Consider the following 142,704-nt stretch of genomic DNA (forward strand, 5'->3'; position numbering starts at 1 on the left):
TGCCCTTCGCTGGACTCTCTCCAATTTATCCACATCCTTCTTGCAGTGTGGGGCCCAAAACTGGACACAGTACTCCAGATGAGGCCTCACCGATGTCGAATAGAGGGGAACGATCACATCCCTCGATCTGCTCGCTATGCCCCTACTTATACAGCCCAAAATGCCATTGGCCTTCTTGGCAACAAGGGCACACTGCTGACTCATATCCAGCTTCTCGTCCACTGTCACCCCTAGGTCCTTTTCCGCAGAACTGCTGCCTAGCCATTCGGTCCCTAGTCTGTAGCAGGGCATGGGATTCTTCCGTCCTAAGTGCAGGACTCTGCACTTGTCCTTGTTGAACCTCATCAGATTTCTTTTGGCCCAATCCTCTAATTTGTCTAGGGCCCTCTGTATCCTATCCCTGCCCTCCAGCGTATCTACCACTCCTCCCAGTTTAGTGTCATCCGCAAATTTGCTGAGAGTGCAATCCACACCATCCTCCTTCAGCTTTGATTATCTTTGTCGCTCGCCTCTGGATCCTTTCCGGTTTCTCTACATCCTTTCTATACATTGGTGACCAAAAGTGGACACAGTTCTCCAGCCGAGGCCTACCCAGTGCCGAGCAGAGCGGAACTATCACCTCTGTGACTTGCATGCTGTGCCTTCGTTAATGCAACCTAAAATTGCATTTGCTTTTCTTGCAACAGCATCACATTGCTGACTCATGCTGATGTGATCCACCATAACTCCCAAATTCTTCTCTGCCAGGCCAGTTTCCCCCCAGTCTGTATCTGTACATGATAACATGTTTGTAAAACATAAAAGATTGTTACAAGATGAGGGAGAAAAAGTATTCTTGTTAACCTCTGAGGATAGGACAAGAAGCAATGGGCTTAAATAGCAGCAAAGGTGATTTAGGTTCGACATCAGAAAAAAAAACTTCCTCTCAAGATAGTTAAGCATTGGAGGTTAGGAAATCTCCATCTGTGGAGGTTTAAGAGCAAGTTAGACAAACACCTGTCAGGGCTGGTCTAGAGAATTCTTAGTCCTGCCTCAGTGCATGGCACTGGGCTATATGACCTAGTGAGCTCCCTTCCAGTCCTATGATTTCTATGATAAGGTCAGTTCCTGAAGTCTTTCCCCATAGATCATCACTAGATGTCAGGAGACAGCTCATTCAGACCCTGCTTACAGGACTAACTCATTCTGTCTTGTTTTTGCACCTTTTCCCCATCAACATCTATTGTTGTTGTAGTTCCACACTATAAACTTTTATCCACTTTCCCAGTTAGGGTATATTTTTAGGCTGAACTGTCACAAGAAGTGTCTCAGAGGGTAGACAGGTGTCTGTCCTGACAAAGCAAGCTCGCCAACCATAGATTAATAGAGTGCAAGGTCAGAAGGGATCATTAGATCATCTAGTCTGGCCTCCTGTAGAACAGGCCAATAATTTTCACCCAGTTACCCTGTATTGAACCTAATAACTTGTGTTTAGCTAAAGCATCTTCCAGAAAGGCATCAAAGTCTGGATTTGAAGATTTCAAGAGATGGAGAATCCACCACTTCCCTTGGTAGTTTATTCCCACAATTAATCCTTCTCACTGTTGAAATTTCTTGCCTTCTTATTAATTTCCATTTGTTTGGCTTCAGTTTCCAGCCACTGGTTCTTGTTCTGCCTTTCTCCACTAGATCAAATCCGCACAGACACACCCCTGGAACCCCGACCTGGGATATTCTATCTACTACCTAAGATCCATAAACCTGAAAATCCTGGGCGCCCCATCATCTCAGGCATTGGCACCCTGACAGCAGGATTGTCTGGCTATGTAGACTCCCTCCTCAGGCCCTATGCTACCAGCACTCCCAGCTACCTTCGAGACACCACTGACTTCCTGAGGAAACTACAATCCATCGGTGATCTTCCTGATAACACCATCCTGGCCGCTATGGATGTAGAAGCCCGCTACACCAACATTCCACACAAAGATGGACTACAAGCCGTCAAGAACACTATCCCCGATAATGTCACGGCTAACCTGGTGGCTGAACTTTGTGACTTTGTCCTTACCCATAACTATTTTACATTTGGGGACAATGTATACCTTCAGATCAGCGGCACTGCTAAGGGTACCCGCATGTCCCCACAGTATGCCAACATTTTTATGGCTGATTTAGAACAACGCTTCCTCAGCTCTCGTCCCCTAAAGCCCCTACTCTACTTGCGCTATATTGATGACATCTTCATCATCTGGACCCATGGAAAAGAAGCCCTTGAGGAATTCCACCATGATTTCAACAATTTCCATCCCACCATCAACCTCAGCCTGGTCCAGTCCACACAAGAGATCCACTTCCTGGACACTACAGTGCTAATAAACAATGGTCACACAAACACCACCCTATACCGGAAACCTACTGACCGCTATTCCTACCTACATGCCTCCAGCTTTCACCCTGACCACACCACACGATCCATTGTCTACAGCCAAGCTCTGCGATACAATCGCATTTGCTCCAACCCCTCAGACAGAGACAAACACCTACAAGATCTCTATCAAGCGTTCTTACAACTACAATACCCACCTGCGGAAGTGAAGAAACAGATTGATAGAGCCAGAAGAGTTCCCAGAAGTCACCTACTACAGGACAGGCCTAACAAAGAAAATAACAGAACGCCACTAGCCGTCACATTCAGCCCCCAACTAAAACCCCTCCAACGCATTATTACGGATCTACAACCTATCCTGAAGGATGACCCAACACTCTCACAAATCTTGGGAGACAGGCCAGTCCTTGCCTACAGACAGCCCCCCAACCTGAAGCAAATACTCACCAACAACCACATATCACACAACAGAACCACTAACCTGGGAACCTATCCTTGCAACAAATCCCGTTGCCAACTGTGCCCACATATCTATTCAGGGGACACCATCACAGGGCCTAATCACATCAGCCACACTATCAGAGGCTCGTTCACCTGCACATCCACCAATGTGATATATGCCATCATGTGCCAGCAATGCCCCTCTGCCATGTACATTGGTCAAACTGGACAGTCTCTACGTAAAAGAATAAATGGACACAAATCAGACGTCAAGAATTATAACATTCATAAACCAGTCGGAGAACACTTCAATCTCTCTGGTGACGCAATTACAGACATGAAGGTCGCTATCTTAAAACAAAAAAACTTCAAATCCAGACTCCAGCGAGAAACTGCTGAATTGGAATTCATTTGCAAATTGGATACTATTAATTTAGGCTTAAATAGAGACTGGGAGTGGCTAAGTCATTATGCAAGGTAGCCTATTTCCCCTTTTTTTTTCCTACCCCCCTCCCGACGTTCTAGTTAAACTTGGATTTATGCTGGAAATGGCCCACCTTGATTATCATACACATTGTAAGGAGAGTGGTCAGTTTGGATGAGCTATTACCAGCAGGAGAGTGAGTTTGTGTGTGGGGGGGGAGGGGGTGAGAAAACCTGGATTTGTGCTGGAAATGGCCCACCTTGATTATCATGCACATTGTAGGGAGAGTGGTCACTTTGGATAAGCTATTACCAGCAGGAGAGTGAGTTTGTGTGTGTGTGTTTGGGGTGTGGGGGGAGGGTGAGAAAACCTGGATTTGTGCTGGAAATGGTCCACTTTGATTTTCATACACACTGTAAGGAGAGTGGTCACTTTGGATAAGCTATTACCAGCAGGAGAGTGAGTTTGTGTGCGGGGGGGCGGAGGGTGAGAAAACCTGGATTTGTGCTGGAAATGGCCCAACTTGATTATCATACACATTGTAAGGAGAGTGATCACTTTAGATAAGCTATTACCAGCAGGAGAGTGGGGTGGGAGGAGATATTGTTTCATGGTCTCTGTGTATATAATGTCTTCTGCAGTTTCCACAGTATGCATCCCATGAAGCGAGCTGTAGCTCACGAAAGCTTATGCTCAAATAAATTGTCTCTAAGGTGCCACAAGTCCTCCTTTTCTTTTTATCAGATACACAGGAAGGCTTGCAGGTAAACAGAGCCATTTACAGCCAACTGTCCTAGTCAATGGGAGCCATCAAGATGCTAAACCACCAGTAATGGCCCACACTTTGCATAATTATAATAGGACCTCAGAGTTAACTTCATATTTCTAGTTTTAGATACAAGAATGATACATACATACAAATAGGATGACCACACTCAGTAGATTATAAGCTTTGTAATGATACCTTACAAGAGACCTTTTGCATGAAGCATATTCCAGTTACATTATATTCACACTCATTAGTATATTTCCGTAAAACATATGGAATGCAACATCACACTAACAAATAGAAAAGGGGACAGTAGATAGCAAATCAATATAAATTAGAAGTTATGAAGTGTAGAAAACTAATAAGGGAAGTTAAAGACACCAGGGAAAAATCCTTGTCTGGCGGGACTAATGTCACCAAGAAGGCATTTTAAAAGTATATTAGGAACAAAAGAAAAAGCAGCACAAGTGGAAGGATGGGCCCAAGTATCAGCCCATTTGTAGAGCCCTGTGCGGATGCAAAAATGTGGATCCGCATCTGATCCGCATTTGCCAGGATCAACCTGTGATCCGACCCACAATGCGCGAGCTGTCTTTTACCTGTATCTGCATTGCATCTTCACCCACAGCAACAAGCTGTCTCACAAGGGCTAGCGAGGGGGGGGGGGGGGAGAGGGGGTTGGAGGAGTGAGTGGGTGAATAGGAGGGTGGGGTCTTGCAGGGAAGGGGCAGTGTGGGGGCAGGGTCTTGCAGGGAAGGGGCAGTGTGGGGACAGGGTCTTGAGGAGAAGGGACAGTGTGGAAGGGGGATGGGGGAAGGGGCAGTGCGGAGGGGGGATTGGGGGGAAGGGGTGTTGCATCACGTGCTGCTCCTGGGGGCTCATGAGTGACGGCACACGGCAGCAGCAGTCCATATTTCAACACAGTGGGGTGGAGGAGTGGGGTGCCGGGGCTCCGCCCATTCCAATACCAACGGCTGGGGACAGGCCCTGCTGCCCAGGAGCCGGCTGGCCAGGACTGTGGTCCGTGCTGCTGGGCCAGGCCATGGTGGGAACGCTGGCCCTCTGACTTACCAACCTGGGCTCCCTTTCACACTATGCTGCTGTGACAAGCTACAGACCCACTTCCGGTCCTACACTTCCATCAGCATTCACACAGGTAGGGACACACCCAGCTGCAGTTACACGCAGGTTTACCAGCCACTGCATGAACCAACAATAGAGAGGTTACAGCCAAAATAACCTCCAGCCCCCCCCCCGAGCTGTACAGTCCTGCCTGGATTGAAACCCCGATCCCTATGAATTTATTTCCCAGTTCGCCTCCCCCTCAATGTGGAGTGGAAATGCAACAGCCTTTGCCCCTTGAGCGAAGATTTCCAAGCACTACATTCAAACTCACTAATTTAGATAAAGCAAAAACAATCAAAGCAGATTACCTAGCAAATAAACAAAAACGCAAACTAAGCTTAACATACTAGATGGACTGCTAATTCATATTCAGTCTCTCACCCTGTCTGATGATACAAGCAGGCTTGCAGAGTCTTAAGGCACAAGTTGCACTTGCTTTTCAGCTTGGGTTCCCCACCCTTGTTCAAAGTCCTTTTTCCTTAGGAGCTTCTCTTAGGTGTTTAGTTGTGGGGGAGAGAAGAACAGATGAGGTCCCTCCCTGCCTTACATAGCTTTAGCACAGGGGTCGGCAACCTGCGGCATGCCGAATTTTACTGGCATGCTGCTGCCAGCCAGGGTCCCGGCCACCGGCCCTGCTCAGCCCGCTGCTGGCCGCGGGTTCCGTTGGGGGGCCCCTGTAAATGTGACATTTATTACTGGCACATGAAACCTTAAATTAATGAAGACTTGGCATGCCACTTCTCAAAGGTTGCCGACCCCTGCTTTAGCATATGGCAGGAACCCTTTGTTTCAAACTTGGTTCCCAGACCAGTTTGTGAAAAAATACAGACATCCCAAAATGGAGTCCAGAGTCATGTGGCCTGGTCACGTGCCCTGGCATATCTTGCTGAGTCATAGCAGCCATTACTTACAGGCTGTCTGGAGCATCCCAGGTCATGGATAAGCTTCTCCTAAGGGCTATTGTTTTTCCTGAATGGCCCATTACCCTGAATAGGCCCTTTTACCTAGTGGGTGTCACCCAGGTGTGACTACATGTGAAATACAGATACATAGTCAATATTCATAACTTCAGATACAAAAATGATACATGCATACAAATAAGAATCAGATTCAGCAAATCATATCTTTTCCAATGACACCGCACATGACCCATCTTGTACAAAATGCATCATAATTACGTCATAATTATATCATAATCATACAACTATGAAGAATATGGAGTGCAGTGTCACAGGGACCTCGAGTCCCCTGAACTCAAGTCAGGACTAAGGTGTTTGTCTAACCTGCTTTTAAAAATATCCAATGATGCAGATTCCACAACATCTCGGCAATTTATTCCAGTGCTTAACCACCCTGACAGGAAGCTTTTCCTAATGTCCAACTCAAACCGCCCTTGCTGCAGTTTAAGCCCATTGTTTCTTGTCCTAGGTTAAGGAGAATAAGTTTTATCCCTTCGTCTTGTAACAACCTTTTATGTACTTGAAAATTGTTAGTCTTCTCTTCTCCAGACTAAACAAAGCCATTTTTTCAGTCTTCCCTCACAGGTCATGTTTTCTAGATCTTTAATCATTTTTGTTGCTCTCCTCTGGACTTTCTCTAATTTGTCCACATCTTTCCTGAAATGTGGCGCCCAGAACTGGACACAATACTCCAGCTGAGGCCCAATCAGCACTCAGTAGAGAGGAAGAATTACTTCTCGTGAATTGTTTACAACACTCCTGCTAATACAGCCCAGAATGATTTTTGCTTTTTTTGCAACAGTGTCACACTGTTGACTCATATTTACCTTGTGATCCACTATCACCCGCAGATCCCTTTCCACTGTACTCCTTCGTAGGCAGTTATTTCCTATTGTGTATGTGTGAAATTGTTCCTTCCTAAGTGGAATACTTTGCATTTGTCCTTATTTATTTCATCTTATTTATTTCAGACCATTTCGCCAGTTTGTCCAGATCATTTTGAATTTTAATCCTGTCCTCCAAAGCCTTTGCAACCCCTCCCAGCTTAATATTGTCCACAAACTTCATCAGTGTACTCTCTATGCCATATCTAAATCAGTGGTTCTTAACCTGGGGTGCACACACCCCCTAGGGGTGCGAGATGCCCTTTCTGGGGGTCCGAGACATACCTGAATTTTTTAGAAGGTAAATCATCGAAAACACAAATTAAGCACAGGCACGTAAGTACAACTACTTTGTTTCATCAAACCTGTGTATGTATTAACGTTATACATTTAACAATTACTATAATATACAAACAAAAATATATCTAGGTTTAAAGAACTGGCCTACTTCAATGATTTTTGACAAGGGGTGCAGGAACATATTTTGATTTTTGATAAGGGGTGAGAGAATATATTTTGAGAACCAAAGGTGCAGGTTTCAGTAAAGGTTAAGAACCACTGATCTAAATAATTGATAAAGATACTGAACAGAACCGGACTGATCCATGCAGGGCCCCATTCAATATGCTTGTCCAGCTTGACTATGAACCACTAACTACTCTCTGGGAATGACAGGTTTCAGAGTAACAGCCGTGTTAGTCTGTATTCGCAAAAAGAAAAGGCGTACTTGTGGCACCTTAGAGACTAACCAATTTATTTGAGCATGAGCTTTCGTGAGCTACAGCTCACTTCATCGGATGCATACCGTGGAAACTGCAGAAGACATTATATACACACAGAGACCATGAAACAATACCTCCTCCCACCCCACTGTCCTGCTGGTAATAGCTTATCTAAAGTGATCATCAAGTTGGGCCATTTCCAGCACAAATCCAGGTTTTCTCACCCTCCGCCCCCCCCCCTCCCCCCCCAAACTCACTCTCCTGCTGGTAATAGCCCATCCAAAGTGACCACTCTCTTCACAATGTGTATGATAATCAAGGTGGGCCATTTCCTGCACAAATCCAGGTTCTCTCATGCACGCACCATATAGTACGGGGGTTCTCAAACTGGGGGTCGGGACCCCTCAGGGGGTCACGAGGATATTACCTGGGGGGTCATGAGCTGTTAGCCTCCACCCCCAGGCCCCGCTTTGCCTCCAGCATTTATAATGGTGTTAAATATATAAAACAGTGTTTTTAATTTATTAGGGTGGACATACTCAGAGGCTTACTATGTGAACGGGGTCATCAGTACAAAAGTTTGAGAACCACTGTTATAGTAGCGCAATTTAGGCTATATTTCCCTAGTTTGTGTATGAGAAGGTCATGTGAGACCTTATCAAAAGCCTTACTAAAGTCAAAATATACCACATCTATTGCTTCTCCCTCTCTCTCCCCCGCCCCACCCCGCCCCTCCATCCACAAGCCTTGTTACCCTGTCAAAGAAAGGTATTAGGTTGGTTTGACATGATTTGTTCTTGACAAATCCAGGCTCTATCTTCTAAGTGTCTGCAAACTGATTGCTTAATTATTTGCTCCATTATCTTCCCAGGTACTGAAGTTAAGATGACTGGTCTGTAATTCCCCAGGTTGTCCTTATTTCCCTTTTTTAGATGGGCACTGCATTTGCTCTTTTCCAGTCCTCTGGAATCTCTCCTGTCTTCCATGAGTTTTCAAAGATAATCGCTCAGATATCTCCTCAGTCAGCTCCTGGAGTGTTCTAGGATGTATTTAATCAGGCCCTGGTGATGTGAAGACATCTAACTTTTCTAAGTAATTTTTAAACTTGTTCTTTCCTTATTTTAGCATCTGATCCTACCTCATTTTCACTGGCGTTCATTAAGTTAGAAGTCCAATCGCTCCTAACCTTTTTGGTGAAAGCCCAAACAAAAAAGGCATTTAGCCATTTCCACATTTTCTGTTATTGATTCCCCCCGTCATTGAGTAATGGGCCTACCCTGTCCTTGGTCTTCCTTTTGCTTCTATTGTAGTTGTAGAATGTTTTCTTGTTACCCTTTATCCAGACTCTTGGGGCAAAGCTAGCAGCATCCCATGTAGAGAGCCAGGCTTTCTGGGAATACTTGACAAACAATGAGCAATAAAAATGAGAAGCTTCACAGAATACCAGAAAAGTTAACTTCCCTACTCACCACCCTCCAAATAAGCCACTCCCCATGTCCAGCCATGCTGTGGAGACATTGCATTTCTCCCAGCTGTCTGGAGAGCCCCTGTGCTTCTGGCGTGCCAGGGAGCAACAGCAACAGCCTTCCCTATGTGTCCCCACCTAGGACCACGGGAAAATTTTTTCTGGGTCTTTCAGTCATCACCAATGCAGCACTGACATTTTGCACTTGTATAATACAGACTTCAGCAGACAGAAGCCCAGAACCACTGACTGCCCAGGAATATTTCAGAGACAGTCTGACTAGAACAAGAGCAGACCCTGGGAAGAACGGGTGCTTCATGAATCACCAGGTGTAGGCAGGAGAGGGCAGAGTCAGCTAATGGAACTGGGCATTGATGGGAACATTAAGCCTTGGGGTGGCTCTGGGGGATCGGACTGTTGCTTTGGTGGGTGTGCATAAAAACTCTGTGGGCACAGGGGAGGCAGTTACACCTTGTGTAAAATTAATATGGATAATATAATGTTATGGAGGTTAAACTATGGAAGGAATGTGCATTTTCCCAGGACGTGTACAGTGTATACTGGAGAAGGGGTAAAAGAAATGCAAACAAAACATGGTACTTAAATAAAATCCTATTAGGGAGGTGAAAAAAAAGTCAAGCCTGAAAGTAAGGGGAACAGCTTAAACCTAAGGGGTGGAGTGTTAGGATATAGATATTCAGGCCTGTCTGTAAAGGCCTATACTCTAAGAATTTAGGTGTATTCTTATCACTTGGCTAGTTGTAGAGGTATAAAAGAAAGAAAGAATCAAAATCACTGTCTGCCGGTGTAAGGGCCTTCTCTTACTGAGACAGTCTGAGGCCCTGTGCTTTGGCTAAGGCCTCTGGCTAAGCAGCAGAGGCAGCCCTAAGCTGGGAAGCGAATGGTCAGATCCTCACATTCCAAACGAGTCACACTGAAATAAGGTGCTATTGGGCTGTTAGCAATATAACGTACAATATACAATCCTGTCCTGATCATGCCTATCGCCTCCAGAGAAAGGGAAGTGCCTAGAAGATGTAAAAGGAAACTTAGTTTGATAGCATCCTGTCTAGCAAGAACTCACTTATCAATAGACACAGCTGGGAAACGCCTGTGTCTTTATAGATGTAGTTGTGAAATCCTCACTTCTGTATTGTTTTGTCATTATAGTTCCCACTTTGCTATTGTTTATTTGCATGGTCTCCGTCTGGTTCTGTGATTGTTTCGGTCTGCTGTATAATTAATTTTGCTGGGTGTAAATCAATTAAGGTGGTGGGATATAATTGGTTAAATAATCATGTAACAATATGTTAGGATTGGTTAGTTAAATTTCAGTAAAATGATTGGTTAAAGTATAGCTAAGCAGAACTCAAGTTTTACTATATAGTCTGCAGTCAATCAGTAACGGGGGGGATGGGAACAGGGAATGGGGGTGGGGAAATTGGAATCATGTTTTGCTAAGGGGGGGGAATGGGAACAGGGACACAGGCAAGGCTCTGTGGCGTCAGAGCTGGGAAGTGGGACACTAAGGAAGGAAACTGGAATCATGTTTGCTGGAAATTCACCCCAATAAACATCAAATTGTTTGCACCTTTGGACTTTGGGTATTGTTGTTCTCTGTTCATGCGAGAAGGACCAGGGAAGTAAGTGGTTGAAGGAATAAGCCCCCTAACAGGCATTAACACAAGAATAACCATACAGGGTCAGACCAATGGTCCATCTAGCCCAGTATCCTGTCTTCTGGCAGTGGCTGGTGCCAGACACTTCAGAGGGAATGAATAAAACAAGGCAATTTATTGAGTGATCCACCCAGTCATCCAGTCCCAGGTTCTGGCAGTCAGAGGTTTAGGGACACCCAGAGCATGGGGTTGGGTCCTGACCATCTTGACTAACAGCCATTGATGGACTGATCCTCCATGAACTTATTTAATTCTTTTTTTGAACCCACATGTACTTTTGACCTTCACAACATCCCCTGGCAACAAGTTCCACAAGTTGACTGCACTGTGGGAAGAAGTTTGTTTTAAACCTGCTGCCTATTAATTTCATTGGGTGACCCCTTGTGCTTGTGTTATATTAAGGATAAATAGCATTTTCTTATTTACTTTCTCCACACCATTGACAATTTTATAGACCTCTGTCATACCCCTCCTTAGTCATCTTTTGACCAAGCGGAAAAGTCCTAGTCTTTTTAATCTCTCCTCATGCCCACAACTATTTTTGTTGCCCTTCTCTGTACTTTTTTCCAATTCTAATACATCTTTTTTTGATATGGGGTGACCAGAACGGCACGCTGTATTCAAAGTATGGGTGTACCATGGATTTATATAGTGGCATTATGATATTTTCTGTCTTCTTATTGTAATTCTTCTGCCAGGTGGAGTTGGCAGCAACAAGGGCTGGGTTCAATATCTAAGGGTTTCTCTTAACAGTACAAAACAGAACCAGCTCAAGCTCCCATCCATTAATCTGGGAAAATTAACCACCACTTCTGGGTGCCTCCAAGAGGCACTACTGCTCCTCTCACAAGCACAGAGTGTGTGTAGCCAAGAAAGCATTCAGTAAAAAGGGAAAAGGAACCCAGCATTGATTTGGGAAAACACCACAACCACGATTCAAAAGCATATGACCACGAGCAAACACCCACCCCAGGACACGTTGGGCAGTGTCCTTTGCTTCAGTTTCTCACCTTGTGTGAAAGGCCAACAAACGTCCCTTTAACACACCACTCAGTTGCTGTCTTTGGTTAGCAAAGACCCAGAGTTGAGAGAGATATTCACAGGAGTTCATTTTTCCATTGCAGTGTAGAGCAATGCCCTAGCTGGTACAGCTAGTCCACAGTTACTGCTGATCACTCTGCCACTGTTGGTCCAAGGTTCAGCACCTGCTTACCAGTGATTTCAGCTCTAGTGATAGCTGAGCAAAACAATAACTTACAACGGAGTCTAATCAGCTGTCTTTAAACAGTGGAGAGCCAAATGGTGTATAGGGCTCCTTAAGCAGCCCCCCCTCCCCAGAACATCTGTCCTCACCTTGGCTCTTCTTGTGGCATTTGGCATCCTTACCCACTGCTTAGCTGTGACCCCCTCAATCAGGGCAGGCTAAGCACATTTCTTCTGCCCTTTACTTGTACAGTCAGGATAACATCACTTCATCACGCACTAACTACTACAGTGATTTGTAACAACACTGGCCAAATGTGATTTGGCAAAGCACCTCCATCATGCTGTGCATTTAGGCGGAGCAGGCAGTTCTGTGCCAACACGGTCTGTTCCTGACCAGCTCATCACTAGATGGCAGGGGAGAGCTCACCCAAGCCCCAGCTGAAGTGGTCTATCCCTTTTCTAGGGCTTCCTGTCATCATTAGCTTTTTGAAGGATGCTGCACATTAAGCAGATGTTTTCAGAGAACTATCCACAGTGATTCCAAGATCCCTTCCTTGAGTGGTAACCGCTAATTTACACCTCATCATCTTGGATGTATAGTTGGATTATGGTTTTCCAATTTGCCTTACTTTGCATTTATCAATATTGAATTTCATTTGCCATTTTGTTGCCCAGTCACCCAGTTTTGGGAGATCCCTTTGTAACTCTTCACAGTCTACTTTGGACTTAACTATCTCGAGTAATTTTTTATTGTCTGCAAATTTTTCCACCTCAGTGTTTGCCCCCTTTTCTAGATCACTTAGGAATATGTTGAACAGCACTGGTCTCAGTACAGATCCTTGGGGGATGCTGCTATTTACCTCTTTCCACTGTAAAAACTGACCATTTATTCCTATGCTTAGCTTCCTGCTTTTTAACCAGTTCTTGATCCATGAGAGGACCTTCCCTCTTATCCCATGAAAACTTACTTTGCTTAAGAGCCTTTGGAGTGGGACCTTGTCAAAGGCTTTCTGAAAGTCCACATACACTAAATTGAGTGGATCGCCCTTTTCCACACGTTTGTTGACCCCCCTCAAATAATTCCAAAAGATTGGTGAGGCATGACTTGACTTCCTTTTACAAAAGCCGTGTTGACTCCTCCCCAACAAATCATGTCAATCTGTTTGTCTGAGAATTCTGTTCTTACTATAATTTCAACCAGTTTGCGTGGTACTGAAGGTAGGTTTACTGGCCTGTAATTGCCAGGATCACCTCTGGCAAAGACCTATAAAAACGGGCTATTTGGTTTAGTCCAGTATCAGGAATACCTTCTCTCCTACTGTAGATATAATGGTATTCCCTCACCCCATCCCAACACAAAGAGCAGTCCACACACAGACTCTCCTTCATTTCATATGTCAATTGACAACAACAATCAGCTTGTCTCCTGTTGCTCCATATGAAGTCTAGAAACATCCATCTCAGAGCTGCCATTCCACGAAGAGTCAGGGACACCAGGATACGTCTCCCACCCTCTGTTGTGAGAGGCCTGGACTTGACATGACCCACAGCCCTCTTGTGTATGACTTAGCATAACCTGCAGCCATCTTGTATTCTCAGCTACCATAAATTAGAAATAAAAACTATAAAGTCAGGAAAATTCATCCTCAGCAGACAGAAAAATACCAGCTGCATCCTTACTAACAGGAATAGATACAGTACAATCACAGTTTCATGGGAATAGAAGGAAGTATGAACAAGGTAACCTTGAATTTCTGCAAGTTTCTTACTAGGTGCCTGAACTTTTAGTTCAAAGTTGCTTTTGCTGATAAGTAGCAATTATGAGGTTTTGCTGTTGCTAGAGAAGTTGTTTGAGCCCATTAGGGATTATGATTGGTTAAATTTTTTGCATAGTCATGTTTTAAGTAAAATACTTGGTTAAAGTATAGATAAGAAGGACTCTCATTTTAACTATATAATCAGGGTCAAAAAAGATGCCCGCTGGAACTAACTCCGGGACACAGCTCAAGAATAAAGCTGCCAGAACGCTTACATCGTGCACGACCATTCCGTGTAGAAGCTGGCGCCCAGGACGAGATCTGATGCTGACCGGCCATTGAGAGAAGTCTGGCTGCTTTATTGGGAGTGGCGAGCATTAGATACTTGGCGTGTGTATTCTGTTGATTAATTGTTAATAAATACATGTACATGTTTAAGGGTATTACTGTGTAAAGACTCCTTCACTTGCACAAGATCCTGTTAACCCATAGAGGGCCTCTGGACTCAGGGAAGGGGGAGGGCCTAAATTGTGTGGGTAACTCCTCCAGGATACATAGCAGCTGGAATAATTTACACATTAGTAACATCTTGATGTGACAGTCATATTGCATCATAGGAGAGAAGGGATCTGAGCAGGGATACAAGGCCAGACTTCTAGCTCTTTGTGGCACTAACTATAAACTTCTTGACTCAGGTTGTTTTTTTGTTTTGTTTGTTTTAAAGAAGTGTGTTTTAATTTACCTGGGCTACATATTGACACTCTAAAATGCTGCAAAATCTTTAACTTGTTTCTATTCTTTTCCTGTCTCGTTCAGTACTTTGTGTCTATTCTTTTCCCAGGAGCTTAGAACATGGAAAAGAAGGAAGGGCTGAGCAGAGGGGGAGAACTTTCTGCTTTACCAACTAGCATTTTCTCCCCCTTCCCAGTGTTTTCACATTATGGTGCAATTAACTAAATTTAGAAATAAAGTTTTTAAAGTCACAGTTGAGCGCAAACACTGCAGCAGCAAGTGTCTCAGACAAACTTTTAACAAGTCCCTTTGTGCCTTATTTAAAAGTTACAGAAAAACACCCTGGTTAATAAATCCCCAGGAAATTCTGTACTGTTGTCATTAATGCTCAAACCTTGGGGGGATTTCTCATGGAGACAAGTGAGGACTGTTGGGGGACAGGTCCTGAGCAGAGACAAGGAGCAGGAAAACTTCACTTTCAAACTTCAGCTTTTCCATTCAATTTAAAATGTGCTATTGAGGGGCACTAACTGACCCCTGTGCAGTTTCTGCCTCTCAGCAGAGAGAGGTACAAGCTGAGGGCTGAATAGGTAGAGGCTGTGATGCAGGGAACCTCCTGCAGGTCACTGGCAGAGGCTAGGAAGGGGAGAGGGTGGCTGGAGCAGCTGCGGTCTGTGCTGTACCTGTTCCGTGCAGTAACAGACCCACCAGGACTGTCAAGCCAGCACATTTCATCAACACTATACAAGACACTAGAGACAGAGTGTCGCTGCCATGGCTGCAGAAGAGATTTCACAGGGGGTTACCATGTCCCTGTGGGAACATCCAGGCCAGTAAGGATCCCCGAGATCCGAGCTGGAACCAGTCCCCTCCTGACCCCTTTGATGAGGTCCTGACACGCCACGCTCCCTGGCTTCGTTCAGGCCGACGGGCCCCCCCGTCCCTTCCCTTGTGTGAGGCTGCAGAGTCACCTCCCACTTTTCCTGAAGTTCCACCTAGTTTTCCCCTGTTTTCCTCTCACTGCTCACAGTTACATTCAAGTCAACTTCCTGCTGAACTGGGCCAGTGCGGCTCCGTAAGGCCCAGCCCAGGACCATATTCCCTAAGGAAGTCAAGCTGGTGAGAGGCAGAACAGCTGGAAGTCTTTGTGCAAAGATACAAGTAAAAAATAGGGGTGAGGTCATGACAGGGGTCTACAAGAGACCACTAGCCACCTCCTCTTCCTGAGCCAGGCATTTCTAGAACAACCAACAAACAGCGACACCGCAAGACCGGAGGGACGCTACGCAGACATCTATTGGGAAGGTAATATGGCAAAATGCAATATTCCCAGTCAAGTCTTGGAATGTATTGGAGACCATTTTTTGTTTCAGGAAGTGGAGGAAGTAACCAGGGGCACAGCCATGTTAGACTGGATTCCAACCAACAAGGAGGAATTGGAAGCGAATCTGAAGGCGGAAGGTAATTGGGGTGACAGTGACTGTGAAATGAATCATAGAATATCAGGGTTGGAAGGGACCCCAGAAGGTCATCTAGTCCAACCCCCTGCTTGAAGCAGGACCAATTCCCAGTTAAATCATCCCAGCCAGGGCTTTGTCAAGCCTGACCTTAAAAACCTCTAAGGAAGGAAATTCTACCACCTCCCTAGGTAACGCATTCCAGTGTTTCACCACCCCCTTAGTGAAAAAGTTTTTCCTCCCCCACTGCAACTTGAGACCATTACTCCTCGTTCTGTCATCTGCTACCATTGAGAACAGTCTAGAGCCATCCTCTTTGGAACCCCCTTTCAGGTAGTTGAAAGCAGCTATCAAATCCCCCCTCATTCTTCTCTTCTGCAGGCTAAACAATCCCAGCTCCCTCAGCCTCTCCTCATAAGTCATGTGTTCTAGACCCCTAATCATTTTTGTTGCCCTTCGCTGGACTCTCTCCAATTTATCCACATCCTTCTTGTAGTGTGGGGCCCAAAACTGGACACAGTACTCCAGATGAGGCCTCACCAATGTCGAATAGAGGGGAACGATCACGGCCCTCGATCTGCTCGCTATGCCCCTACTTATACATCCCAAAATGCCATTGGCCTTCTTGGCAACAAGGGCACACTGCTGACTCATATCCAGCTTCTCGTCCACTGTCACCCCTAGGTCCTTTTCCGCAGAACTGCTGCCTAGCCATTCGGTCCCTAGTCTGTAGCGGTGCATTGGATTCTTGCATCTTAAGTGCAGGACCCTGCACTTATCCTTATTGAACCTCATCAGATTTCTTTTGGCCCAATCCTCCAATTTGTCTAGGTCCCTCTGTATCCTATCCCTCCCCTCCAGCGTATCTACCACTCCTCCCAGTTTAGTATCATCCGCAAATTTGCGGAGAGTGCAATCCACACCCTCCTCCAGATCATTTATGAAGATATTGAACAAAACCGGCCCCAGGACCGACCCCTGGGGCACTCCACTTGACACCGGCTGCCAACTAGACATGGAGCCATTGATCACTACCCGTTGAGCCCGACAATCTAGCCAGCTTTCTACCCACCTTATAGTGCATTCATCCAGCCCATACTTCCTTAACTTGCTGACAAGAATACTGTGGGAGACCGTGTCAAAAGCTTTGCTAAAGTCAAGAAACAATACATCCACTGCTTTCCCTTCATCCACAGAACCAGTAATCTCATCATAAAAGGCGATTAGATTAGTCAGGCATGACCTTCCCTTGGTGAATCCATGCTGGCTGTTCCTGATCACTTTCCTCTCATGCAAGTGCTTCAGGATTGATTCTTTGAGGACCTGCTCCATGATTTTTCCAGGGACTGAGGTGAGGCTGACTGGCCTGGAGTTCCCAGGATCCTCCTTCTTCCCTTTTTTAAAGATTGGCACTACATTAGCCTTTTTCCAGTCATCCGGGACTTCCCCCGTTCGCCACGAGTTTTCAAAGATAATGGCCAATGGCTCTGCAATCACAGCCGCCAATTCCTTCAGCACTCTCGGATGCAACTCGTCCGGCCCCATGGACTTGTGCATGTCCAGCTTTTCTAAATAGTCCCTAACCACCTCTATCTCCACAGAGGGCTGGCCATCTCTTCCCCATTTTGTGATGCCCAGCGCAGCAGTCTGGGAGCTGACCTTGTTAGTGAAAACAGAGGCAAAAAAAGCATTGAGTACATTAGCTTTTTCCACATCCTCTGTCACTAGGTTGCCTCCCTCATTCAGTAAGGGGCCCACACTTTCCTTGGCTTTCTTCTTGTTGCGAACATACCTGAAGAAACCCTTCTTGTTACTCTTAACATCTCTCGCTAGCTGCAGCTCCAGGTGCGATTTGGCCCTCCTGATACCATTCCTACATGCCCGAACAATATTTTTATACTCTTCCCTGGTCATATGTCCAACCTTCCACTTCTTGTAAGCTTCTTTTTTATGTTTAAGATCCGCTAGGAGATTTCACGCTGAGAGATTTCACAATTGCACGGAAAGGGAAGAGTGAGAGCAGTAGACTAAGGACAGTGGACTTAAAAGAAATAGGGTTTCACAAAGTCAGAACTGGCAGGTAAGGTCTCATGGGAAGAAAATTGAAGGAATCACAGAATATCAGGGCTGGAAGGGACCCCAGGAGGTCATCTAGTCCAACCCCCTGCTCAGAGCAGGACCAACCCCCAATTTCTACCCCAGATCCCTAAATGGCCCCTCAGGGATTGAACTCACAACCCTGGGTTTAGCAGGCCAATGCTCAAACCACTGAGCTATCCCTCCCCCGCAAAATGATACATGCATATGTAACGCCAACAGACCCCAGTTGTCGGCAGGCAGGATCGAACCAGGGACCTCTGCAGCTTAGGGCATGAGCCTCTACCGCATGAGCTAAACGTCACCTGGCTGTTCAGTCACCTGAAAAAGAAGATCAGGAGAGCTGGCAGTTTCTCAAGGAGAAAGTATTAAAGGCACAAGTGAAAACTATTCCAATGTGAAGGAAAGAGGAAAAATAGTAAGAGTCCAATATGGCTCCATCAGGACGTCTGTAGTGACCTGAAAAGGAATCCTACACAAAGGGGAAACATGGCTAACTGCAAAGGAGGAGTGCAAAAGAACAGCACAAGCACGTAGGGGAAAATTCAGAAAGGCTAAAGCACAAAATGAGTTACATCTAGCAAGGGACATAAATACATTAAGAGCAAGAGAAATAACATCAAGAAGGCTAAAGTGTTTAATGCCTCTTTTGCTTCACTCTTCACTAAAAAGATTAATGGGGACACATACTCAACACAATTAACATTAACAACAAGAGGGAAGAAATGTGAGCCAAAATAGGGAAAGAACAGGTTAAAGAATATGAAGATAAGTTACATGTATTCAAGTCAGCAAGGGCCTGATGAAATTCATCCTAGGGTACTTCAGGAACTAGCTGAAGCAATCTCAGAACCATTAGCTAGCAATTATCTTCAAGAACTCAAGAAGGACGAGTGAGGTCCCAGATGACTAGAGAAGAGCAAAACATAATATGTATCTTTAAAAAGGGAAACAAAGAGGGTGCAGGAAATTACAGACTAGTCAGCCTAGCTTCGAAACCTGGAAAGATACGCGAACAAATTATTAATCAGTTTGCAAGCACCTAGAGGGCAATAGGATTATAAAAAAAGGTCAGAATGGATTTGTCAAGAACAAATCATACCAACCTAATTTCCTGTCCACGTTCAGACATGCAGGGGAGTGTTTTGTTTGGGAATTTTCTTTACAATCTCTGTCCACATGTTGCTCTGTGTTAATGCTGGAGAGGGTGAGCTCAGATACAAGAATACTTAGTAGGGCTGTCAATTAATTGCAGTTAACTTACGCAATTAACTAAAAAAATTAATTGTGATAAAAAGACTAATCACAATTAATTGCACTTATAACAATAGAATACCAATTGAAATTAAATATTTTGATTGTTTTGCTACATTTTAAATATTGACTTCAATTACAACACAGAATATGAAGTGCACAGGGCTTTTGCTTACAAATATATGCACTGTAAAAACGATAAAAGAAACAGTATTTTTCAGGTTTCAGAGTAACAGCCGTGTTAGTCTGTATTCGCAAAAAGAAAAGGAGTACTTGTGGCACCTTAGAGACTAACCAATTTATTTTAGCATGAGCTTTCGTGAGCTACAGCTCACTTCATCAGATACATACCGTGGAAACTGCAGCAGACTTTATATATACACAGAGAATATGAAACAATACCTCCTCCCACCCCACTGTCCTGCTGGTAATAGCTTATCTAAAGTATTTTTCAGTTCACCTCATACGAGTACTGAAGTGCGATCTCTTGATCATGAAAGTGGAACTTCCAAATGCAGATTTTTTTTTTGGTTACATAACTGCACTCAAACAAACCAGTGTAAAACTTTAGAGCCTACAAGTCCCCTCAGTCCTACTTCTTATTCTGCCAATCGCAAAGACAAACCAGTTTGTTTATATTGACGGGAGATACTTCTGCCTGTTTGTTTATTTACAACGTCACCTGAAAGTGAGAACAGGCGTTTGCATGGCACTGTTGTAGCCAGTGTTGCCAGGTATGCTACATGTCAGGTATGCTAAACACTCATACGCCCCTTCATGCTTTGCCCACCATTCCAGAGGACAAGCTTCCATGCTGATGATGCTCATTAAAAAAAATAATGCATCAATTAAATTTGTGACTGTACTTCTTGGTGGTGGTGGTGGTGGGAATTGTATGTCTCCTGCTCTGTTTTACCCATATTCTTCATATATTTCATGTTTTTGCAGTCTCGGACCATGACCCAGCACCTGTTTGTTTTAAGAACACCTTCACAGCAGATTTGACAAAACGCAAAGATGGTACCGATATGAAATTTCTAAAAATAGCTACAGCACTCAACCCAAAGTTTAAGAATCTGAAGTGCCTTCCAAAATCTGAGAGGGACACGGTGTGGAGCATGCTTTCAGAAGTCTTAAAAGAGCAACACTCTGACGCGGAAACTACAGAATCCAAACCACCAAAAAAGAAAATCAACCTTCTGCTGGAGGCATCTGATGCAGATAATGAAAATGAACATGCATCAGTCCCCACTGCTTTGGATGGTCATCAAGCAGAACCCATCATCACCATGGAGGCATGTCCTCTGGAATGGTGGTTGAAGTATGAAGGGATATATGAATCTTTAATGCATCTGGCACCTAAATATCTTGCAACGCCAGCTACAACAGTGCGATGCGAACATCTGTTCTCACTTTCAGGTGACATTGTAATCAAGAAGCAGGCAGCATTATCTCCTGCAAATTGTAACCAGTCTCGTTTCTCTGAGTGATTGGCTGACCAAGAAGTAGGACCGAATAGACTTGTAGGCTCTAAAGTTTTACATTGTTTTATTTTTGAATGCAGTTTTTTTTGCACATAATTCTACATTTGTACATTCAACTTTCATGATAAAGAGATTGCCCTACAGTACTGGTATGGGGTGAATTGAAAAATACATTTTTTTTGTTTTTCACAGTGCAAGTATGTGTTCTCAAAAATAAATATAAAGCGAGCACTGTAAACTTTGGATTCTGTGTTGTAATTGAAATTAATATATTTGAAAATGTAGTAAACATCCAAAAATATTTAAAATATATGGTATTCTATTGTTGTTTAATCACATGATTAATCGTGATTAATTTGCTTAATCGCTTGACAGCCCTAATACTTAGCTCTTACAGCAGAGTGAAAGGTGCTCAGCTGGAGACTCTGCTTACCCTCTCCTCACCTGTGAGATAAGGGACCTGCCATCCTTTGCTTATTACTGTCCCGTCCTAGTAGCAACACTTCTGTGCACCCTGCTGCCCCAGAACCTACCTGCTTGGGACCCAGGGGCACCACTTCCAACTCCTCTGCGCGAGGACTTCTCTTCTGGCTCAGTAGTGCCAGCTCTGACTCCTCCCCTCCCTCAGGCCTCTCTCTGCTCTAGGACCAGACATGAAGGCAGAGCAGGTCTGGGTCCTCCACCCCAAGGCTCTTGCACACAGCTCTGTCCACATGCCCAGCCCTGCAGATTGCAGGGTCAGAGGCAGTCATAGAATCATAGAATATCAGAGTTGGAAGGGACCTCTGGAGGTCATCTAGTCCAACCCCCTGCCCAGAGCCGGACCAATCCCCAACTAAATCATCCCAGCCAGGGCTTTGTCAAGCCTGACCTTAAAAACTTCTAAGGAAGGGGATTCCACCACCTCCCTAGGTAACGCATTCCAGTGCTTCACCACCCTCCTAGTGAAAAAGTTTTTCCTAATATCCAACCTAGACCTGCCCCACTGCAACTTGAGACCATTACTCCTTGTCCTGTCATCTGCCATCACTGAGAACAGTCTAGATCGATCCTCTTTGGATTCACCTTTCAGGTAGTTAAAAGCAGCTATCAAATCCCCCCTCATTCTTCTCTTCCGTAGATTAAACAATCCCAGTTCCCTCAGCCTCTCCTCATAAGTCATGTGTTCCAGACCCCTAATCATTTTTGTTGCCCTTCGCTGGACTCTCTCCAATTTTTCCACATCCTTCTTGTAGTGTGGGGCCCAAAACCGGACACAGTACTCCAGATGAGGCCTCACCAATGTCGAATAGAGGGGAACGATCACGTCCCTCGATCTGCTCGCTATGCCCCTACTTATACATCCCAAAATGCCATTGGCCTTCTGTTGACTCATATCCAGCTTCTCGTCCACTGTCACCCCTAGGTCCTTCTCTGCAGAACTGCTGCCTAGCCATTCGGTCCTTAGTCTGTAGCGGTGCATTGGATTCTTCCATCCTAAGTGCAGGACTCTGCACTTGTCCTTGTTGAACCTCATCAGATTTCTTTTGGCCCAATCCTCCAATTTGTCTAGGTCCCTCTGTATCCTATCCCTACCCTCCAGCGTATCTACCACTCCACCCAGTTTAGTTTTCAGAGTAACAGCCGTGTTAGTCTGTATTCGCAAAAAGAAAAAATTCACCCTCAGCAAGTTTGCGGATGACACTAAACTGGGTAAAAAGAAAAGGAGTACTTGTGGCACCTTAGAGACTAACCAATTTATTTGAGCATGAGCTTTCGTGAGCTACAGCTCACTTCATCGGATGCATACCGTGGAAATGCATCCGATGGTATGTATGGTATCCACGGTATCCGATGGTATGGTATCCACGGTATGCATCCGATGAAGTGAGCTGTAGCTCACGAAAGCTCATGCTCAAATAAATTGGTTAGTCTCTAAGGTGCCACAAGTACTCCTTTTCTTTTTACCCAGTTTAGTGTCATCCGCAAACTTGCTGAGGGTGCAATCCACACCATCCTCCAGATCATTAATGAAGATATTGAACAAAACCGACCCCAGGACCGACCCTTGGGGCACTCCGCTAGATACCGTCTGCCAACTAGACATGGAGACATTGATCACTACCCACTGACCCCGACAATCTAGCCAACTTTCTACTCACCTTGTAGTGCATTCATCCAGCCCATACTTCTTTAACTTGCTGGCAAGAGACCGTGGGAGACCGTGTCAAAATCTTTGCTAAAGTCAAGGAATAACATGTCCACTGCTTTCCCTTCATCCACAGAACCAGTTATCTCATCATAGAACCAGTTATCTCATCATATGTCATCACAACAGCTCCTCCTGCAAGGGCCAAAAATCCTGTGACTCACACTCAGTTCACAAGTTGGCAACACTGCAACGTTGCCTTCCCCTGGCTGCTCCAAGGGGAGTTGCCTTCCCCCACAGTCCAGCCCCATGCTGGGGAGCTGCCAGCCAGTCCCCAGGGTCAGACTGGAAATTCACTGCTAAAAGTTTACACTGAGTAATCAACCATTGGAACCATTCTCCAAGGCTCATGGTGGAGTCTCCATCACTTGACAATCCAGACTGGATGCTTTTCTAACCCAGGCTCTAGGAATTATTGTGGGGAAGTTCTAGTCTGATCTCCTGTGTATCACAGGCCAGAGATCAGACTAGATCACCACAATGGTCCCTTTTGGCCTTGGAATCTGTGAGTCTCCCACTCCCAGCACTGGCCTCTGCAACCCATCAGTGTCGCTTTTGCCTCTTTCTCCCCCCACATTCTCCCCTCCCCCTTTCACAGGGTCTCTGCTGTTCCTCACAGTCCCTGAGTCCTGTCCAGACTCCTGAACCATAGAGTGTCAGCCATTTGGCTTGTGGGCATGGCTTCAACCTCACTGAAAGCAGTGGGAGGTGGTAGCCATCTTTGCTAGTTAAACGGAAATTAAAATGTACAGTGACAAAAATGAAATCACTACAAGCTGCATGGAAACTTTTTAGAGATACGACAATAGAGGCTCAACTTAAACATATATCCCAAATTTAAAAACATAGTAAGATGACCGGAAAAAAAAATGCTACCATGACTAAACAACAAAGTAAAAGAAGCAGTGAGCGGCAAAAAGGCATCCTTTAAAAAGTTAAATCCTATTGAGGAAAGTAGAAAGGAGCATAAATTCTGGCAAGTGAAGTGTAAAAATATAATTACGCAGGCCAAAAAAGAATTTGTTGAACAGCTAGACAAAGACTCAAAAAGTAAGAGCAAAAATTTTTTTAAGTACGTCAGAAGCAGGAAGCCTGTGAAACAACCAGTGGAGCCACTGGACAATCGAGCTGCTAAAGGAGCACTCAAGGATGATAAGGCCCTTGTAGAGAAACTACATGAATTCTTTGCAACGGTGTTCACGGCTGAGGATGTGAGGGAGGTTCCCAAACCTGAGCCATTCTTTTAGATGACAAATCCGAGGAACTGTCCCAGATTCAGGTGTCAATGGGGGAGGTTTTGGAACAAATTGATAAATTAAACAGTAATATGTCACCAGGACCAGATAATGATATTCACCCCAAAGTTCTGAAGGAACTCAAATGTGAAATTGCAGAACTACTAACTGTGGTCTGTAACCTATCATTTAAATCAGCTTCTGCACCAGCTGACTAGAGGATAGCTAATGTGATGCCAATTTTTAAAAAGGGCTCCAGAGGTGATTGTGGCAATTACAGGCCAGTAAGCCTGGCTTCAGTACCGGGCAAATCGATTGACACTATAGTAAAGAACAAAATTAACAGACACGCAGATGAACATGATTTGTTGCGGATGAGTCAACATGGTTTTTGTAAAAGGAAATCATGCCTCACCCATCTACTAGAATTCTTTGAGGGACTTGACAAGCATGTGGACAAGGGAGATCCAGTGGATATAGTGTACTTGGATTTTCAGAAAGCCTTTGACAAGGACCCTCACCAAAGGCTCTTAAGCAAAGTAAGCTGTCATGGGATAAGAGGGAAGGTCCTCTCCTGGATCAGGAACTGGTTAAAAGATAGGAAATAAATGGTATGAATAAATGGTCAGTTTTCACTGTGGAAAGAGGTGTCTCCCAGGGGGTCTGTACTGGGACCAATACTATTCAACATATTCATAAATGATTTGGAAAAAGGGGTAAACAGTGAGGTGGCAAAATTTGCAGAAGTCCAAACCAGACTGTGAAGAGCTACAAAGGGATCTCACAAAACTTTGTCCTCACTGACAACTATTTCAGATTTGGGGACAATTTATACCTTCAAGTCAGCAGCACTGCTATGGGCACCCACATGGCCCCACAGTATGCCAACATTTTTATGGCTGACTTAGAACAACGTTTCCTCAGCTCTCGTCCCCTAGCGCCCCTACTCTACTTGCACTACATTGATGACCTCTTCATCATCTGGACCCATGGGAAGGAGGCCCTTGAGGAATTCCACCAGGATTTCAACAATTTCCGGCCCACCACATCAGCCACACCATCAGGGGCTCGTTCACCTGCACATCTACCAATGCCATGTACATTGGCCAAACCGGACAGTCTCTACGCAAAAGAATAAATGGACACAAATCAGCCATCAAGAATTGTAACATTCAAAAACCAGTCGGAGAGCACTTCAATCTTCCTGGACACTCAATAACAGACTTAGAAGTGGCAATTCTTCAACAAAAAAAACTTCAAAAACAGACTTCAAAGGGAAACTGCAGAACTGGAATTAATTTGCAAACTTGACACCATCAAATTAGGCCTGAATAAAGACTGGGAGTGGATGGATCACTACAAAAAGTAATTTTCCCTCTGCTGATCCTCACACCTTCTTGTTAACTGTTGGGAATGGACGATGGCCACCTTGATTTCATTGGCCTCGTTAGCAGTGATCTCCAACAAGGTACGGCAACTCCCATCTTTTCATGTGCTGTAATACATATACACTGCTTACTGAATTTTTCACTCCATGCATCTGATAAAGTGGGTTTTAGCCCACAAAAGCTTATGCCCAAATAAATTTGTTAGTCTCTAAGATGCCACAAGGACTCCTCATTGTTTTCATAAAATTGCGTGACTGGACAACAAAATGGCAGATTTCAGAGTGGTAGCTGTGTTAGTCTGTATCAGCAAAAAGAAATTGAGAAATGCAAAGTAATGCAAATTGGAAAGCATATCCCCAACTATACATATAAAACGATGGGGTCTAAATTAGCTGTTACCACTCAAGAAAGAGATCCTGGAGTCACTGTGGATAGTTCTCTGAAAACATCCACTCAATGTGCAGCAGCAGTCAAAAAAAGCTAACAATGTTGGGAATCCTTAAGAAAGGGATAGATAATAAGACAGAGAATATCATATTGCCTCTATATAAATCCATGGTATGCCCACATCTCAAATACTGCGTGCAGATGTGGTCGCCCCATCTTAAAAAAGATATATTGGAATTGGAAAAGGTACAGAAGAGGGCAACAAAAATATTAGAGGCGTGTAACAGCTTCCATGTGAGGAGAGATTAATATGTCTCTGACTTTTCAGCTTGGAAAAGAGATGTACAAAAGGAAGCATTTTTTCACACAATGCACAGTCAACCTGTGGAACTCCTTGCCAGAGGATGTTGTGAAGGCCAAGTCTTTAACAGGATTCAAAAAAGAACTAAATAAGTTCATGGAGGATAGGTCCATCAATGGCTCTTAGCCAGGATGGGCAGGGATGGTGTCCCTAGCCTCTGTTTGCCAGAAGCTGGGAATGGGCAACTGGGGATGGATCACTTGATGCTTCCCTGTTCTGTTCATTCCCTCTGATGCACTTGGCATTGGTCAGGTTTCAGAGTAACAGCCGTGTTAGTCTGTATTCGCAAAAAAAAAAAAAGGAGTACTTGTGGCACCTTAGAGACTAACCAATTTATTTGAGCATGAGCTTTCGTGAGCTACAGCTCACTTCATCAGATGCATACCGTGGAAACTGCAGCAGACTTTATATATACACAGAGAATATGAAACAATACCTCCTCCCACCCCACTGTCCTGCTGGCATTGGTCACTGTCAGAAGACAGGATACTGGGCTAGATGGATGTGACAGAGGATGTGGAAAAAGCTAATGTACTCAATGCTTTTTTTGCCTCTGTTTTCACTAACAAGGTCAGCTCCCAGACTGCTGCGCTGGGCATCACAAAATGGGGAAGAGATGGCCAGCCCTCTGTGGAGATAGAGGTGGTTAGGGACTATTTAGAAAAGCTGGACGTGCACAAGTCCATGGGGCTGGACGAGTTGCATCCGAGAGTGCTGAAGGAATTGGCGGCTGTGATTGCAGAGCCATTGGCCATTATCTTTGAAAACTCGTGGCGAACCGGGGAAGTCCCGGATGACTGGAAAAAGGCTAATGTAGTGCAAATCTTTAAAAAAGGGAAGAAGGAGGATCCTGGGAACTACAGGCCAGTCAGCCTCACCTCAGTCCCTGGAAAAATCATGGAGCAGGTCCTCAAAGAATCAATCCTGAAGCACTTGCATGAGAGGAAAGTGATCAGGAACAGCCAGCATGGATTCACCAAGGGAAGGTCATGCCTGACTAATCTAATCGCCTTCTATGATGAGATTACTGGTTCTGTGAATGAAGGGAAAGCAGTGGACATGTTGTTCCTTGACTTTAGCAAAGCTTTTGACACAGTCTCCCACAGTATTCTTGTCAGCAAGTTAAGGAAGTATGGGCTGGATGAATGCACTATAAGGTGGGTAGAAAGCTGGCTAGATTGTCGGGCTCAACGGGTAGTGATCAATGGCTCCATGTCTAGTTGGCAGCCGGTATCAAGTGGAGTGCCCCAAGAGTCGGTCCTGGAGCCGGTTTTGTTCAATATCTTCATAAATGATCTGGAGGATGGTGTGGATTGCACTCTCAGCAAATTTGCGGATGATACTGAACTGGGAGGAGTGGTAGATACGCTGGAGGGGAGGGATAGGATACAGAAGGACCTAGACAAATTGGAGGATTGGGCCAAAAGAAATCTGATGAGGTTCAATAAGGATAAGTGCAGGGTCCTGCACTTAGGATGGAAGAATCCGATGCACCGCTACAGACTAGGGACCGAATGGCTAGGCAGCAGTTCTGCGGAAAAGGACCTAGGGGTGACAGTGGACGAGAAGCTGGATATGAGTCACCAAGAAGGCCAATGGCATTTTGGGATGTATAAGTAGGGGCATAGCGAGCAGATCGAGGGCCGTGATCGTTCCCCTCTATTCGACATTGGTGAGGCCTCATCTGGAGTACTGTGTCCAGTTTTGGGCCCCACACTACAAGAAGGATGTGGATAAATTGGAGAGAGTCCAGCGAAGGGCAACAAAAATGATTAGGGGTCTAGAACACATGACTTATGAGGAGAGGCTGAGGGAGCTGGGATTGTTTAGCCTGCAGAAGAGAAGAATGAGGGGGGATTTGATAGCTGCTTTCAACTACCTGAAAGGGGGTTCCAAAGAGGATGGCTCTAGACTGTTCTCAATGGTAGCAGATGACAGAACGAGGAGTAATGGTCTCAAGTTGCAGTGGGGGAGGTTTAGATTGGATATTAGGAAAAACTTTTTCACTAAGGGGGTGGTGAAACACTGGAATGCGTTACCTAGGGAGGTGGTAGAATTTCCTTCCTTAGAGGTTTTTAAGGTCAGGCTTGACAAAGCCCTGGCTGGGATGATTTAACTGGGAATTGGTCCTGCTTCGAGCAGGGGGTTGGACTTGATGACCTTCTGGGGTCCCTTCCAACCCTGATATTCTATGATTCTATGATTCTATGGATCTTTGGTCTGACCCAGTATGGCTGTTCTTATTAAAAATGACAGTCCATTTGGCCAAGCCATAGCAATCCAACAACCAAGCTGTGTCAGATTCCATCTTAGGCTCCATCTCTCTCTGACCTCTTAGTCAATCCCAGGTGAGAACAGCCAGTTTCTTCCAGAAGTCCACTCTTTATCCCCTACAGGTCACCTGCTAGTCCTTTGTCTCCAGGCTGGGCCATGCTGAGCTCTCTACCCTACTTGCCGGAGCTTCCCGCTGTTGAGGCTCGATTGTCTAGTTGTTAGGGATTTCACAGTCCCTCTGGACTGTCTGTTGAATTGGATCAGTTTCAACTAGTTTCTTAATGACACTATTCATTGCAGCAAGGCGACACCTACCCCTCATGTCCTGTGGTGCTTCCAAGAGCAGACTTCACCCTGTTTTCCCCACTGGGTAGCAATGCAAAGGACAGAGGGAAACTGAGGCACGTGTAGGCTTCCTAAAACGATTACAGAAATTTTCCACTTCATCACACCCTTCCTGTTTGAGTGCACCTGTTTGAAGTGCCACTGTTCACTCCATCAGGCTCCCATAGGGAAGTCCACAACAGCCTCAGAATGGACATGATTCTCAAGATTTGGAGGGGAAGTCAGTTGGATAGCACCAGGATGGGTGCAGAGCAAAAACCTGAACAGAACAGATCATTGGCACTGATGCAGTCCCCAGTCCATACTCAGCGCTGAAACCAGTGCAGCAGGAATCCAAGCTTGTAGCTGGACTCTGGGGTTGGCACCAGGCTCAATAATCAGCTTCCCTAATGGTGGGAGGTTCAAATCAGGACCGTAACTGAGGAGGTCAGTAACATCCAGAGATGGTTTCATTTGTCAGCATCTAACCCACACTTCCGTAAGCAAGGCAGGCAGCTGGCCCTCCTGAATCCCCATCAGGAATGGGCCCATCGTCTCTGCTGGCTTTAGACAGCTATGAGGGACAGTGACTCCACTGCAAGTCTGAGAACATGGAAGTGGGGAAACCCAGCGGTATAGACGGTGCATTTCTTCTCTCACCTGATGCAGTTCCCAGGGAAGCCGTCAGCTCCAACTCAGCCTGCCCTCTGAGAAGTAGGTTCACAATTCCTCGCAGCTCTGACTGTACCGCATGTTCCCCAGCCTGGCCCCAGCTCCAGGCAGCACTGCTGTTCTGGACTGGGCAGCTGCACGAAAAACTCTCTGCTTTGGCCACCACTGTGGCTTAGGGATGCAGTGACTCGTCAACTCCGCTGCCTGGAGCGAGTGAGACTTGCTCCACCAGCATCCAGCTTCTGTATCTGTCCCACCCACAGCGACCCTGCTGGCTGGGGTGCACTCACTCTGCCCCAGGATATAGAATTGCCTATCAGCAGCACAGACAGATATGTGCAGGGTGCTCAGGTTTGTCTACTACTGACTAAGAGCAAGAGAGGGGGAAAGGATGGGGGCTTCAGTGTGACAGGACCTGCAACCTGGCAGGCTGTATATCCAAGGGATGCACTTTCAGCACTAAAAGGAACTCTGGGAAAACAGAAAAGTGATTCTGGACACTCCATAAAGCCCTTTTGCTGGTGTTCAACTGTGGGGACCTAGAGGTGGGGCCTGGGATTGGGAGATCGGGGGCTGGGGGAGGCCCAGTAAAGCTGACATTCTGGGCTTCATCCATCGGACTTAGATCCAGCACCAACACCCGAGAAGCCCCATGGGGGTGGAGTGGGAAGGGGAGTGTTTTTACAGGGCTCTGTTCCTGTCATTGTCAGTGAGCTGCATTTGAGAGTCTGTCCCTGTGGGCTCTCTCAGCCGGGGTTAAATACCACGCCCTCCAGGCAGCCCCAGCCTCAGACCCAGGGAGCAGACAGGTTCCTCCTCAGGCAGGTGAGACCCAGGCATTTCCATGATCTTTTCTCTTCACAGAGATTTGGTGTGGGCGTGAGCTGTCATGCTGCTCACTCCTGAGGGCAGAGGTTCAGCAAGGGCCCAGCTAGAGCTACTGACACCCCCTCCTCTCCGCCATGCCCGTGTGGCTCCAGCCTGAGCGATGGACCCAGCGACAGGACACCCTGCTGGGTAAGTCGCTCTGCAGCCTCTGCTCTGGGCTCAGGGATGAAGGAGCTGAAAGCCAGTCCCAGCCTCTTCCCCATGGGGCTGTCAGCCAGTGATCCTGCTGCTTCCGCTGCATGGAGAGAAAGGGTCAGAGAGTCACTGAATACTGGGATGCTGGGGAAAGTCTCCCTCAGCAATGAGGGTGGGGAAGAGGACAGCTCCAGCCAGGCGTCTCCCTGTGTGTTGGGAACGGGGGGGATTCTGGCCAGTCATCTCCCTTAGCAACACTCTGAGAAGGGCATGGGGGCTGGAGTCCGGAGGCCAGAAGGGTGTCTCCCCAAGTCCTGGGCACGCAACTGGCCTGCACCTAAGAAGAGCCACTTTGACAGGTTTTGTAGGGAAGTGTCTTGGCAGGTGGAACATTGCGGAGCAAAGCGATTCCCAGCTACGTAGGCGCAGACCATGGTGGCAGAGGCTTCATGTGGAAGGGCAGCTGCTCTCTCCCAGCACAGAGGGTGAATTCACCCCGAGCAGAGGGCCAGCCCAAGGCCTAGGCAGCATTTACCTTTCACAAAGGTGCTGGGTGCTCTGGGTAACTCTGACACTCAAGGAAAGTGACCTGCCAGCACAGACAGTTCTGAAAAGCCGGTGGCAGGGCAGCTGCAGCCAGAGGTGGGCTGGAGAGGAATTTGCTCAAGGGAAGTAAAGAGAGTTACCCTGTCATTCAAGGCATTCTGCTCCCGATTCAGCTGTCTGCCCTGTAACTGGTGCTGGGCTTCTCCTGGGGATGGGGGTGAGGAGGAGGGCAGGGAGAAGGGGAGAAAAAAAGAGACCGGGAAATTAAATGTGGAAAAACTCCAGCCAACATCCAGAATAAGAATTTTAAACAGAGGAGCGAGGAAATTCAAAACACTGAGTCCCATTAATTTAGCCCCATTGTACCTAATGTATACAGAACAGGAGTAACAAACTACGGTGATACATAGAGGATGCTTTTTAGTTTCATTGTGTGCCACCTTGTTATGAGGAAAGTTAAATAGGAGCATTCCCCTTCCAGTCATTCTGGATCCCTCTCATGTTCCCTCTCCTCTAAACCAAGTAATCCCAACCTTTCAGTCTGTCTTCATATGAAAGTCTTTCCAGACTCAGCCATTCCTATCAGTCTCTTAAGCCCTTTAGTTTTGCTTTACTCCTTTTGAGATGAGGATGACCAGAACAGAGCATCACCTCCTGGGGATGTGTGCCATCAGTTTGTATAATGTATGCCACCTATCTTTAGTACTATTCTCTAACCTGTATTTGCTTTCACTGCTGCCCAAAGCAGATATTTGCATTGACCTGGCCACAATATCTATTTCTTTTTGCTAATCTGATTATAGTTAAATTAGCACCTAGAAGTGCATCTGGGAAGTTCAGCTTGGAAGTAAACTGAATAGCATCTGTCATCAAGTTGCCCCATCACTTAGCTTTGTAACCTCTCCCCAGAAGGGACCATTAGATCATGTTATATGACTTCCTGTTTATCAGAGTCCCTTAAATTTAACCCACGTACCCCGGTATTGAGCCCAATCACTTGGGTTTGGCTAAAATGTATATTCCAGGAAGGCATTCAGTCTTGATTTGAAGACATCACAAGATGGAGAATCTATCACTTCCCTTGGGAGTTTGTTCCAATGGTTAATCACCTTCACCATTAAACATTTCTGCCTTATTTCTAATTGGAATTTGTCTGGTTTCAGCTTTCAGCCACTAGTTCTTGTTATGCCATGCTCTGCTAGATTAAACTGCCCTTTATTTTCTCCTTGTGAAAGGTATTTATACAATGTAAGCAAGTCACCTCTGAGTCTCTTCCTTGATAAACTAAGCATACTGAGCTCTAAGTAGCTCAACATTATGCAGTTTCCCCAGCCCGTAAATCACTTTTGTGGCTGTTTATCGCATGCTCTCCAATTTTTCAACATTCTTTTAAAAATGTGAATGCCAGAACAGGACACAGAATTCCAATAGCGCTCTCCCTAATGCCATACACAGGGGGTAAAATATTACCTCTCTACTTCTACTCACTACTCCCCTGTTTGTACATCTGAGGAACACATTACCTCTTTTTGCCACAGCATAGCACTAGGAGCTCCTATTGAGTTTTAGTCCTTTATGATCCCTAAATCCTTTTCAGGATACAATCCTCCATTATGTAGGTACAGCCTGCATTTCTTGTTCCTAGATCCATGGAAGAATGTGACCATGCGGACAAGGCAGTGGAAGAAACCAGCTAGTAGTGGTGAAATCGAGTTGAATAACAGGGTTTTCTGCATTGGGAAAAGAGGAAGCAGAAGATGGCATGGCAAGGAAGAAAAGAAAGGAAGCCAGTCCCTGCAGAGGAGGAGAAGAGATGATGGACATAGCCAGGGACCACAGCCTAAGGAAAAATGAGGAACATTTAAATGGGACCACAAGGGAGAACATAAGACTGATTCATACCAACACCAGGGAGAAACAGGTCTATGTGATTGGGGACCTCATACTCAGAAGAATTGACAGGCCGGTCATCAGACCAGATCCAGAGAATAGAAGAGCATGCTATCTGCCAGGAGCAATACCGCAAGATGGGGACGTGAGGTTGAAAACTATCCCAGTAGGACTGGAGAAAAAAAAATCCACTGATTCTGCAACATGTTGGGACAAATGACACTGCTAGATTCCCACTAGCATAGCTCAAGGATGACTATGGTTAAGATGTTTAAAGAAGTGGAAATTCAGGTGATCTTCAGCAGAATACTTCTGGTCCATAGCGAAGGAGGGAAAAGGCATGACAAGATAATGAAGATCAATAGATGGCTCAAGGATTGGAGCGACAAGGAAGGTTTTGGGATGATCAATCATTGGGAAGCATTAACAGAAAGAAGATTCTTCTCAGCTGATGGGCTCCACTTGAGTACCTGGGGTATTTGCCTTCTGGAATCAAGGCTGGCATGACAGATAAGAAGGAATTTAAACTAGGAGATGAGGGGAGAAGGATGGGAGAGACTCAGGAAATCTTCATGCCTGGCTTAAATATGCAAGACGAGTCAAAATCAGTTAAAGGAAGATTTAGTAAGGGAATAATGGAACTCCACAAGGTTAAGAGTACGGACAGCAAGAAAGAAAGTACAAATATTGATTGGAATAGTAATCTGATAGGTGGTACAGTTAGTGAAAGGACTATACCTAGTATGACTAGAAAACGGGATGAAGTCCCAGGGAAACAACTGAAATAGTAGTACATGAACGCAAGGAGTCCAGGCAATAAAATGGAGGAACTGAAACTACTGGTGCAGAAGATGGAACCAGATATTACAGGGATTACAGAAACGTGATGGAATAGCACTCATGACTGGAATACAGAGATTCAAGGGTATGTGCTGTTTAGGAGAGATAGGAATAAAAGGTGAAGGTGATGGGATAGTGTTGTACTTTAGCAAAGTGGTGAACTGTAAGAAGTGATGGAATGGACAAAAACACTTTGGGACAGGATTGTAAGAGAGGTTCTGTTAAGATAAAATAATGTTAGGGATCTGCTATTGCCCCACAGGGTCAGTCTTGGATATGGCTAGAGATCTCTATTATTAGAGAGAGAATTACTACCAGGAATTGGGTCATAATGGGAAACTAACTTGCCAGATATAGACTGGAGCATAAATGCTACTAATACTGGAAGGACCCACTTATTCCTGGGTGTGAGAGATGACAGTTTACTTCAAAACTGCCACTTATCAAAATCAAGTGTGAAATTGCATCCTCTCTTGTTGGTTAAGTAGTAAGGGTTCCCTAGAAGAAACGGTCATAGGAAATGAAGGATAATCAAAGCCAGGTCATCAGCTACGTTTTTGATTTCAGAAGGGCAGACGTTCAAGAATTAAGGGCACTTGTTAAAGAAGTCAACTGAGCTGAAGAGCTCAAGGACTTAAATGTGGAGGAAGCTTGGAATTTCTTCAAGATCAAGTATATAAAAATGATCTGATATTTGCATCCCAAGCAAGATGTGGGGGGGGGGGGGGGGGAGGGGAGGTGGGAGGAAGAGAGACAAAAATTATAGGGAAAGGCCTCAGACACAGCTGGATGAATAACCACCTCAAAAAAAGTTGTTAGGACTACACAGAGAGCCTATAGGGAATGGGAAAAAGGACTGGTCAGCAGAGATGCATCTTGGAGGTTAGAAAATGTAGGAATAAAGTGAAAATTGCTAGAAGTCAAGCTGAATTAGCTCTTGCCAAGAACATTAAAATTAGAGGTTTTTTTAATTACATAAACAAGAAAATAAGGAAGGATGAGTTTGTGCTGCCATGCAGTGCAGATGGGAAGGAGATTAAAGACAATCAAAGCAAAGTATTCATTTACTTTTTGGGCCATATGCAGGTTTTCAATAAGGATGATAATATGGAACATGGGCATGAAGATAAGGTAGCAGATGGAAATGAGTGTACAGAAATGGAAGTTACCACATCTGACATTGGCTCAATTTGTTCATGACACCCTATATTTGTATTTGTACCCCATTTCCTTCCTTAGCCCACCCCATGCCGGTGTTCGTTTAACATTCTCCTGGCTGTTCCAGGCAGGCGCCAGCCAAGATTAGCCCTGCTAGACGTGCAGGCGGTGTTGCTTGTGCAGCACCCTCTCCCCTTCCACTCATGCACCCCAGTCTCTCTCCTGCCCTATCCCATCCCCCAGTGACTCCCACCCCCATGCCCATGCACCCCTTCCATTGCTCCCATCCTCCTCCTCCTCCTCCCTCAGCATCCCACCATCCCCATTCTCCCTGCAAATCCCAGCCACCTTTCTGCCACCCATTCTCTGCACCCCGTTCACCCTCCCTTTTCTCCTGGACACCCTCCCAGCTTCCCTTCTACTCCCCCTGAACCTGTCTCAGGCTTCTGTCCCATTTCTCCCTCGCTCATTTCCCCTGCATCCCCCCAGCCTCCCTCCTTCCATTCCCCACATCCCTCACTCTCCCTGAGCCTCTCTTGCCCTATCTTCCCCAAATACTCCCATTTCCCTCCCCTGCATCCCCTCAGCCATCCCCCCAGAGAGAGTCCTGGACTTTCAGGGCCAGCACTAGGAGTTGGCTAAGTAGGCAGATATTTAGTTTTTCAGGGATGGCTCTTTCCCAGCTATCCCAGCAGAGCACCAGAAAAGAGCTTTGGGGGAAATCTGCCCCTTTAAGGACAACCCAGAGCACCAGTGGTGACTGGGAGCTGCCATACTAGATTCATAGATTCCAAAGCCAGATGAGATCTAGGCCCTAGCTTGACCTCCTGTATAACACAGGCCATAGAAAGCCCCCAAAATAGTTCCTTTTGAACTACAGCACATCTTTAACAAAAGATAACAAAAGGTTTAAAGATTGCCTGTGATGGAAAATCCACTGCGGTGCTTGGTAAGTTGTTCTAGTGGTTAGTTACCCTGACTGTTAAAATGTATATCTCATTTCCATAGCTTGTCTAGCTTCAGCTTCCAGCCATTAGAACATGTTATGCCTTTCTCTGATAGCTTGAAGAATCCATTGTTAAATATTTGTTCCTCATGTAGGTACTGATAGACTATGATCCTTACTCCTTAACTGTCTCTTTGTTAAGCCAAATAGAGTGAGCTCCTTGGGTTTATTTCTATAAAGCTTGTTTACTAATCTTTAATCATTCTTGTGGCTCCTCTCTGAACCATCTCCAATTTAATCAACATTCTTCTTAAATTGTGGGCACCAGAACTGGACACAGAATTCCAGCAGTGGTTGCACCAGTGCCAAAGACAGAGATAAAATATTCAGCTAATTATCCACCACCACCCCCAAGCTTTTTTTGCTAGCTCTGCTTCTCAGGATAGAGTCCACCAGCCTTTAAGTATGGCCTACATTCTTTGTTCCCAAATGTTTGTATACATTTAGCCATATTAAAAACACACATTTGCTTGTGCCCAGCATGGCTCTAACTGGACCCGACCATCCCTTCCCCATCAGCTGGGACATTCAGACAGACCATAGGGAATTACAGACCAGTCAAGTTAACTTCAGTATCCGGAAAGATAATGGAGCAAATAATCACGTAATCAAGTTGAAAAGACCTAGAAGATAATAAGGTGATAAATAGCAGTCAGCCAGGATTTGTCAAAAACAAATCATGTCAAACCAACTTAATAGCTTTCTTTGACAGGATAACAAGCCTTGTGGATGTGGGGAAGCAGTAGTTGTGGTATATCTTGACTTTAATATGGTTTTTGATACTGTCTTGCATGACCATCTCAAATGAACGAGGGAAATATAGCTTTAGATTATGGCATAGAGAGTACACTTATGAAGTTTGCGGAGGATACCCAGCTGGGAGGGGTTGGAAGTGCTTTGGAGGATAGGATTAAAATTCAAAGTGATCTGGAGAAATGGTCTGTAGTAAATAGGATGAAATTCAATAAGGACAAACACAAAGTACTCCATTTAGGAAGAAACAATCAGTTGCACACATACAAAATGTGAAAGGACTGTCTAGGAAGGAGTACTGCAGAAAGGGATCTGGGGGTCATAGTGGATTGCAAGATAAATGCGTGTTAGTGTAACACTGCTGAAAAAAAAAGTGAACATCATTCTGAGATGTATCAGCAGGAGTGTTGTAAGCAAGACATGAGAAGTAATTCTTCCACTCTACTCCGTGCTGATACAGCCTCAACAGGAGTATTGTGTCCAGTTCTGGGCACCACATTTCAGGAACGATTTGGACAAATTGGAGAAAGTTCAGAGGAGAGCAAGAAAAATTATTAAAGGTCTAGAAAACATGAGCTAGGAGGGAAGACTGAAAAAATTGGGTTTGTTTAGTCTGGAGAAGAGAAGACTGAGAGGCGACATGGTAACAGTTTTCAAGTACATAAAGGTTGTTACAAGGAGGAGGGAGAAGAATTGTTCTCATTAACCTTGGAGGACAGGACAAGAAGCAATGGGCTTAAACTGCAGCAAGGTAGGTTTAGGTTGGACATTTTGAAAAACTTCCTGTCAAGGTAGTAAAGCACTGGAAAAAATTGTTTAACCTGTTCTTAACCACCACCAATGATGGAGATTCCACAGCCTCCGCAGGCAAACCCCAGTCAGGAATGGTCTAGTTATTACGTAGTCCTGCCATGAGTGCAGAGGATTGAATTACGTGACCTACTGGAGGTCCCTTCCCGTCCTACACTTCTATGATTCTCTGACAAAGGATCTGCCCCATAAGGACTCCCCGCCACCAGGAAATCAGCCGTTGCCAAGGGCCAGAGTGGGGATGCTCTGTCTCCCTAAGGGTGGCCCCCAAGAAAGGCCTAGGTTAAGAGTCAAGAAAGGCATACACCTTTATGCTTCTGGCTCCCTAGGTGCACCCTCTTTTGGGCAAAGACACTAAGCTGGGAGGAGAGGTAGTTACGCTGGAGGGTAGGGATAGGGTCCAGAGTTACCTAGACAAATTGGAGGTTTGGGCCAAAAGAAATCTGATGAGGTTCAACAAGGACAAGTGCAGAGTCCTGCACTTAGGAAGGAAGAATCCCATGCACTGCTACAGGCCGGGGACCGACTGGCTAAGAGGAAGTTCTGCAGAAAAGGACCTGGGGGGTTACAGTGGGCAAGAAGCTGGATATGAGTCAGCAGTGTGTCCTTGTTGCCAAGAAGGCTAACGGCATATTGGACTGCATTAGTGAAAGCGTTGCCAGCAGATCATAGAATCATAGAATCATAGAATATCAGGGTTGGAAGGGACCTCAGGAGGTCATCTAGTCCAACCCCCTGCTCAAAAGCAGGACCCATCGCCAATTAAATCATCATCAGATCGAGGGAAGTGATTATTCCCTTCTATTCGGCACTGGTGAGGCCACAGCTGGAGTATTGCGTCCAGTTTTGGGGCCCCCCACTACAGAAAGGATGTGGACAAAGTGAAGAGAGTCCAGCAGAGGGCAACGAAAATGATGAGGGGGCTGGGGCACATGACTTACGAGGAGAGGCTGAGGGAACTGGGGTTATTTAGTCTGCAGAAGAGAAGAGTGAGGGGGGATTTGATAGCAGCCTTCAACTATCTGAAGAGGGGTTCCAAAGAGGATGGAGCTAGGCTGTTCTCAGTGGTTGCAGATGACAGAACAAGGAGTAATGGTCTCAAGATGCAGTGGGGGAGGTCTAGGTTGGATATTAGGAAAAGCTATTTCACTAGGAGGGTGGTGAAGCACTGGAATGGGTTACCTACCGCAGTGCTAGAATGTCCATCCTTAGAGGTTTTGAAGGCCTGGCTTGACAAAGCCCTGGCTGGGATGATTTAGTTGGGGTTGGTCCTGCTTTTGAGCAGGGGGTTGGACTAGATGACCTCCTGAGGTCCCTTCCAACCCTGATCTTCTAGGATTCTCTCTCCCTCCTCACCAGGGTTTTCCAAGGTTGCACAGTTCCCGGTCTGTACTGTGAATTCCCCAGCAAGTCTAGCTAAGTAGGCCAGCATTTATTTTGTTTTCTCTCCAAAAACTATGAACAGCGTAATTACCCAGTTATAAAAAAAAAGTTACCACACAGTCCTTTTTAAGCAAGCACATTTATTGTTAATGTGAAAGCATTAGAGAAAACACAAAAACAATAAAAGTTCCAATATGAATGCTAATAAGCTTACCAGAAGTCACCCATGAGTGTGACATGGCCTTTGTAGGCCAAAATTCTTCCAACCCATCCCAGAAAGGTTTTGGGCCCCCCTTGGTCAGAATGTCCTCTCCATTTGCTGATCAGGAAGATCGTACTGAGCCTGAGTTTTAACTGACTATTCATCCAAAAGTCCTTTCTTTGTTGGTCTCTGGAGAATCCAGATTGAACCAATATATGTGAGCCTCTCCAGGAGGCGATACAACCTGAGTGAATTGGCCTAATCGCCCCCACTGTTCTTTGTTCCTGGGGGGGGCTGCAGTCACCTTCTCTAATGGAGTTACAGACATCTGGCCTGCAAGGATACATATACTTAATACAGTAAGATCTCCCAAGGCTACTGCAGGAAAGTGCCATTCCTGTCACAGTGTGAACCTCTTGTAGTCAGACTTACATACACACAAGGGACAACAGGTAGCATTTTGAGCTCTAAGTTTCCATCTTTTCTGCATGTGAAATCACAGTCTCATTGCTGGAAGGAGGCGTTTTAGCTCTGAATTCCTGACTCTCACTCCCTGTCTCTTCTCTCTTCCTGTCCCTCTCCCCCACAGACAAACTTTACTGGCCCCATGAAACAGGAGAATCAGACACAGGTGACAGAGTTCATCTTCCTGGGCTTCTCCAGCCTTCCCCATGGCCAGGCCTTCCTCTTCCTGGTGTTCCTGGCGATCTACCTTGTCACCCTGGTGCAGAATTCCATGATATTCACCCTCATCCAGCTGGATTCCCATCTTCACAGCCCCATGTACTTTTTCCTCAGCCACTTATCCTGCTTGGATATTTGCTTCTCGTCAGTCACAGTCCCCAAGATCCTGGTGAACTTCCTGCGTGAGCAGGAGACCATCTCCTACTGCGAGTGCATGGCCCAGATGTTCTTCCTGATGTCATGCGCGGGAACCGAGTGCGCACTCCTAGCCGTCATGGCCTATGACCGGTACGCAGCCATCTGTAACCCCCTGCGCTACACTGATGTCATGAGCCGGAGGGTGTGCTTCCCACTCGCCATGGGGTCCTGGCTCTGGGGTCTCCTGGACTCAGCCATACACACCTTCATGGCCTCCAGCTTATCCTTCTGTGGCACCAACCAGCTTCCCCACCTCTTCTGTGATGTCCCTCCCCTGCTGAAGATCGCCTGCAGTGACACCTATGTCAATGAGGTCACACTCCATCTGGCTAGTATCTTCGTGGGCCTGAGCCCATTTCTGCTCATCGTCATCTCCTACCTCTACATCCTGGCAGCCATCCTCAGGATCCGCTCCAACACAGGAAGGCGCAAGGCCTTCTCCACCTGCGCCGCACACCTCATCGTGGTCACCATATACTTTGGGATGGCCAACCTCAACTATAATCGCCCCAGTGCAGGCTACTCCATGGGGGTGGACACCCTGGTCTCCACGCTGTACTGCATCGTCACCCCCATGCTGAACCCCCTCATCTACAGCCTCCGCAACCAGGAAATGAAGGGGGCCCTGAGGAAGGCTCTAGGGAGCCAGAGGAGAGAATATTCTTCCCCAGGCAGGCAGTGAGGACCCGGCTGAGGTGAGAGCTGGGAGGTGACTCCTGCTCTGCTCTGCCTGTAATGGCTCCTTCTCACTTCCAAGAGAAATGTTTTATTTTATATTCGTGTTAAACAAAAACCTCTTTTCTTTAGAATAAGTTAGCTGCGCCTTGATGATGCAGTCTGGGGGTGCAGGATCTATGTCTCTGTCATCTGCCTAGCACAGTTGGTCCCAGTCCCTGGTGGGGCCCATACACACTGCTGCAATAATAAATAATTATCTTCCCTGCTGTTTGACTCTTCTTTCTCCTGAGGCCTGGGTGTGTGGATTACACAGCACCAGCCACGGATCCAATCTCCACTGAAATTCAGCTCCACCCGCTGAGCGTAGTCTTCACTCTGCTCTCTAACCAAGAAGTGGGAGCTATGCAGAACTGTGCACAGCCGCGTTGGCAGAATTTACCAGTTTTGCTGAAGTTGTCTCCCTTTGGGATCCTTCTGTTCCTGGAGGCTCCCTGCTGCTCTCCAGGGCCCCAGCAGACACCAGAGATGTGTGGGGCTCACACAGCTGACCTACATTCATGATACCCACTTCCTAACTGCTCATAAAGCAACAAACATGCCCGCTACCATTGGAGCCCACCAACAATTCTGTCCCTTCCTAATGGCCAGAGCTGTAACCCAGGGCTCCATCCCTTTACCAGATAGGTTGGGCAGGATCCACTCTTCTGAGTGGTAAGATTTGTTCAGATGAAGTGCAGTGGAAGGACTCACCCATTATCCTGGGACCCAGGATTGGGAAAGTTTGGCCAAGTACCAAGTAACTGCAAAGGCTTGGTTGTGATCCCACCTCTCACCCCATGTTAAGTAAAATGACTAACTGGATAAAAAGAAACCGATAAGAATACAATGACAACAAAAGCATCAGAGAGTGTCCATGTTAAAAGCCAGAGCCAGTCCTATGCCAGTGTCACTGACCTAGCCTGCAAACTCTCATGTACAACTGGATGAGAGGAAAAGAAAGTGGAGGAGTCCCTGACAAGACAGACTAGAGGTTGGAGCCCTGGCCAGAAGGCCCTACAGGCCAATGCCTAGTTGCCTCCAGCAGACTACAGACTAGAAGGGACATCTAGACACGCATCCTGAGGAGCCTGATTAGCCCTGTGACCCTCAACAGGGCTGCCCTAGGGGCTGAGCTAGGAATGGCTGTGTTCATTCTTGATTGAAACTGACTAAAAGTATTCGCAGCCATGCCTCTCTTCCAGCCCCACTAAAGGATTTTTTAATTTCAGCCCCGTGTGCGAGCGCTTACTAGGACCCACCAGGTGCTCCAGGCTATAAGGCCTCCCAAGAGCCAGACTGGTCTTGTAGTGCAGGTACACATCCTTGGTCGGAGACTAAGAAGACATGAGTGCAATTCCCACCTCTGCCACTGACTCACTATGGCCAAGTCACTTTCTCTCTCAATGCCTCAGTCCCCCAAAAGTAACACAGGGATAATACTCACCTACTTTTCAGGGGCATGTGAGGCATACGTTAATGGATTTAGCAAGGTGGTCAGATACTAAAGCAATGGAAGGAATACCACCTAGACAGACAGCTCCAGGTACACCCGGTGCGGAGTATCTGAGAAGCTTGGGTGTACCCGAGCACTCAGCGACGCCATCAGGCAGCACAAAATTACATAGAATCATAGAAATGTAGAACTGGAAGGGACCTCAACAGGTCGACTAGTCCAGTCCCCTGCATTGATGCAGGACTAAGTATTATAGACCATCCCTGCCAGGTATTTTGTCTAACCTGTACTTAGAAACTGCCAGTGATGGAGATTCCACAACCTCCCTAGGTAATTTGCTCCAGTGCTCAGCTACCCTGACAGTTAGGAAGTTTTCCCCAATGTTTAATCTAAATCTTCTTTGCCACAATGTAAGCCCATTACTTCTTGTCCTGTCCTCAGTGATTAAGGAGAACAATTTATCACCCTCCTCTTTATAACAGCCTTTTATGTACTTGAAGATTTATGTCGCCCCTCAGTCTTCTCTTCTCCAGACTAAACAAATCCAATTTTTTAAATCTTTCATTGTAGGTCACATTTGTAGACCTTTAAAGATTTTTGTTGCTCTCCTCTGGACTTTCTCCAGTTTGCCCACATCTTTCCTGAAATGTGGCGCCCAGAGCTGGACACAATACTCCAGCTGAGGCTTGATCAGAACTGAGTAGAGCGGAATAATTACTTCTCCTTTCTTGCTTACAACACTCCTTTCAGTGCATTTCCTACCTAACATGGATGATTCTAATAAGATACATACACCAGAATTTCTCTCCCCATGTTAGTTTCCATGACAATCAAGCCTGATAACATCACTGCAAGATGCAGCAGGAGTAGAATCCGTGTTGAGGTTTTGCCTAAATAGCCCCTCCCTGAGGTGTGGCTTAAATCTCCTTCCTTCTCTCCCAGATGATTAGCATCACCAGTATTTGGAGTTGCTTCTCTCTCCTCACCTCAGTTGGGTCCTACGTTCTTTTTTCTTGGTGCTTCCACTCAAAGTAACTCCTCACTACACCAGATATACAGAGGTACTATTCCTTGAGAAGAAACAGCGATTAAAGGAGGATTAAAGGATAAAGGAGCTTGAGGCGCAAGTGGTGTTCTCATCCATCCTCCCTGTGGGAGGAAAAGGCCGGGGTAGAGACCTTTGAATCGTGGAAGTCAACGAATGGCTATGCAGGTGGTGTCGGAGAGAAGGCTTTGGATTCTTTGACCATGGGATGGTGTTCCAAGAAGGAGGAGTGCTAGGCAGAGACGGGCTCCACCTAACGAAGAGAGGAAAGAGCATCTTCGCAAGCAGGCTGGCTAACCTAGTGAGGAGGACTTTGAACTAGGTTCACCGGGGGAAGGAGACCAAAGCCCTGAGGTAAGTGGGGATGTGGGATACCGGGAGGAAGCACGAGCAGGAGCGCATGAGATGGGAGGGCTCCTGTCTGTCACTGAGAAAGCGGGACGATCAGCGTGTTATCTTAAGTACCTATACACAAATGCAAGAAACCTGGTAAACAAGCAGGGAGAACTGGAAGTCCTGGCACAGTCAAGGAATTATGATGTGATTGGAATAACAGAGACTTGGTGGGATAATTCACATAACTGGAATACTGGATGGAAATAAACTGTTCAGGAAGGACAGGCAAGGCAGAAAAGGTGGGGGAGTTGCACTGTATGTAAGGGAGCAGTATGACTGCTCAGAGCTCAAGTATGAAACTGCAGAAAAACCTGAGTGTCTCTGGATTAAGTTTAGAAGCGTGAGCAACAAGGGTGATGTCGTGGTGGGAGTCTGCTATAGACCACCGGACCAGGGGGATGAGGTGGACGAGGCTTTCTTCTGGCAACTCGCAGAAGTTACTAGATCGCAGGCCCTGGTTCTCATGGGAGACTTCAATCACCCTGATATCTGCTGGGAGAGCAATACAGCAGTGCACAGACAATCCAGGAAATTTTTGGAAAGTGTAGAGGACAATTTCCTGGTGCAAGTGCTGGAGGAACCAACTAGGGGCAGAGCTCTTCTTGACCTGCTGCTCACAAACTGGGAAGAATTAGCAGGGGAAGCAAAAGTGGAGGGGAACCTGGGAGGCAGTGACCATGAGACGGTCAAGTCCAGGATCCTGACACAAGGAAGAAAGGAGAGCAGCAGAATACGAACCCTGGACTTCAGAAAAGCATACTTTGACTCCCCCAGGGAACTGATGGGCAGGATCCCCTGGGAGAATAACATGAGGGGGAAAGGAGTCCAGGAGAGCTGGCTGTATTTTAAAGAATCCTTATTGAGGTTACAGGGACAAACCATCCAGATGTGTAGAAAGAATAGTAAATATGGCAGGCGACCAGCTTGGCTTAACAGTGAAATCCTTGCTGATCTTAAACACAAAAAAGAAGCTTACAAGAAGTGGAAGACTGGACAAATGACGAGGGAGGAGTATAAAAATATTGCTCAGGCATGCAGGAATGAAATCAGGAAGGACAAATCACACCTGGAGTTGCAGCTAGCAAGAGATGTTAAGAGTAACAAGAAGGGTTTCTTCAGGTATGTTAGCAACAAGAAGAAAGCCAAGGAAAGTGTGGGCCCCTTACTGAATGAGGGAGGCAACCTAGTAACAGAGGATGTAGAAAAAGCTAATGTACTCAGTGCTTTTTTTGCCTCTGTCTTCATGAACAAGGTCAGCTCCCAGACTACTGCACTGGGCAGCACAGCATGGGGAGGAGGTGACCAGACCTCTGTGGAGAAAGAGGTGGTTCAGGACTGTTTAGAAAAGCTGGACGAGCACAAGTCCATGGGGCCGGATGCGCTGCATCCAAGAGTGCTAAAGGAGTTGGCGGATGTGATTGCAGAGCCATTGGCCATTATCTTTGAAAACTCATGGCAATCGGGGGAAGTCCTGGACGACTGGAAAAAGGCTAATGTAGTGCCCATCTTTAAAAAAGGGAAGGAGGAGGATCCTGGGAACTCCAGGCCAGTCAGCCTCACCTCAGTCCCTGGAAAAATCATGGAACAGGTCCTCAAGGAATCAATTCTGAAGCACTTAGAGGAGAGGAAAGTGATCAGGAACAGTCAGCATGGATTCACCAAGGACGAGTCATGCCTAACTAATCTAATTGCCTTCTATGACGAGATAACTGGTTCTGTGGATGAGGAGAAAGCAGTGGACGTGTTGTTCCTTGACTTTAGCAAAGCTTTTGACACAGTCTCCCATAGTATTCTTGCCAGCAAGTTAAAGAAGTATGGGCTGGATGAATGCACTATAAGGTGGATAGAAAGCTGGCTAGATTGTCGGGCTCAACGGGTAGTGATCAATGGCTCCATGTCTAGTTGGCAGCCGGTATCAAGTGGAGTGCCCCAAGGGTCGGTTCTCAGGCCGGTTTTGTTCAATATCTTCATAAATGATCTGGAGGATGGTGTGGATTGCACCCTCAGCAAATTTGCAGACGACACTAAACTGGGAGGAGAGGTAGATACACTGGAGGGTAGGGATAGGATACAGAGGGCCCTAGACAAATTGGAGGATTGGGCCAAAAGAAATCTGATGAGGTTCAACAAGAACAAGTGCAGAGTCCTGCACTTAGGACGGAAGAATCCAATGCACCGCTACAGACCAGGGACTGAATGGCTCGGCAGTAGTTCTGCGGAAAAGGACCTAGGGGTTACAGTGGACGAGAAGCTGGATATGAGTCAACAGTGTGCCCTTGTTGCCAAGAAGGCTAACAGCATTTTGGGCTGTATAAGTAGGGGCTGCCAGAAATATAAAGAGAAGGGTAACGACCTTTCTGTATACAGTGCTATAAAATCCCTCCTGGGCAGAGGCCAAATCCTTTCACCTGTAAAGGGTTAAGAAGCTAAGGTAATCTTGCTGGCACCTGACCCAAAATGACCAATGAGGGGACAAGATTCTTTCAAATCTGGAGGCGAGGGGGAAAAGGCTTTTGTCTGTCTATCTGTGTGATATCTTTGCCGGGAACAGATCAAGGATGCAAGTCTTCCAACTCCGGTAAAGTTAGTAAGTAATCTAGCTAGAAATGCATTAGATTTCCTTTTGTTTTTTGGCTTATAAAATTTGCTGTGTATTCCTGTTTTTGTGTCTTTTTGTAACTTAAGGTTTTGCCCAGAGGGATTCTCTATGTTTTGAATCTCATTACCCTGTACAGTATTTACCATCCTGATTTTACAGAGGTGATTCTTTTACCTTTTCTTTAAATAAAATTATTCTTATAAGAACCTGATTGATTTTTCATTGTTCTTAAGATCCAAGGGTTTGGGTCTGTGTTCACCTGTACCAATTGGTGAGGATATTATTATCAAGCCTTCCCCAGGAAAGGGGGTGTAGGGCTTGGGGGGAAGACGTCTCGAAGTGGTCTCCTTCCCTGTTCTTTGTTTAAATCGCTTGGTGGTGGCAGCATACTGTTCAAGGACAAGGCAAAGTTTGTACTTTGGGGAAGTTTTTAAACCTAAGCTGGTAAGAATAAGCTTAGGGGGTCTTTCTTGCAGGTGCCCACATCTCTGCCCTAGAGTTCAGAGTAGGGAAGAAACCTTGCCAGGGGCATCGCCAGCAGATCGAGGGACATGATCGTTCCCCTGTATTCGACATTGATGAGGCCTCATCTGGAGTACTGTGTCCAATTTTGGGCCCCACACTACAAGAAGGATGTGGAAAAATTGGAAAGAGTCCAGCGGAAGGCAACAAAAATGATTAGGGGACTGGAACACATGACTTATGAGGAGAGGCTGAGGGAACTGGGATTGTTTAGTCTGCAGAAGAGAAGAATGAGGGGGGATTTTATAGCTGCTTTCAACTACCTGAAAGGGGGTTCCAAAAGGATGGATCTAGACTGTTCTCAGTGGTAGCAGATGACAGAACAAGGAGTAATGGTTTCAAATTGCAGTGGGGGAGGTTTAGGTTGGATATTAGGAAAAGCTTTTTCACTAGAAGGGTGGTGAAGCACTGGAATGCGTTATCTGGGGAGGTGATGGAATCTCCTTCCTTAGAGGTTTTTAAAGTCAGGCTTGATAAAGCCCTGGCTGGGATGATTTAGTTGGGGATTGGTCCTGCTGTGAGCAGGGGGTTGGACTAGATGACCTCCTGAGGTTCCTTCCAACCCTGATATTCTATGATTCTATGATTGACTGAGCTTGTGAAGGCCTTACACTCAATGACATTTCTATCTGTCTATAACGTAATAGCTTTTGAATGCTGCATCCAATCAATCCAAAAATTTCAGGAAATACGCTAGGCATCAATGGAAAGAATCCTATTGATTTGTGGGAAAATTGGAAAACTGAAAGGGGAAAATGGGGGAACTTGAATCCCCTGCCAGCTTTTTAGCACACCCATGTCTCCAAGCACTTCTGAAATTGTCTATAGATCAAACAACAGGTTGCTGGAACTCATTAATGACACGCATATCAAAAATATGTCTGTCTATCTCATCTCTGCCTATCCTCTCGACAGAGCTTAATGTATTGACACCCTCAATGACTTAACTCCCAGACAGAAAAATAATGGTAGGTGGAGCGGTAGGGGGTGGAAATGGGGTCACGTACACAGTCCCTGCCATGGCAGGGGTCGGGGGGAGGAAGAGGAGGAATGGGGCACACAGAACACCTGGTGGGGGTGGAGATTGGGGGAATATAGTATGTGGTTAGGGCAGAATGAGGAGCACACAGAGTGCCAGGGGGGCACCCCCATGTCAGTCAATCTATATTGGTGAGGTGTGTAGCACACCACACTAATGGGCATTACTAGCATACCATTAATATTGTACATTTTATATCTAGATGAATATTGGGTAGTTATGCCAAGTTGTATAACAAGGAATATGCTTTTCCCAGAACGCTGTTCATTCACACGAAGGTGTAGCCCGTGACACTTTTCACAGCATATCTCTGTCCTTGGCACAGGATACAAAACCTGTTGGAAACAAGATAAGAATAGTATGCCCTGGTATAGTTAAGAGGGGCTTCCATGGTTCATTGACACATGGAATATGGTATCCAAAACAAAGATAAGGAAGGTACAGAAAAACAAAATAAGGAATGAATATAAACAAATGGGTTGAGTCTTGGGTGACTTGACTGGCTTTTAAACAGGTCTATTAGAAATGAAGTATACTTACAGGTCTAGTATACATTTATAAAGATATCAATATTTCGGAAGCAGACCCTTTATGTAAGGCGAACACAGTGAGCCTTCTTCCCAGAAAGGGTGATACCTGGTGTCCAACTTGTCCTTGCCTAAAACTAACAGCTAGTCTACGCTGACAGTGTTAAATGGCTGCCGCGGCAGCGCTTTAACATGGCTTGTGTGGCTGCGGTAGAGCAGAGGGAGAGCGCTCTCCGAGCGCCCTCGAACCCCCTCCACGAGAGGCGTAGCTCCCAGCCTTGGGGCACCGTCTACCCTGGCACTCTACAGCGCTGAAACTTGCTGTGCTCAGGGGGCGGGTTGCTCACCCCCTGAGTGAGAAAGTTGCAGAGCTGTAGAGTGCCAGGGTAGACAAGCCCTAACTAAGGCCTTGCCTCTACACTGGCAAGTTTCTGCGCAGTGCAGCAGCGTTCTGCATTGTAACTCCCGAGGCGCACACACGGCCAAGCCACCTAGTGCACAGAAACCGCGCAGTTACAGCACGGTAAAAAACCACCCCGACGAGAGGCCTGCAGCTTTCTGCACCGGGGCTACAGCACTGCGGTGCCAGGAGGACTTCCTAGTTGATTACAGCCCTGTGATGGGCCTCCGGGAGGTGCCCTACGATGCCTGTTCTCGCTTCTCTGGTCATCGGTTTGAACTCTACTGCCCTGCCCACAGGTGACCAACCGTCATCCCCACCCCTTAAAGTCCTTGGGAATTTTGAAAGTCCCCTTCCTGTTTGCTCGTTGATGCATGCAATGGGCTCAGCGCATCTTTCCAGGTGGCCAGGCCTGCTCCACGCACCAGGCGATCCCCCACTTGGAGCAATGCCGAGCTGCTGGACCTCGTCAGCATTTGGGGAGAGGAGTCTGTCCAGTCCCAGCTGTGCTCCAGCCATAAGAATTGATACCTACGGACAGATTTCACAATGCATGACAGAAAGGGGCCATGACCAGGACACACTGCAGTGCAGGGTCAAACTGAAGGAGCTGCAGAACGCCTGCCACAAGGCGTGGGAGGCAAACCGCCGCTCCGGTGCTGCACCACGAGCTGCCGGTTCTACAAAGAGCTGGACGCGATACTTGGTGGCGACGCCACCTCCACTGCGAAGGCCCCTGTGGATACTTCGGTGGCTCACATGCCAGTCGAGAGTGGACCGAGCTAGGAGGAGGAAATCTTGGATGAGGAAGTGGAGGTGGATTCAGAGGCCAAGAACGACTTGGAGGTCAGAGATGCATGCAGCCAGGAGCTCTTCTCTACCCCGGAGGAGGCTAGCTAGTCACAGTTGCTGGATCTTGGTGAAGCGCAAACAGGAGAGGAGGCCCCTGGTAAGAGGCTTTGATTTTGCGAATCGCTGAAGCGAGTTGTTGGGGACAGGAGGGTTGCAGAAAGCAGGCTTGTGTCTGTATGATGTGCATACTTCCACATGCCTAGTCTGAGTGGCAGAACAGGGTGTTGATTGACTCCCTCACTTCACGGAAATCTGCCTCAGATCTCCGGAAACTCTTATGGAGATACTGGGCAATCCACTGCCGCAGGTTCTTTGGCAGAGCCTCTTTGTTTCTTGCCCCATTAAGGATAACTTTCCACGCCACTCTGCCATCACTGCGGGAGGGACGACCATTGCTGGACACAGGAGAGCCACATAAGGGCCAGGGCGGAAGCCGCAGTTTTGGAGAAGACCCTCCCTTGATTCCCTGCTCACTCTCAGCAGCAAGATATCTTCCATAATGAACATAGCCTGGGGAAAATGTGGGGACAGTAATGGTTATCAGGCCCCCCTACAGTGCTGGCTCTCTCCAAGAGCCACGTGCCCAGTGTATAGTATGGTCCTGGAACACTGATTTCCCTGCCCTTGTGGTTACTCACCATTCTGGGGATCTTGTGGCTCATGTGTGCTTGCCTGGGGTCAGCCAGTTAGTGACAGGTACGTGAATAGTAGCTGTGTTTTAAATCAGCGGTCTGTGTGTTGCAAACAATACTGCTTCTGTAAAATGTTGCATTTTGGCTTCACAGAGATGACCTTGGGAGCCCAGCCTCCCTCTTTGTTATCGCCAGCTGAACGGCTGTGAAGAATTAGAAAACGACTACGAAGAACTAAAGAAGACTTTCTGTGTGATGTCATGATGCACTCCACGGCTGAAAAACAAGAATTGAAGGAATGGCAGGACATCAAGAGGAGGGACTTAAAGGAAAATTTGGCACGCTAGAATGAAGCCATGGAGCGGCTCTTCAGCGTTATGGACTGCCAAGTGGAAACACTCCAGGTGCTACTAGCACTCAAACCGAGCAGCTCTGTGTCCGCCCTCCCCTGCAGCCGCCGTCATAAAACGCTTTCCGATGCACCCTGCAGACACCGCCAACACACTCGTATCAACCCTCCTGACTCCAGTCTGTACCCGTGACATTCCACTCCTGCCCCGTCATAGTCCAGCCCTGCGGACTCCCAGTACCCACTGCACTCAACACCTGCCCCTCTGCAGTTTAGCCCTGCTGAAATACAGTTTCCACTGCACTGTACTCCAAAGGAGAAGGTTGGATATGATACCTGGACATACACAAATCTTTAACTGTCCCGGGACCCCACCTCCTCCTGGGCCTCCCTTTCCCCATCCCCCTCAGTGTTGATGTGTTTTTTTGTTTGTCTCTCTCCTCCAGTTGTTTTTTAAGAAAAGAATTGTTTTGGTTTGAAAGCAATCTTTATTCCATTAATTGAAAGCAAACAGAGCCCTGCAAAGCACCAGGCAATTTTCTTACACCTTCATAGTGCATTGTCTTCACCAATCACAATCACCTCCTCGCATTACAAGCACTGCACGCCTGAGCATAGCAACAAATATTAGTGGCTTTCAGCTTCAAATTGCTGCCTCAAGGCATCCCTGATCCTTACGGCCCCGTGTTGTGCCCCTCTAATAGCCCTGGTCTCTGACTGTTCAAATTCAGCCTCCAGGCTCAGAGCCTCAGCAGTCCAGCCCTGAGTGAAGCTTTCAACTTTCCCTTCACAAATATTATGGAGCATGGAGCACGCGGCTATAAACATAGGAATATTGTCATTGGCCAGGTCCAGCCTCCCATATAGGAAGTGCCAGCGGGCCTTTAAATGGCCAAAACCACACTCAACAGTCATTCTGCATTTGCTCAGCCTGTTGTTGACCCACTCCTTGCTTCTGTCAAGGTGCCCCGTGAATGGCTTCATAAGCCCTGGCATTAAGGGGTAGGAAGGGTCTCCCAGAATCACAATGGCCATTTCGACTTCCCCTTCGGTGATCTTCTGCTCTGGGAAGAAAGTCCCTGCTTGCAGCTTCCTGAACAGGCCAGTGTTCTGAAAGATGCATATGTCATGCATCTTTCCTGCGTTAATGTACGTGAAATGTCCACAGCGATCCACAAGTGCCTGGAGAAGAAATACCCCTTCTGATTAATGTACTCAGTGGCTAGGTGGTCTGGTGCCAGAATTGGAACATGCGTGCCGTCTATCTCCTCTCTGTAGTTAGGGAAGCCCATTTGTGCAAAGCCATCCACAATGTGATGCACATTGCCCAGAGTCACAGTCTTTCAGAGCAGGATGCGATTAATGGCCCTGCACACTTCCGTAAACACAAGTCCAATGGTCGACTTTCCCACTCCAAAATGGTTAGCAACTGTTAGGGTTCCTTCCCCACTCTGAACTCTAGGGTACAGATGTGGGGACCCGAATGAAAGACCCCCTAAGCTTATTTCTATCCACTTAGGTTAAAAACTCCCGAAGGCACAAATTCTCCCTTGTACCTTGGATTACAGAACACTGCCACCACCTAGTGATTTAGACAAACTCAGGGAAAGGATCATAGAATCATAGAATATCAGGATTGGAAGGGACCTCAGGAGGTCATCTAGTCCAACCCCCTGCTCAAAGCAGGACCAATCCCCAATTAAATCATCCCAGCCAGGGCTTTGTCAAGCCTGACATTAAAAACTTCTAAGGAAGGAGATTCTACCACCTCCCTAGGTAACCCATTCCAGTGTTTCACCACCCTCCTAGTGAAAAAGTTTTTCCTAATATCCAATCTAAACCTCCCCCACTGCATCTTGAGACCATTACTCCTTGTCCTGTCATCTTCTACCACTGAGAATAGTCTAGAACCATCCTCTCTGGAACCACCTCTCAGGTAGTTGAAAGCAGCTATCAAATCCCCCCTCATTCTTCTCTTCTGCAGACTAAACAATCCCAGTTCCCTCAGCCTCTCCTCATAAGTCATGTTTCCAGACCTCTAATCATTTTTGTTGCTCTTTGCTGGACTCTCTCCAATTTTTCCACATCCTTCTTGTACTGTGGGGCCCAAAACTGGACACAGTACTCCAGATGAGGTCTCACCAATGTCGAATAGAGGGGAACGATCACGTCCCTCGATCTGCTGGCAATGCCCCTACTTATACATCCCAAAATGCCATTGGCCTTCTTGGCAACAAGGGCACACTGTTGACTCATATCCAGCTTCTCGTCCACTGTCACCCCTAGGTCCTTTTCCACAGAAAAGTCTTCAAGACATGATTTGTTCATGGACAGATCCATGCTGACTGTTTCTTATCACCTTTATTATCTTCTAGGTGATTGCAAATTGATTGCTTAGTTATTTGCTCCATTATCTTTCCAGGTACTGAAGTTAAGCGGACAGGCCTGTAATTCCCCGGGTTGTCTTTATTTCCCTTTTTATAGATGGGCACTATATTTGCCCTTTTCCAGTCCTCTAGAATCTCTCCTGTCTTCCACGACTTTTAGAAGATAATCACTAATGGCTCAGATATCTCCTCAGTCAGCTCCTTGAACATTCTAGGATGTACTTTATCAGGCCCTGGTGACTTGAAGGCATCTAACTTGTCTACATAATTTTTAACTTGTTCTTTCCCTACTTTAGCCTCTGATCCTACCTCATTTTCATTGGCATTCACTATATTGGATGTCCAATCGCTACTAAACTTTTTGGTGAAAACCAAAACAAGAAAGTCATTAAGCACCTCTGCTGTTTCCACATTTTCTGTTATTGTTTCCCTCCCGCCCATTGAGTAACGGGCCTACCCTGTCCTTGGTCTTTTTCTTGCTTCTAATGTATTTGTAGAATGTTTTCTTGTTACCCTTTATGTTTCTAGCTAGTTTAATCTTGTTTTGTGGCTTGGCCTTTCTAATTTTGTCCCTACATACTTGTGTTATTTGTTTATATTCCTCCTTTGTAATTTGACGTTTTTTAGGACTCTTTTTCGAATATCAGATCGTTCAAGATCTTCTGGTTAAGCCAGGGTGGTCTCCTGCCATACTTTCTAACTTACCTATGCAGTGGAATAGCTTGCTTTTGTGCCATTAATAATGTGTCTTTGAAAAAACTGCTAGCTCTCTTCAACTGTTTTTCCCTTTAGACTTGCTTCCCATGGGATCTTACCTATTAACTCCCTGAGTTTGCTAAAGTCTGCCTTCTTGAAATCCACTGTCTTTATTTGGCTGTTTTCCCTCCTATCATTCCTTAGAATCATGAATGCGACCATTTCATGATCGCTTCCACCCAGACTGCCTTTGCCACTTTCAAATTCGCAACTAGTTCCTCCCTATTTGTCAAAATCAACTCTAGAACAGCCTCTCCCCGAGTAGCTTTCTCCCCCTTCTGAACTAAAAATGGTCTCCAATCCATCCCAAGAACCTGTTGGGTAATCTGTGTCCTGCTGGGTTCTTTTCCCAGCAGGTGTCTGGGTGGTTGAAGTCCCCCATTGCCACCAAGTCCCGGGCTTCGGATCATTTTGTTAATTTGTAAAAAAGCCTCCTCCACCTCTTCTTCCTGGTGAGCTGGTCCGTAGTAGACCCTGACCATGACAGCACCACAGGTGCTAACTTTTGTTTTTCCCAGTGGGGTGGGGCTCCACCCCTGTTCCGCCCCAAGCGCTGCTCCCATTTGGCCTCTTCCCCCAAGGCCCCGCCCTCGTTCTGCCTCTTCCCAACCCCACTCCGCCCCCTCCCCCAAGGGCTCCCACCCACCCACCTGCCGCTCGCTCCTCTCCCCTCCCCCAAATGCCTCCTGCCAGCCGCTTGCTGATCTGCGGCGAGCCCCAGGGCCCCAAATAGCTGATCAGTGCCCAGCCCCGGGGCCCGGAACCACTGGCTAGTGGGTGCTGAGCACCCCCTGTTTTTTCCCCTGTCTGCTTGAGCCCCGGAGCACCAACGGAGTCAGCGCCTGAGACATCACCCTCCCCTTTTATCCTTAACCAGAGACGTTCAACAGGTCTGTCTCCTATTTCCATCTCAGCCTTGGTCCAACAGCTCCTCCCTTTTCCCCTGCCTGTCCTTCCTGAGCAAGCTGTACCCTCTACACCAATATTCCAGCCATGTGTATCGTCCCACCAAGTCTGTGGTGCCAGCTATGTCACAGTTGTGTTTATTAACTAGCATTTCTAGTTCTTCCTGCTTACTCCCCATACGTGTTGCATTAGTATACAGACCCCTAAGATACTGATTTGATTCCCCTCCCACCCCGTCCCCAGTGTTCTCTCTTGTCTCTCCCTTATCCTGGCTGTAATGGCCCACGCCCTGCCCCTGCTCGGGTCTGTGCCTTAACCCAGCTGTGTGAGCGTGACGTACGGTGGGTGTTACAGATCTGCAGGGCCCCAGTTTGTGCACTAACCCAGCTGTGCGTGTGACGTTCGGTGGGTGTTAGGGGTTTGTGGTGCCCCGGTCTGTGCACTAACCAGCTGTGTGTGTGTGCATGACGTACGGTGGGTGTTACGGATCTGCAGGGCCTTGGTCTGTGCACTAACCAGCTGTGTGTGTGTGCATGACGTACGGTGGGTGTTACGGATCTGCAGGGCCTTGGTCTGTGCACTAACCAGCTGTGTGTGTGTGTGTGTGACGTACGGTGGGTGTTACGGATCTGCAGGGCCCCGGTCTGTGCACTAACCCAGCTGTGTGTGTGCGTGTGACGTACGGCGGGTGTTACGGATCTGCAGGGCCTTGGTCTGTGCACTAACCCAGCTGTGTGTGTGCATGACGTTCGGTGGGTGTTAGGGGTTTGTGGTGCCCCGGTCTGTGCACTAACCAGCTGTGTGTGTGTGTGTGTGACGTACGGTGGGTGTTACGGATCTGCAGGGCCCCGGTCTGTGCACTAACCCAGCTGTGTGTGTGACGTTCGGTGGGTGTTAGGGGTTTGTGGTGCCCCGGTCTGTGCACTAAGCCAGCTCTGTGTGTGTGACGTACGGTGGGTGTTACGGATCTGCAGGGCCCCGGTTTGTGCACTAAGCCAGCTCTGTGTGTGTGACGTAGGGGCGTGTTAGGGGTTTGTGGTGCCCGGGTCTGTGCAGTAACCAGCTGTGTGTGTGTGTGTGTGTGTGTGTGTGTGAGATGTACGGTGGGTGTTATGAATCCACAGGCCTGGGTTTGTGCACTAACCCAACTGTGTGTGCGTGTCTAGGGTCCTGGCTCGGTGGAGGATTGTGATTGGCATCTCAGAGCTCTCCCACCTGTCAGACTTAGTGCAGATCCGCTCAGTGCACAGGGCCGTGCTGCACCAGGAGTACAATCCACGCAAGGAGACAAATGACATCGCCCTCATCCAGCTCGACCGTCCTGTGACCTTTGATGACCTCACACAGCCGGCCTGCCTGCCCAGCGCACTCATGGCCGTCACCAGCCTCTCCCCCTGCTACATCAGTGGCTGGGGCAGCACCACCCAGAACAGTGAGGGGCTGTGCGCGGGGGTGCCGCCTTCTTCCCCGGGGGGTCTAGGAGCGGGATGGACCGGGACGGACTGGGCTGCACTAGATCAGCCGCACACATGGGGACACGCACATGCAGCTACGCCCAGGGGGATGCACACACAAATACATCTATGGCCACACACACATGCATTGCAGTTATGAATGGGGTTGGAAAATGGGTTGTAAGCCCCTCCTGCCCCACACTGCCAGCAGCCCCGTGGGTGGGGCTCACTTACGCTCTCCGGTGGACAGAGAGGCAGGCTCTGCCTGGCACGGCACCTGAGCTGTGGCTTACAGCCGGCCAGCTGCTTCAGTGGTGTGAATGGCGAATGCTGGGCTGAGAATACTTGTCAGCTGCTCGGGACAGGTGTAGGCGACACAGAGTGCTGGGCAGTGGCATGCAGCTGTTATTGGTGGGGGGTGTTATCGTTCATGGTCAACTTATCCATCAGCATGAATTTCATCCTGCCCCTTCCTCCTGAGTCCCTACCCCCTGTTCACTCCTCTCCCCGTCACTTGCCTCTCTTCCCCTCCCCCTCCCTCCTACAATAGTATTTGCAACTGCTTCCAGTGCGGGTGAAATCCTGGCCCTAGTGGAGTCCGTGGGAGTTGAGTATCTTCTGCCCAGTTCATGAAGTTCATGTTTGCTTCCCTGCTGTAGGTCATTATTGAAATTGCCGTAAAGGACCTGGCCTAAGCTACTCCCCGCAGTCCCACCTCTCCCAGCTCACATCTACTGACCAGACACTACAAGTCTAGTTACTACGGGCAGGGCAGGTGAGGAGGCACCGCGTCATCATCTGCGCCAGCCCCTACTCAACTGGGGCTGCCTCCTACCTGCATCTGGCGGCTGCAGCTCCTAGCCCTGGCTCTTCAGTCACATCGTTGCCCTAACCTGCCCCTTGAGCATTACCCCCTTTCCCCAGTGTCTTTGCTTTTTCCTCTGTAGGTTCTACACAGCAACACCCACCTCTCCAGTCTCCTAATAGTCTTTCTGTGTGACACTAAAATAATGGGGGAACCAGCTGATTTATTTGGATGTTCCAAAGGCCTTTGAGGGTGTCCTCTTGAGAGGGTGTTAGGGAAACTCAGCCAGTCCTGGGGGGAGAGGCCAGGTGCTGTCTTGGGCGAGAAACTGGCTAAGAGAAGAGCACAACTAAATGGTCATCTTTCATCCCGGCAGAAGGTCAGCAGCAGGGCCCAGGAAGCTGTACCAGGACTGGGGCAGGTTCATGTCTTATTAATAATCTGGAAAGGGGGCTGTGCAGCAAGGGGCAAGTCTTGCAGCCGACACAGTCAGTTCCAGAGACGACAGTGAGGCCCGTCAGAGGGACCGGAGCCAGCCGGGGCATGGGCAACACGAGGGCGGATGGAATTCAGTGCTGGGCACTGCACGGGGGAAGGACTAGCTAGACCAGCCCACGCCTTGCTGGGTTCCAGCGTAACTGTGACCACAGAGCACGGGGGCCTGCAGCCCAGTGAAATGTCTGCTCAGTGTGCAGCAGCCACAGACGGGCTGTTAGGGTGCATCAGGTAGGGGACGGCATGTAACTGGACTGTTAGCACAGTAGCTGGCCAACCCTCCTCCGGGCACTCTGTGCTATACCAGTCACTGGGTTGGGAGGGCGGGAAATTCAGAAACAGGCCAAGAACCAGCAGATCTGTGAAGAGAGACTGGGACTGTTTGCCTTAGAGGGGAGACAAATAAGTGATGGAGGGATTCAGAAGAATGACTGGGACAGAGAAACCAGTCAGCCAGCAGAGTATAGGTTGTTGGGAGGCCGGCATGCCGGGAGTACTGCTTACTGTGAAACACAATTGTTACCTTCTCCATTTCCCCTTTTCCCTTCAACCCTCCCACCTTCCCAGTTGACAGCAGATCAAACCTCGCCTCTGCCAGGAGGCCTGCAAACCCTCAACAGTGGCTAGGCAGTGGGGGAGCTGGGCGCAGGGCTCGTCCTGCTCACCAACATTGTCTCACTGCTCTCCCCTGAAGCCACCTGTTGTCTTTTGGTCTTAGAGGGTGAACTCCTGGGGCAGGGACTGGCTCCTTGGTCTGCATTTGAATAGCACCTGGCAGTGGGGCTGGGACCTGGGTCTGGCCGCACCTAGGCACTCCCACCATACACATAAATAGCAATAACTGCATTAAACTCCCTGGGGCAGGGACCTTCTGTCTTTTCTGCTTAATGTCTGCACGGCCCGTGGCACAATGAGACAGCTGCAGTGGAGACAGCTCCGGGAGTACTGGTGGAGGGCCGCCTCCTGCTCAGACCTTCGGCTTCATCTGCCAGTGGGATTTAACGCCGGGACCATTGACCTGCTCTGGAGACCTAGCAGGGGGTGATGGAAAACCTGAGAACAGCTCTGTTGCTGCCTGTGAGCCTGCTCACAAACCGTGGTGGTGGATAACCGTCCCACTGCCCTGGAACCATCCCATAGAGCTCTGTACCCACGTTCACAACTACCCCCATCCAGAGAGCACCAGCGGGGAGGCTGAAGCCAAAGCTGGGCCAAGCAGGGCCAAGCTGGCAGGCAGAGGCCTTGTAGCCCTCTATGGGTGGGAGCTACTCTCACAGCATCACAGTAGCCAGCATCCTCTGCCCGCCTCATTCAACCTGGACACAAGGACAGCCATGGCCACAAACACGCTCCCGTTCAGCTACACCGAATCAGAAACCGCACCACCCTGTCTGCGGTAATCCAGGCTCTGTGAGCCAGGCTGGGCTATCAGCACTCATTGCACGGAGCTACACGTGCTTAGACTTGGTCCAGCATGCATCAGACACCATGCACGCACACCCCCCCCTCGACCTCATGCTACGCTCCCTGCATGGCTCCCGGGGAGGGCCCAGCCCACTTCATGGTCTCAGGGTTAATCTTCGAGGTCCTCCACAGAAGTGGTGCCAGACACCGCCGAGCGCACGTGTCCGTGACACCTGTGTGCCTGGGGAGCTGTGACGCTGTCAGCCACACGGAGGAAGCCTGGGAAGCAGAAGCCTGGCTTTCTGGGCAGCGGGGCTGAGGCGTTGTGGCTCATTAGTGAGGAGAGGCGAATGAGCACAGCTCTCACAGCATCCTCAAGTGTTAGAGTCACGTCTTCGCCTTCCCCAGCCGTGGTGGGGAGAAAGAGATGGGAATAATCACTAAAATCCCCAGCTGCCCTATGTGGGTCTGGGCGGACAGGCGGACCTGGGCTTGTTGGGTGCCATGGCTGGGGGGCGCGCCATCCCTGGGGTGACCGCACATTGATGACTTGACGGTTACTCATGGCAATGGGAGGGGGAATAGTACAGTGGCTGAGAGGGGCCTAGGCTGCTCCCCCCAGCCATTGCCTTTGGGCCCCAGCTGCTGGAGCAGGAGTCAGAATGACAGTTCCTGGCGCTCCATGGGGCACGGTGAGAACTCCAGGAGCCAGAACTGGCCTGTGCCGGGGCATTGAGACACAACGCCGTGGTAGGGGAGGGGGCACGAGGGCGCAGAAGGGAGGGGCAGAGCTGCGGGCGGGGTCTGGGCTGGATGAACAGGGAGAGAGCTGAAACCCTCTCCTTCCCTGCAGCGGTGGGCACTGCCGACATCCTGCAGGAGGCCAAGGTGCAGCTCATTGACACTGCGACCTGTAACAGCAGCCGCTGGTTCAACGGGGCCATCGCCAGCAACAACCTGTGTGCAGGGTACGAGCAAGGAGGCATCGACAGCTGCCAGGTACACAAGCCGGCGTCCTCTCACTGCACCTGCCCCAGCTCTAGCTCCTCTCCCCACTGCCCTCTTTGGGCATCACCAGCCTGTCCCCAGCCAGCAGCGGCTGCCAGGTACACAGGCCCTGCGCCCCTATTAACACCCTCTCTCCACGCCCCCAGAAACGAGCGCATGGCCGGGGGAGAGCTGAGCTCTGTAGGTATCAGGGCTGCTTGGCCTTAGGGGCTGCAGCTGGGGCTAAGGAGTTGGCGGTCACAAGTCCTCAGTAACACTCCTTCCCTCTTTCTGCAGGGGGACAGTGGGGGACCCTTAATGTGCAAAGATGAGGTCACATCCCGGTATTATGTGATTGGCATCACCAGCTGGGGCCACGACTGTGCCCAGGCCCACAAGCTGGGCCTCTACACCTCTACCCAGCCCTTTCTGGAGTGGATCCTGGAGAACACTGGGCTCCTGCAGCCCGAGGAGAAGACACCTGAGGAGGTATTGCCACCACAGATTGTGCCCCTCCAGCCTCCTGCTGCTGCCACCAAAGTCGGGCCTCTCCTGCTCCCTGTCCTGCAAGAGCCAGTCGCCCCGCTGGAGCCACCCTACGTACCTCCAGAGCCACCCTACATACCCCCCGAGCCAGTCACCCCCCTGGAGCCACCCTACGTACCTCCAGAGCCACCCTACATACCCCCCGAGCCAGTCGCCCCCCTGGAGCCACCCTACGTACCCCCAGAGCCACCCTACATACCTCCAGAGCCAGTCGCCCCCCTGGAGCCACCCTACGTACCCCCAGAGCCACCCTACATACCCCCCGAGCCAGTCGCCCCCCTGGAGCCACCCTACGTACCTCCAGAGCCACCCTACGAACCTCCAGAGACACTCTACATCTCCCCAAAGCCAGCCATTCTCCCAGAACCCGTAAGCCCACACAGAGCATTCCTCACCCACAAAGCCATTTATCCCCCACAAATTAATCCCCCCAAAGCCAGATATCTCCCCAGACCAGTAATTGTCCTGAAACTACTGATCCCCCACAAGATATACACCCATACCCATCACAAAGAGAGCGGCCCCCTCCCCACCAGCTGTCTCTGCCCTGTCTGCACCCCAGGGGCCTGGAACCTCCCAGGATTTTAAGAAGGACTGAGACAAACTGGGAAGAAGAGTCTTGACTCCATCTATGGGGGGAATGTAGCAGCTGGTGGGGACCAGCCGCGCCTGTTGCCCTGAGGGACAGTGATCTGAGTGACCCAGCCCCTGCATGGATTACATGTGTTGAATTTCCCTCTGGGTGCCCTTCTGGTCTGTTTAGCCTGGGGCCCTTGGAAGGCACCAGTGTCCCTGCTCCACCCCAGGAACTGAGGCAGGGCCTACATGGCTCAGCACTGCTATGGCAGCCAAGGCACGGGGACCAAGTCACACCCATGGAGGCTCTGCCCATAGGGACCCACCTGTATGTCCACCCATCCCCCGCTGCAAGCACCTTCCTAAAATAATCTGCAACCCCACAGATTTGGAGATTGAGAGGACAAGGATGGTGAGGAGATCATGCAGCGTGTCCTGCTCTCCTGAGGTCCCTTCCAGCCCATGGTCTCCTGCGACCACGGGTTCTGCAGCCAAGATAGATGTGGGGAGAGGAGTGACAGTAGATAGTCTAGGGGTACCATATTTGAACATTCAAAAAAGGGGACACTCCATGGGTGGGGGGGGCTATTTGCTCGCGCCCCCGCCCCCTTCCCTGCCCCCATTCAAACCCCTTCCCCAAAGACCTCGCCCCCACTCCGCCCCCGCCCTGCCCCATTGGTCCCCTTCCCCAAATCCCCGCCCCGGCCCTGCCTTCTCCCCTGAGCGTGCTGCGTTCCCCCTCTTCCCCGCTCCTTCCCAGCCATGTGAAACAGCTGATTCGCAATGCAAGCACTGGGAGCTAGGGGGAAAAACAGGCACTCTCTCTCGAGTGATCAGCATTCACTCTCTTTCTTGAATGATCAACTTTTCTTTGGGGAAAAATAATAATGGCAAAATCCCGGAGGTTTTTAGATATTTTAAAATTCCTCCCAGATGGGGATTTAAGAATCAAAAAGCTGGATATGTCCGGGAAAATACGGACGTATGATAATCCTAAAGTATTCTGGTTCCTGTGTTGCAGTGGGGAACTGAGGCACACAGGAAGTCTATGGCAGTGCCAGGCATTGAATCCAGAGCTCCTGAGCGGCAACCCTTTGCTTCAGCGACCTAGGCTCTTTCAGGTCATTAGCACCTCTGTGTTTTCTCAAGAGCCTCACTCCCAAGGAGGCTGGGCCTGCCCCACACAAGTTGTGTGACCCCAGCTCTTCAGTTACATTGTATGTGGGACCCAATGTAGCCACAAGGGCCTCACACCTTTGTGACGTGGAGGAGTGAGGCCAGTTCAGGCACTCACAGCTCCCAGGTGGTACAAATGAATCAGACTGTACCTCAGTTGTTCTCACCTGGCCGCTGTTCAGCCTCCTGGGGAGATCAGTGCACACTAAGCTAGGACTAAAGCCTCCACGTTGGCTCCCTCCCTAATGTATACAAAGCCACACTTTGCAGCTCTACACACCCCTTACGCAGCACGACTCCCTCAAGCTGATGCCCAAGTTACAGGCACTTTTGCAGCTAGTGTGCCTGGAGGCCCAGAGCTGCTTGTTAATTGCCCAGCGTGGGAATCTATGGGACAGTTCTCAAAGAAAGAAAAGTGATTCCTCACCAGTGTGATTATGACCCTGCTCACTTTCCCCTTCTTCAGAGTCTTGGGGAAAGCATTCACAGAGTAGGAGGAGGGAATATGGGATGTTTGGGGTCCTTTTATGCCTTGAAAGCCAGGATGAGGGGCCCCAATGGATGCTGGTTTTAGGGCTTCCGACCTTGCCTGTTGTGCAAGTCTTCACCCTAACTGTGTGGATCCACATGGATAATCACCTGGAAGAACCAGTCAGGAGGGGAAAGAATGAGTTTGGGGAGCTGGGAGAGAGGGGAGGTGAAAGCAAAATCATGACACAGTGCCTCTGAAAAGGACTCAGGGGTCATGATAGAAAACAACTGAAATGATCTCCCAGGGCAATGCTGTGGCTAGGAGGGTGCATGTGAGCCATGGCTGTGTTAGCAAGGGGATAGCAGGTAGGGAGATGGTATTACTTATATATACAGCTTTAGTGAGACCACTGCTGGATACTGTCTCCAGTTCTGGGTCTGCACTTCCGTAAGGATACTGATAAATTGGAAAGTATTAAGAAAAGAGCTATGAGAACGTTTCAAAGTCTGGGAAACATGCCTTAGAGTGAGAGGCTAAGAGCAGGTTGAGCGGTAACTTGACCATGGTCTACAAGTACTTACATGAGGAGGAGATTTCTGATAGCACAGGACTCTTTACCCTGGCAGACAAAGGCAGAGCAAGATCTCGTGGCTGGAAGCTGGAGCGAGACACATTCAGAGTAGGAGTAATGCACAATTTATTTAATGATTCTGTTCTCTTCTGATCTTAAAATCTTCCAGTGCACGTTGCTCTGCTAGGGTTACTGGGCACTCAGGCTCCCTGGTGTTCCCCATCACGGAAGAACCCTGATACCGGCTGCAGGGAGTTTACAAGCCTCAGAGAGGCACCCCCCAATTCCTCATTCAAATCCACCATGCCCGCAGGAAGTGACTATAGTAGAATTACACGGGAGGACAATTGTTTTCAAAGGCCTCACCCTTTGCAGCAGGTTGACTTCTCTGGCAAGGTGTCCCCATTGCTGTCACACTTAGAGGGAGGCTCTCGTCTGGAGGGCTCTGCTCGTGCCTTCAGAACTTAGAAAGCTTTTTCCTTGCTGATGGATGGACCAGGTCTGATGGGTTCCCTGCAGCTAGACTGGGGTATGCAGCTGGAAAAGCTAAGCTCTCAAACAACGCTGACTTTCTAAATGCATCTGTGCTGTATTCACTGCCCCTGGCAGCACAAGTGAAATGAGTAATGATACTGAGCTATTGGTTGGTGCTTTGCAGCTTCAAAGAACTGTTTAAATACTCACTAAATACCTCTCTGCTGTCATAAACAGAGCCAGTCTGTGCAGTACTGGGCTTCCCCCAGTGCAAACTGTGAGCAGGGCCTCTTGCTAGAGTCTGGCCAAACTTCACCACCCCCACCCCCGTGACACACCCCACCGCACTGGGCACAGCTTCTTACCTCAAAACCGTGCACCATGTGGGGACATCTGTCTGCCCACATTCAGTGTAGATAAATGCAAAGTAATGCACACTGGAGGGGAAAATCGGAACTACTCATACACTGTACAGGGCTCCATCAGCTCAGAAAGGGACCTGGGTGTCGGTGCAGCAGCTCAATGTGCAGCTGCAGTCAAAACAGCAAACAAGGTGCTGGGGTGCATAAGGCATGGACTGGAGTCTAACAGCAACCATTCCAATGGTTGAGGTTCAACAAGGACAAGTGCAGAGTCCTGCACTTAGGACAGAAGGATCCCATGCACTGCTACAGACTAGGGACCGAATGGCTCGGCAGCAGTTCTGCAGAAAAGGACCTAGGGGTGACAGTGGACGAGAAGCTGGATAGGAGTCAACAGTGTGCCCTTGTTGCCAAGAAGGTCAATGGCATTTTGGGCTGTATAAGTAGGAGCGTTGCTAGCAGATTGAGGGACGTGATCGTTCCCCTCTATTCGACATTGGTGAGGCCTCATCTGAAGTACTGTGTCCCGTTTGGGGCCCCACACTACGAGAAGGATGTGGAAAAATTGGAAAACGTCCAGCGGAGGACAACAAAAATGATTAGGGGGCTGGAGCACATGACTTATGAGGAGAGGCTGAGGGAAGTGGGATTGTTTAGTATGCGGAAGAGAAGAACGAGTGGGGATTTGATAGCTGCTTTCAACTACCTGAAAGGGGGTTCCAAAGAGGATGGAGCTAGACTGTTCTCAGTGATAGCAGGTGACAGAACAAGGAGTAATGGTCTCAAGTTGCAGTGGGGGAGGTTTAGGTTGGATACTAGGAAAAACTTTTTCACTAGGAGGGTGGTGAAACACTGGAATGGGTTACCTAGGGAGGTGGTGGAATCTCCTTCCTTTGAGGTTTTTAAGGTCAGGCTTGACAAAACCCGGGCTGGGATGATTTAGTTGGGGAGTGGTCCTGCTTTGAGCAGGGGGTTGGACTCGATGACTTCCTGAGGTCCCTTCCAACCCAGATAGTCTATGGTTCTATGATTCTAATGCCTTTATATATTCAATGGTGCGGCCTCACCTGGATATGGCAGAATTTGAAGGAGTGCAGAGAAAGGTGTTGGGAATGCTCAGAGGCCTGGGAAAACTATCATATGAAGAGAGTTTGAAAAGATTGGGATTATTACTTTTGAGAAGAGATGAATAAGAGGGGACATGATACAAATCTGTAAAGTAATAAATAATCTAGTGAAGTTAGTTCAGGAGCTTCTGTTCTCCCTGTCTCACAGCACAAGGACAAGAGGACATTTGATTAAATCAAAAGGTGGTAAATTCAAAACCAGTAAAAGAAAATACTGTCCATCACAATACATAGTCTGCGGAACTCATTGCCACTGGAAGTTGTTAAGGCCAAAAACTTGGCAAAAGTCCAAAAAGGACTGGACATTTATATGGATAATGAGAATATCCAGATTTATAAGAGTTAATGCAAAAAGCGGTGTGGGAAGGAATATTAAACATTGGATTAAATCCTGAAGCACAATCTCCAACAATTAAAGATTAGAATCAGCCCTTTCCGGGGGAGGAGCAGATTGCCTCGCATCTGCTGCTTTGAGGTTCTTACACTTTCCTCTGGACTACCTGGTTCTGGACAGTTGGGCACAGGACAGTACTGGCCAGTCCTATGCTCCTTGTTCTAGTATATGTATCAGTCCACTCTGGGACAATGTGGGCAGCTAGGCCATGATGCCGCAGCAGGGCACAGAGCGCCTGGAGAACATGCTCCCTCAACCTGCACTGTGTGGGGTAATGAACCCAGCGTGCCCTACTACAGAGAGAGCAGGGCGGGAGGAGAGCTGGCCAAGCTGGATACACCGTTCAGGGAGATTTCGGTCTGTGCTGTAAGCAGTAGCCTACCCATTCCTACCTGCCCCGGGGTATCTCCATCGCCCACGGAAGTCACCGTCCCTGTCACCCTCGCAGTGCTCACAGCTTTGGCCCTGATGCCTCCATCAGCACCTTCCCAGCTCCACTCGCTCGTCCCAAAGGAAGGCGGAAACCAGAGACCTGTGTGATGTCATACCGGCCAGTCACCGATTGGACGGAGGCCCTGGACTTGGTTTATGGTGTCACGAGTACTGAGGCAAGTGTCCTAGCTGCAGGTGCCTGGTGCTCCGGTGGAAGATGCGGCTGCTCTCCCTCCTCCTGTTCCACACCCTGGTCTGGCCCATGCACAGCACGAAGGGCAGCTGCGAGTAAGTGACACCTGGGCCACGAGAGGAACTACTGAGAGGGCCCCTGATGGGGCCCTTCCCAAGCACCGAAGGGCATTGGCCCCCCTCACATGAGGCCGTCCTGAACGACAGGGATTCCTGCCCCCTTCCCAGGGTCAGGTGACATCGGTGCCTCATGGCTTAGCAATGAGGCCCTGGCATATCAATCCCATGGGCCATCTCACATGGGGTGGGTAACGCACAGGGCTCCTAGGCCCTGCTGCTTCCCTCGGGCTGTGTCCAGGGAGAGGCAGGTGGCCTGACACAGAAGATGCCTGGCAAGACCTGGGCGTGAGATAGAACCAGCCGGAGGCAAAGGTCAGCCCCAGGGTAAGTGTCAAATCCCTGCTGCCTTGCCAGGCCACAGCCAGCAGGGCAGTGACGCTCCTCTGTCTCCAGTGCAGCCTGTGGGCGCCGGCCCCTGGCGTCTGGCTACGGCGGGATGCGGATCGTGGGTGGCGTAGATGCTCTGCCGGGGGCCTGGCCCTGGCTCGTCAGCATCCAGATCCCCACCCGAATGGGCCCCCGGCATTCCTGTGGCGGGTCCCTCGTCAGCCCCCGCTGGGTCCTCACAGCCGCTCACTGCTTCAAAGCCAAGAGAAGGTGAGACGTGCGACCTTGGGGGAGGGGTGCCCTCACAGCCCAGGCAGGGGGCCAGCAGCTCAGGCCACCCACCCACTCTTCCATGTATTCCCAGCACTTGCAAGCCAGAAGGGCATCTGGGCAATGCCATGGAACTGGCCATGCCATGGGGCTGATCCTTATGGGGCGAGACAGCTGGGCACCACGGCCTATTCCACAGGCTGGCACTGTTCCCTGGCCAGGCATCAACACACCCTAGGCTGAGCCTGGTGTGCCTGGGCACTGACTGACAGCTTGTCCCAAGGTGAGAGCATGCTGGAGAACACGCTGCCCTATTGTGTCTCTGTACCTGGCTCCCTGCTGCCGCGCTCTCTCCTTGCCTCAGACAGTAGGGCAGTGCAATGCACCCAGCTACAGTGCAGCTCTCTGCGGCCCTGCACCGGCCGGGAGAGGAACCGCTCTATCCCCTCCCACCTGCGCCCTGGGACTGACTCCCGTTCTGCTCTCCAGGCTGCTCCCGCAGTGGCGTATTGTGGTCGGTGCGTCCCAGCTATCCCAGCGTGGCCCCGAGGCCCAGGTGCGCTCCATCAAACAGGTGGTGCTGCACGAGCGCTACGAGCCGCGCATGGAGAGCAATGACATCGCTCTGCTGGAGCTCGAGCAGCCGATCGAGTGCAATGACTACGCACAGCCCGCCTGCCTGCCCAGTGCCATGGTGGAGGTGTCGAACCTGTCCCACTGCTACATCAGCGGCTGGGGAGTCACGCAGGAGACATGTGAGAGCCCCAGGCTCCCTGTTAACTCTAACTGGGCACCTGTCCCAGCACGGACACACTGACCTCAACTGGGACTACTGGGATCTGGCTGCACTGAAGGTCTAGGCCTCTGCTGCCGTGAAAAGGCAGCAGCTGCCCCTCCTGACGCTGCCAGTGCCCCACACACCTCACTGAGCCAAGGGCATGTGCCCACCAAGGGCTGGATCCAAACCTCACCTGCCCAGGCAAGGGAGGAGGAGGAGGGGATGCATGAGCAAAACCACCTCCCACAAAAGTGTGGGAGCAGAGTGAAGGTTAGGCACTGGGGGAAGGGCACACCCATGTGGCGCACTGGGGAACGGGAGATAGGGCTAAGAGCTGTGCAGTAAATATTCTTCATGTCCCTGCAGCCCTGGAAACAGCCGACATCCTGCAGGAGGCCAAGGTGCATCTCATTGACATCACGACCTGTAACAGCAGCCGCTGGTACAACGGGGCCATCACCAGCAACAACCTGTGTGCAGGGTACGAGCAAGGAGGCATCGACAGCTGCCAGGTATGCAGGCTGGAGCCCTCTCACTGCAGAGTCCTCCCCAGCTCTGCTCAAATGCTTGTGCTGTGGCCTCACACCCCCTCTTCTGGGACCCCCGCCTAGAACTCTCACTACCCCCTGCTCTGCTGGAATCCTCACCTGGGACCTTGCCTCCACTTCCTCCAATATCCCGACCCGGGGCTCTGCCTCCCCCTCCTCCGACCTGAACAGTTTCAGCACCCTTGTCTACGGTCTCCTTCAGTCCCAGACAACGCTGTTTCTGGCATACAAAAGAAAGTGAAACCACATCTTTTCTCCTCACCCATCCCCAGGCTCCTCCGCTGGTGCCCAGTCCCTTCCAAACTGCCCCACCCCATTTTAAAACCCATGCCCCATGCCTCTGTCCTTCTGCTTGTCAAGCACTGGCCTCTCTCTACCTGGTGGTATGGGAGCCTTCTCCTCTGTCTGCCTGCTGCCAGAACTCCTTCCATTTGCCCATCTCATAGGTAATCTCAGCTGGAAACCTCTTTGCTTTTCTCTCTCTGTCATTGTATTAGGGGTGTAAAACCCCAGGGATGCTATGCAAAAGGAGGGGGATTGCAGAGCCCACGATGAGCTGCACTGGGCTGTGGCAGTCTCCCAAAGGAAGTGGGAAGAGTCCCATTTAAGTGTCCTCAGCAATGGAACTGGCCAGGACACTAGGGCAGCGTTTCCCAAACTTTTCCGGCCACAGAACACTTTTTAGCCGATTACGGAACACTTATAATATTATTTTGTAGTCGTTTGGTTTTCAAATAAAAATGGCGTTATTTATGCTCCAATATATTTTATTTCATAAAACAAAGCAAAAATACAAATGTAAAATAACTGGAACTAACACTTTCTAACTGGAAAGCGTGTATAAAGTAGTACAAAAATCAAGTGCAAGAGTCAAAATTAAATTCTAGATTCTTTCACGGAACACCTATTCCCATCATGCGGAACACCAGTGTGCCGCGGAACACCGTTTGGGAAATGCTGCCCTAGGGAACAGGCCACAGGAAACCATCCACAGGAATGGACTGGAGGGGCCCAGTCGGCGGTTTTTATCTCTCATGTCAATGACTCAGAGATCCAATCTGGGTCAGGAGCTCTTAGGATTAAGAGCACAGCTACTCCTCAGGGCCAGTGAGGCAGATACCCTGAATTTGGTACGCAGAGCTGGGAGGAAGGCCCTGTGCCTTAGCACACGGGGCAGGGAGTGAGGCCTCCATGCCATAGCGCCGATGCGTAGTGGCTGCGTTCAGAGGTGTGGTACCCAAGAGGGCTCTGTATGGGAGGAGGAAGAGGAGGGAGCTGACTGCTAAGCACTCACCAAACTAGCTATGAGCTAACACAGAAATGCAGCGGACTCCTGATGGGGGAAGCGCTGGCTGCAGCTCCTAGACAGTCCATTCCCATGGGTGAGGGGCGCACTGCAAGATCATCCCCCTTTGGAACATGTGCTAGGGCTTTGCCAACGCTAGGCAGGCCTTGGGGGTGAGCCCCCTTCCTCTGAGCTCTAGCTGACAACTGTCTCCCAGTGGTAGATGCCAGAGGGACGAGTTGTGTGTCCTTAAGCCTCTTCCAAGGAGTCAGCCCTACTGCCAAGCCTGACCCACCAGTGATGAGCTGGCTGTGCCTCAGACCTCTCTCCTCTGCTGCAGGGCGACAGCGGTGGCCCCCTCATGTGCACAAAGGAAAGGTCAAAGCGCTTCTGGGTTATTGGAGTCACCAGCTGGGGGCTGGGCTGCGCCAAGGCACAGAGGCCAGGGGTCTACAGCTCCACTCAGCACTTTCATGACTGGATCTTGGGGAAAGTCAGGCCCAGGCCCAGAACAAGGACAGACCCCTGCCCGTCAGCCCAGAGCAGTCTGTCTGACTTCTTCAAGAAGCTCAACGAGTTCCTACAGGGCCTGAAGGGAAAGGGGACTTGAGAAGGGAGGGGAGCAGAGCACAGCGGAGGCTGAGATGGACAGTGGCCATTTCTGACACTTTGCCCACTGCTCTAGAGGACTCTGTACCAGCATCCGGCTCCCATCCTGCCCGTCGTCCTTGTGGATGGAGACTGAGAGCTTACCTCACAGCAGAAGTAAAACGGTGCCCACAACACAGCCAGCTCTGCCTCTGTTCTATTCAACCTCTTATGCCATGCCCAGAACCACCCAGGAGCAGAGGCTGCACACAACTAGCTGGGCTAGAACGGTGGAGCGAGGAAGGGGAGGGATGGCTCACAGTGGGTTGGGACAGTGTGGTTGGAGAAGGGTGGCACACAGAGCCAGAGAAGCATTGGGGTGGAGTGGTTGGGCTGCTACGGTGAGTGGGGTCAGGGAGGGGTGAGAGGTAGAGCTGGCTGGGTTGAAACAGCAGTGGGAAGGGCTGCTATTTGAACATGGTCCGGGTGCAGGAAGGACCCAGGCTCAATGCTTTGTAAAAAAATCCTTTAGTGTTGGTTTTCTCAGTCTGGGCTCCGCTAATAGACACCTGGGCAGGACCCTTCCCTGCAGGGCAGGCAGTGCCCAACACCCCAGCAAATGCCCCCCTTCCCTCCCAGAGCGGCAGGCAGCAGTCACATGTATTCTTGTCCCTTCTGCATCCCGGATGCTTAGGAGTTTGGGGCCCAGGCCAGGAAGATCGGGCCCAAACAGTCTCCCTCCTAGGGAGGGATGGTCCCAGCCAGAGGCTCCCAGCATGGCCAGTGCATGAGAAATCTGCTCTCCCCAGGCAGAGAGTGATGGTTCTAACTAACCATGAAGAAGCTGGGGCAATAGGGAGCAGTACAAGGTTGGTCTGAGGCCTGGGCTCAGGTGGATGGGGGCTTCTCCTCGGCACAGTTCTCCTCTTTATCTGAGTCCTCCCGCTTTTTCTGCAGCTCAAAGTTCTGGAAGGGAGCAGGATGGGGGAATGGTGAGAAGCAAATGGGAACCAGCCATTTCCCACCCCACCATGGCACTCCCAGCACAGCACCTCATCCCCTCACCCCTAATCTGGGACTGTCTGTACAGGACCCCACAATGCTCCCAACACAGGCCCCACTTCACCCCACTCTGAGCTGGGACTGGGGGCTTTTTCCTGGTGAGGGAAGGGGTGTGGTGCTGGCAACTCACTAAGGAGAGGGAGGGGAGCTTCAGGCAGGGCACTCTTACCTCCAGCTCCCGCATGACCTCATCCATAAAATCCCCTGAATTCTGTTTGTACGTGACAGCCAGTTTAATAGCATCACTGAAGAGCTGAGGAGAAAGGAGGGGCACTTGTCACTCTGGGAATGAGAGGGGCGTCTAGGATGCCCAACCCCAGATGAACCCACCCTACAGCACCCTAGAGAAACCAGCCATGAGACAACCCCCCAGCTACAGGACCCCCCCACACACACCTGGGAGGCAGCCAGCGAAACATCCTGTCTCCCAAAGAATGCCTGCTCCTTCTCACCTCCCCATGCTGCCTTGCACCAGTCCCATCTCACATAGCCAAGCTTTACCTTCACTACGTTGGTGCCATCTGCAGCTGAGACAAAATAGAAGGGCAGATTGAACTTCCGGGCAAAGTTGAAGCTTTTCTGAGTCACTTTCAAATCCGCTGAAGGAGGAAAGGAGAAGCAGTTATTGAGCCATCACTGCTGGTAGCAGGCCAAGCATGCCCTGGGACAGCATAGAGAAGAAGACCATGCAACCTTCGTGGGGGCATCTCTCGCTGGCAAGGCCCCCTTCATGCAGCGCATGGTTTGGATGGTGCCTCCTGACAACTAGAGGAACCTGCAAAGGGTGGCAGGCTAAACTAACAGTTAGCAAGGAAGTACATGATGGAAAAGGACCTTTTCGTTGCTGGTCAAGGCTTTCCACAGAGGGATGCTGACAGGGACTCTCACCTCATGGGGGGACATCTGGTGCAGTGTAAACAACAGAGCATTACTTTTCATCTGTCCCAGCTCCCAGGTCTGCATGGCTCTGTCTGTGCTAGGGATGTCTTTCAAACGTTTCTCACTATTGCTAACAGTGGTACACTTGCAGCGTACCAGTGTTGTCACAGAACCATCACCTTTGCCCTCCCTCTGCTGCTCTTCCACTGTTTGTCACGCTCACTTGTTGCTTCTCGTCTCAAAGCAGACTGAAATCTCTTTGGGGCAGGGACAGTCTCACCCTATGTTTGCGCAGCACCCTGCAGAAAGGGGCCTGATCTGGATGGGGCCTCTGGGTACTTCCACAATACAGACTATAAACTGTAACAATGTCAGGGAACCTGGTGAGCTAAGAGGGCTCTGCCAGCTGGCCAGTGTGGTGCAAGCTGCTGTTCAGGGGAGCGGGAGGAGATTGGAAGGAGACTGGGTGATATCAGGCCAGGGCTCAGCTAACCGTGCTATATATTTATGTCTGTGCTGAAAACAAATTTGTGTTTTCAGTTTCTTTTTCTGAGCAAAACAAAGTCAAGAGGCAAAAACATAGAATCATAGAATCATAGAATATCAGGGTTGGAAGGGACCCCTGAAGGTCATCTAGTCCAACCCCCTGCTCGAAGCAGGACCAATTCCCAGTTAAATCATCCCAGCCAGGGCTTTGTCAAGCCTGACCTTAAAAACTTCCAAGGAAGGAGATTCCACCACCTCCCTAGGCAACGCATTCCAGTGTTTCACCACCCTCTTAGTGAAAAAGTTTTTCCTAATATCCAATCTAAACCTCCCCCACTGCAACTTGAAGCCATTACTCCTCGTTCTGTCATCTGCTACCATTGAGAACAGTCTAGAGCCATCCTCTTTGGAACCCCCTTTCAGGTAGTTGAAAGCAGCTATCAAATCCCCCCTCATTCTTCTCTTCTGCAGGCTAAACAATCCCAGCTCCCTCAGCCTCTCCTCATAAGTCATGTGTTCTAGACCCCTAATCATTTTTGTTGCCCTTCGCTGGACTCTCTCCAATTTATCCACATCCTTCTTGTAGTGTGGGGCCCAAAACTGGACACAGTACTCCAGATGAGGCCTCACCAATGTCGAATAGAGGGGGACGATCACGTCCCTCGATCTGCTCGCTATGCCCCTACGTATACATCCCAAAATGCCATTGGCCTTCTTGGCAACAAGGGCACACTGCTGACTCATATCCAGCTTCTCGTCCACTGTCACCCCTAGGTCCTTTTCCGCAGAACTGCTGCCTAGCCATTCGGTCCCTAGTCTGTAGCGGTGCATTGGATTCTTCCGTCCTAAGTGCAGGACCCTGCACTTATCCTTATTGAACCTCATCAGATTTCTTTTGGCCCAATCCTCCAATTTGTCTAGGTCCTTCTGTATCCTATCCCTCCCCTCCAGCGTATCTACCACTCCTCCCAGTTTAGTATCGTCCGCAAATTTGCTGAGAGTGCAATCCACACCATCCTCCAGATCATTTATGAAGATATTGAACAAAACCGGCCCCAGGACCGACCCCTGGGGCACTCCACTTGACACCGGCTGCCAACTAGACATGGAGCCATTGATCACTACCCGTTGAGCCCGACAATCTAGCCAGCTTTCTACCCACCCTATAGTGCATTCATCCAGCCCATACTTCCTTAACTTGCTGACAAGAATACTGTGGGAGACCGTGTCAAAAGCTTTGCTAAAGTCAAGAAACAATACATCCACTGCTTTCCCTTCATCCACAGAACCAGTAATCTCATGATAAAAGGCGATTAGATTAGTCAGGCATGACCTTCCCTTGGTGAATCCATGCTGGCTGTTCCTGATCACTTTCCTTTCATGCAAGTACTTCAAGATTGATTCTTTGAGGACCTGCTCCATGATTTTTCCAGGGACTGAGGTGAGGCTGACTGGCCTGTAGTTCCCAGGATCCTCCTTCTTCCCTTTTTTAAAGATTGGCACTACATTAGCCTTTTTCCAGTCATGCTGTAAAAGGCCAGCACTTTATCTAGTAAAATATGATCTGTGGAGTCCATCTCCAAGAAGCCCTTGGGACCAGCCAGGTGGTCACTTCCTTCAGCCATGTCACAAAAGGACCATCCCACAGCACTGAAAGGCTAAGAGGCAGAAACACTCACCATCAATTTTGTTGGCCACCACGATGCAAGGGATCTCTGGGCGGAACTCTCTCAGCTCCTTGTACCAGTTATTCAGGTTCTTGTAGGTGACCTTCCTCTGCACATCAAACACCTGCCAAGGAAGAGCCACCTGTCACCAGGCCTGCAGCTGGACAGTCCCTGAGCAACCCGCTGCACTGAATATTTGCAAAACCCACCATGCAAAATCACTGCCTTTCTTTTTAAACACACAGAATTGCAGAGTTAGTGCCTGAAGGGAAGATTCTGAAGGGAGATTATTTAGATTGGATCAAAATGTTTGATACAGCATCCCGTGGAACATCACTGTCAGAATTAAATACAATTGACTTAGACCAGACACCAGCATAGGGGCTGACAACTGGCAGGAAGGCGGTAAAACAGAGGCTATGGTAAACTATCATCAAGCCATTAAAAAAACCCCAGCCCCTCTCCCTGCACTAAGCTATCATCAGCCTCTTGATCTCTCTGCACATCCTGCCTTGTATAGTGCTGAGGATACTCACCCTTAACAATAATGAGGGTGGGGAGGGCTCTAATGTGCCCTGTAAGGATAGGTGTCAGCTCCAGTCTGATTTACAACTTCATTAATGAGCTAAACAAGGGGGTCAGCAACATGTTAATGAAGTTTACAAATGATGCTAAGTTAGGAGGAGCTGAGACTAACAGTGTGGACAGAGGAGAGTAAAGAGATTAAAGCCTGGAAAGGGAACACATCTGGGCAGGAAACTCCAGCAATGGGAAGCAGCAATGGCTGAAAGACAAGGGCAATGAGAGGAGGCAGCAAATGGGACATGAATTTGCAATGCAATAATCCTGCATAATAGACCAATGCAGCTTTGTGCTGCATGCTCCAAGGTATCGAGTCACAAAGCAACAAAGGGTCAGACCTCCCTATATGGCTTTGATGTGACTGCACCAGGAAAAGTGCATTCTGTTCTAGGCATGATATTACTGGAAAGCTGTTGATGAATTGGACAGAGTTGAGAGAACAAAAGAAATACAAAGGGGTTGAGGAACGGAGTTATGAGGAAAGATGAAAGGTGCTAAAGGTAAACAATGACGGGAGAAGGGACAGGAGAACAGTATAGGAAGGACTGTTAACAGCAAGCAAGGAAAGGAAATATTTACAGCACTACATAAGAACATAAGAATGGCCGTACTGGGTCAGACTAAAGGTCCATCTAGCTCAGGGTCTCAAACACGTGGGCCGCGGGCTGCATGCGACCCGCCAAGTTATTTTCTGCCATAGGCGCCAACTCCACCAGCAGCCAAGCTTCCCTCACCACCCCCCCACCTCCCCCAACGCGCCGTGTCCCCACTTCTCTGCCTACCTCCCAGCGCTTCCTGCCACCAAAGAGCTGTTTGGTGGCGCTTAGGACTTTCCAGAAGGGAGGGGGGACGCGGCGTGCTCAGGGGTGGAGCTGGAGAAAAGGCAGGGCCAGGGCGGGGATTTGGGGAAGGGGTTGGAATAGGGGCAGGGAAGGGGCGGAGTTGGGGCGGAGACTTTGGGGAAGGGGTTGGAATGGGTGCGGGGAAGGAGTGGGAAGAGGCGGGGCAGGGGCGGGACCTCATGGACTAGACATTCAGCATGTATGATTCTTTGCTGTGAGTAGTCGGGAAGAATGTTTGTTAAAAGTGACAACGTATTTTGTATGAATAGTTACTTTAAAAAGTTCCTGCCATTACAGCTACATTGATAGACTGTTACCGTAGATCATCATCAGTGTTACTGACCACATAAGGAATAGTTACAGGTATTTATATTTTATTAAAACCCCTCTTTGCATTACAGTTTTAAAAAAGTTAATTGACTTTTAATAGCATACTATATTACTCTTCATTTTTTTCATTTTTGACTATACTTTTGAATTGTTGTATGAAAAGGTTTCAGTGATGCGGCCCTCGGGCCAATGTACTAGTCCCCATGTGGCCCTCGTGGTGATTTGAGTTTGAGATCCCTGATCTAGCTCAATATCTTGTCTTCTAACAGTGGCCAGTGCCAGATGTTTCAGAGGGAGTGAAAAGAACAAGGTAATTATCGAGTGAGCCATCCTGTTTTCCAGTTCCAGCATCTGGCGGTCAAGGGCTTAGGGATACCCAGAGCATGGGGTTGCATCTCTGACCATCTTGGCTAATAGCCACTGATGAACCTATCTTCCATGAACGTATCTAACTATTTTTTGAACCCAGTTATACTTTTGGCCTTCACAACATCCTCTGGCAATGGGTTCCTCAGGTTGACTGTGCAGTGTGTGAAGAAGTACGTCCTTTTGTGTGTTTTAAGCCTGCTGCCTATTAATTTCATCAGGTGACATCTGGTCCATGTGTTATGTGAAGGGGTACATAACACTTCCTTATTCACTTTCTCCACACCAGTCATGATTTTATCAACATCTACCATATCATAGAATCATAGAATACCAGGGTTGGAAGGGACCTCAAGAGGTCATCTAGTCCAACCCCCTGCTCAAAGCAGGACCAATCTCCAACTAAATCATCCCAGCCAGGGCTTTGTCAAGCCTGACCTTAAAAACCTCATATCCCCACTTAGTTGTCTCCTTTCCAAACTGAACAGTCCGAGTCTTTTTAATTTCTCCTCATCTGGAAGCTGTTTCATACCCCTAATCATTTTTGTTGCTTTTCTCTCTATCTTTTCCAATTCTAATATATCTTTTTTGAGATGGGGGTGACCTGAACTGCACGCAGTATTCTAGGTACGGGCGCAACATGGACTTACATAGTGGCATTTTTATATTTTCCATCTTATTATCTATCCCCTTCCTAATGATTCTGTTTGCTTTTTTCACTGACGCTGCACACTGAGCAGATATTTTCAGAGAACTATTCACAATGATTCCAAGATCTTCCTTGAGTGGTAACAGCTAATTTAGACTGCATCATTTTTTATGTACAGTTGGGATTATGTTTTCTAGTGTTCCCTACTTTGTGTTTATGAACACTGAATTTCATCTGCCACTTTGTTGCCCAGTCACCCAGTTTTGTGAGATTCCTTTGTAATTTGTGGCAATCCGCCTTGGACATAACTATCTTGAATAATTCTGTATCATCTGTAAACCCTGCCACCTCACCGTTTACCCCTTTTCCCAGATCATTTATGAATATGTTGAACAGCACTGGTCCCAGTACAGATCTCTGGAGAACCCCACTATTTACCTGTCTCCACTGTGAAAACTGGTCATTTATTCCTACCCTTTGTTTCCTGTCTTTTAATCAGTCCCTGATCCATGAGAGGACCTTCTTCTTATCCCCTAACAGCTTATTTTGCTTAAGAGCCTTTGGTGGGGGATCCTGCCAAAGGCTTTCTGAAAGTCGAAGTACACTGCATCAGCTGGATCACCCTTGTCCACAAATTTGTTGATGCCCACAAAGAATTCTAATAAATTGGTGAGGCATGATTTCCCTTTACAAAAGCCGTGTTGACTGTTCTGCAACAAAGCATCATCTATGTGTCTGATTATTCTGTTCTTTACTGTAGTTGCAACCAATTTGCTTAGTACTGAAGTTAGGATTACTGGCCTGTAATTGCTAGGATTGCCCCTGGAGCCTTTTTTAAAAATTGGCATCACATTAGCTATCGTCCAGTCATCTGATACAGAGGCTGATTTAAGCGGTAGGTTGCATTCCACAGTTAGTAGTTCTGCAATTTCTTATTTGAGTTCCTTCACTTTTTTTGCCTCTGTCTTCACTAACAAGGTCAGCTCCCAGACTGCTGCGCTGGGCATCACAAAATGGGGAAGAGATGGCCAGCCCTCTGTGGAGATAGAGGTGGTTAGGGACTATTTAGAAAAGCTGGACGTGCACAAGTCCATGGGGCCGGACGAGTTGCATCCGAGAGTGCTGAAGGAATTGGCGGCTGTGATTGCAGAGCCATTGGCCATTATCTTTGAAAACTCGTGGCGAACAGGGGAAGTCCGGGATGACTGGAAAAAGGCTAATGTAGTGCCAATCTTTAAAAAAGGGAAGAAGGAGGATCCTGGGAACTACAGGCCAGTCAGCCTCACCTCAGTCCCTGGAAAAGTCATGGAGCAGGTCCTCAAAGAATCAATCCTGAAGCACTTGCATGAGAGGAAAGTGATCAGGAACAGCCAGCATGGATTCACCAAGGGAAGGTCATGCCTGACTAATCTAATCGCCTTTTATGATGAGATTACTGGTTCTGTGGATGAAGGGAAAGCAGTGGATGTATTGTTTCTTGACTTTAGCAAAGCTTTTGACACGGTCTCCCACAGTATTCTTGTCAGCAAGTTAAGGAAGTATGGGCTGGATGAATGCACTATAAGGTGGGTAGAAAGCTGGCTAGATTGTCGGGCTCAACGGGTAGTGATCAATGGCTCCATGTCTAGTTGGCAGCCGGTGACAAGTGGAGTGCCCCAGGGGTCGGTCCTGGGGCCGGTTTTGTTCAATATCTTCATAAATGATCTGGAGGATGGTATGGATTGCACTCTCAGCAAATTTGCGGATGATACTAAACTGGGAGGAGTGGTAGATACACTGGAGGGGAGGGATAGGATACAGAAGGACCTAGACAAATTGGAGGATTGGGCCAAAAGAAATCTGATGAGGTTCAATAAGGATAAGTGCAGGGTCCTGCACTTAGGACGGAAGAATCCAATGCACCGCTACAGACTACGGGCCGAATGGCTAGGCAGCAGTTCTGCGGAAAAGGACCTAGGGGTGACAGTGGATGAGAAGCTGGATATGAGTCAGCAGTGTGCCCTTGTTGCCAAGAAGGCCAATGGCATTTTGGGATGTATAAGTAGGGGCATAGCGAGCAGATTGAGGGACGTGATCGTTCCCCTCTATTCGACATTGGTGAGGCCTCATCTGGAGTACTGTGTCCAGTTTTGGGCCCCACACTACAAGAAGGATGTGGATAAATTGGAGAGAGTCCAGCAAAGGGCAACAAAAATGATTAGGGGTCTAGAACACATGACTTATGAGGAGAGGCTGAGGGAGCTGGGATTGTTTAGTCTGCAGAAGAGAAGAATGAGGGGGGATTTGATAGCTGCTTTCAACTACCTGAAAGGGGGTTCCAAAGAGGATGGCTCTAGACTGTTCTCAATGGTAGCAGATGACAGAACGAGGAGTAATGGTCTCAAGTTGCAGTGGGGGAGGTTTAGATTGGATATTAGGAAAAACTTTTTCACTATGAGGGTGGTGAAACACTGGAATGCGTTACCTAGGGAGGTGGTAGAATCTCCTTCCTTAGAGGTTTTTAAGGTCAGGCTTGACAAAGCCCTGGCTGGGATGATTTAACTGGGAATTGGTCCTGCTTCAAGCAGGGGGTTGGACTAGATGACCTTCTGGGGTCCCTTCCAACCCTGATATTCTATGATTCTATGATTCTTTAGAAGTCTTGGGTGACTCCCATCTGTTCCTGGGGACTTACTACTACTGTTTATCACTTTGTGCCAAAACCTCCTCTCTCAACACCTCAGTCTGGGACAGTTCCTCAGACTTGTCACCTGAAAAGAATGGCTCAGATGTGGGAAACTCCTTTACATCATCTGCAGTGAAGACAGATGCAAAGAATTCATTTAGCTTTTCTGCAATGGCCTTGTCTTCCTTGAGTGCTCCTTTAGCACCTTGATTGTCTAGTGGCCCCACTAATTGTTTGGCAGGCTTCCTGCTTCGGAGATATTTAAAAGTATTTTTTGCTGTAGTTTAAAGTCTTTTGCTAGTTGGTGCTCAAATTCTTTTTTGGCCTGTGTAATTATACTTTTACGCCTGACTTGCCAGAGTTTATGCTCCTTTCTCTTTTCCTCAGTAGGATTTGACTTCTACTTTTCAAAGGATGCCTGTTTGCCTCCAACCACTTCTTTTACTCTGCTGTTTAGCCAGGGTGGCATTTTTTTGTTCCTCTTACTATTTTTTTATTGGGGGTGTACATTTAATTTGAGCCTCTATTATGGTGTTTTTTAAAAGTTTCCATGCAGCTTGCAGGCATTGCACTCTTGTGACTGTTCCTTTTCATTTTCTTTTAACTAGCTTCCTCATTTTTGTGTAGTTCCCCTTTCTGAAGTTAAATGCTACGGGGTGGGCTTCTTTGGTATTTCGCCCTGCACAAGGATGTTAAATTTAATTACATTATGGTCGCTATTACTGAGTGGTTTAGCTATATTCACCCATTGGACCAGATCCTGTGTGCCACAAAATCGAGAATTGGCTCTGCCTTTGTGGGTTCCAGGACTAGCTGCTTCAAGAAGCAGCCATTCATAGTGTCTAGAAATGTTATTTCTGCATCCCATCTTGAGGTGACATGTCAATATGGGGATAGTTAGAATCCCCTATTATTATTAACTTTTCAATTTTTATAGCCTCTCTAATGTCCCTTAGCATTTCATAATCACCATCACCACTGTGGTCAGGTGGTCGATAGTATATCCCTACTGCTATACTCTTACTATTCAAGCATGGAATTACTATCCATAGAACTTCTATGGCTGTTTGATTGATTTATGATTTTTATTACATTTGACTCTGTGGTTTCTTTCACATATAGTGCCATTCCCCAACCAGCCTGACCTACTCTGTCATTCCTTTACATTTTGCACTCTGGTATTACCCTGTCCCATTGATTATCATCATTCCATCAAGTTTCTGTGATATCAATATCCTCATTTAATACTAGGCACTCAAATTCACCCATTTTAGTATTTAGACTTCTTTCCTTTGTATATAGGCACTTATAAAATTTGACAATATTTAATTGTCCGCCTTCATGTGATGTAACCGAGTGGGACTCTCCTTCATTTGACTGTTTCTCTTAAGCTTCTACCTATACTTTATCAACTTCTTTAGTAGGACATAGAGAATCCCCATTAATAGATTCTCCCCTAAGGAATGTCTCTGTCTGCACCATGTTCTCCTCTGCACCTTTCAGCTTTCCCCAGCCCTTTGTTTAAAAATTCCTATATGACCTTTTTAATTTTAAGTGCCAGCCATCTGGTTCCATTTTGAGTTAGGGGGAGCCCATCCTTCCCATATAGGCTCCTCCTTTCCTAAAAGGTTCCGCAGTTCCTAATAAATCTAAACCCTTCATCTCTACATCATTGTCTGATCCATGCATTGAGACCCTGCAGTGCTGCCTGTCTACCTGGTTCTGTGCCTAGAACCGGAAGCATTTCAGACAATGCTACCATGGAAGTCCTAGACTTTTATCTCCTATCTGGTAGCCTAAATTTGACCTCCAGAATCTTTCTCCTACCTTTCCCTATGTCATTGGTACCCACATGTACCAGGACCACCAGCTCCTCCCTAGCACTGCACATAAGTCTGTCTAGATGTCTCGAAAGATCTGCAGCTTTTGCACCCAGCATGCAATTTACCATGCGGTTCTCCTGGTCATCACAAACCCAACTATCTATATTTCTAATAATTGAATCCCCCATTACTATTACCAGTCTCTTCCAATAACTGGGGTCCCCTCCCACATAGAGATATCCTCAGTGTGAGAAGATACCATGGCATCATCTGAAAGGAGGGTCCCCACTACAGGATCATTTCCATCTGCTCCAGTTTAATGTTCTCCTTCCCCAAGACTTCCATATTCCTCAGCAGCACAGAGGCTGGGGGTGGGACCACTCTGCTGTGTCCCGGAAAGTCTCCTCTTGTGTACCTCTCTGTCTCACTTAGCTCGTCCAGTTCAGACACTCTGGCCTCAAGAGCCTGTACTCGGGGTAACATTATTAAAGATAATGTGTAGGATGAATACCAAACAGGTTCTGTTACCAGCCAGGAATCCTCTACAAACACAGAGTGAAAGCCACAGGTAGAAGAATGCCCTTACCATGATACAAGCATGGGCCTTGTGGTAATAGGATGCATGCATACTCTGGAACCTCTCCTGTCCGGCTGTGTCCCAGAAGTCTGAAAGGCACAAACCAGCAAGTTCAGCATGCCATGACAGGAAAGAACTTCCAACTCCCTCAGAACCTAACCCCAGAGTTCAGCCCTCTCCTGTATATCTACTGATACGAGCCTTTGCCATGACAGACTGAGACATTCCCTGACCAGTTTACAAACACAGGCTCTCGCTATACATGGGGTTTAGATGTGCCTGTGCAACACCCCAGCAGAGACAGTTGGCATCAGTTTAAATACAGTAGTGCAAAAAGTTCTGTGTAAACTGGATTTAAAAAAAACACAGAAAAACAAGGCACGGCATGGGTGCAAAAGCTGAAGAAAAATTAGGTGAGAAGTACTCAGATAGTACAGGGATGATTGTGGGATCCAAACCTAAACAGATTGGGGTGATCTCAACAATGGCAGTGTGATCTTTTTTAGCAGGGTGGTCCACAGAGCATTCTCCATGCCAGGACCCTGGCTGTCATCTTCCCTGGGCAGCCTAAATGTGGCTCTGTCCAGCTGCAGTGTCCCTGTGGCTGCAGAGGCATGAAGGGTAAGGTGGTCTCTGACATAGCCAGGTCCCAAACTACTGAGTGCCTCACAGACTAAGACTCTGCTGTGAAGTGTAAGAGGAAGGGGAAGAAGTGTAGCCTCACCAAATTCCCCCACTGCACAGCTCCAACCCCCTCCTTTCCACTCCATTCTTTCCTGCATTGTACCAACACCCTCTCCCGTCTCTAACCTCTCCATATTGCCTCCAACTGCTCACACTCCCCTGCCCCTCCTCTTCCCATCCTCACACAGTTTGGACACTGCTCCAACTCCTCCAACATCACACCCATTGCTATGGCTACTCACATACCCCCGCACCTTTCCCTCCTTCTTGCCATCCATGCCTCAGTTAAGGCTAGAAGGACCATGGGCAGGTGGTAGGATTGTGCGGAGAGTGTGTACCAGCTGGAGGTAGGGACAGGCAGAGAGTCGACATGTGAAGTTCCTAACCCAGATCTGTCCCTAGTGCACAAAGAAGGGTTCTACGCACCCATTCACAGCATAGGAGGCTCAGCTGAATACAAACACTCCATGAAGAGGAATACAACCAGAAACAACCATTCATCTCAGTGGGAGTTCTCATTCTCCTTTCTCAAGCATTTAGCATACCAGCATGGAAAGGGGTTTAGAGGCCCTCAGGGGGGCAGGCCCTCAGATGCTTGCTCATGTGGAGGGGGAAGATAAGGGGCTCAGACCCCCCCCAATCAAGCCACACATGGGGGTCAGGGAGAGGGCTATACATGGGGGGCAGGGAGGGACAACCCTGAAAAGAGCTGGGGTGGGGGAAGGCAGGTAAAGGGCTTCAGACTCCTCTCTCAGCAGGGAAGGGCCTCCCAGATCCTAGCTCACATGCGGGACAGGAAGAGGGACCCACACCCCCACAAGGTTCCCAAGGATCTGTACAGGGACCTGTGCTGTTCAACATATTGATTAATGATTTGGAAAAAAGGGTGAACAGTGAGGTGGCAAAGTTCAAAATTATTCAAGATAGATACGTTCAAAGCAGACTGTGAGGAGTTACAAAGGGATCTCACAAAACTGGGTGACTGAGCAAGAAAATGGCAGATGAAATTCAAATTGATAAGGACAAAGTAATGTACAGTAAAAAAAAAATCCCAAATATACATATATAAGAATGGATTCTAAATTAGCTGTTACCACCAAAAAAAGAGATCTTGGAGTCACTGTGAAGAGTTCTCTGAAATCTTCCACTCAATGCACAGCAGTGGTCAAAAAGACTAACTGTATGTTAAAACTATTAGGAATAGGATAGAAAATAAGACAGAAAGAACATAAAAATGGCCACACTGAGTCAGACCAATGGTCCAGCTAGTTCAGTATTCCATCTTTCTGACAGTGGCCAGTGCCAGATGTTTTAGAGGGAATGAATAGAACAGGGCACTTACCAAGTGATCCATCCCCTGTCATCCAGTCTCAGGTTCTGGCAGTCAGAGATTTAGGGACACCCAGAGCATGGGGCTGCATCCCTGACCATCTTGGCTAACAGCCATTAATGGACGTATTCTCCATGAACTTATCTAACTCTTTTTTGAACCCAGTTATACTTTTGGCCTTCACATCATCACCTGGCAATGAGTTCCATAGGTTGACTGTGTGTGGTATGAAGAAGTACTTACTAATGTTTGTTTTAAACTTTTTGCCTATTAATTTCATTGGGGAACCTTTGTTCTTTTATTACGTGAAGGGGTAAATACCACTTCCTTATTCACTTTCTCCACACAATTCCTGATTTTATAGACCTCTATCATATCCCCCCTTAGGCCCAATGCCACTATATAAATCCACACCTGTGTCCAGTTCAGGTCACCCCATCTCAAAAAGAAGATAGTGGAACTGGACAAGGGTGAGACAAAGACAACAAAGATGATCAAGTACATGGAACAGCTTCCATAAGAGGGGAGACTACAAAGATTAGGGCTGTTCAGCTTAGAAAAGAGACAACCAAGGGAGGATATGACAGAGGTCTATAAAATCATGAATGGTGTGGACAAAATGAACAGAGAGAAGTGTTATTTACCCTCTCACACAATACAAAAAATAGGGGTCACCTAATGAAATTTATAGGCAGCAGGTTTAATACAAACAAGAGGAAGTACTTTTTCACACAACTTTTTCACTCATTGCCATGGGACATTGTGATGACCAAAGTATAATTGGTTCAAAACAGAACTGGGTAAGTTCATGACAGAAAGGTACATCAATGGCTATTAGCCAGGATGGTTGGGAATGCAACCATGTGCTTTGTGCAACCCTAAATCTCTGACTGCCCGAAGCCAGGCGTGGAAGACAGGGGTGGATCACTCCATAATTGCCCTGTTTTGTTCACTCCCCCTGAAGCTCTACTACTGACCACTGTCAGAGACAGGATGCTGGCCAGATGGACCAAGGTCTGATCCACTATGGCAGCTCTTGTGTTCTACAGTTTGAGCCCCATGTGTGTGCAAAAAATAATTAGAAGAACAAGATGTTTTTGTAAAATTATGGGTTTTTAAGAGGTTGATAGCTCAGAAACCCCCTGCTCAAATGACCCCACCTTTGGACTACTAACACCATCCAGCACCCCAATGAAGCCCTATACATTTCAAAACCACCCAACTCATCATATGGATTTTAGAGTACTTAAAATGGTCCACCTTTAAACAGGAAGCGATGCTCAACCTTAACTATAGCAGAGTTGGGGCTCTGCTATAAATACCAGTACAACTTTTCTAGTGTAGATGCTGTTATACTGGTACATAAGTACTTCACACCACGAAAGGAATAGTGGAATACAGTAGAACCTCAGATTATGAACACCTTGGAAATGGAGGTTGTTCATAACTCTGAAATGTTTGTAATTCTGAACATAATGTTATGATTGTTCTTTTAAAAATTTAGAACTGAACATTGATGTAATACAGCTTTGAAACTTTACTATGCAGAAGAAAAATGCTGCTTTTAACCATCTTAATTTAAATGAAACAAGCACAGAAACAGTTTCCTTACCTTGTCAAATCTTTTTTTAACTTTCCCTTTATAAATAGTTTATATTTAACACAGCACTGTACTGTTTTGGCCTTTTTTTGGGGGGGGAGGTGGGGGTCTCTGCTGCTGTCTGATTGGGTACTTCCAGTTCCAAATGAGGTGTGTGGTTGACCGGTCAGTTTGTAACTCTGGCGTTCGTAACTCTGAGGTTCTACTGAAATTAAAACGGGTAAGGTCAACTGTCTATTGGTATAATTGCATCCACACTGTGGCTTTTACTAATATAACTATTTTGGTTAAAAATAAAATCACAACTTTAACCAAAAGAATTTTAGTAATAAAACTTTCAAGTGCAGACAAGGCCTCAAGTATCAGGAAATGTTGCACCTGAGTCCTGAAACAAAGAAAATAGTGAGCAAAATGGTAATTGGGCCCAGACACCCACAGAGAAGGTGGGGGCTTTCTTAAACCCAGCTTCTCTTAGAGAACAGAGGGAAGAAAAAATACACACAGAAGGATCTGGGCTTTGCTAGGAGAATGTTAGTAGATTCTGTTCTGTTACTGTAACAGAAAAGAAGAGTCTGTCTAATTTAGCTTGTAGTGAAGCGTGAAATTAAATGGATTAAAAACTCGCTGATTGATAGATCTCAGAATGTAAACTATAAACAGGGGATTATTATTGCGCAGTGGACTCCCACAGGGATCGGTTCTTGGTCTTATACTATTTAACATCTTTATCAATAACCTGAAACAAATTCATCACTGATAAAATTTGCAAATGACACAAAAATTGGGGGAGCGGCAAATAATTAAATAATTAAAAGGACAGGTCACTGATGTGGAGCAATCTAGATTGCTTGGTAAACTGGGTGCAAGCCAACAATATGAGTTTTAATATGCCTAAATGTAAATGTATACAACTGGGAACAAAGACTGTAGGCCATATTCACAGGATGGGGGACTCTAGTGATGGAAGTGATTCTGAAACAGATTTGAGGTTCCTGGTGGATAATGAGCTGAACATGAGCTCCAGGTATAACTCTGTTTCCAAAAGGGCTAATGCGATCCTGGGAAGCATCAACAGGGGAATGTTGAGTAGGAGCAGAGAGGTTATTTTACCTCTGTATTTGGAACTGATATCAGAGAATCATAGAATACCAGGGTGGGAAGGGACCTCAGGAGGTCATCTCGGCCAACCCCCTGCTCAAGCAGGACCAATCCCCAATTTTTGGCCCAGATCCCTAAACGGCCCCCTCAAGGATTGAACTCACAACCCTGTGTTTAGCAGGCCAATGCTCAAACCACTGAGCTATCCCTCCCCCAGACCACTGCTAGAGCACTGTGTTTATTTCTGGCGTTTACAGTTCAAGAAGGATGTTGGTGAATTAGAGAATATTCAAAGAAGAGCCATGAGAATGCTTAAAAGATGAGAAAACATGCCTTAAAATGATAGACTCAACTAAAAGGAGGTGAAGAGGTGACTTGACTAGAGTCTATAAGTACCTGCGTAGGGAACAAATACTTAATAGGCTCTTCAACCTAGCAGAGAAAGGTATAACATGATCCAATGGCTGGAAGCTGAAACTAGACAAATTCAGACTGGAAATAAAGCATACATTTTTAATTATAAGAGTAATTAATCACTGGAACAATTTACCACGGGCTATGATGGATTCTTCATCACTGGCAATTTTAAAATCAAGATTGAATGTTTTTCTAAAATATCTGCTCTAGGAATTTTTAGGGTGGGCAGGGGGAGTTCTGTGGACTGTACTATATATAGGAGGCCAGACTAGATGAAAGCAACGGTCCCTTCTGGGGATGATTATTATTATTGATGAGACTTTATGTGTAATGTGTGTGTAGGCTATTTGTTGTTTTAAAATCCCCTTTTCTCTAACACAGTAGATGCTGGTTATTAACAATCCTGATACTGACAATTTTTGGTTATTAGCAACATTTTGCTGGAAGCTGATCCTATCCCATTAAGCATAAAGTTAACTGGACTCAGATATTTGCAACTGTCATGCTGCTTATTGGCAACTTTTCTTCTTTGCCATGGAGCCTCCCCCACGGGTGGGGACCCAGCAGCCACACAGGAGATAACGCAGGAATCCTGGCGCTGCAAAGTGGGAGGAGAGGCTGGGAGGGTAGGCTGCAGACAGGGCAGCAGCATGGAGATGGGCTGCAGCCTGAATGCCAGGGCTTTCCACAGGGGGAAGGGATGCTGGGGGCCCATGGGGCTGCACAGTACTTCTTCCTGCACTGTCTAGGCTGTGCCCTGTCTTGGCACTGGGGGCCTGGGCTCAGCACACTCCAGCGCCCTCATTCTCCATGGACAGACCCAGTCATAGGCAGGTTTTTGGGGCTGCAGCCAGGTATGGAAGCACTGGGATATGACAAGCCCAGGGAGAGGGAGAATGCAGGAAGAGGTACAGTGCAGCCCCATGAGCCCCCAGCATCCCTGCAGAAAGCCCCAGCATCTAGGCTGCTGCCACACTCTCCCCTGCCCACAGACTACCCCCACAGCCTCCTCTCCCATGGTGCTGCAGGCTGGAAGGGGGAGCTACAGGCAGGGCAGCAGCTGGGATGCAGGTTGTGGTCCAGATGCTTTCCAGGGGGAGCAGGAATGCTAGGGGCCTGCATGATGCCTCTCCTGGTGCTCTCAGGGTTGCATCCTGCCCTGGCGCTGGGGGCCTAGGCTCAGCATGTCCCAGCACTTCATTTCTGGCTGCAGCCCTGTAAACCTGCCTTTTGGTTATTGGCAACTTCTGGATAATAGCAACTTCTTGCTGGGAAATGAGAGGCTGCTGGTAAGTGGTATACGCTGTACTTCATTCCAACTGCTAAATCAAAACAATTGGTTTTAAGAAAGCTGTTGGTCAATATTGCTTTTCACAGGGTCCTGAAGGTAGGAAGCACACAGGTTCCTGAGTCTGGCCAGCAAGATGATAAGCGTTTGGTGTTCATGGGTCAGTGTACCAGGATACCATCTAAGAACAGAAGAATCATGAGATTCCACCCCATGACAGGTACAGGCAAGAGACCAAACACTTTGGAGTCAGAGAGATCAGAAAGAGGACTGAAGTGCCACTAGCTTCACTGCTATGACATGGACCAAAAGAGGACAGAACACTGAGTCGTTTGTAACCTTATTCTAAGGTTCTCACACATCTCCTGCCCCACTGGAGAAGCACATTGGTAACATTTCCCATTTCTGATGACACCACCACCATCCTGTTGCCCAGCCTTACTGACCTCTCCCTCTCCTCTCTCATCCAAATCTCACTGCTTTTTCCTGCACAATATATTGAAAATCCAGCTCTTCTTTTTGGTCCCAAAAGCTAAAACACCTGTCGAGGCTTCAATCACCTCCCATCGTGATTACAGCAGGCTTATCCTCGGTGGCTTCCATGATTCCTTCATCATGCCCCTCCAGTCCATCCAAAATACAGCCCATAACGTTAACTTCCTTGCCTGTCAAGCTGACCTCATCATCCCTTTTGGTCCCTCTGCTGGCTCCCTCTTTGCAACTGCATTAAATTTAAATTCCTCGGCCTTTCCTCCAATGTCCAGCGTCACTGCACATCTGCCTACATCACAGTACTTTTCCCTTAACATGTCCCTCGTACCCCTTCCACTCCACCAATGGTACCAGCCTCAATGATCTTTTCATTCCTTCTCCCACTTCTGTCTCTGGGCCTTCTTCATGCTGCCTCACGTGCAAAATGATTTCCCAATCTGTGTTTACGAAGTTCTCATTCAAATTCCTCTTAGACTCATTTCTTCTGCAGTACTTCAAAACTGGGAGTTCATAGCAATAACAAAGGTCATTCTCTCGTCTCAATTTCCCAGTGTGATCTGTCTTCCTAATGCTGCCTTTGAGATTGTAAGCTCCTCAAGGCAGGTACTGTCTTTGTGTCCTATATAGCCCCAAGGACACTGTCAGGATGAAAACTACAGCTAAAAACAGCACAAGTGTTTCTACAAAAATGGTCAACAGTGACACTGATACCATGGATACTGCCATTGCCCTTATTTGGGTCCAGTTTACACCCAGTTGAGGTGAACAGGAATTCCTGGACTCAACAGAGGTCCTTTAGTGATGCCATAGCAGGGATTTCCCATGGCTGTACCCAGCACTCACAGGTAGAATATGTGCTCATCTCCTAGGAGGTGCTTACCCACAAGGATATTCTTCCCATCCACATTGGTTGTGTATTTGTAGAGTGTCAAGGCAAACGTAGAGAGCTGCTGGGGTCGGCTGTGCATAGGTTAAGGAGCTGAAAAGTGAGTCTTATCCAGACACCAATCTCATGTTCAGTAGAGAATCTGTGAGGGGAACTTGCTTGAGGGGGTCTAGGGCAAGCAGTCAGCAGCTGGGTCACCAAGCTGCTCCTCTGCAGTGTGTAGCATAGCTAAGCCAGTCATTCAAATTTGCCTCAGAGTTTCAATCCCAAACTAAGGGTTAGTCTACACAGGAATCGATACAGTGGCGCAGCTGTACCGAGCACTGTGGTGCTGCTGGTGTAGACGCTCTGTGCGGACGGGAGAGAGCACTCCCATTGGCATGATTACTACATCTCCCCGCGTGGTGGTAGCTATGCTGGCGAGAGAGCGTCTCCCACCGACATAGCACTGTCCACACTAGCGCTTAGGTCAGTGTAACTTACATCGCTCGGGGCGGGGGAGGCTTTTCCACACCCCTGAGTGACTTAAGTTATCTTGAAGTAAGTGCTAGTGTGTACAAGCCCTAAGGTGGGGAGTAGGAGCTCTATAGTTGAAGTGCCCATGACAGTCCTATAGGCCGCACAGGACCAGCTGCTAGCATTGCAGTGCTCAGGAAAGGAATTCTAAAGAAGATACTGTAGTTGATAGTGGGGGAGGACCTTCTGAGGAGGAACAGAAGTTATAAGTTCCCAAGTGCTGTGTGGATTTAGCTAGCTTATCAGTGTACTATAAAGAGAGTCTAGGTCAGGCAGGGAAAGCTAGGAAACAGAACTCTGCTGAGGATGGGATGAGAGCCCCTGATGGGAAGAACATGGTTAAACAAGAAGGCCTCAAACAGACCATTTCCCCTTCATGTACCCTCCTGGGCCCTAGAACAAAAATAAACAGTGGTGAGGTCTGAAAGAATCCAAAGGATACAATCCATCCAGGAGGAACCTTTCCATTAACCTGCAAGTAGAGAAATGACACAGGCCCATTAGTCCTTACCTGATCACCTTATTATCTTCTTTCTCCTCATCCCTGATACAGATAGGCCCCCCACTCCTATACATTCAGCCTCTCCGTTGGTCTCAGACACAGCTAATAAACCACTGTGAGGTAACAATAACTGGAGCTGCTGCTTTGTTCAGCGGAGAGGCAGAGACCAGACACTGGTTGAGGAGTGCCAAGCTTGTATGCTGCTGGAGCCTTCCTGGCACGTGCAATAAGGGCCAGTTACTCACTTGGATTTCCCCACAGCGCTGTCCCCCAGGCAGATAATCTTCACGTTCTCATCTGCATCATACTTCCTCTGGTCCAGCTCCTTGCAGGAATCTCCCCCTGGTGCATCTCTAGCCATGCTGCCTCCACCCTAGCTGCACAGAAGCCACCTCTCCTGGGATCAAGGGGAAGATTTTACTTTTCTGAGCCCCTCAGAAAGAGCTAGGGTAAGCACATAGTGTTACAGTCTCCTTCCTAGCCACCAAAAAGCAGTTACGATCAACAGAACTGCTGTGCTGGATCAGACCCCAGCCCTGTGGTGGATACACCTACCCCGAATGCAATGGAAAGGCACCACTCCATCCAGAGCCTCCTGACACCGCCCACAGCTCCTGGCTCTCCCACCTATCATCCCCCGCATCGATCACCCCGGCCCCCACTGGGGACAGCTCCAGGCTATCCCACCTATCATCCCCCGCATTGACCACCCCACCACGCACCGGGGACAACTCCTGGCTCTCCCACCTATCATCCCCGGCATCGATCACCCCACCACGCACCGGGGACAACTCCTGGCTACCCCACCTGTCATCCCCCGCATCGATCAGCCCGGCCTGCACTGGGGACAACTCCAGGCTACCCCACCTATCATCCCCCGCATCGATCATCCCACCACGCACCGGGGACAACTCCTGGCTACCCCACCTGTCATCCCCCGCATCGATCAGCCCGGCCCGTACCGGGGACAGCTCCAGGCTATCCCACCTATCATCCCCCGCATCGATCACCCCGGCCCCCACCGGGGACAACTCCTGGCTACCCCACCTATCATCCCCCGCATCGATCACCCCGGCCCCCACCGGGGACAACTCCTGGCTACCCCACCTGTCATCCCCCGCATCGATCACCCCGGCCCGCACCGGGGACAACTCCTGGCTACCCCACCTATCATCCCCCGCATCGATCAGCCCAGCCCCCACCGGGGACAGCTCCAGGCTACCCCACCTATCATCCCCCGCATCGATCAGCCCGGCCCCCACTGGGGACAGCTCCTGGCTACCCCACCTATCATCCCCCGCATCGATCACCCCACCACGCACCGGGGACAACTCCTGGTTCTCCCACCTATCATCCCCCACATCGATCACCCCACCACGCACCGGGGACAACTCCTGGCTACCCCACCTGTCATCCCCCGCATCGATCAGCCCGGCCCGCACCGGGGACAACTCCTGGCTACCCCACCTATCATCCCCCGCATCGATCAGCCCAGCCCCCACCGGGGACAGCTCCAGGCTACCCCACCTATCATCCCCCGCATCGATCAGCCCGGCCCCCACTGGGGACAGCTCCTGGCTACCCCACCTATCATCCCCCGCATCGATCACCCCACCACGCACCGGGGACAACTCCTGGTTCTCCCACCTATCATCCCCCACATCGATCACCCCACCACGCACCGGGGACAACTCCTGGCTACCCCACCTGTCATCCCCCGCATCGATCAGCCCGGCCCGCACCGGGGACAACTCCTGGCTACCCCACCTGTCATCCCCCGCATCGATCAGCCCGGCCCGCACCGGGGACAACTCCTGGCTACCCCACCTATCATCCCCCGCATCGATCAGCCCGGCCCGCACCGGGGACAACTCCTGGCTCTCCCACCTATCATCCCCCGCATCGATCAGCCCGGCCCGCACCGGGGACAGCTCCAGGCTACCCCACCTGTCATCCCCCGCAGTGACCACCCCACCACGCACCGGGGACAGCTCCTGGCTACCCCACCTATCATCCCCCGCCGACCCCCCCCGCCGGGGACAGCTCCCCACCGACCGCCCCTCCCCCCCGCGCCGACCGCCCCCTCTCGGCAGGGCCCCGGCCCGACACTCACCAGCCGGCCCCGCCGCGTCCCCGCTGCTACGCGACGCGGCGCGCGAGGCCCTGGGCTGCGCACGCGCCGCAGGGACCCCGGGCCGAGGCCGCCCAGCAGCGCCTGAGGCGCCGAGCGCGGCGCGGGACGCTAGAGGCCGCGCCCCCGCCCCCGCCCCCGCGCCGGCCCCGAGCCCGCCTCCGAGCGGCCCCTCCCCTCCCCGGCCCGCCTGGGGCCGCGCCCCCGCCCCCGCGCCGGCCCCGAGCCCGCCTCCGAGCGGCGCCTCCCCTCCCTGGCCCGCCAGGGCGACGCGCCCGCCCCGCACCCGCACCCCCGCCGCCCCGCGCCCGCGCGCCTCCGCCGGGAGTGCCATGGGGGCCGTGCCGCGCTCCGCGCGCCCGCTGCAGCTCACGCTGGCGCTGCTGAAGCCCGACGCCGTGGCCCACCCGCCGGTGCTGGAGGTGAGGGGCGGAGCGGCCGCCGGGCCCGCCCCGCAGCGGCCCGGTCCACGCCCCGGGAGGCCTCCGTGGGTGATTCCCCCCCCCCGGCCTGTCCCATCCCTCCCCGCGGGGCCTCCGTGGGTGATTCCCCCCCCCCGGCCTGTCCCATCCCCCCCCGCGGGGCCTCCGTCGGTGATTCCCCCCCCCGCCTGTCCCATCCCCCGCGCGGGGTCTCCGTGGGTGATTCCCCCCCCCCGGCCTGTCCCATCCCCCCCCGCGGGGCCTCCGTGGGTGATTCCCCCCCCCGGCTTGTCCCATCCCCCCCCCGCGGGGCCTCCGTGGGTGATTCCCCCCCCCGGCTTGTCCCATCCTCCCCCGCGGGGCCTCCGTGGGTGATTCCCCCCCCCGGCTTGTCCCATCCTCCCCCGCGGGGCCTCCGTGGGTGATTCCCCTCCCCGGCTTGTCCCATCCTCCCCCGCGGGGCCTCCGTGGGTGATTCCCCTCCCCGGCTTGTCCCATCCTCCCCCGCGGGGCCTCCGTGGGTGATTCCCCTCCCCGGCTTGTCCCATCCTCCCCCGCGGGGCCTCCGTGGGTGATTCCCCTCCCCGGCTTGTCCCATCCTCCCCCGCGGGGCCTCCGTGGGTGATTCCCCCCCCCGGCTTGTCCCATCCTCCCCCGCGGGGCCTCCGTGGGTGATTCCCCCCCCCGGCTTGTCCCATCCTCCCCCGCGGGGCCTCCGTGGGTGATTCCCCCCCCCCGGCTTGTCCCATCCTCCCCCGCGGGGCCTCCGTGGGTGATTCCCCCCCCCGGCTTGTCCCATCCTCCCCCGCGGGGCCTCCGTGGGTGATTCCCCCCCCCCGGCTTGTCCCATCCTCCCCCGCGGGGCCTCCGTGGGTGATTCCCCCCCCCCGGCTTGTCCCATCCTCCCCCGCGGGGCCTCCGTGGGTGATTCCCCCCCCCCCGGCTTGTCCCATCCTCCCCCGCGGGGCCTCCGTGGGTGATTCCCCCCCCCCCCGGCTTGTCCCATCCTCCCCCGCGGGGCCTCCGTGGGTGATTCCCCCCCCCCCGGCTTGTCCCATCCTCCCCCGCGGGGCCTCCGTGGGTGATTCCCCCCCCCCCGGCTTGTCCCATCCTCCCCCGCGGGGCCTCCGTGGGTGATTCCCCCCCCCCCGGCTTGTCCCATCCTCCCCCGCGGGGCCTCCGTGGGTGATTCCCCCCCCCCCGGCTTGTCCCATCCTCCCCCGCGGGGCCTCCGTGGGTGATTCCCCCCCCCCCGGCTTGTCCCATCCTCCCCCGCGGGGCCTCCGTGGGTGATTCCCCCCCCCCCCGGCTTGTCCCATCCTCCCCCGCGGGGCCTCCGTGGGTGATTCCCCCCCCCCCGGCTTGTCCCATCCTCCCCCGCGGGGCCTCCGTGGGTGATTCCCCCCCCCCCGGCTTGTCCCATCCTCCCCCGCGGGGCCTCCGTGGGTGATTCCCCCCCCCCCGGCTTGTCCCATCCTCCCCCGCGGGGCCTCCGTGGGTGATTCCCCCCCCCCCGGCTTGTCCCATCCTCCCCCGCGGGGCCTCCGTGGGTGATTCCCCCCCCCCCGGCTTGTCCCATCCTCCCCCGCGGGGCCTCCGTGGGTGATTCCCCCCCCCCCGGCTTGTCCCATCCTCCCCCGCGGGGCCTCCGTGGGTGATTCCCCCCCCCCCGGCTTGTCCCATCCTCCCCCGCGGGGCCTCCGTGGGTGATTCCCCCCCCCCCGGCTTGTCCCATCCTCCCCCGCGGGGCCTCCGTGGGTGATTCCCCCCCCCCCGGCTTGTCCCATCCTCCCCCGCGGGGCCTCCGTGGGTGATTCCCCCCCCCCCGGCTTGTCCCATCCTCCCCCGCGGGGCCTCCGTGGGTGATTCCCCCCCCCCCCCGGCTTGTCCCATCCTCCCCCGCGGGGCCTCCGTGGGTGATTCCCCCCCCCCCGGCTTGTCCCATCCTCCCCCGCGGGGCCTCCGTGGGTGATTCCCCCCCCCCCCCCGGCTTGTCCCATCCTCCCCCGCGGGGCCTCCGTGGGTGATTCCCCCCCCCCCCCGGCTTGTCCCATCCTCCCCCGCGGGGCCTCCGTGGGTGATTCCCCCCCCCCCCCGGCTTGTCCCATCCTCCCCCGCGGGGCCTCCGTGGGTGATTCCCCCCCCCGCCTGTCCCATCCCCCGCCCGCGGGGCCTCCGTGGGTGATTCCCCCCCCCCCGGCTTGTCCCATCCTCCCCCGCGGGGCCTCCGTGGGTGATTCCCCCCCCCCCCCCGGCTTGTCCCATCCTCCCCCGCGGGGCCTCCGTGGGTGATTCCCCCCCCCCCCGGCTTGTCCCATCCTCCCCCGCGGGGCCTCCGTGGGTGATTCCCCCCCCCCCCCGGCTTGTCCCATCCTCCCCCGCGGGGCCTCCGTGGGTGATTCCCCCCCCCCCCGGCTTGTCCCATCCTCCCCCGCGGGGCCTCCGTGGGTGATTCCCCCCCCCCCCCGGCTTGTCCCATCCTCCCCCGCGGGGCCTCCGTGGGTGATTCCCCCCCCCGCCTGTCCCATCCCCCGCCCGCGGGGCCTCCGTGGGTGATTCCCCACCCCGCCTGTCCCATCCCCCGCCCGCGGGGCCTCCGTGGGTGATTCCCCTCCCCGGCTTGTCCCATCCTCCCCCGCGGGGCCTCCGTGGGTGATTCCCCTCCCCGGCTTGTCCCATCCCCCCCCGCGGGGCCTCCGTGGGTGATACCCCGCCCTACCCCAGAATTCAGGTCGGTGGAGTGTGAGGCCTTGTGAATTATTCTAGTTGCACTGTACCCATTTCCAGGAGCTAGCCTGTACCTGCCCCCTGTGCTCAGCCCTGCAGTCTCTCTTTCTCTGACCACACCTTTCTCCCAGTAGTCAAGATCCCCCTGGTTCCTTGGCTGAAGTCTTTGCTCTGCAACATCTGATGTGTTTGTGCCTCACCCTTGCCCTGCCTTTCCAGGCCGTGCACGAGACCATCCTGAACAACAAATTCCTCATTGTGCGGACCAAGGAGCTGATGTGGAGAAGGGAAGATAGCCAGCGATTTTACCAGGAGCACTCAGGTAGTGATCACAGGGAGCTTGCTGCTGGCTCTAACTGGGCCCTTCAGGGCATGAACCCTGGGACGGGAGGTTGTCTTTGCTCATGCAGGAAGTGTGGAAATGGGCAGTGGGGAGCACAGGGAAGGGTACAGCTTAGCATCTCTCAGGAGGGACATCGCAGAAGGATGGGGTTGAGAGATAGGCAAAGACCAGGAGAGAGTTGGAAAGACTCTTGTGTGGAGAGAGATTCGAAGACAGGGATTGTGTAGTTCAGTGAAGAGAAGAATGAAAGGGGGCATGACAGAGGGATACAGAACTGATTTCTCTTGGAAAGTGGTCTGATACTATGGGGATAGATGCCAGTATAAACCCTAGGATAGATAGGAGGTAAATCAGGAAGTCCTGTTCACTCTCTCTGAATGCAACAGGTCATTCAAAGAAAGTGGAAGGCACTATATGCAAGACTTATCATAGGAAATATTTATTATGCAACACACAATCTGTGGAGGTCACTGCCATGAGGCATTACTGAGGCCAAGAGTTCAGTAGGAGTCAAAACACAATTAGACACTTACATGCATAGTGCTCTGCTACAGACTTCCTGCATGACCTTGGACTAGTCACTTAGTATATCAGTTCCCGTTTCCAGACACGGAGGTAATAGCACTTCCCTACATACCTCATGTTGTGAAGATAAATACAGTACGTTAAAAATTGCCAAGTGCTCTGCTCCTGGAGTAATAGGGACCAGATATGTACCCTATTGGGATGGATGGGATGCAAACAAACGGCTTCTACTATATCTGCTAGGATAAGATAAACCCTCCTGCTGCAGGGAGGATCTAGCCATTGACAGATAGGGCTGCGGAGACTCTGCCAAGAGCAGGTTATCCCAGAATTGTCGACTGGGGGGTTCTGCCCCTGCTGTCGAAGCAGCTGGTATCAGTCCCAGTCAGAGACAGGATGCTTTCCTAGATGTGGTCTGGACTGGCAATGCCTCTGTTCCTGTTGTAAGAGCAGCACAGGAAAGGGCAGGGGGGTGAGGGGAGGGTGGTAGAGCAAGGCCAAGCAAGGGTATCAGTATGATGGGGGAACTGGACATCTATGCCCCCTTAGAGTGAAATGCTGTCTCTCATATTGCAGGGCGATTTTTTTATCGGAGGCTGGTGGAGTTCATGACCAGGTACCTCCCCTCCCCTATCAGTCCTAGCTTAACAGTAAATCCCAGCCATGGGGGTTGGGAGCTGTTCTGGCTGTCAGGAGTAAGTGGGGGTGACACCTACTCTCACACACATGCCATTGCCCCCTCATGCTGGTGCTTCTTCTAGCAACACTGCTGCCCTTTGGGTAACCCCCCCCCCACGCCTTGATAAGGGGAGAAAGGGGTTGGGACAAGGCACTGGGCAAGGTCATTCTGGGATTCATGACACTTGTGTCCCAGAGAGGCAGCTTTCATGGGACAAGGAAGGATGCTCAGGCCTCAAGGCTAGAACGTTGTGATTCCAGTCTGGCAACAGGTGATCCTCAGTGCTGTCCTGCCAGTGTAGCCCTTGAGGGAGTGCGTTCTATATTATTAGAAATGCCATTCTTTCTAGGCTACCTGATGCCACATCACTGCCCTGGAATCAGGGTGTTTTAACAGCCTGGGATAACCCTGAGGTCCTGGCTACTATGAGCCTGCTCTGTGTCCTAGAGGAGTGCTGCATGGCAGCCACCTTCGCCTGCCACTCTGACGCTGCTGTGTCTGTGAGGATAGAAAGCACATGAGATGCCCACATTCTGGAGTAATCTTGTCTTCTCTTGTCCCCACCTGGCTGTGTTTCCCCAGTGGCCCAATGCGGGCTTATATCCTAGCGCATGAAGATGCTGTTGCACGCTGGAGGTCTCTCATGGGACCCACAAAAGTGTACCGAGCCCGAAATACAGCTCCAGACTCCATCCGGGGAGCCTATGGCCTCACGGACACGAGGAACACCATACATGGCTCAGGTAAGAACACCAGGGCAATCATTGGGGTGGAGGAAGGGCCAGAGGGGGGCACTGTCTCGGTGCACTCATTGCCTCTGCTGGTGCCCAAACCACATGTCCTTGCATCCCTGCAGGTTCCTCCAATCCAAGTAGACAGGCTCCTTTCACCCCAGTTCCATGACTCAGGGATGCAGTGGTAAAATGTAGGCCCATGAGCGTAGGCTGTCCCCTCCACCCCTCTGAGTAGAGCTCAGGGTACGATCAAGACAATGTGCCACCACCACCTCAGGGCGCTCTTTCTCTCTCTCCCCCTCTCCTCTAACAGACTCGGCGGCATCAGCCCGTAGAGAAATTGCCTTCTTCTTCCCGGAGTTCAGCGAGAGTCTCTGGTACCAGCAGGATGAGCCACGTCTGCGCTGCGGCCTAGCACACTATGACACGGGGGAGCGTGTTCACAGCCTACCCAAGGCGAGCAGGACAGAGTCATCCTAGAGCAGAGGAGACTTACCCTTGACTAACCTTGGAGATGCGGCGGGCCTTGTCTTTCACGCAGGAAGTGCTGGTAGCAGCACCAGCTAGACCAGTGGTCCCCAACCTTTCCTGTGGGAATAGCATATTGGTATTCCCAGAAGACTGTGGCAGGTGCCGGACATCCCACCACCGAGAAGCGGCAGCGGCAAGAAGCGTCGCCGCCGAAATGCTGCCGAGAAATGGCAACGGTTCTCGGTGGCATTTTGTCAGGCGGTTCTCTGGCAGCCGCACACGGCGGCGGCATTTTGGCAGCATGGTGGCCGGCGGGCGCAATGGTGCCCACGGGTACCGCGTTGGGGACCCCTGAGCTAGACTATCCCTGTAACGAGGACAGGGAGCTATGTAATGTCTGTTACAGTGGGCAAATATCAGATGCAATACACATTACGCCACGCTCTGGGGGAATGTCTCACCTACCTCTGGCTGCACATGTAGCACCTAGATAGCGTGGATGCTACAGACAAACCTTAGATACCAGCAGGAATCCACTGAACTCCAGCATGGCAGAGGAACTCCAGCCTGCAATTCACCAGCACTGAGTGTGCTCACATATAAACTAGGAGCAGTGGGTACAAGGGGCTGCCCCCACAGGGCACAGATCTTGGTGATGGGTGTGGAATATCTCTGTGAGGTGCAAAACCATCCCACTGCCTTGCCCACATGCACTCTGGCTGTTCATTACCAGTGACTATCTTCATTGCTTATCTAGTGCTTTCCTCTGTAAAGCATTTCTCCAACACAGCCATGGTGTGCTGCAGTAATAAAGTTTTCTTTGGTGCAGGCATTTTCACTGACAGAGCGGATCAGCTGGCATGTCCGAGCCAGATCTCAGCGATACCTCTGTGTCACATGGGGGAGACAACTTCACCTCTCGGGTGCTGGTTTCAGCCTGGGCCCAGGTTGTGGGGATGCAAGGAATCGGGGTAGGAGCCTGTGGTTAGGCTCACTAACCTTCGGAGCACCCCCTAGCGTCAGTGTCACTATCTTTGGCTCCAGCAGCTCTTACTGCCCACCTGCCTATGGCACCAGCTCCTCTGTGTTTCAGCCCTCCACCCAAGTCACCTAAGTTCAGACCTCTTCTGGGGTATCATGAACAAGTCCAAACAAAATTGAATAGTTCTGCACTCTTGGGCTACTGAAATCTTCTCTTCTCTACTTACAAACCCTATCTCAGGGCTTCCCTTGTAGGAGCCTAATCTTTCCCTGTAGCCCACTACCCCCATTCTGTCTGTGTACCCTTCTGCTGGGCTTCTCTCAGAAAGGTCTGTCTCCTCTGCTGTTTCTCCTGCAATTGAGCTCCCTCAGTCTACTTTATTATGGCTTAGCTCTGCGCCCTCTGACCAGGAGCCAGTTCGCTATCCACCTCCCTGGGTGCAAAGCATGACTAATTGGGTGTATTCACTAGCCTTGCATATGATGGGGGTTAAGCCCCATCACAGAGCCTTTATCCTCTAGTGGATGCCGGTTCTGATCCAGCCCCATGTCAGGAGACTGGCTGGCTTGGAAAACCTACCTTATAAGAAGAGACTCAAGGCTCTTGGCTTGTTTAGCCTAACCAAAGGCTGAGGGGAGATAGGATTGCTCTCTATAAATACATCAGAGGGATAAATACCAGGGTGGGAGAGGAGTTATTTAAGTTAAGCACCAATGTAGACCCAAGAACAAATGGATATAAACTGGCCATCAACAAGTTTAGGCTTGAAATTAGGTGAAGGTTTCTAACCATCAGAGGAGTGAAGTTCTGGAACAGCCTTCCAAGGGGAGCAGTGGGGGCAAAAAACCTAACTGGTTTCAAGACTGAGCTTGATAAGTTTATGGAGGGGATGGTATGATGAGACTGTCTACAATGGCATGTAGCAGGGTACATGGTTGGTAGATTCTCTCCTTCCAAGGGTTATTGGTCCAAGCAAGCGGTCAGAATTGGGACTTGGGCAGCGTTTCCGAGTGGTCAGAGCAGGGGTGGTCAGGCCTAGTGGACAGAGCCAGAATAAGGAAGCAGGAACCAAGCCCAATCTAATCGCCTTTTATCATGAGATTACTGGTTCTGTGGATGAAGGGAAAGCAGTGGATGTATTGTTTCTTGACTTTAGCAAAGCTTTTGACACGGTCTCCCACAGTATTCTTGTCAGCAAGTTAAGGAAGTATGGGCTGGATGAATGCACTATAGGGTGGGTAGAAAGCTGGCTAGATTGTCGGGCTCAACGGGTAGTGATCAATGGCTCCATGTCTAGTTGGCAGCCGGTGTCAAGTGGAGTGCCCCAGGGGTCGGTCCTGGGGCCGGTTTTGTTCAATATCTTCATAAATGATCTGGAGGAGGGTGTGGATTGCACTCTCAGCAAATTTGCGGACGATACTAAACTGGGAGGAGTGGTAGATACGCTGGAGGGGAGGGATAGGATACAGAAGGACCTAGACAAATTGGAGGATTGGGCCAAAAGAAATCTGATGAGGTTCAATAAGGATAAGTGCAGGGTCCTGCACTTAGGACGGAAGAATCCAATGCACCGCTACAGACTAGGGACCGAATGGCTAGGCAGCAGTTCTGCGGAAAAGGACCTAGGGGTGACAGTGGACGAGAAGCTGGATATGAGTCAGCAGTGTGCCCTTGTTGCCAAGAAGGCCAATGGCATTTTGGGATGTATACGTAGGGGCATAGCGAGCAGATCGAGGGACGTGATCGTCCCCCTCTATTCGACATTGGTGAGGCCTCATCTGGAGTACTGTGTCCAGTTTTGGGCCCCACACTACAAGAAGGATGTGGATAAATTGGAGAGAGTCCAGCGAAGGGCAACAAAAATGATTAGGGGTCTAGAACACATGACTTATGAGGAGAGGCTGAGGGAGCTGGGATTGTTTAGCCTGCAGAAGAGAAGAATGAGGGGGGATTTGATAGCTGCTTTCAACTACCTGAAAGGGGGTTCCAAAGAGGATGGCTCTAGACTGTTCTCAATGGTAGCAGATGACAGAACGAGGAGTAATGGCTTCAAGTTGCAGTGGGGGAGGTTTAGATTGGATATTAGGAAAAACTTTTTCACTAAGAGGGTGGTGAAACACTGGAATGCGTTGCCTAGGGAGGTGGTGGAATCTCCTTCCTTGGAAGTTTTTAAGGTCAGGCTTGACAAAGCCCTGGCTGGGATGATTTAACTGGGAATTGGTCCTGCTTCGAGCAGGGGGTTGGACTAGATGACCTTCAGGGGTCCCTTCCAACCCTGATATTCTATGATTCTATGATTCTTGTAGTGTGGGGCCCAAAACTGGACACAGTACTCCAGATGAGGCCTCACCAATGTCGAATAGAGGGGGACGATCACGTCCCTCGATCTGCTCGCTATACCCCTACTTATACATCCCAAAATGCCATTGGCCTTCTTGGCAACAAGGGCACACTGCTGACTCATATCCAGCTTCTCGTCCACTGTCACCCCTAGGTCCTTTTCCGCAGAACTGCTGCCTAGCCATTCGGTCCCTAGTCTGTAGCGGTGCATTGGATTCTTCCGTCCTAAGTGCAGGACCCTGCACTTATCCTTATTGAACCTCATCAGATTTCTTTTGGCCCAATCCTCCAATTTGTCTAGGTCCTTCTGTATCCTATCCCTGCCCTCCAGCGTATCTACTACTCCTCCCAGTTTAGTATCGTCCGCAAATTTGCTGAGAGTGCAATCCACACCCTCCTCCAGATCATTTATGAAGATATTGAACAAAACCGGCCCCAGGACCGACCCCTGGGGCACTCCACTTGACACCGGCTGCCAACTAGACATGGAGCCATTGATCACTACCCGTTGAGCCCGACAATCTAGCCAGCTTTCTACCCACCTTATAGTGCATTCATCCAGCCCATACTTCCTTAACTTGCTGACAAGAATACTGTGGGAGACCGTGTCAAAAGCTTTGCTAAAGTCAAGAAACAATACATCCACTGCTTTCCCTTCATCCACAGAACCAGTAATCTCATGATAAAAGGCGATTAGATTAGTCAGGCATGACCTTCCCTTGGTGAATCCATGCTGGCTGTTTCTGATCACTTTCCTCTCATGCAAGTACTTCAAGATTGATTCTTTGAGGACCTGCTCCATGATTTTTCCAGGGACTGAGGTGAGGCTGACTGGCCTGTAGTTCCCAGGATCCTCCTTCTTCCCTTTTTTAAAGATTGGCACTACATTAGCCTTTTTCCAGTCATCCGGGACTTCCCCGGTTCGCCACGAGTTTTCAAAGATAATGGCCAATGGCTCTGCAATCACAGCCGCCAATTCCTTCAGCACTCTTGGATGCAACTCTTCCGGCCCCATGGACTTGTGCACGTCCAGCTTTTCTAAATAGTCCCTAACCACCTCTATCTCCACAGTGGGCTGGCCATCTCTTCCCCATTTTGTGATGCCCAGCGCAGCAGTCTGGGAGCTGACCTTGTTAGTGAAAACAGAGGCAAAAAAAGCATTGAGTACATTAGCTTTTTCCACATCCTCTGTCACTAGGTTGCCTCCCTCATTCAGTAAGGGGCCCACACTTTCCTTGGCTTTCTTCTTGTTGCCAACATACCTGAAGAAACCCTTCTTGTTACTCTTGACATCTCTCGCTAGCTGCAGCTCCAGGTGCGATTTGGCCCTCCTGATTTCATTCCTACATGCCCGAGCAATATTTTTATACTCTTCCCTGGTCATATGTCCAACCTTCCACTTCTTGTAAGCTTCTTTTTTATGTTTAAGATCCGCTAGGATTTCACCGTTAAGCCAAGCTGGTCGCCTGCCATATTTACTATTCTTTCGACTCATTGGGATGGTTTGGGATATTCTATGATTCTAAGCCAGGGGTCAGAGCCAGAAGCAAAGTTTAGGGATGATGAAAGAGTCAGGTCCAGTGCAGCAGCCAGTCGGGAAGTGCTTCAGTGATTCAAACAACTTCATGTCTCCCCTTCTGGCTTAAATAGTATGTTCCAGACGGTCACTGGGGCTGGTCATCACCCCAGTCAGGGTACTCGTCGGCGATGCCTCTGGGAGCCCCGCACTTCCAGTAGTTCAGGATGAGATACCCAGCGATAGCCCAGGTGTGAGGGCTGCGTGGGAACCTGTGTGCCAAGATTTGAGACCCACAGCCATTTACAACAGGATTCTTTAAGTGCAGACCACCAGGGTGGGTAAACACCAGCACTTCAGGTTCAAGGAAGAATAGAGCTGGCCACAAAGAAATTGGTGAGAGAGGAGGCCTGATGAGAGGCAAGAGGTCACAGCTGCTTTCTGCTCAGTAGGAGATAGATGAGAATGGGCAGACTGGAAACTACGGACGAAACCTCTTGAGATCCAGCAGGTCCAAGGGAACAGATATATGGGATACACATAGATAGCAGCTCAGTCCAACCTCTAAGAAAATCAAGCTTACTTACTATCCATCCAAGGAAGACAGAGGATCCTTGTTGGAGATTCAGTAGTCAGAAGACTTGAAAGAACATTTTGCAAGGAACAGGCAGATAACAGGATAGCATGCAGCCATCCTGGAGCTAAGACATGAGATGTCGCTCTAAGATTGGACAGGCTTCTGAAGTTGATGGGCAAGGATCCATTGGTGATAGTTCATATCAGTGCACAAATGCTACTGCATCACAGGATGTCTTGTGCATAGTAGATGACTTCAGGGAACTTGGAAACATGCTGAAGAAGAAGAATGTCCCTAGCCTCTGTTTGCCAGAAGCTGGGAATGGGTGACAGGGGATGGATCACTTGATGATTACCTGTTCTGGGGTGTCTGGCGTTGGCCAGTGTTGGAAGACAGGATACAGGGCTAGATGGACCTTTGGTCTGACTCACGATGGCTGTTCTTATGTTCTTATTTAATATTTTTATCAATGACCTGGAAGAAAACATAAAATTGTCACCGATAAAGTTTGCAGATAATACAATAATTTGGGGGAGTGATAAATAATAAAGAGGTCAGGTCACTGGTTCAGAGCAATCTGGATTGCTTGGTAAACTGGGCACAAACAAACAAAATTGCATTTTAATAGGGCTGAATGTAAACATATACATCTAGGAACAAAAAATGCAGGCCATACTTACAGGACAGGGGATTCTATCCTGGAAAGGAGTGGCTAAAAAAGATTTGGAGGTTGTGGATGAGCTCCCAGTGTTACGCTGTGGCCAAAAGAGGTAATACAATCCTGGGATTGATAAACATGGAATCTTGAGTAGGAATAGAGAGGCGTTTTTGCCTTTTTATTTGGCATTAGTGCGACCACTGCTGGAATACTGTGTCCAGCTCTGGAGTCCACAGTTCAAGGATGTTGATGAATTGGAGAGGATTCAGGGAAGAACCACAAGAATGACTAAAGGATTAGTAAACAAGTCTTGCAGTAATAAACCCAAGGAACTCAATCTATTTAGCTTAACAAAGAGAAGGTTAAGGGGTAACTTGATTACAGTCTGTAAGTACCTTCATAGAGAACAAATATTTAATAATGGGCTCTTTGATCTAGCAGACAAAGGTATATCAAGATCCAAAGGCTGGAAGTTGACTCTAGACAGATTCAGACTGGAAATAAGGCATACATTTTTAACAGTGAGAGTAATTAACTGTGGGAACAATTTACCAAGGGTTGTGGTGAATTCTCGGTCACTGACAGTTTTTAAACCAAGACTGGATGTTTTTCTAAGAGATCTGCTCTAGGAATTATTTTGGGGAAGTCTGGCCTGTGTGATACAGGAGGTCAGAGTAGGTGATCATAATAGCCCCTTCAGGCCTTATAATTGATTATATCTAAAACAGGAAGCCTGTGAAAGAATTTGTGGGTCCCCTAGATCACCAAGGAGTAAAAGAGAGCAATTAAGAAAGATAAGGACATTGGTGAGGAGCTAAATGATCTGTACCAGTCAGCCCTCACTAGAGAGGATGTTGGGGAGGTACTACCCCAGACCTGCTCTTTCCTGATAATATTAGTTTCTAGCAGTGACCAGAAGAAATGATGCTGGAGCAAATTGTTAGTTTATGAAGCAACAAGTGTCATAAATACAAAGGGAAGGGTAACCACCTTTCTGTCCACAGTGCTATAAAATCCCTCCTGGCCAGAGGCAAAACCCTTTCACCTGTAAAGGGTTAAGAAGCTAAGGTAACCTCGCTGGCACCTGACCCAAAATGACCAATGAGGGGACAAGATACTTTCAAATCTGGAGAGGAGGGAACAAAGGGTTTGTCTGCCTGTGTGATGCTTTTGTGGGAACAGATCAGGAATGCAGCCTTACAACTCCTGTTACGTTAGTAAGTAATCTAGCTAGATTTCCTTTTGTTTAGTGGCTGGTAAAATAAGCTGTACTGGATGGAATGTATATTCCTGTTTTTGTGTCATTTTGTAACTTAAGGTTTTGCCTAGAGGGATTCTCTATGTTTTGAATCTGATTACCCTGTAAGGTATTTACCATCCTGATTTTACAGAAGTGATTCTTTTACCTTTTCTTTAAATAAAATTATTATTTTAAGAACCTGATTGATTTTTCATTGTTCTTAAGATCCAAGGGTTTGGGTCTGTGTTCACCTGTACAAATTGGTGAGGATTCTTATCAAGCCTTCCCCAGGAAAGGGGGTGTAGGGCTTGGGGGAAGACATCTCCAAGTGGTCTCTTTCCCTGTTCTTTGTTTAAAATGCTTGGTGGTGGCAGCATAGGGTTCAAGAACAAGGAAAAGTTTGTACCTTGGGGAAGTTTTTAACCTAAGACCTTTCCCATGTGGTCTCCCCATCTCAAAAAGGATATGGCAGAAGTAAAGGGGGTTCAGAGAAGAGCACAGCATGGGGAGGAGGTGACCAGCCTTCTGGAGAAAGAAGTGGTTCGGGACTATTTAGAAAAGCTGGACGAGCACAAGTCCATGGGGCCGGATGCGCTGCATCCGAGTATGCTAAAGGAGTTGGCGGATGTGACTGCAGAGCCATTAGCCATTAGCTTTGAAAACTCCTGGCGAACGGGGGAGGTCCTGGACGACTGGAAAAAGGCTAATGTGGTGCCCATCTTTAAAAAAGGGAAGGAGGAGGATCCGGGGAACTCCAGGCCAGTCAGCCTCACCTCGGTCCCTGGAAATATCATGGAGCAGGTCCTCAAGGAATCAATTCTGAAGCACTTAGAGGAGAGGAAAGTGATCAGGAACAGTCAGCATGGATTCACCAAGGTCATGTCATGCCTGACTAATCTAATTGTCTTCTATGACGAGATAACTGGCTCTGTGGATGAGGGGAAAGCAGTGGACGTGTTATTCCTTGACTTTAGCAAAGCTTTTGATATGGTCTCCCACAGTATTCTTGCCAGCAAGTTTAAAGGAGTATGGGCTGGATGAATGGACTATAAAGGTGGATAGAAAGCTGGCTAGATTGTCGGGCTCAACAGGTAGTGATCCATGGCTCTATGTCTAGTTGGCAGCCGGTATCAAGTGGAGTGCCTCAAGGGTCGGTCCTGGGGCTGGTTTTGTTCAATATCTTCATTAATGATTTGGAGAATGGTGTGGATTGCACCCTCAGGAAGTTTGGAGATAACACTAAACTTGGAGGAGTGGTAGATACACTGGAGGGTAGGGAAAGGATACAGAGGGACCTAGACAAATTAGAGGATTGGGCCAAAAGAAATCTGATGGGGTTCAACAAGGACAAGTGCAGAGTCCTGCACTTAGGACGGAAGAATCCCATGCCCTGCTAAACAGACTAGGGACCGAATGGCTAGGCAGCAGATCTGCAGAAGAGGACCTAGAGGTTACAGTGGATGAGAAGCTGGATATGAGTCAACAGTGAGCCCTTGTTGCCAAGAAGGCTAACGGCATTTTGGGCTGTATAAGTAGGGGCATTGCCAGAAGATAGAGGGACGTGATCGTTCCCCTCTATTCGACATTGGTGAGGCCTCATCTGGAGTACTGTGTCCAGTTTTGGGCCCCACACTACAAGAAGGATGTGGAAAAATTGGAAAGCATCCAGCAGAGGGCAACAAAAATGTTTAGAGGACAGGAACACATGACTTATGAGGAGAGGCTGAGGGAACTGGGATTGTTTAGTCTGCAGGAGAGAAGAATGAGGGGGGATTTGATAGCTGCGTTCAACTACCTGAAAGGGGGTTCCAAAGAGGATGGATCTAGACTGTTCTCAGTGGTAGCAGACGACAGAACAAGGAGTGATGGTTTCAAGTTGCAGGGGGCAGGTTTAGGTTGGATATTAGGAAAAACTTTTTCACTAGGAGGGTGGTGAAGCACTGGAATGTATTACCTAGGGAGGTGGTGGAATCTCCTTCCTTTGAGGTTTTTAAGGTCAGGCTTGACAAAGCCCTGGCTGGGCTGATTTAGTTGGGGATCGGTCCTGCTTTGAGCAGGGGCTTGGATTAGATGACCTCCTGAGGTCCCCTTCCAACCCTGATATTCTATGATTCTGAGAGCAACAAGAATGATCAGGGGGCCTGGAAAAACCTATGAATAGAGATTGGAAAACGGGATTGTTACCTGGGAGAGCAATGAAATGAGAGGGGACACAAGCTGGAGCTTTCCAGAGCCCAGAAGCAATTCTCTCAGTTTCTGACATTCGGTCCGTGCACAGCTGGATTAATTTGGGTTCCTGTGCAGGTCACACCACGTCTGCATGGCCTTTCCCTGTTCTCCACTAGTGCAGGCAGCTGCTCACGCAGGAACACAAACCTCTTGCACTCAGAGAGCTTACGTCAGCGCAACTGTACCAATGCGGTTGCGTGGCGAAGTTCTCTCACATAGCCGCTGTAAGCCGAGGGGAGAGCGCTCTCCCGTTGATGTGGTTAATGAAGCCCTCGTAAGCAGTGGTAGCCAAGTTGGCGGGAGAAGCTCTCCTAGCAACATAGGGCTGTCCACACCGGCGCTTCTGTCGGTGACACTTGTGTTGCTTGGTGGTTTATTCACACCCCTGAGTGACGTACGTTAGAGTGACACAAGTGGTAGTATAGACATGGCCTGAGAATCCCCTCTGCAACTCCAGCTCCCTTCAGAGCCCCATGCCCAGGCCTGCATGGAAGTTGAGTGATGTGGGATCTCACACATGCCCTGGCTTGTGGTTCACTGTCTGGCCCTCGCTGGGGTCTTACACACGCGCCCTGGGCCAGCGCTAACTGCACACCCTGAGGTCACTCTCACATACCCATACACTGTGGGTCAGCGCTCCCTGCCCTGGGGTCTTGAGCTCGCTGATCCACAGGGTCAGCACTCACTGCACAACCTGCTGGGGTGTCTCACCTGCGTCCTTGCCCCTTTGCAACCCTGCTGTAGGTAGCGTGATGGCCCTGGAGACCAGCACCGGGGAGGGAGCATTCAGCCTGCTGGGGCTCTAATTGCAGCTGGTGATGCAGCAGCTCCTGTTCATAGTGCTATGTACATCGGAAGCTGTCTGGAAATGGGATGATCATGGGGGGATCCTCGGAAACTGGCACCTACATTTGCCCACATACTTCTTCCTTATCACCATCCCATGATGCCCAACTTGTGGCCAACCTACTGTGGGCAGGAGCCCCCAGTTCCTCCTGCCAGCACGCAGCCCAGCTGTACCTCTCCCTGTCCTTGGGCTTGGCTCATTGCTGCTGGTGACAGTCAAGAGCCTGTGTTGCCATCTGCCACCCCGTGCTAGGTCTTCATCTTGAGCCGCCTGTCTGCCTGCAGCCGGCACCTGGTTGTGCAACTTCCTCTTTGTGATTTTGCGCATAGTACTCACCCTGCTGCTGCCTGCCAGCAGCCTTTCCGAGATCCCCCACTTCCTGTGTGAGATGCCAGCTGTGATAAGGATACCATACGGCAGTCTGTTCCATTGCCTTACTCTTCTCACAGTTAGGAAGTTTTTCCTGAGAATTAATCTCAATCTGCTATGCTGTCGTGTGAACCTATTGCCTCTTGTCCTGCCCTCTGTGGCAAGAGAGAGCCATTTTTCTCCATCTTTTTATGGCAACATTTCAAGTACTTGAAGACCCGCTACCATGTCCCCCTCAACCTCCTCTTTTCCAAACTGAACATACGCAGTTCCTTCATAGAATCATAGAATATCAGGGTTGGAAGGGACCTCAGGAGGTCATCTAGTCCAACCCCCTGCAGGACCAATCCCCAATTAAATCATCCCAGCCAGGGCTTTGTCAAGCCTGACCTTAAAAACTTCTAAGGAAGGAGATTCTACCACCTCCCTAGGTAATGCATTCCAGTGTTTCACCATCCTCCTAGTGAAAAAGTTTTTCCTAATTTCCAACCGAAATCTCCCCCACTGCAACTTGAGACCATTACTCCTTGTCCTGTCCTCTTCTACCACTGAGAATAGTCTAGAACCATCCTCTCTGGAACCACCTCTCAGGTAGTTGAAAGCAGCTATCAAATCCCCCCTCATTCTTCTCTTCTGCAGACTAAACAATCCCAGTTCCCTCAGCCTCTCCTCATAAGTCATGTGTTCCAGACCCCTAATCATTTTTGTTGCCCTTCACTGGACTCTCTCCAATTTATCCACATCCTTCTTGCAGTGTGGGGCCCAAAACTGGACACAGTACTCCAGATGAGGCCTCACCAATGTCGAATAGAGGGGAACGACCACGTCCCTCGATCTGCTCACTATGCCCCTACATATACATCCCAAAATGCCATTGGCCTTCTTGGCAACAAGGGCACACTGCTGACTCATATCCAGCTTCTCGTCCACTGTCACCCCTAGGTCCTTTTCCGCAGAACTGCTGCCGAGCCATTCAGTCCCTAGTCTGTAGCTGTGCATTGGGTTCTTCCGTCCTAAGTGCAGGACCCTGCACTTATCCTTATTGAACCTCATCAGATTTCTTTTGGCCCAATCCTCCAATTTGTCTAGGTCCCTCTGTATCCTATCCCTGCCCTCCAGCGTATCTACCACTCCTCCCAGTTTAGTATCATCCGCAAATTTGCTGAGAGTGCAATCCACACCATCCTCCAGATCATTTATGAAGATATTGAACAAAACCGGTTCCAGGACCGACCCCTGGGGCACTCCACTTGACACCGGCTGCCAACTAGACATGGAGCTATTGATCACTACCCGTTGAGCCCGACAATCTAGCCAACTTTCTACCCACCTTATAGTGCATTCATCCAGCCCATACCTCTTTAACTTGCTGACAAGAATACTGTGGGAGACCGTGTCAAAAGCTTTGCTAAAGTCAAGATACAATACATCCACTGCTTTCCCTTCATCCACAGAACCAGTAATCTCATCATAGAAGGCGATTAGATTAGCCATGTGAATAACTAGCACTGATCATGCACATTGCCTGCCCACTGGTCCTCTTGCCCACTACTTCCCCTTCCCTAGTGGGTCTGCTGCTAAAAACCCTGAGGAGCGTCACATGCTGCTATTTTGCCCTTAAAAGAAAGCAAGTCAATGACGTGTTTCCTTCTTATCCTAAATATGGAGGCAGTATGGGGAGAATTCCAAAATTACACTGGGCCAAGGGGAAAGATAGTATTGAGCCCTGGACCAGTGGCGGAGCTTAAAGTCTGCGTCTTGAAGCCCAGCATGGTTAAGACAGGTGCTACACACTGAAAAAGGGAGATTCCCACCTTCCCAGGAGGACATAAGTCTGTCGGCCTGGAAGAGGCAGAGATACTGGCTCTTCATATCGATTCCATTTTGATAATTTTTGGAGGTTTTGAAAACTTGGTAGTTCTCATTTCTTTCTCTTTCTGGGCCCTGCCAATGGGATCGTGGTGCTAAGACTGATGCTGAGTCCACAGGAGGAAGGAATAGGAATGAGAGCCAACACAAAGGGCATTGTGAGCTATTTAGCTAGTATTGGCATTCAGAAGTAATGCAGCCATCCCAGACATGTTAAGGTGAGAAATGCACAATTAAGGCACCTAAACAAACCTAACTGTACCCTGCAGTGACATCAGGCAATAACCATAAGATTTTGATTAAGGCAGGTCAGTGTTTTCGGTTGCAGATTAGACTAAATTGATTTTTAAAGACGATTTCCCCCCCCTATTTATGTCTCTCCAGGGCATGGCTAAGGGCCTTTAGGTGCCTTAACTGTGCATTCCTTTAAGTGTATCCTTAGCTCTGAAATCCCTTGGGCTTCTAGTATCTAATTTTGAGGTAACTACAACCTCCATGTAAAGTTCTGTATCTTAATATTACTGTGGCCAATGATCACAACTTGATTACTTTCAATATGGGCAAACAGAGGACAGCCCCAGCTGTTAATACACACACTACTTCCAAATGGCTCATTTCCCAAAACTGAGGAAGTTATGAGTGGAAAGACACTGAGTAGAAGACCAAAATTAGACAGAAAAATGTGCATGAAACTTAAAAGTTGTTTAAGAAGGGTTTGTTAGATGAAGAAACAGGCATGATTCCACAATCAAGACTGAAGACAACTTTAGCTGAAGTCCATCCTGTTTCAGTGGGGAAGTGAAGACAGCAATTAGAAATAAAAAGCCACATAACTGTGACAGATTTGGTCACAGAGACCCCCTTGGGACTGTCACCTGACGTGCTGGAATTACCTCTGAGCCTGTTTTCCATTCCAGCTTGGGACTCCAGACCCCTGCCTTGTTGAGCCAGACACGCCAGTCTGCTGAAAACACAGACCCAGGGTCTGGTCCACACCCGCAACGCTGCAGACTTTAACCAAAAACTGCTCAGGAAGTTACCTATCTCCAGCACCCAGACACCCAGCTCCCAATGGGATCCAAACCCCAAATAAATCCATTTTACTCTGTATAAAGCTTATACAGGGTAAACTCATAAATCGTCCGCCCTCTAAAACAGATAGAGAGAGATGCACAGCTGTTTGCTCCCCCAGGTATTAATCACTTACTCTGGGTTAATTAATAAACAAAAGTGATTTTATTAAGTATAAAAAGTAGAATTTAAGTGGTTCCAAGTAATAACAGACAGAACAAAATAAGTTACCAAGCAAAATAAAACAAAACACGCAAGTCTAAGCCTAATACATTTAAGAAATTGAATAAAGGTAAATCTCACCCTCAGAGATGTTCTAATAAGCTTCTTTCACAGACTAGACTCTTTCTTAGTCTGGGCCCAATCCCGTTCCCCTGGTTCAGTCCTCATTAGTTCCAGCTCAGGTAGTAACTAGGGGTTTTCTCATGACTGTGACCCACTTTAGTCTGTTCCACCCCCTTTTATAGCTTTGGCGCAAGGCGGGAATCCTGTCTCTCTCTCTGGGTCCCCACTCCTCCTTCTAAATGGAAAAGCACCAGGTTTAAGATGGATTCCAGTACCAGGTGACATGGTCACATGCCCTGTGAGACCCCCAAGCCTTCATTCTCCACATCAGGTACACAGGTTTCAGAGTAACAGCCGTGTTAGTCTGTATTCGCAAAAAGAAAAGGAGTACTTGTGGCACCTTAGAGACTAACCAATTTATTTGAGCATAAGCTTTCATGAGCTACAGCTCACTTCATTGGATGCATACTGTGGAAACTGCAGAAGACATTATATACACAGAGACCATGAAACAATACCTCCTCCCACCCTACTCTCCTGCTGGTAATAGCTTATCTAAAGTGATCACTCTCCTTACAATGTGTATGATAATCAAGGTGGGCCATTTCCAGCATAAATCCAAGTTTAACCAGAACGTCTGGGGGAGGGAGGCGTAGGAAAAAACAAGGGGAAATAGGCTACCTTGCATAATGACTTAGCCACTCCCAGTCTCTATTTAAGCCTAAATTAGTAGTATCCAATTTGCAAATGAATTCCAATTCAGCAGTTTCTCGCTGGAGTCTGGATTTGAAGTTTTTTTGTTTTAAGATAGCGACCTTCATGTCTGTAATTGCGTGACCAGAGAGATTGAAGTGTTCTCCGACTGGTTTATGAATGTTACAATTCTTGACATCTGATTTGTGTCCATTTATTCTTTTACGTAGAGACTGTCCAGTTTGACCAATGTACATGGCAGAGGGGCATTGCTGGCACATGATGGCATATATCACATTGGTGGATGTGCAGGTGAACGAGCCTCTGATAGTGTGGCTGATGTTATCAGGCCCTGTGATGATGTCCCCTGAATAGATATGTGGGCACAGTTGGCAACGGGCTTTGTTGCAAGGATAGGTTCCCGGGTTAGTGGTTCTGTTGTGTGGTATGTGGTTGCTGGTGAGTATTTGCTTCAGGTTGGGGGGCTGTCTGTAGGCAAGGACTGGCCTGTCTCCCAAGATTTGTGAGAGTGTTGGGTCATCCTTCAGGATAGGTTGTAGATCCTTAATAATGCATTGGAGGGGTTTTAGTTGGGGGCTGAAGGTGACAGCTAGTGGCGTTCTGTTATTTTCTTTGTTAGGCCTGTCCTGTAGTAGGTGACTTCTGGGAACTCTTCTGGCTCTATCAATCTGTTTCTTCACTTCCACAGGTGGGTATTGTAGTTGTAAGAATGCTTGATAGAGATCTTGTAGGTGTTTGTCTCTGTCTGAGGGGTTGGAGCAAATGCGGTTGTATCGCAGAGCTTGGCTGTAGACAATGGATCGTGTGGTGTGGTCAGGGTGAAAGCTGGAGGCATGTAGGTAGGAATAGCGGTCAGTAGGTTTCCGGTATAGGGTGGTGTTTATGTGACCATTGTTTATTAGCACTGTAGTGTCCAGGAAGTGGATTTCTTGAGTGGACTGGACCAGGCTGAGGTTGATGGTGGGATGGAAATTGTTGAAATCATGGTGGAATTCCTCAAGGGCTTCTTTTCCATGGGTCCAGATGATGAAGATGTCATCAATATAGCGCAAGTAGAGTAGGGGCGTTAGGGGACGAGAGCTGAGGAAGCGTTGTTCTAAGTCAGCCATAAACATGTTGGCATACTGTGGGGACATGCGGGTACCCATAGCAGTGCCGCTGATCTGAAGGTATACATTGTCCCCAAATGTAAAATAGTTATGGGTAAGGACAAAGTCACAAAGTTCAGCCACCAGGTTAGCCGTGACATTATCGGGGACAGTGTTCTTGACGGCTTGTAGTCCATCTTTGTGTGGAATGTTGGTGTAGCGGGCTTCTACATCCATAGTGGCCAGGATGGTGTTATAAGGAAGATCACCGATGGATTGTAGTTTCCTCAGGAAGTCAGTGGTGTCTCGAAGGTAGCTGGGAGTGCTGGTAGCGTAGGGCCTGAGGAGGGAGTCTGGGGGTGGGGGGTGAGAAAACCTGGATTTGTGCTGGAAATGGCCCACCTTGATTTTCATACACATTGTAAGGAGAGTGATCACTTTAGATAAGCTATTACCAGCAGGACAGTGGGGTGGGAGGAGGTATTGTTTCATGGTCTCTGTGTATATAATGTCTTCTGCAGTTTCCACAGGATGCATCCCATGAAGCGAGCTGTAGCTCACGAAAGCTTATGCTCAAATAAATTGATTAGTCTCTAAGGTGCCACAAGTCCTCCTTTTCTTTTTATCAGGTACACAGAAAGGCTTGCAGGTAAACAGAGCCATTTACAGCCAACTGTCCTAGTCAATGGGAGCCATCAAGATGCTAAACCACCAGTAATGGCCCACACTTTGCATAATTATAATAGGACCTCAGAGTTAACTTCATATTTCTAGTTTTAGATACAAGAATGATACATACATACAAATAGGATGACCATACTCAGTAGATTATAAGCTTTGTAATGATACCTTACAAGAGACCTTTTGCATGAAGCATATTCCAGTTACATTATATTCACACTCATTAGCATATTTCCATAAAACATATGGAATGCAACATCACACTAACAAATAGAAAAGGGGACAGTAGATAGCAAATCAATATAAATTAGAAGTTATGAAGTGTAGAAAACTAATAAGGGAAGTTAAAAACACCAGGGAAAAATCCTTGTCTGGCGGGACTATTGTCACCAAGAAGGCATTTTAAAAGTATATTAGGAACAAAAGAAAAAGCAGCACAAGTGGAAGGATGGGCCCAAGTATCAGCCCATTTGTAGAGCCCTGTGCGGATGCAAAAATGTGGATCTGCATCTGATCCGCATTCGCCAGGATCAACCTGTGATCCGACCCACAATCCGCTAGCTGTCTTTTACCTGTATCTGCATTGCATCTTCACCCACAGCAACAAGCTGTCTCACAAGGGCTAGCGACGGGAGGGAGAGGGGGTTGGAGGAGTGAGTGGGTGAATAGGAGGTTGGGGTCTTGCAGGGAAGGGGCAGTGTGGGGGCAGTGCGGCGGGGGGATTGGGGGGAAGGGGGAAGGGGCAGTGTGGGGGCAGTGCGGAGGGGGGATTGGGGGGAAGGGGTGTTGCATCACGTGCTGCTCCTGGGGGCTCATGAGTGACGGCACACGGCAGCAGCAGTCCATATTTCAACACAGTGGGGTGGAGGAGTGGGGTGCCGGGGCTCCGCCCATTCCAATACCAACGGCTGGGGACAGGCCCTGCTGCCCAGGAGCCGGCTGGCCAGGACTGTGGCCCGTGCTGCTGGGCCAGGCCATGGTGGGAACGCTGGCCCTCTGACTTACCAACCTGGGCTCCCTTTCACACTATGCTGCTGTGACAAGCTACAGACCTACTTCTGGTCCTACACTTCCATCAGCATTCACACAGGTAGGGACACACCCAGCTGCAGTTACACGCAGGTTTACCAGCCACTGCATGAACCAACAATAGAGAGGTTACAGCCAAAATAACCTCCAGCCCCCCCCCCGAGCTGTACAGTCCTGCCTGGATTGAAACCCCGATCCCTATGAATTTATTTCCCAGTTCGCCTCCCCCTCAATGTGGAGTGGAAATGCAACAGCCTTTGCCCCTTGAGCGAAGATTTCCAAGCACTACATTCAAACTCACTAATTTAGATAAAGCAAAAACAATCAAAGCAGATTACCTAGCAAATAAACAAAAACGCAAACTAAGCTTAACATACTAGATGGACTGCTAATTCATATTCAGTCTCTCACCCTGTCTGATGATACAAGCAGGCTTGCAGAGTCTTAAGGCACAAGCTGCACTTGCTTTTCAGCTTGGGTTCCCCACCCTTGTTCAAAGTCCTTTTTCCTTAGGAGCTTCTCTTAGGTGTTTAGTTGTGGGGGAGAGAAGAACAGATGAGGTCCCTCCCTGCCTTACATAGCTTTAGCACAGGGGTCGGCAACCTGCGGCATGCCGAATTTTACTGGCATGCTGCTGCCAGCCAGGGTCCCGGCCACCGGCCCTGCTCAGCCCGCTGCTGGCCGCGGGTTCCGTTGGGGGGCCCCTGTAAATGTGACATTTATTACTGGCACATGAAACCTTAAATTAATGAAGACTTGGCATGCCACTTCTCAAAGGTTGCCGACCCCTGCTTTAGCATATGGCAGGAACCCTTTGTTTCAAACTTGGTTCCCAGACCAGTTTGTGAAAAAATACAGACATCCCAAAATGGAGTCCAGAGTCATGTGGCCTGGTCACGTGCCCTGGCATATCTTGCTGAGTCATAGCAGCCATTACTTACAGGCTGTCTGGAGCATCCCAGGTCATGGATAAGCTTCTCCTAAGGGCTATTGTTTTTCCTGAATGGCCCATTACCCTGAATAGGCCCTTTTACCTAGTGGGTGTCACCCAGGTGTGACTACATGTGAAATACAGATACATAGTCAATATTCATAACTTCAGATACAAAAATGATACATGCATACAAATAAGAATCAGATTCAGCAAATCATATCTTTTCCAATGACACCGCACATGACCCATCTTGTACAAAATGCATCATAATTATGTCATAATTATATCATAATCATACAACTATGAAGAATATGGAGTGCAGTGTCACAGGGACCTCGAGTCCCCTGAACTCAAGTCAGGACCAAGGTGTTTGTCTAACCTGCTTTTAAAAATATCCAATGATGCAGATTCCACAATATCTCGGCAATTTATTCCAGTGCTTAACCACCCTGACAGGAAGTTTTTCCTAATGTCCAACTCAAACCGCCCTTGCTGCAGTTTAAGCCCATTGTTTCTTGTCCTAGGTTAAGGAGAATAAGTTTTATCCCTTCGTCTTGTAACAACCTTTTATGTACTTGAAAATTGTTAGTCTTCTCTTCTCCAGACTAAAGAAAGCCATTTTTTCAGTCTTCCCTCACAGGTCATGTTTTCTAGATCTTTAATCATTTTTGTTGCTCTCCTCTGGACTTTCTCTAATATGTCCACATCTTTCCTGAAATGTGGCGCCCAGAACTGGACACAATACTCCAGCTGAGGCCCAATCAGCACTCAGTAGAGAGGAAGAATTACTTCTCGTGTCTTGTTTACAACACTCCTGCTAATACAGCCCAGAATGATTTTTGCTTTTTTAGCAACAGTGTCACACTGTTGACTCATATTTACCTTGTGATCCACTATCACCCGCAGATCCCTTTCCACTGTACTCCTTCGTAGGCAGTTATTTCCTATTGTGTATGTGTGAAATTGTTCCTTCCTAAGTGGAATACTTTGCATTTGTCGTTATTTATTTCATCTTATTTATTTCAGACCATTTCGCCAGTTTGTCCAGATCATTTTGAATTTTAATCCTGTCCTCCAAAGCATTTGCAACCCCTCCCAGCTTAATATTGTCCACAAACTTCATCAGTGTATTCTCTATGCCATATCTAGAAAAGCTGGACGTGCACAAGTCCATGGGGCCGGACGAGTTGCATCCGAGAGTGCTGAAGGAATTGGCGGCTGTGATTGCAGAGCCATTGGCCATTATCTTTGAAAACTCGTGGCGAACCGGGGAAGTCCCGGATGACTGGAAGAAGGCTAATGTAGTGCCAATCTTTAAAAAAGGGAAGAAGGAGGATCCTGGGAACTACAGGCCAGTCAGCCTCACCTCAGTCCCTGGAAAAATCATGGAGCAGGTCCTCAAAGAATCAATCCTGAAGCACTTGCATGAGAGGAAAGTGATCAGGAACAGTCAGCATGGATTCACCAAGGGAAGGTCATGCCTGACTAATCTAACCGCCTTTTATGATGAGATTACTGGTTCTGTGGATGAAGGGAAAGCAGTGGATGTAATGTTTCTTGACTTTAGCAAAGCTTTTGACACGGTCTCCCACAGTATTCTTGTCAGCAAGTTAAGGAAGTATGGGCTGGATGAATGCACTATAAGGTGGGTAGAAAGCTGGCTAGATTGTCGGGCTCAACGGGTAGTAATCAATGGCTCCATGTCTAGTTGGCAGCCGGTGTCAAGTGGAGTGCCCCAGGGGTCGGTCCTGGGGCCGGTTTTGTTCAATATCTTCATAAATGATCTGGAGGATGGTGTAGATTGCACTCTCAGCAAATAATTGGAGGATTGGGCCAAAAGAAATCTGATGAGGTTCAATAAGGATAAGTGCAGGGTCCTGCACTTAGGACAGAAGAATCCAATGCACCGCTACAGACTAGGGGCCGAATGGCTAGGCAGCAGTTCTGCGGAAAAGGACCTAGGGGTGACAGTGGACGAGAAGTTGGATATGAGCCAGCAGTGTGCCCTTGTTGCTAAGAAGGCCAATGGCATTTTGGGATGTATAAGTAGGGGCATAGCGAGCAGATCGAGGGACGTGATCGTCCCCCTCTATTCGACATTGGTGAGGCCTCATCTGGAGTACTGTGTCCAGTTTTGGGCCCCACACTACAAGAAGGATGTGGATAAATTGGAGAGAGTCCAGCGAAGGGCAACAAAAATGATTTGGGGTCTGGAACACATGACTTATGAGGAGAGGCTGAGGGAGCTGGGATTGTTTAGTCTGCAGAAGAGAAGAATGAGGGGGGATTTGATAGCTGCTTTCAACTACCTGAAAGGGGGTTCCAAAGAGGATGGCTCTAGACTGTTCTCAATGGTAGCAGATGACAGAACGAGGAGTAATGGTCTCAAGTTGCAGTGGGGGAGGTTTAGCCTGGATATTAGGAAAAACTTTTTCACTAGGAGGGTGGTGAAACACTGGAATGCGTTACCTAGGGAGGTGGTAGAATCTCCTTCCTTAGAGGTTTTTAAGGTCAGGCTTGACAAAGCCCTGGCTGGGATGATTTAACTGGAAATTGGTCCTGCTTCGAGCAGGGGGTTGGACTAGATGACCTTCTGGGGTCCCTTCGAACCCTGATATTCTATGATTCTGTGATTCTATCTAAATCAGTGGTTCTTAACCTGGGGTGCACACACCCCCTAGGGGTGCGAAATGCCCTTTCTGGGGGTCCGAGACATACCTGAATTTTTCAGAAGGTAAATCATCAAAAACACAAATTAAGCACAGGCACGTAAGTACAACTACTTTGTTTCATCAAACCTGTGTATGTATGAACGTTATACATTTAACAATTACTGTAATATACAAACAAAAATATATCTAGGTTTAAAGAACTGGCCTACTTCAATGATTTTTGACAAGGGGTGCAGGAACATATTTTGATTTTTGATAAGGGGTAAGAGAATATATTTTGAGAACCAAAGGTGCAGGCTTCAGTAAAGGTTAAGAACTACTGATCTAAATAATTGATAAAGATACTGAACAGAACCGGACTGATCCATGCAGGGCCCCACTCAGTATGCTTGTCCAGCTTGGCTATGAACCACTAACTACTCTCTGGGAATGGTTTTCCAACCACTTATGCATGCACCGTATAGTACGGAGGTTCTCAAACTGGGGGTCGGGACCCCTCAGGGGGTCACGAGGATATTACCTGGGGGGTCATGAGCTGTTAGCCTCCACCCCCAGGCCCCGCTTTGCCTCCAGCATTTATAATGGTGTTAAATATATAAAACAGTGTTTTTAATATATTAGGGTGGACATACTCAGAGGCTTACTATGTGAACGGGGTCATCAGTACAAAAGTTTGAGAACCACTGTTATAGTAGCGCAATTTAGGCTATATTTCCCTAGTTTGTGTATGAGAAGGTCATGTGAGACCTTATCAAAAGCCTTACTAAAGTCAAAATATACCACATCTATTGCTTCTCCCTCTCTCTCCCCCGCCCCACCCCGCCCCTCCATCCACAAGCCTTGTTACCCTGTCAAAGAAAGGTATTAGGTTGGTTTGACATGATTTGTTCTTGACAAATCCAGGCTCTATCTTCTAAGTGTCTGCAAACTGATTGCTTAATTATTTGCTCCATTATCTTCCCAGGTACTGAAGTTAAGATGACTGGTCTGTAATTCCCCAGGTTGTCCTTATTTCCCTTTTTTAGATGGGCACTGCATTTGCTCTTTTCCAGTCCTCTGGAATCTCTCCTGTCTTCCATGAGTTTTCAAAGATAATCGCTCAGATATCTCCTCAGTCAGCTCCTGGAGTGTTCTAGGATGTATTTAATCAGGCCCTGGTGATGTGGAGACATCTAACTTTTCTAAGTAATTTTTAAACTTGTTCTTTCCTTATTTTAGCATCTGATCCTACCTCATTTTCACTGGCGTTCATTAAGTTAGAAGTCCAATCGCTCCTAACCTTTTTGGTGAAAGCCCAAACAAAAAAGGCATTTAGCCATTTCCACATTTTCTGTTATTGATTCCCCCCGTCATTGAGTAATGGGCCTACCCTGTCCTTGGTCTTCCTTTTGCTTCTATTGTAGTTGTAGAATGTTTTCTTGTTACCCTTTATCCAGACTCTTGGGGCAAAGCTAGCAGCATCCCATGTAGAGAGCCAGGCTTTCTGGGAATACTTGACAAACAATGAGCAATAAAAATGAGAAGCTTCACAGAATACCAGAAAAGTTAACTTCCCTACTCACCACCCTCCAAATAAGCCACTCCCCATGTCCAGCCATGCTGTGGAGACATTGCATTTCTCCCAGCTGTCTGGAGAGCCCCTGTGCTTCTGGCGTGCCAGGGAGCAACAGCAACAGCCTTCCCTATGTGTCCCCACCTAGGACCACGGGAAAATTTTTTCTGGGTCTTTCAGTCATCACCAATGCAGCACTGACATTTTGCACTTGTATAATACAGACTTCAGCAGACAGAAGCCCAGAACCACTGACTGCCCAGGAATATTTCAGAGACAGTCTGACTAGAACAAGAGCAGACCCTGGGAAGAACGGGTGCTTCATGAATCACCAGGTGTAGGCAGGAGAGGGCAGAGTCAGCTAATGGAACTGGGCATTGATGGGAACATTAAGCCTTGGGGTGGCTCTGGGGGATCGGACTGTTGCTTTGGTGGGTGTGCATAAAAACTCTGTGGGCACGGGGGAGGCAGTTACACCTTGTGTAAAATTAATATGGATAATATAATGTTATGGAGGTTAAACTATGGAAGGAATGTGCATTTTCCCAGGACGTGTACAGTGTATACTGGAGAAGGGGTAAAAGAAATGCAAACAAAACATGGTACTTAAATAAAATCCTATTAGGGCTCCAAAAGGAGCCACAATAGGTTGTGCTTTCTTTTTCAGATCTTTGTGTAATTTGGAGCAGAAGATGAAAGTGGAAAGTAATCAGAACTCTTGTGGAAGTGAAGTGTTTCCCTTTTAAGACAGTCTTGGAGCTGCTAATAGCTTTGGATCCAAAAGCAAGCTAGAAAGCCTCTGTGTAAATGCAGATTACCTAGCTGATGGGCACAAAATAGCTGCAAATAATGAAAACAACTGGTCAGCAAACAAGCTACTAGAAGACTCAGATTATGGCCCTCCAGGAAAGGGAGGTGAAAAAACAAGTCAAGCCTGAAAGTAAGGGGAACAGCTTAAACCTAAGGGGTGGAGTGTTAGGATATAGATATTCAGGCCTGTCTGTAAAGGCCTATACTCTAAGAATTTAGGTGTATTCTTATCACTTGGCTAGTTGTAGAGGTATAAAAGAAAGAAAGAATCAAAATCACTGTCTGCCGGTGTAAGGGCCTTCTCTTACTGAGACAGTCTGAGGCCCTGTGCTTTGGCTAAGGCCTCTGGCTAAGCAGCAGAGGCAGCCCTAAGCTGGGAAGCGAATGGTCAGATCCTCACATTCCAAACAAGTCACACTGAAATAAGGTGCTATTGGGCTGTTAGCAATACAATCCTGTCCTGATCATGCCTATCACCTCCAGAGAAAGGGAAGTGCCTAGAAGATGTAAAAGGAAACTTAGTTTGATAGCATCCTGTCTGGCAAGAACTCACTTATCAATAGACACAGCTGGGAAACGCCTGTGTCTTTATAGATCTAGTTGTGAAATCCTCACTTCTGTATTGTTTTGTCATTATAGTTCCCACTTTGCTATTGTTTATTTGCATGGTCTCCGTCTGGTTCTGTGATTGTTTCGGTCTGCTGTATAATTAATTTTGCTGGGTGTAAATCAATTAAGGTGGTGGGATATAATTGGTTAAATAATCATGTTACAATATGTTAGGATTGGTTAGTTAAATTTCAGTAAAATGATTGGTTAAAGTATAGCTAAGCAGAACTCAAGTTTTACTATATAGTCTGCAGTCAATTAGTAACGGGGAGGATGGGAACAGGGAATGGGGGTGGGGAAATTGGAATCATGTTTTGCTAAGGGGGGGAATGGGAACAGGGACACAGGCAAGGCTCTGTGGTGTCAGAGCTGGGAAGTGGGACACTAAGGAAGGAAATTGGAATCATGCTTGCTGGAAATTCACCCCAATAAACATCGAATTGTTTGCACCTTTGGACTTTGGGTATTGTTGTTCTCTGTTCATGCGAGAAGGACCAGGGAAGTAAGTGGTTGAAGGAATAAGCCCCCTAACAGGCATTCACACAAGAATAACCATACAGGGTCAGATCAATGGTCCATCCAGCCCAGTATCCTGTCTTCTGGCAGTGGCTGGTGCCAGACACTTCAGAGGGAATGAATAAAACAAGGCAATTTATTGAGTGATCCACCCAGTCATCCAGTCCCAGGTTCTGGCAGTCAGAGGTTTAGGGACACCCAGAGCATGGGGTTGTGTCCTGACCATCTTGACTAACAGCCATTGATGGACTGATCCTCCATGAACTTATTTAATTCTTTTTTTGAACCCACATGTACTTTTGGCCTTCACAACATCCCCTGGCAACAAGTTCCACAAGTTGACTGCACTGTGGGAAGAAGTTTGTTTTAAACCTGCTGCCTATTAATTTCATTGGGTGACCCCTTGTGCTTATGTTATATTAAGGATAAATAGCATTTTCTTATTTACTTTCTCCACACCATTGACAATTTTATAGACCTCTGTCATACCCCTCCTTAGTCATCTTTTGTCCAAGCGGAAAAGTCCTAGTCTTTTTAATCTCTCCTCGTGCCCACAACTATTTTTGTTGCCCTTCTCTGTACTTTTTTCCAATTCTAATACATCTTTTTTTGATATGGGGTGACCAGAACGGCACGCTGTATTCAAAGTATGGGTGTACCATGGATTTATATAGTGGCATTATGATATTTTCTGTCTTCTTATTGTAATTCTTCTGCCAGGTGGAGTTGGCAGCAACAAGGGCTGGATTCGATATCTAAGGGTTTCTCTTAACAATACAAAACAGAACCAGCTCAAGCTCCCATCCATTAATCTGGGAAAATTAACCACCACTTCTGGGTGCCTCCAAGAGGCACTACTGCTCCTCTCACAAGCACAGAGTGTGTGTAGCCAAGAAAGCATTCAGTAAAAAGGGAAAAGGAACCCAGCATTGATTTGGGAAAACACCACAACCACGATTCAAAAGCATATGACCACGAGCAAACACCCACCCCAGGACACGTTGGGCAGTGTCCTTTGCTTCAGTTTCTCACCTTGTGTGAAAGGCCAACAAACGTCCCTTTAACACACCACTCAGTTGCTGTCTTTGGTTAGCAAAGACCCAGAGTTGAGAGAGATATTCACAGGAGTTCATTTTTCCATTGCAGTGTAGAGCAATGCCCTAGCCGGTACAGCTAGTCCACAGTTACTGCTGATCACTCTGCCACTGTTGGTCCAAGGTTCAGCACCTGCTTACCAGTGATTTCAGCTCTAGTGATAGCTGAGCAAAACAATAACTTACAATGGAGTCTAATCAGCTGTCTTTAAACAGTGGAGAGTCAAATGGTGTATAGGGCTCCTTAAGCAGCCCCCCCTCCCCAGAACATCTGTCCTCACCTTGGCTCTTCTTGTGGCATTTGGCATCCTTACCCACTGCTTAGCGAGTGCAATTCAGTTGAGGGTGACCCCCTCAATCAGGGCAGGCTAAGCACATCTCTTCTGCCCTTTACTCGTACAGTCAGGATAACATCACTTCATCACGCACTAACTACTACAGTGATTTGTAACAACACTGGCCAAATGTGATTTGGCAAAGCACCTCCATCATGCTGTGCATTTAGGCGGAGCAGGCAGTTCTGTGCCAACACGGTCTGTTCCTGACCAGCTCATCACTAGATGGCAGGGGAGAGCTCACCCAAGCCCCAGCTGAAGTGGTCTATCCCTTTTCTAGGGCTTCCTGTCATCATTAGCTTTTTGAAGGATGCTGCACATTAAGCAGATGTTTTCAGAGAACTATCCACAGTGATTCCAAGATCCCTTCCTTGAGTGGTAACCGCTAATTTACACCTCATCATCTTGGATGTATAGTTGGGATTATGGTTTTCCAATTTGCGTTACTTTGCATTTATCAATATTGAATTTCATTTGCCATTTTGTTGCCCAGTCACCCAGTTTTCGGAGATCCCTTTGTAACTCTTCACAGTCTACTTTGGACTTAACTATCTCGAGTAATTTTTTATTGTCTGCAAATTTTTCCACCTCAGTGTTTGCCCCCTTTTCTAGATCACTTAGGAATATGTTGAACAGCACTGGTCCCAGTACAGATCCTTGGGGGATGATGCTATTTACCTCTTTCCACTGTAAAAACTGACCATTTATTCTTATGCTTAGTTTCCTGCTTTTTAACCAGTTCTTGATCCATGAGAGGACCTTCCCTCTTATCCCATGAAAACTTACTTTGCTTAAGAGCCTTTGGAGTGGGACCTTGTCAAAGGCTTTCTGAAAGTCCACATACACTAAATTGAGTGGATTGCCCTTTTCCACATGTTTGTTGACCCCCCTCAAATAATTCCAAAAGATTGGTGAGGCATGAATTGACTTCCTTTTACAAAAGCCGTGTTGACTCCTCCCCAACAAATCATGTCAATCATGTCAATCTGTTTGTCTGAGAATTCTGTTCTTACTATAATTTCAACCAGTTTGCGTGGTACTGAAGGTAGGTTTACTGGCCTGTAATTGCCAGGATCACCTCTGGCAAAGACCTGTAAAAACGGGCTATTTGGTTTACTCCAGTATCAGGAATACCTTCTCTCCTACTGTAGATACAATGGTATTCCCTCACCCCATCCCAACACACAGAGCAGTCCACACACAGACTCTCCTTCATTTCATATGTCAATTGACAACAACAATCAGCTTGTCTCCTGTTGCTCCATATGAAGTCTAGAAACATCCATCTCAGAGCTGCCATTCCACGAAGAGTCAGGGACACCAGGATACGTCTCCCACCCTCTGTTGTGAGAGGCCTGGACTTGACATGACCCACAGCCCTCTTGTGTATGACTTAGCATAACCTGCAGCCATCTTGTATTCTCAGCTACCATAAATTAGAAATAAAAACTATAAAGTCAGGAAAATTCATCCTCAGCAGACAGAAAAATACCAGCTGCATCCTTACTAACAGGAATAGATACAGTAAAATTGCAGTTTCATGGGAATAGAAGGAAGTATGAACAAGCTAACCTTGAATTTCTGCAAGTTTCTTACTAGGTGCCTGAACTTTTAGTTCAAAGTTGCTTTTGCTGATTAGTAGCAATTATGAGGTTTTGCTGTTGCTAGAGAAGTTGTTTGAGCCCATTAGGGATTATCATAGAATCATAGAATCATAGAATATCAGGGTTGGAAGGGACCTCAGGAGGTCATCTAGTCCACCCCCTGCTCAAAAGCAGGACCCATACCCAATTAAATCATCCCAGCCAGGGCTTTGTCAAGCCTGACCTTAAAAACTTCTAAGGAAGGAGATTCCACCACCTCCCTAGGCAACGCATTCCAGTGTTTCACCACCCTCCTAGTGAAAAAGTTTTTCCTAATATCCAACCTAAACCTCCCCCACTGCAACTTGAGACCATTACTCCTTGTCCTGTCCTCTTCCACCACTGAGAATAGTCTAGAACCATCCTCTCTGGAACTACCTCTCAGGTAGTTGAAAGCAGCTATCAAATCCCCCCTCGTTCTTCTCTTCTGCAGACTAAACAATCCCAGTTCCCTCAGCCTCTCCTCATAAGTCATGTGTTCCAGACCCCTAATCATTTTTGTTGCCCTTCGCTGGACTCTCTCCAATTTATCCACATCCTTCTTGTAGTGTGGGGCCCAAAACTGGACACAGTACTCCAGATGAGGCCTCACCAATGTCGAATAGAGGGGGACGATCACGTCCCTCGATCTGCTTGCTATGCCCCTACTTATACATCCCAAAATGCCATTGGCCTTCTTGGCAACAAGGGCACACTGCTGGCTCATATCCAGCTTCTCGTCCACTGTCACCCCTAGGTCCTTTTCCGCAGAACTGCTGCCTAGCCATTCGGTCCTTAGTCTGTAGCTGTGCATTGGGTTCTTCCGTCCTAAGTGCAGGACCCTGCATTTATCCTTATTGAACCTCATCAGATTTCTTTTGGCCCAATCCTCCAATTTGTCTAGGGCCCTCTGTATCCTATCCCTGCCCTCCAGCGTATCTACCACTCCTCCCAGTTTAGTATCATCCGCAAATTTGCTGAGAGGTGCAATCCACACCATCCTCCAGATCATTTATGAAGATATTGAACAAAACCGGCCCCAGGACCGACCCCTGGGGCACTCCACTTGACACCGGCTGCCAACTAGACATGGAGCCATTGATCACTACCCATTGAGCCCGACAATCTAGCCAACTTTCTACCCACCTTATAGTGCATTCATCCAGCCCATACTTCCTTAACTTGCTGACAAGAATACTGAGGGAGACCGTGTCAAAAGCTTTGCTGAAGTCAAGATACAATACATCCACTGCTTTCCCTTCATCCACAGAACCAGTAATCTCATAATAGAAGGCGATTAGATTAGTCAGGCATGACCTTCCCTTGGTGAATCCATGCTGACTGTTCCTGATCACTTTCCTCTCATGTAAGTGCTTCAGGATTGATTCTTTGAGGACCTGCTCCATGATTTTTCCAGGGACTGAAGTGAGGCTGGCCTGTAGTTCCCAGGATCCTCCTTCTTCCCTTTTTTAAAGATTGGCACTACATTAGCCTTTTTCCAGTCATCCGGGACTTCCCCGGTTCGCCACGAGTTTTCAAAGATAATGGCCAATGGCTCTGCAATCACAGCCGCCAGTTCCTTTAGCACTCTCGGATGCAACTCATCCGGCCCCATGGACTTGTGCATTATGATTGGTTAAATTTGTTGCATAGTCATGTTTTAAGTAAAATACTTGGTTAAAGTATAGATAAGAAGGACTCTCATTTTAACTATATAATGAGGGTCAAAAAAGATGCCCGCTGGAACTAACTCCAGGACACAGCTCAAGAATAAAGCTGCCAGAACGCTTACATCGTGCACGACCATTCCGTGTAGAAGCCGGCGCCCAGGACGAGATCTGATGCTGACCAGCCATTGGGAGAAGTCTGGCTACTTTATTGGGAGTGGCGAGCATTAGATACTTGGCGTGTGTATTCTGTTGATTAATTGTTAATAAATACATGTACATGTTTAAGGGTATTACTGTGTAAAGACTCCTTCACTTGCACAAGATCCTGTTAACCCATAGAGGGCCTCTGGACCCAGGGAAGGGGGAGGGCCTAAATTGTGTGGGTAACTCCTCCAGGATACATAGCAGCTGGAATAATTTACACATTAGTAACATCTTGATGTGACAGTCATATTGCATCATAGGAGAGAAGGGATCTGGGCAGGGATACAAGGCCAGACTTCTAGCTCTTTGTGGCACTAACTATAAACTTCTTGACTCAGGTTGTTTTTTTGTTTTGTTTGTTTTAAAGAAGTGTGTTTTAATTTACCTGGGCTACATATTGACACTCTAAAATGCTGCAAAATCTTTAACTCGTTTCTATTCTTTTCCTGTCTCGTTCAGTACTTTGTGTCTATTCTTTTCCCAGGAGCTTAGAACATGGAAAAGAAGGAAGGGCTGAGCAGAGGGGGAGAACTTTCTGCTTTACCAACTAGCATTTTCTCCCCCTTCCCGGTGTTTTCACATTATGGTGCAATTAACTAAATTTAGAAATAAAGTTTTTAAAGTCACAGTTGAGCACAAACACTGCAGCAGCAAGTGTCTCAGACAAACTTTTAACAAGTCCCTTTGTGCCTTATTTAGAAGTTACAGAAAAACACCCTGGTTAATAAATCCCCAGGAAATTCTGTACTGTTGTCATTAATGCTCAAACCTTGGGGGGATTTGTCATGGAGACAAGTGAGGACTGTTGGGGGACAGGTCCTGAGCAGAGACAAGGAGCAGGAAAACTTCACTTTCAAACTTCAGCTTTTCCATTCAATTTAAAATGTGCTATTGAGGGGCACTAACTGACCCCTGTGCAGTTTCTGCCTCTCAGCAGAGAGAGGTACAAGCTGAGGGCTGAATAGGTAGAGGCTGTGATGCAGGGAACCTCCTGCAGGTCACTGGCAGAGGCTAGGAAGGGGAGAGGGTGGCTGGAGCAGCTGCGGTCTGTGCTGTACCTGTTCCGTGCAGTAACAGACCCACCAGGACTGTCAAGCCAGCACATTTCATCAACACTATACAAGACACTAGAGACAGAGTGTCGCTGCCATGGCTGCAGAAGAGATTTCACAGGGGGTTACCATGTCCCTGTGGGAACATCCAGGCCCCGAGATCCGAGCTGAAACCAGCCCCTCCTGACCCCTTTGATGAGGTCCTGACACGCCACGCTCCCTGGCTTCGTTCAGGCCGACGGGCCCCCCCGTCCCTTCCCTTGTGTGAGGCTGCAGAGTCACCTCCCACTTTTCCTGAAGTTCCACCTAGTTTTCCCCTGTTTTCCTCTCACTGCTCACAGTTACATTCAAGTCAACTTCCTGCTGAACTGGGCCAGTGCGGCTCCGTAAGGCCCAGCCCAGGACCATATTCCCTAAGGAAGTCAAGCTGGTGAGAGGCAGAGCAGCTGGAAGTCTTTGTGCAAAGATACAAGTAAAAAATAGGGGTGAGGTCATGACAGGGGTCTACAAGAGACCACTAGCCACCTCCTCTTCCTGAGCCAGGCATTTCTAGAACAACCAACAAACAGCGACACCGCAAGACCGGAGGGACGCTACGCAGACATCTATTGGGAAGGTAATATGGCAAAATGCAATATTCCCAGTCAAGTCTTGGAATGTATTGGAGACCATTTTTTGTTTCAGGAAGTGGAGGAAGTAACCAGGGGCACAGCCATGTTAGACTGGATTCCAACCAACAGGGAGGAATTGGAAGCAAATCTGAAGGCGGAAGGTAATTGGGGTGACAGTGACTGTGAAATGAGATATTTCATGATTGCACGGAAAGGGAAGAGTGAGAGCAGTAGACTAAGGACAGTGGACTTAAAAGAAATAGGGTTTCACAAAGTCAGAACTGGCAGGTAAGGTCCCATGGGAAGAAAATTGAAGGAATCATAGAATATCAGGGCTGGAAGGGACCCCAGGAGGTCATCTAGTCCAACCCCCTGCTCAGAGCAGGACCAACCCCCAATTTCTACCCCAGATCCCTAAATGGCCCCCTCAGGGATTGAACTCACAACCCTGGGTTTAGCAGGCCAATGCTCAAACCACTGAGCTATCTCTCCCCCGCAAAATGATACATGCATATGTAACGCCAACAGACCCCAGTTGTCGGCAGGCAAGATCGAACCAGGGACCTCTGCAGCTTAGGGCATGAGCCTCTACCGCATGAGCTAAACGTCACCTGGCTGTTCAGTCACCTGAAAAAGAAGATCAGGAGAGCTGGCAGTTTCTCAAGGAGAAAGTATTAAAGGCACAACTGAAAACTATTCCAATGTGAGGGAAAGAGGAAAAATAGTAAGAGCCCAATATGGCTCCATCAGGACGTCTTTAGTGACCTGAAAAGGAATCCTACACAAAGGGGAAACATGGCTAACTGCAAAGGAGGAGTGCAAAAGAACAGCACAAGCACGTAGGGGAAAATTCAGAAAGGCTAAAGCACAAAATGAGTTACATCTAGCAAGGGACATAAATACATTAAGAGCAAGAGAAATAACATCAAGAAGGCTAAAGTGTTTAATGCCTCTTTTGCTTCACTCTTCACTAAAAAGATTAATGGGGACACATACTCAACACAATTAACATTAACAACAAGAGGGAAGAAATGTGAGCCAAAATAGAGAAAGAACAGGTTAAAGAATATGAAGATAAGTTACATGTATTCAAGTCAGCAAGGGCCTGATGAAATTCATCCTAGGGTACTTCAGGAACTAGCTGAAGCAATCTCAGAACCATTAGCTAGCAATTATCTTCAAGAACTCAAGAAGGACGAGTAAGGTCCCAGATGACTAGAGAAGAGCAAAACATAATATGTATCTTTAAAAAGGGAAACAAAGAGGGTGCAGGAAATTACAGACTAGTCAGCCTAGCTTCGAAACCTGGAAAGATACTCGAACAAATTATTAATCAGTTTGCAAGCACCTAGAGGGCAATAGGATTATAAGAAAAGGTCAGAATGGATTTGTCAAGAACAAATCATACCAACCTAATTTCCTGTCCACGTTCAGACATGCAGGGGAGTGTTTTGTTTGGGAATTTTCTTTACAATCTCTGTCCACATGTTGCTCTGTGTTAATGCTGGAGAGGGTGAGCTCAGATACAAGAATACTTAGTAGGGCTGTCAATTAATTGCAGTTAACTCACGCAATTAACTAAAAAAATTTTAATTGTGATTAAAAAACTAATCACAATTAATTGCACTTATAACAATAGAATACCAATTGAAATTAAATATTTTGATTGTTTTGCTACATTTTAAATATTGATTTCAATTACAACACAGAATATGAAGTGCACAGGGCTTTTGCTTACAAATATATGCACTGTAAAAACGATAAAAGAAACAGTATTTTTCAGTTCACCTCATACGAGTACTGAAGTGCGATCTCTTGATCATGAAAGTGGAACTTCCAAATGCAGATTTTTTTTTTGGTTACATAACTGCACTCAAACAAACCAGTGTAAAACTTTAGGGCCTACAAGTCCCCTCAGTCCTACTTCTTATTCTGCCAATTGCAAAGACAAACCAGTTTGTTTATATTGACGGGAGATACTTCTGCCTGTTTGTTTATTTACAACGTCACCTGAAAGTGAGAACAGGCGTTTGCATGGCACTGTTGTAGCCAGTGTTGCCAGGTATGCTACATGTCAGGTATGCTAAACACTCATACGCCCCTTCATGCTTTGCCCACCATTCCAGAGGACAAGCTTCCATGCTGATGATGCTCATTAAAAAAATAATGCATCGATTAAATTTGTGACTGTACTTCTTGGTGGTGGTGGTGGTGGGAATATACAGTCTCCTGCTCTGTTTTACCCATATTCTTCATATATTTCATGTTTTTGCAGTCTCGGACCATGACCCAGCACCTGTTTGTTTTCAGAACACCTTCACAGCAGATTTGACAAAACGCAAAGATGGTACCGATATGAAATTTCTAAAAATAGCTACAGCACTCAACCCAAAGTTTAAGAATCTGAAGTGCCTTCCAAAATCTGAGAGGGACGCGGTGTGGAGCATACTTTCAGAAGTCTTAAAAGAGCAACACTCTGATGCGGAAACTACAGAATCCAAACCACCAAAAAAGAAAATCAACCTTCTGCTGGAGGCATCTGATGCAGATAATGAAAATGAACATGCATCGGTCCCCACTGCTTTGGATGGTCATCAAGCAGAACCCATCATCACCATGGAGGCATGTCCTCTGGAATGGTGGTTGAAGTATGAAGGGACATATGAATCTTTAAAGCATCTGGCACCTAAATATCTTGCAACGCCAGCTACAACAGTGGGATGCGAACATCTGTTCTCACTTTCAGGTGACATTGTAATCAAGAAGCAGGCAGCATTATCTCCTGCAAATTGTAACCAGTCTCGTTTCTCTGAGAGATTGGCTGACCAAGAAGTAGGACCGAATAGACTTGTAGGCTCTAAAGTTTTACATTGTTTTATTTTTGAATGCAGTTTTTTTTGCACATAATTCTACATTTGTACATTCAACTTTCATGATAAAGAGATTGCCCTACAGTACTGGTATGGGGTGAATTGAAAAATACATTTTTTTTGTTTTTCACAGTGCAAGTATGTGTTCTCAAAAATAAATATAAAGCGAGCACTGTAAACTTTGGATTCTGTGTTGTAATTGAAATTAACATATTTGAAAATGTAGTAAACATCCAAAAATATTTAAAATATATGGTATTCTATTGTTGTTTAATCGCATGATTAATCGTGATTAATTTGCTTAATCGCTTGACAGCCCTAATACTTAGCTCTTACAGCAGAGTGGAAGGTGCTCAGCTGGAGACTCTGCTTACCCTCTCCTCACCTGTGAGATAAGGGACCTGCCATCCTTTGCTTATTACTGTCCCGTCCTAGTAGCAACACTTCTGTGCACCCTGCTGCCCCAGAACCTCCCTGCTTGGGACCCAGGGGCACCACTTCCAACTCCTCTGCGCGAGGACTTCTCTTCTGGCTCAGTAGTGCCAGCTCTGACTCCTCCCCTCCCTCAGGGCTCTCTCTGCTCTAGGACCAGACATGAAGGCAGGGCAGGTCTGGGTCCTCCACCCCAAGGCTCTTGCACACAGCTCTGTCCACATGCCCAGCCCTGCAGATTGCAGGGTCAGAGGCAGTCATAGAATCATAGAATATCAGAGTTGGAAGGGACCTCTGGAGGTCATCTAGTCCAACCCCCTGCCCAGAGCCGGACCAATCCCCAACTAAATCATCCCAGCCAGGGCTTTGTCAAGCCTGACCTTAAAAACTTCTAAGGAAGGGGATTCCACCATCTCCCTAGGTAGCTCATTCCAGTGTTTCACCACCCTCCTAGTGAAAAAGTTTTTCCTAATATCCAACCTAGACCTGCCCCACTGCAACTTGAGACCATTACTCCTTGTCCTGTCATCTGCCATCACTGAGAACAGTCTAGATCGATCCTCTTTGGATTCACCTTTCAGGTAGTTGAAAGCAGCTATCAAATCCCCCCTCATTCTTCTCTTCCGTAGACTAAACAATCCCAGTTCCCTCAGCCTCTCCTCATAAGTCATGTGTTCCAGTCCCCTAATCATTTTTGTTGCCCTTCGCTGGACTCTCTCCAATTTTTCCACATCCTTCTTGTAGCGTGGGGCCCAAAACCAGACACAGTACTCCAGATGAGGCCTCACCAATGTCGAATAGAGGGGAACGATCACGTCCCTCGATCTGCTCGCTATGCCCCTACTTATACACCCCAAAATGCCATTGGCTTTCTTGGTAACAAGGGCACACTGTTGACTCATATCCAGCTTCTCGTCCACTGTCACCCCTAGGTCCTTCTCTGCAGAACTGCTACCTAGCCATTCGGCCCGTAGTCTGTAGCGGTGCATTGGATTCTTCCATCCTAAGTGCAGGACTCTGCACTTGTCCTTGTTGAACCTCATCAGATTTCTTTTGGCCCAATCCTCCAATTTGTCTAGGTCCCTCTGTATCCTATCCCTACCCTCCAGCGTATCTACCACTCCTCCTAGTTTAGTGTCATCCGCAAACTTGCTGAGGGTGCAATCCACGCCATCCTCCAGATCATTAATGAAGATATTGAACAAAACGGACCCCAGAACCGACCCTTGGGGCACTCCGCTAGATACCGTCTGCCAACTAGACATGGAGCCATTGATCACTACCCACTGACCCCGACAATCTAGCCAACTTTCTACTCACCTTGTAGTGCATTCATCCAGCCCATACTTCTTTAACTTGCTGGCAAGAGACCATGGGAGACCGTGTCAAAATCTTTGCTAAAGTCAAGGAATAACATGTCCACTGCTTTCCCTTCATCCACAGAACCAGTTATCTCATCATATGTCATCACAACAGCTCCTCCTGCAAGGGCCAAAAATCCTGTGACTCACACTCAGTTCACAAGTTGGCAACACTGCAATGTTGCCTTCCCCTGGCTGCTCCAAGGGGAGTTGCCTTCCCCCACAGTCCAGCCCCATGCTGGGGAGCTGCCAGCCAGTCCCCAGGGTCAGACTGGAAATTCACTGCTAAAAGTTTACACTGAGTAATCAACCATTGGAACCATTCTCCAAGGCTCATGGTGGAGTCTCCATCACTTGACAATCCAGACTGGATGCTTTTCTAACCCAGGCTCTAGGAATTATTGTGGGGAAGTTCTAGTCTGATCTCCTGTGTATCACAGGCCAGAGATCAGACTAGATCACCACAATGGTCCCTTTTGGCCTTGGAATCTGTGAGTCTCCCACTCCCAGCAGTGGCCTCTGCAACCCATCAGTGTCGCTTTTGCCTCTTTCTCCCCCCACATTCTCCCCTCCCCCTTTCACAGGGTCTCTGCTGTTCCTCACAGTCCCTGAGTCCTGTCCAGACTCCTGAACCATAGAGTGTCAGCCATTTGGCTTGTGGGCATGGCTTCAACCTCACTGAAAGCAGTGGGAGGTGGTAGCCATCTTTGCTAGTTAAACGGAAATTAAAATGTACAGTGACAAAAATGAAATCACTACAAGCTGCATGGAAACATTTTAGAGATACGACAATAGAGGCTCAACTTAAACATATATCCCAAATTTAAAAACATAGTAAGATGACTGGAAAAAAAATGCTACCATGACTAAACAACAAAGTAAAAGAAGCAGTGAGCGGCAAAAAGGCATCCTTTAAAAAGTTAAATCCTATTGAGGAAAGTAGAAAGGAGCATAAATTCTGGCAAGTGAAGTGTAAAAATATAATTACGCAGGCCAAAAAAGAATTTGTTGAACAGCTAGACAAAGACTCAAAAAGTAAGAGCAAAAATTTTTTTAAGTACGTCAGAAGCAGGAAGCCTGTGAAACAACCAGTGGAGCCACTGGACAATCGAGCTGCTAAAGGAGCACTCAAGGATGATAAGGCCCTTGTAGAGAAACTACATGAATTCTTTGCAACGGTGTTCACGGCTGAGGATGTGAGGGAGGTTCCCAAACCTGAGCCATTCTTTTAGATGACAAATCCGAGGAACTGTCCCAGATTCAGGTGTCAGTGGGGGAGGTTTTGGAACAAATTGATAAATTAAAGAGTAATATGTCACCAGGACCAGATAATGATATTCACCCCAAAGTTCTGAAGGAACTCAAATGTGAAATTGCAGAACTACTAACTGTGGTCTGTAACCTACCATTTAAATCAGCTTCTGCACCAGCTGACTGGAGGATAGCTAATGTGATGCCAATTTTTAAAAAGGGCTCCAGAGGTGATTGTGGCAATTACAGGCCAGTAAGCCTGGCTTCAGTACCGGGCAAATCGATTGACACTATAGTAAAGAACAAAATTAACAGACACGCAGATGAACATGATTTGTTGCGGATGAGTCAACATGGTTTTTGTAAAAGGAAATCATGCCTCACCCATCTACTAGAATTCTTTGAGGGACTTGACAAGCATGTGGACAAGGGAGATCCAGTGGATATAGTGTACTTGGATTTTCAGAAAGCCTTTGACAAGGACCCTCACCAAAGGCTCTTAAGCAAAGTAAGCTGTCATGGGATAAGAGGGAAGGTCCTCTCCTGGATCAGGAACTGGTTAAAAGATAGGAAATAAATGGTATGAATAAATGGTCAGTTTTCACTGTGGAAAGAGGTGTCTCCCAGGGGGTCTGTATTGGGACCAATACTATTCAACATATTCATAAATGATTTGGAAAAAGGGGTAAACAGTGAGGTGGCAAAATTTGCAGAAGTCCAAACCAGACTGTGAAGAGCTACAAAGGGATCTCACAAAACTTTGTCCTCACTGACAACTATTTCAGATTTGGGGACAATTTATACCTTCAAGTCAGCAGCACTGCTATGGGCACCCACATGGCCCCACAGTATGCCAACATTTTTATGGCTGACTTAGAACAACGTTTCCTCAGCTCTTGTTTCCTCAGCTCCCTAGAGCCCTACTCTAATTGTGCTACATTGATGACCTCTTCATCATCTGGACCCATGGGAAGGAGGCCCTTGAGGAATTCCACCAGGATTTCAACAATTTCCGGCCCACCATCAACCTCAGCGTGGACCAGTCCACACAAGAGATCCATTTCCTGGACACTACAGTTCAAATAAGCAATGGTCACATAAACGCCACCCTATACCGGAAACCTACTGACCGCTATACTTACCTACATGCCTCCAGCTTTCATCCAGACCACACCACAGGATCCATTGTCTACAGCCAAGCTCTAAGATACAACCGCATTTGCTCCAATCCCTCAGACAGAGACAAACACCGACAGGATCTCTATCAAGCATTCTTAAAACTTCAATACTCATCTGGTGAAGAGAAGAAACAGACTGACAGAACCAGAAGAGTACCCAGAAGTCACTTACTACAGGACAGGCCCAACAAAGAAAGTAACAGAACACCACTAGCCGTCACCTACAGCCCCCAACTAAAACCTCTCCAGCGCATCATCAAGGATCTAAGACCTATCCTGAAGGATGATCCCTCACTCTCACAGACCTTGGGAGACAGGCCAGTCCTCGCTTACAGGAGGACTGGCCTGAAACAAATACTCACCAGCAACTACACACCACACAACAAAAACACTAACTCAGGAACCAATCCCTGCAACAAAGCCCATTGCCAACTCTGTCCACAAAATCTATTCAAAGGACACCATCATAGGACCTAATCACATCAGCCACACCATCAGGGGCTCGTTCACCTGCACATCTACCAATGCCATGTACATTGGCCAAACCGGACAGCCTCTACGCAAAAGAATAAATGGACACAAATCAGCCATCAAGAATTGTAACATTCAAAAACCAGTCGGAGAGCACTTCAATCTTCCTGGACACTCAATAACAGACTTAAAAGTGGCAATTCTTCAACAAAAAAACCTTCAAAAACAGACTTCAAAGAGAAACTGCAGAACTGGAATTAATTTGCAAACTTGACACCATCAAATTAGGCCTGAATAAAGACTGGGAGTGGATGGGTCACTACAAAAAGGAATTTTCCCTCTGCTTATCCTCACACCTTCTTGTTAACTGTTGGGAATGGGTGATGGCCACCTTGCTTTCTTGTTAACTGTTGGGAATGGGTGATGGCCACCTCGTTAGCAGTGACCCCCAACAAGGTATGGCAACTCCCATCTTGTCATGTGCTGTAATACATATACACTGCTTACTGAATTTTTCACTCCATGCATCTGATGAAGTGGGTTTTAGCCCACAAAAGCTTATGCCCAAATAAATTTGTTAGTCTCTAAGATGCCACAAGGACTCCTCATTGTTTTCATAAAATTGCGTGACTGGACAACAAAATGGCAGATTTCAGAGTGGTAGCTGTGTTAGTCTGTATCAGCAAAAAGAAATTGAGAAATGCAAAGTAATGCAAATTGGAAAGCATATCCCCAACTATACATATAAAACGATGGGGTCTAAATTAGCTGTTACCACTCAAGAAAGAGATCCTGGAGTCACTGTGGATAGTTCTCTGAAAACATCCACTCAATGTGCAGCAGCAGTCAAAAAAAGCTAACAATGTTGGGAATCCTTAAGAAAGGGATAGATAATAAGACAGAGAATATCATATTGCCTCTATATAAATCCATGGTATGCCCACATCTCAAATACTGCGTGCAGATGTGGTCGCCCCATCTAAAAAAAGATATATTGGAATTGGAAAAGGTACAGTAGAGGGCAACAAAAATATTAGAGGCGTGTAACAGCTTCCATGTGAGGAGAGATTAATATGTCTCTGACTTTTCAACTTGGAAAAGAGATGTGCAAAAGGAAGTATTTTTTCTCACAATGCACAGTCAACCTGTGGAACTCCTTGCCAGAGGATGTTGTGAAGGCCAAGTCTCTAACAGGATTCAAAAAAGAACTAAATAAGTTCATGAAGGATAGGTCCATCAATGGCTCTTAGCCAGGATGGGCAGGGATGGTGTCCCTAGCCTCTGTTTGCCAGAAGCTGGGAATGGGCAACTGGGGATGGATCACTTGATGCTTCCCTGTTCTGTTCATTCCCTCTGATGCACTTGGCATTGGTCACTGTCAGAAGACAGGATACTGGGCTAGATGGATGTGACAGAGGATGTGGAAAAAGCTAATGTACTCAATGCTTTTTTTGCCTCTGTTTTCACTAACAAGGTCAGCTCCCAGACTGCTGCGCTGGGCATCACAAAATGGGGAAGAGATGGCCAGCCCTCTGTGGAGATAGAGGTGGTTAGGGACTATTTAGAAAAGCTGGACGTGCACAAGTCCATGGGGCCGGACGAGTTGCATCCGAGAGTGCTGAAGAAATTGGCGGCTGTGATTGCAGAGCCATTGGCCATTATCTTTGAAAACTCGTGGCGAACCGGGGAAGTCCCGGATGACTGGAAAAAGGCTAATGTAGTGCCAATCTTTAAAAAAGGGAAGAAGGAGGATCCTGGGAACTACAGGCCAGTCAGCCTCACCTCAGTCCCTGGAAAAATCATGGAGCAGGTCCTCAAAGAATCAATCCTGAAGCACTTGCATGAGAGGAAAGTGATCAGGAACAGCCAGCATGGATTCACCAAGGGAAGGTCATGCCTGACTAATCTAATCGCCTTCTATGATGAGATTACTGGTTCTGTGGATGAAGGGAAAGCAGTGGATGTATTGTATCTTGACTTTAGCAAAGCTTTTGACACGGTCTCCCACAGTATTCTTGTCAGCAAGTTAAGGAAGTATGGGCTGGATGAATGCACTATAAGGTGGGTAGAAAGCTGGCTAGATTGTCGGGCTCAATGGGTAGTGATCAATGGTTCCATGTCTAGTTGGCAGCCGGTGTCGAGTGGAGTGCCCCAGGGGTCGGTCCTGGGGCCGGTTTTGTTCAATATCTTCATAAATGATCTGGAGGATGGTGTGGATTGCACTCTCAGCAAATTTGCGGATGATACTAAACTGGGAGGAGTGGTAGATACGCTGGAGGGGAGGGATAGGATACAGAAGGACCTAGACAAATTGGAGGATTGGGCCAAAAGAAATCTGATGAGGTTCAATAAGGATAAGTGCAGGGTCCTGCACTTAGGATGGAAGAATCCAATGCACCACTACAGACTAGGGACCGAATGGCTAGGCAGCAGTTCTGCGGAAAAGGACCTAGGGGTGACAGTGGACGAGAAGCTGGATATGAGTCACCAAGAAGGCCAATGGCATTTTGGGATGTATAAGTAGGGGCATAGCGAGCAGATCGAGGGACGTGATCGTTCCCCTCTATTCGACATTGGTGAGGCCTGATCTGGAGTACTGTGTCCAGTTTTGGGCCCCACACTATAAGAAGGATGTGGATAAATTGGAGAGAGTCCAGCGAAGGGCAACAAAAATGATTAGGGGTCTAGAACACATGACTTATGAGGAGAGGCTGAGGGAGCTGGGATTGTTTAGCCTGCAGAAGAGAAGAATGAGGGGGGATTTGATCGCTGCTTTCAACTACCTGAAAGGGGGTTCCAAAGAGGATGGCTCTAGACTGTTCTCAATGGTAGCAGATGACAGAACAAGGAGTAATGGTCTCAAGTTGCAGTGGGGGAGGTTTAGGTTGGATATTAGGAAAAACTTTTTCACTAAGGGGATGGTGAAACACTGGAATGCGTTACCTAGGGAGGTGGTAGAATTTCCTTCCTTAGAGGTTTTTAAGGTCAGGCTTTACAAAGCCCTGGCTGGGATGATTTAACTGGGAATTGGTCCTGCTTCGAGCAGGGGGTTGGACTAGATGACCTTCTGGGGTCCCTTCCAACCCTGATATTCTATGATTCTATGATTCTATGGATCTTTGGTCTGACCCAGTATGGCTGTTCTTATTAAAAATGACAGTCCATTTGGCCAAGCCATAGCAATCCAACAACCAAGCTGTGGCAGATTCCATCTTAGGCTCCATCTTTCTCTGACCTCTTAGTCAATCCCAGGTGAGAACAGCCAGTTTCTTCCAGAAGTCCACTCTTTATCCCCTACAGGTCACCTGCTAGTCCTTTGTCTCCAGGCTGGGCCATGCTGAGCTCTCTACCCTACTTGCCGGAGCTTCCCGCTGTTGAGGCTCGATTGTCTAGTTGTTAGGGATTTCACAGTCCCTCTGGACTGTCTGTTGAATTGGATCAGTTTCAACTAGTTCCTTAATGACACTATTCATTGCAGCAAGGCGACACCTACCCCTCATGTCCCGTGGTGCTTCCAAGAGCAGACTTCACCCTGTTTTCCCCACTGGGTAGCAATGCAAAGGACAGAGGGAAACTGAGGCACGTGTAGGCTTCCTAAAACGATTACAGAAATTTTCCACTTCATCACACCCTTCCTGTTTGAGTGCACCTGTTTGAAGTGCCACTGTTCACTCCATCAGGCTCCCATAGGGAAGTCCACAACAGCCTCAGAATGGACATGATTCTCAAGATTTGGAGGGGAAGTCAGTTGGATAGCACCAGGATGGGTGCAGAGCAAAAACCTGAACAGAACAGATCATTGGCACTGATGCAGTCCCCAGTCCATACTCAGCGCTGAAACCAGTGCAGCAGGAATCCAAGCTTGTAGCTGGACTCTGGGGTTGGCACCAGGCTCAATAATCAGCTTCCCTAATGGTGGGAGGTTCAAATCAGGACCGTAACTGAGGAGGTCAGTAACATCCAGAGATGGTTTCATTTGTCAGCATCTAACCCACACTTCCGTAAGCAAGGCAGGCAGCTGGCCCTCCTGAATCCCCATCAGGAATGGGCCCATCGTCTCTGCTGGCTTTAGACAGCTATGAGGGACAGTGACTCCACTGCAAGTCTGAGAACATGGAAGTGGGGAAACCCAGCGGTATAGACGGTGCATTTCTTCTCTCGCCTGATGCAGTTCCCAGGGAAGCCGTCAGCTCCAACTCAGCCTGCCCTCTGAGAAGTAGGTTCACAATTCCTCGCAGCTCTGACTGTACCGCATGTTCCCCAGCCTGGCCCCAGCTCCAGGCAGCACTGCTGTTCTGGACTGGGCAGCTGCACGAAAAACTCTCTGCTTTGGCCACCACTGTGGCTTAGGGATGCAGTGACTCGTCAACTCCGCTGCCTGGAGCGAGTGAGACTTGCTCCACCAGCATCCAGCTTCTGTATCTGTCCCACCCACAGCGACCCTGCTGGCTGGGGTGCACTCACTCTGCCCCAGGATATAGAATTGCCTATCAGCAGCACAGACAGATATGTGCAGGGTGCTCAGGTTTGTCTACTACTGACTAAGAGCAAGAGAGGGGGAAAGGATGGGGGCTTCAGTGTGACAGGACCTGCAACCTGGCAGGCTGTATATCCAAGGGATGCACTTTCAGCACTAAAAGGAACTCTGGGAAAACAGAAAAGTGATTCTGGACACTCCATAAAGCCCTTTTGCTGGTGTTCAACTGTGGGGACCTAGAGATGGGGCCTGGGATTGGGAGATCGGGGGCTGGGGGAGGCCCAGTAAAGCTGACATTCTGGGCTTCATCCATTGGACTTAGATCCAGCACCAACACCCGAGAAGCCCCATGGGGGTGGAGTGGGAAGGGGAGTGTTTTTACAGGGCTCTGTTCCTGTCATTGTCAGTGAGCTGCATTTGAGAGTCTGTCCCTGTGGGCTCTCTCAGCCGGGGTTAAATACCACGCCCTCCAGGCAGCCCCAGCCTCAGACCCAGGGAGCAGACAGGTTCCTCCTCAGGCAGGTGAGACCCAGGCATTTCCATGATCTTTTCTCTTCACAGAGATTTGGTGTGGGCGTGAGCTGTCATGCTGCTCACTCCTGAGGGCAGA

General features: G+C 48.4%; 5 protein-coding genes and 1 long non-coding RNA gene across 9 annotated transcripts; 5 read left to right on the forward strand and 1 right to left on the reverse strand.

The window, feature by feature from the left end:
* Nucleotides 1-14,004: 14,004 nt before the first annotated feature.
* LOC144259655 (uncharacterized) lies at nucleotides 14,005-21,046 on the forward strand. Of its 2 annotated transcripts, none has more exons than XR_013344868.1 (3): nucleotides 14,005-14,186; nucleotides 15,902-15,989; nucleotides 20,285-21,046. It is a non-coding gene; the product is annotated as an uncharacterized LOC144259655 (long non-coding RNA). The 2 variants fall into 2 exon arrangements; XR_013344869.1 differs by lacking the exon at nucleotides 14,005-14,186 and adding an exon at nucleotides 14,419-14,491.
* Nucleotides 21,047-39,867: 18,821 nt separating this feature from the next.
* On the forward strand, nucleotides 39,868-40,824 carry LOC144259656 (olfactory receptor 5V1-like). Its single transcript, XM_077807960.1, has one exon. It carries the CDS (start codon nucleotides 39,868-39,870, stop codon nucleotides 40,822-40,824), a length of 957 nt encoding a protein of 318 aa, XP_077664086.1.
* Nucleotides 40,825-55,255: 14,431 nt separating this feature from the next.
* LOC144259322 (acrosin-like) lies at nucleotides 55,256-61,011 on the forward strand. Its single transcript, XM_077807535.1, has 6 exons — nucleotides 55,256-55,260; nucleotides 55,889-56,154; nucleotides 56,579-56,587; nucleotides 59,734-59,879; nucleotides 60,165-60,782; nucleotides 60,976-61,011. Exons 1-6 carry the CDS (start codon nucleotides 55,256-55,258, stop codon nucleotides 61,009-61,011), a joined length of 1,080 nt encoding a protein of 359 aa, XP_077663661.1.
* Nucleotides 61,012-66,214: 5,203 nt separating this feature from the next.
* Nucleotides 66,215-70,127, forward strand: ACR (acrosin). The gene is made up of 5 exons (XM_077807545.1): nucleotides 66,215-66,285; nucleotides 66,703-66,906; nucleotides 67,396-67,661; nucleotides 68,051-68,196; nucleotides 69,858-70,127. Exons 1-5 carry the CDS (start codon nucleotides 66,215-66,217, stop codon nucleotides 70,125-70,127), a joined length of 957 nt encoding a protein of 318 aa, XP_077663671.1.
* Nucleotides 68,994-93,085, reverse strand: LOC144277354 (rab-like protein 2A). Of its 3 annotated transcripts, none has more exons than XM_077838099.1 (9): nucleotides 92,960-93,085; nucleotides 91,092-91,243; nucleotides 90,787-90,816; nucleotides 89,823-89,902; nucleotides 82,043-82,122; nucleotides 74,212-74,323; nucleotides 71,669-71,766; nucleotides 71,337-71,420; nucleotides 68,994-71,071 (listed from the first exon to the last, which is right to left on the reverse strand). In XM_077838099.1, exons 2-9 carry the CDS (start codon nucleotides 91,205-91,207, stop codon nucleotides 70,994-70,996), a joined length of 678 nt encoding a protein of 225 aa, XP_077694225.1. In that variant the 5' UTR covers nucleotides 91,208-91,243; nucleotides 92,960-93,085; the 3' UTR covers nucleotides 68,994-70,993. The 3 variants fall into 3 exon arrangements, with proteins under 3 accessions (XP_077694225.1, XP_077694233.1, XP_077694239.1); XM_077838107.1 differs by having other exon boundaries at nucleotides 91,092-91,240; nucleotides 92,960-93,068; XM_077838113.1 differs by lacking the exon at nucleotides 71,337-71,420.
* A 180-nt stretch (nucleotides 93,086-93,265) lies between these two features.
* Nucleotides 93,266-99,716, forward strand: LOC144277371 (nucleoside diphosphate kinase 6-like). The gene is made up of 5 exons (XM_077838127.1): nucleotides 93,266-93,399; nucleotides 96,346-96,448; nucleotides 97,571-97,610; nucleotides 98,256-98,416; nucleotides 98,721-99,716. Exons 1-5 carry the CDS (start codon nucleotides 93,310-93,312, stop codon nucleotides 98,885-98,887), a joined length of 561 nt encoding a protein of 186 aa, XP_077694253.1. The 5' UTR covers nucleotides 93,266-93,309; the 3' UTR covers nucleotides 98,888-99,716.
* Nucleotides 99,717-142,704: the final 42,988 nt, after the last annotated feature.

The sequence above is a fragment of the Eretmochelys imbricata genome, chromosome 1, assembly GCF_965152235.1.
Source record: "Eretmochelys imbricata isolate rEreImb1 chromosome 1, rEreImb1.hap1, whole genome shotgun sequence".
Classification (NCBI taxonomy): domain Eukaryota; kingdom Metazoa; phylum Chordata; order Testudines; family Cheloniidae; genus Eretmochelys; species Eretmochelys imbricata.

Bases quoted from the DNA above. Each gene is read 5' to 3' on its own strand.
- LOC144259322 (XM_077807535.1), top strand. The intron at 59,880-60,164 runs GTACACAAGCCG...CTCTTTCTGCAG, and splicing joins GAGGCATCGACAGCTGCCAG to GGGGACAGTGGGGGACCCTT. The intron at 60,783-60,975 runs GTAAGCCCACAC...TCTGCACCCCAG, and splicing joins CAGCCATTCTCCCAGAACCC to GGGCCTGGAACCTCCCAGGA.
- LOC144277371 (XM_077838127.1), top strand. From the start codon at position 93,310: ATGGGGGCCGTGCCGCGCTCCGCGCGCCCGCTGCAGCTCACGCTGGCG. The intron at 96,449-97,570 runs GTAGTGATCACA...CTCATATTGCAG, and splicing joins ATTTTACCAGGAGCACTCAG to GGCGATTTTTTTATCGGAGG. The intron at 97,611-98,255 runs GTACCTCCCCTC...GTGTTTCCCCAG, and splicing joins CTGGTGGAGTTCATGACCAG to TGGCCCAATGCGGGCTTATA.
- ACR (XM_077807545.1), top strand. From the start codon at position 66,215: ATGCGGCTGCTCTCCCTCCTCCTGTTCCACACCCTGGTCTGGCCCATG. The intron at 66,286-66,702 runs GTAAGTGACACC...CTCTGTCTCCAG, and splicing joins AGCACGAAGGGCAGCTGCGA to TGCAGCCTGTGGGCGCCGGC. The intron at 68,197-69,857 runs GTATGCAGGCTG...CCTCTGCTGCAG, and splicing joins GAGGCATCGACAGCTGCCAG to GGCGACAGCGGTGGCCCCCT.
- LOC144277354 (XM_077838099.1), bottom strand. From the start codon at position 91,207: ATGGCTAGAGATGCACCAGGGGGAGATTCCTGCAAGGAGCTGGACCAG. The intron at 74,324-82,042 runs GTAAGGGCATTC...CTTCCTTGGCAG, and splicing joins AGGCCCATGCTTGTATCATG to GTGTTTGATGTGCAGAGGAA. The intron at 71,072-71,336 runs GTAAGAGTGCCC...GCTCCCTTCCAG, and splicing joins AGGTCATGCGGGAGCTGGAG to AACTTTGAGCTGCAGAAAAA.
- LOC144259656 (XM_077807960.1), top strand. From the start codon at position 39,868: ATGAAACAGGAGAATCAGACACAGGTGACAGAGTTCATCTTCCTGGGC.